This window comes from Cryptomeria japonica, chromosome 6 (genome assembly GCF_030272615.1).
Source record: "Cryptomeria japonica chromosome 6, Sugi_1.0, whole genome shotgun sequence".
Taxonomy (NCBI): Eukaryota; Viridiplantae; Streptophyta; class Pinopsida; order Cupressales; family Cupressaceae; genus Cryptomeria; species Cryptomeria japonica.
In genome coordinates, this window is record NC_081410.1 from 196,442,320 (window position 1) to 196,586,498 (window position 144,179).

The following is a 144,179-nucleotide window of genomic DNA, read 5'->3' on the forward strand; positions in this document are numbered from 1 at the left end:
CCACATGAATCATAGAATATCAATCTTCTCCAAGAAACCATCCAAATTTGAAGAGATAAGATACCACATCCATGCACAAGAGCATCCAATGAAGAACATCCCAATAGACGAATGAATCAACCACTTGACCATGTGGAACCATAAGGAACCACCTCCCCATGCTAGGAGTCAACACAGGATCCCAAACACACTCTAGATCTAAGGTTACACCTAACAACCAAAGGATAATACTCCACATCACACGGCTAAAAATCACAAGACATAAGACCTGCAAAGTATTTCTACAAATATAGGCTTAAGGTGCTAGGACCTACATGTAGGGAAGGAGGGTTATCACATGCTATCACCATAAATAACTATGGGAACCTGGGCACCTGTCCCAACATGTGTGATACTCATGCAAAGCCATCTCAACCTTTGAGAATGACAGGGGAGTTCAACTTACTTGGGTAACCAAGACCTTCCCAATCCTAACCCAGTTCTAGATTATCATCCTTGGGCAAGGTATTGGGGCCACAGTGTTCTTTCTTATCTTATTAAGGTGAATTACTACTACCCATTCCACCTAGAATTTAATTCATTATTTTATCACTTGATTATACAATAAACTCCCAATGAGCTATCCTAGTAGTCTAGACCCTGGGTAACCTGGTTGTCTAATCCTTACAACCCTAGTCACTCATTTGGAATCCCACTATTGTTGGACAAAATGGTTCAGTGAGAGGGGGGGTGAATCAGTGATTTAAACTCTTTTCCTTCAATCAAGGAGATACTGATAATGTATAAAACAAACTAAGTGCTAACTGGTAGCTCAAACAGTGCATACAAGGTGTGTGAAAGGATTCACTAAAACATTAATATATTGCATGCACAAAGATGCAACACATAACACCATATATATATGAGGAAAACCCAATGTGGGAAAAAACCCAGTGAGAATAGCTACTGGAGATCTTTTGCTCCAATCCAGCCTCACAATGAAACTCTGATTACAATATTTAGGGCACCAACCAAGGGAGCACCAATCCCCATTTTATGAGCACCAACTCAAAGGAGCACCAATTCCTGCACAATTTATAAGCTACAACCTAAAGGAGCTACAACCCTTACACTAAGCTACAACTTAGTGAAAATTGTATTAAACTCAGATATACAAATAAAATCATTGTTGCAAATGAAGTTTTGCAACCATACAATATTCTCCTCTGTCGGTTTCACCTTTACCGGTCTGTATAATCTGTACTCACTCTATAGCTTGACTTTGTCGATCTCTTTTCTAAATCCACTCACACAATGTCTTTTTCACCTTCAACTCACACTTAATCACTCTTAATCAGGCACAAATTATGTTGGTTTTTCACCTCTATGTTCAATGCACACTCCACCGGTTGTTCCTTACACCAGTTTACTCTGCTTCTCCTTATCAGTCAAATCTTCGCTCATAAACACTTGAATTGTTTATCTCTTCGACTCTTAGACAAAAAATTTACACATGTCTTCACTCTACATCAACAACAATTACAGTCTTAAGTCATCATATTTAACCTTGATCTTTCCCACCAAGAACCAATTGAAACTTGGTGCAGCTAGGGTTTTCTTTACTCGACACAATCTGCATGATATCTGATCCAATCTATCATGGATAGATCACCTATGCTTGAGGAATGCATCTCTACATGATTTCCATTATCCAATGCATACTTGCTAAAGATAGAAATCTCATACATGATTTTCTACCTTGAAATTTGTCGGCTCTTAAAAAGCTTAGTTGTTTCCCTCTTGAGATCTTCTTGCGATCTGATTCCTTTTCTTTGATCTAGGCACCAACTACTCCTTGATCTTCCTCTATCATTCTTTCTTCCTCGAGTTGTATCAGTCAGTTACAATCCCGTGATTTTTGGTTGTTTCATTAATATCAACTAGTTGTTTCAACAACCATATCGATGGATGCTTCACCGACCTTTGCATGTTTTCCACCTCAGCTCCAAATGTCATCACAACATTCATATACTTAGCTCACCAACACATAGTTGGTTTACACTTGAACATTCAACAAACTCATACCGGTACATCCCTTTACCAGTGAGACCTTCTTCTCTTGCTAATTGGTAGTGAACACTACACCGGTAGCACATCTTCACCTTTGGTGGTTTGTGATTACTTTAACATTCTGCCTCTTCATCATAAATAGGCAGCCAAACTCTAGACCAGTTTATGCTCTACTAGTTATCACTCAACATGCTAACACACACATGCATCTCACCTCATACCAGTGAAGTCACTAATAGCCTTAATAACTACTTGTCTTCCACCATACCAATTAACAAGCCTTCATGTTAATCTTCTCAATACATTATTTGTCTTTCACCATACTGGTACACTCTTCTTATTCTTCATACCCAGTGGCATACCTCTATTGGTAGCCAGCTTGCAATATCGATTGACATCAATGACAACTCAATGCCAACAATCTCCCCCTTGGGCATTGATGTCAACATCTTCTTTTCTAGTTTTTTGTTTCTCTCCCCCTTTGACAACAAGGGAAAAGGGAACCTTAGTCTCACACAAATAATCTGCATGATATCTGATCCAGTCTGTCATGGATAGATTGCCTATGCTTGAGGAATGCATCTCTACATGATTTCCATTATCCAATGCATACTTGCTAAAGATAGCAATCTCATACATGATTTTCTACCTTGAAATTTGTCGGCTCTTAAAAAGCTTAGTTGTTTCCCTCTTGAGATCTTCTTGCAATCTGATTCCTTTGCTTTGATCTAGGCACCAACTACTCCTTGATCTTCCTCTATCATTCTTTCTTCCTCGAGTTGTATCAGTCAGTTACAATCCCATGATTTTTGGTTGTTTCATTAATATCGACTAGTTGTTTCAACAACCATATCAATGGAGGCTTCACCGACCTTTGCATGTTTTCCACCTCAGCTCCAAATGTCATCACAACATTCATATACTTAGCTCACCAACACATAGCTGGTTTACACTTGAACATTCAACAAACTCATACCGGTACATCCCTTTACCAGTGAGACCTTCTTCTCTTGCTAACTGGTAGTGAACACTACATCGGTAGCACATCTTCACCTTTGGTGGTTTGTTTACACTTTAACATTCTGCCTCTTCATCATAAATAGGTAGCCAAACTCTAGACCGGTTTATGCTCTACTAGTTATCACTCAACATGCTAACACACACATGCATCTCACCTCATACCAGTGAAGTCACTAATAGCCTTAATAACTACTTGTCTTCCACCATACCAATTAACAAGGCTTCATGTTAATCTTCTCAATACATTATTTGTCTTTCACCATACTGGTGCACTCTTCTTATTCTTCATACCCGGTGGCATACCTCTATTGGTAGCCAGCTTGCAATATCGGTTGACATCAATGACAACTCAATGCCAACAATCTCCCCCTTGGGCATTGATGTCAACATCTTCTTTTCTAGTTTGTTGTTTCTCTCCCCCTTTGACAACAAGGGAAAAGGGAACCTTAGTCTCACACAAATAATCTCTCCCTTGACTGCAATCGATTAAGACACACTCTCCCCCTGTGTCCATGCATCATGATTCAAGATTCATAAGATAGTAGCAATGGTTGACTCCCCCTGAATTATGCAACCTCTTAAGCATTTAAGTGCTACCAGATGATGAGACAACTCCCATTTTTTGTCTCAAGTACTCATAAGGACCCAATGGAAGTGGCTTGGTAAAGATGTTAGCAATCTACTCATCAGTGGGAACATATTCTACTATGACCTCCTTGTCTTCTACCTTCTCCCTCAAGAAGTGATACTTGATTGCAATGTGTTTTTTTCTTGAGTGCATTACTGGATTCTTGGAGATGTTGATTACACTTGAGTTATCACACCAGATTGGAGTGGGTTCTAGTATCTCCATCTTTATATCTTTTAGTGTTTTCTTCATCCATAAAACCTGTGAACAACATGTAGAAGCTCCAATATACTCTACCTCAACATTAGATAATGACATTGAATCTTGCTTCTTGTTGTGCCATGATACTAATCGGTCTCCTAGATAGAAAGAACCTCCACTTGCACTTTTTCGATCATCAATATTTCTTGCCCAATCTGCATCAGTATAAGCTTGCAAAGAGAAATCTCCTCTTTGGATACCACAGACCATAGGTGATAGTTCCTTGCAGATACCTAAAGATCCTTTTGACTGCATTAAGGTGAGATTGTTTAGGAGCAACTTGGAATCTTTCTACCATGCAAACAACTTGTACAATATCTGGTCTAGAAGTTGTTAAATACAATAGACTACTGATCATAGACCTATATGGTTTTTGATCAACTTCTAGTGATTCATCTACTTTGCTCAACTTACAAACAGTAACCCTGGGAGTACTTACCAGTTTGCTATCCTCAATTTGAAATTTATTCAGCATGTCTTTCGCATACTTGGTTTGGGAGATGAAAATTCCTTTCTCCTTCTATGAGATCTGCAAACCAATAAAATAGGACAACTAACCCAACATGGACATCTCAAACTCCGTCTTCATCTAATCTGCAAATTATTTTCACATGATGTCCTTGTCTCCACCAAAGATAATATCATCCACATATACAACAACTGTAATCATGTGATCTCCATTTACCTTCACATACAAGTTGTTGTCTACATTCCCTTTCCAGAATCCTTGCTCCTTCAAGTATTTGTCTAACCAAGAATACCATGCTCTGGGATCCTGCTTCAAACCATACAAGGATTTATTCAATTGACATACAAAACTCTCATCTTCATGCAATGAGTACCCTTCCGACTGTTCCATATACACCTCTTCTTCAAGATTTCCATTGAGAAAATCAGATTTCACATCCATCTAATATACTTTATATCCCTTGTAGGCTGAGAAAGCTAAAAACATTCTTATTTCCTCTAACCTAGCAACCAGTGCAAAGGTTTCTTCAAAATCAATACCTTCCACTTGAGCATACCCTTTGCAAACTAACCTTACTTTATGTCGAACTATCTTACCTTCTTCATTCATCTTATTCAAGTAGACCCATTTGGTACCTATTTGTCTCAATTCTTCATCCATGGCATCTACCCACTTCTCACTTTTGCTAGAATTGTCAAAAAATTTGGGCTCTACTTTAGTTATGAGACAAAAATTTACCTTCTCACCTTCCTGGGATAATCTCCTTCTAGTCTACACACCTTAATTCATATCTCCTATGATATGTTCTTTCAGATGATTCTTTTGCACATACCAATTGGGGATTTTATTTGGTGTATCTTCTCCTAGTCCATTGTCAGAATGTTCTTCATTTTCACATCTGATTCATCAATGTATGGTGTCGGTGTAGAATTTCCTCTATGTGTCTTCATCTATTCTCACATTTACACTCTCAACCACCCTTCTCAACCTCTTGCTATATTATTTGTAGGCTTTACTGTTGGTTGAGTATCCCAAGAAGATTCCTTCATCACTTTAGGAATGAAAAATTCCTAGTTCATCAACATCTCTCTTGATGAAGCACTTACTTCCAAACACTCTGAAGTGCTTGAGTGATGGTTTCATTTCATTCCATAACTCATAAGGAGTCATTCTACTATTGACTCTTAACTGTACCTAGTTTAAAGAGTAGACAACAGTATGAACTACTTCCTTCTAGTATATATCTGGTATGTTGGCCTCATTCAACATAGTCATAGCCATCTCCTTCACCGTCTTATAATTCCTCTCTACCACCCCATTTTGCTGAGGTGTCCTTGTAGCTGAATACTATCTTTGGATTCCATTTTTCTCATAGTAGTCAACAAATTCATTTGAAGAAAATTCTCCATCCTAGTCAGATCTTAAGCATTTTAACCAGTGTCCACTTTAATTTCCCATAATCTTCCTGAAAATTTTGAATCTCTCAAATGCTTGTGACTTGTCATGCAGGAAATTTACCCAAGTCATTCTTGAGTAAGCATCTACGAATGACATGAAATACCTTTCTCCGGCCAATGCTCTTGTCTTTTTTGGCCCACATAAGTCTATATGTATCAACTACAAAGGTCTTGAGGTGTTATATTCTTTTGTTTTAAAGCTGACCTTTGCTTACTTACCTCTGACACATTCATCACAGAATGTGCTTGCCAATTTTATGATCTAAGGTATGTTTCTCACATACCGGTTCTTGATTATCTTAACTAGATTGTCAAAATTCACATGGCCTAGTCTCCGGTACCACAACCAACATTCATCTACTTGTCCCATCATATATTGGGACTCATATCATTCCTTCATATTATAGACATTACCTTCTATTCTCTTTCCTTCTGCTACCACCTGATGGGTACTTTGCTTCCTTATCTGGCAATCAATAGAGTCAAATGAGAACTTGTAGCCTTTGTCACACATCTAACTTACACTCAATAGGCTATGTTTCAAACCCTCCACATAGTGCACATCATGATCCTTGAGCTTTCCATCAATATTCAATGTACCCCAACCTTTTATCTTGATGGAGGAGTTTTCACCGAACCAGACTAAACCACCATTCCAATCATCAAGCTTGATAAACTTTTTCTTATCTTAGGTCATGTGTTTTGAGAAACCACTATCAACTACCCATAAATTCCTCCTTTCATCATGTAGAGTAGTCTACACAATTAGGCTAGACTCTGTTTTGTTTTTCTCCTTCTCTACCCAAACCGGTTTCTCTTCTTTCTTTTCCTCTTCTGTCACTTTGTGTTCCGGTTTTGTTTCCAACTTCTCATCAGGTACAATTCTCTTTTTCTTGTTAGTTCTTAGCTGGCCATACCTTGCTATGTGACCAAAATTTTGGCACTTATAGCATTTCACATTAGCACTATAAGATGTACTCAATGCATTCTTGTAGGACATTTGCATATTACTCCTACATTCATAACTTTTGTGACCAAACTCATTGCAATTGTAAAATATAACATTTGTACTTTGTAATGTAGCAAATGAGTTTCTACTTTCAAAACTAGAGTTGACATTCATTTTCCTACAATCTTCCATTCTATGACCGAACTTATTACACTAGTGACAAATAACCATGAAAATTTGGAACATACCAGTTTGGTTGTCTTGAACCTGCAAACGACTACCTCACTGGGGGTATTCCTTTCATGCTGCTAACCCTTGTGAATCCTTCATAATAAATACTTGTATTTCTCCTTGGATCTTCATGTCGGTGCATTGAGTATGGTCTCTGGTTCATTGATTAAGCATACTGGTTTGTGTGGCGGTTTATAGCAGCATCTGCATATGTCTTCTTATTAGGATAACTGGTGAACAACTAAGAGGGGGGGGTGAATCAGTTGTTAACATATTATAACTTTTAATCCACAATACAACCTTAAACAAATCAATTACTGGTAAAACATATATAGATGCCAGTAGGAACGGATACTGGTAAACAATACAACTTAAAAATTAAACATAAAATCAATGCAAAGCAACCATACCACATAACACCATGATTTGTATGTGGAAAACCCAAAAAGGGAAAAACCACGATGGGAAGCCTACCCATAGTCAGATGATACTTCTACAAAAAGTATGTGTTACAAGAGGGGCCTGCACTTGTAGGAAGGCACACTATCTAGAGTGTACTGCTCATTACAAAAGAGTATCACTGACTACAGAGAGGCTAAAACAATCTCAAGATAAATGGACAACAATCCAATAGAGTGAACCGCTAGAGATATCATCTACTATGCTTGATTACAGTCTCGGTTAAGCTCAGTGCTGGAGGACTAAATCCTCTTCTGAATCCAATTCGATCACCAATGATTGACCAACTCCTCTGCTTGAATGATATTACAATATTCGTATATTGCATTCATTGACCATGACCTTTTCAATAACCATGATACTTTACAAAGAGTTTCTACTTCTTATTTATACAAACCCTAAGGCCTAAACCGATTAGGTCGACCACCTAAATATATTACAATAATATCATTACATAATTCCATTTACAATGATATGCCATGTTGGCTTAAGACCAAAACAATAATAACAAATCCATAAATCATCTTGAATCATCCCGATAACATGTAGAGTACATGTTAGCATGATACCGGTCCATAACCTAGATAGGTCCCAAACCTATTATGGGTCCACCATGCCAAAGCAATGTCTTCAAGCAAATGAAGCATGATCAAAGAACATCTTCAACATCCTAAAATCCATGAAGAAACAACACTAACACCAACTATGTATCCTGTCATTATTTCTCAATGAAAGATTTGTCGGTAAAGCCTTAAACTAGTGTCGGTAAGGGTTTACTAGAGTGTATGATAGCATCAAATTACCAAGCCAATACCAACTGACCAAAACATGCTCATAGAGCATCTTTACTAATCCAATCATGTCGAAAGTGTCCAATAGATAGTCTCTTCTGCCGGTAACACTAGATCTTCTGCCGATAATAAAAACTTGTCTATCGGTAACCAACCATAATAGCTAGTGTTGACATTAATGGCAAAACATCAATGCAACACATGATCAATTCATCCATAATGCCAACAATCTCCCCCTTTGGCATTGATGGCAACACTAGATGTGAAAAACATCTAAGTACCAAGAAATGCCAAATAAGTCTCCCCCTATGGACGACAACCAACAATCAATAGCTCTCCACCTGTGAATGATATCTCTGTAAGGTTCTAAATGATTTTTCACATTACTATCACTCCCCCTTTGACATCAATGCTAGAAATCTGACAAAAAAATCAAAGCAATGATATAAAACTCTGAATCTCAAAGCTGACTACTCCCACTGATTAGTAGCACCACTCATCAGTGCTAGAATGAATAATGTCTCTGATAATACATGTCAGACTGATGACAAAATTCATCAATCAAGTCTCTCCCAGAGGGGTAGAAACCCCTAACCTGTCTCTCAAATACTCAAATGATTCTTTAGACAATGGTTTAGTGAATATGTCTCCAATATGTTCTTTAGTGTTCAGATAAACCAATTTGACTTCCTTTGCTTCAACCTTGTCCTTCAAAAAGTTATACTTTATTGAAATATGCTTAGTCTTAGAGTGAAATACTGGATTCTTGGACATGTCAATAGATGGAGAGTTATACTAGTTCACAACATTTTACCTTGATATCCTTCAACATTTGCTTCATCCACAAGACTTGAGTGCAATTAGTTGTTGCTGCAACATACTCAACTTCTATAGTAGATAATAAATGCATGACTATTTTTTGTTGATCCATGAAACCAATTTATTTCCAAGGAAGAAAGCTCCACTAGAGGTGATTTTCATGTCATCAATATCACCTGCCCAATCTAAGTTAGTATATGCACATAAAGTCAAATCATCATTTCTAGAATACCATAAACCATATTATGTTGTTCCTTGCAAATACCGAAATATCCTCTTTACTGCACATTCATGATTTTCTTTAGGATTACTTTGATATCTTGAAACAATACTTACTACATTCATAATATCAGGTCTAGTCTGAGTTAGATATAATAGACCACCAATCATAGATTTATGCCTTGTTAGATTTACTAGTGTAGAAGTATCCTTGATAGATAATTTCTCACTTGTCACCATAGGAGTACTTACCAGTTTGGAATTCTCCATCCCAAAGATTTTCAACAATTCCTTCAGATGCTTTGTTTGACAGATAAAAATGCCTTTGTTAGTTTGAGTAATCTGCAAACCTAAGAAAAATTTCATCTCACCAATCATGGACATTTCAAATTCATTCTTCATGTTGTTAGAAAATTCCATGCATAGTTTATCTTCTCCTCCAAAAATGATACCATCAATAAAAACTTCAATAATCAGAATATCATTATTAGTGATCTTATAATATATATTAATTTCAGCATTGCCTTTAGTAAAACCAAGCTTCAAAAGATATTTATCCACCCTTGCATACCAAGCTCTCGAAGCCTGTTTCAATCCATATAAAGCTTTCTTTAATATGAAAACCATATCTTTCTCATCTGTCAGTGAAAATACATCAGGTTGCTCAATGTAAACTTCTTCCTCAAGCTCACCATTCAAAAATGCACATTTGACATTCATTTGATAAACCTTATAGTTCTTATAAGTTGCATAGGCAAGAAATAGTCTAACAGCTTCAATTCTAGCTACAGGTGCAAATGTCTCACCATAATCAACTCCTTCCATTTGAGAATATCCTTTACAAACTAATCTAGCCTTGTTCCTTATAACTTGACCATTCTCATTCAGTTTATTTCTAAAAACCCATTTAGTTCCAATAGCATTCTTATTTTTAGGTCGGGGAACTAAATACCAAGTTTCATTCTTCTCTATTTGATCTAATTCATCTTCCATACCCTTTAACCAATATTCATCCTTACAAGCTTCAATAATAGTTGCCATTTCAACTTGAGAAATAAGACATACCTCTTCATTTGCCAGTTTTCTTCTTGTCATAACTCTCTTGTTTCTATCTCCAATAATTTGATCTTCAGAATGATTTAATCTTACATACCTTGGTGTCTTTTTAACTTCAAGTGCACTTCTCTGATCATCAGTCATAGTTGAATTTTCTGATTGTGCCAATATAACTATCTCAGCTTCCTATACCGGTTGAGGCATTGCCGGTTCAATTATGATCATTTCCACTACCGATTCCCTGTCACATGATATAGAATGATTTGTGTACTATTCATCCACTTTCACATTAGCACTCTGCACAATTTTCTTTAATCTTTTGTTATAACATCTATATGCTTTGCTCTAAATTGAATAACCAAGAAATATCCCTTCATCACATCTAGGATCAAAATTTATGATTGAATTATCTCTTTTGATATAGCATTTACTTCCAAAAATTCTGAAATACTTAATAGTAGTTGTATGCCCAAACATAGTTCATAAGGGGTCTTACCGGTTTCACCTTTGATGTGAACTCTGTTGAATGTGTAGACTATTGTACTCACTACTTCTCTCTAGTAGATATAAGGTGATTTGGCTTCCATCATCATAGATCTAGTTGTATCCAAAATGGTTTTGTTCTTTCTTTCAACTACTCCATTTTGCTGAGGAGTCCTAGGTGTAGATAGCTATCTCCTGATTCCATTTGTCTCAAAATAACTATTAAATTAATAAGAAGTGAATTCATCGACATAATCTGAGGTTAGACATTTGATTTTCAATCCAGTTTCTATTTCAATCTTCGCTTTAAAGATCTTGAATTTCTCAAAAGCTTCAGACTTCTCCCTTAGAAAAGTCACCCACATCATTCTAGAATATTCATCAATAATCAACATGAAATACCTATCACCTTGAAATCTTCTAGTCCTTGTTGGACCACATAAGTCAGTGTGAATCGGATCAAGTACATCATTAGATTTATCATGTATTCTCTTAAAAGAACTTCTAACTTTCTTACCCAATTGACATTCCCTACATACCGGATTATAAGGCTTTGTAATCTTAGGTATATCTCTAACTTCCTTAGTTGAATTGATCTTAACAATACAATCAAAATTAACATGACACAACCTCTTATGCCATAGCCAACTCTCATCAATATGAGCAATCAAACATGTCTTATTACCAATGTTCAAGTGAAAGATATTAATTCTAGTCTAAATACCAGTTGCAATCTCCAAACCAGCCCTGTTAATGATTTTGCATTTTTTATTTTTAAACTCAAGTTGAAAACCCTTATCAACTAATTGACCAACACTCAAAAGATTATACCTTAAACCTTCTACATAATAGACATTATCAGTGTTATGCTTTCCATCCAAAGAAATAATACCTCTACCCTTGATTATACATGCCTTCTCATCTCCAAATCTAACTTGACTACTATTGTATTCTTGCAGGGACCAAAATTTTCCTTTATCTCCAGTCAAATGATGTGAGCATCTACTATCAATTACCCATTCATCCTTATCTTCAACTTTTGTTGCTAGGGCCTTTTCTTCATTCTTGATAGCCGGTTCCAATTCATCTTCCTTCAAAGCATAGAACACCCATTCCTTTCCATTTCCAAATCCACTAGCAGAGTCTTCTATCGGTTCATCTCTAGAGTCATCAATTACTCCTTCCTCATCTACTATGTGGCATTGTTTAATTTTATTGAATCTATATTTGTTTTGGTTAGGATTAAAATATTTCTTAACTCTTTCCTCAAACCTTGCATTCCTTTCAGAACATCTAGATGCAAAATGACCAATCTTATTACATGCAAAACATTTAAAAGGTGTTGTTCCTTCATACTTACTTCTAGTTGGTCCTTTAGGTATTCTTCTAGAAAATAAGGCTTCAAGTTGCTCAAGTTCTTCATCTTCTTTCCTCGTGTCTTCCAGTTCTTTTGCATATAGGAATTTCCAATCACTATTGCCGGTAGATGTTGATGATGATGCATGAAAAGTAGGTTCAAATTTTATAGCTCTAGAAGATCCAATTTCTTCAAGCTCAAATGTAGATAATTTCCCAATCAGAATGTCTCTGTTAACTAAGGTGTTTTCCGTTGTTCTTAACTCATTAATAGTAGTTTCCTTCATCTTCTAAGCCGGTTGAAGGGCTCTCAAGACTTTGGAAACTATTTCATCTTCACTTAGAAATCCTCCATAACAATCGAATTTACTCTTTCCATAAACACAACAATTCTTTCAATTTCTTCCATTTTTAAGTTTTCATATCTTACCCGATAACCATCAAGTTTAGCAATTTTGACAATAGGGTCACCTTCATTCAGAGTTTTAAATTTGTCCCACATAACCTTATCTGATGATTTGTCAGTCAATCCCATAATCCGCTTATCAGTAAGTGCACACAAGAGGGCTTCTCTAGCTCTGCAATCATTTTCAATATTCTTATCTAGGTCTACATGAGCAGGATTGCCAGATGTCGGATCATAAGGTGTGTATCCTTTCTCAGTGATCTCCCAAATGTCCTTACCAAGACATCTAAGATGAGTCTTCATTCAAATTCTCCATATCCCATAATTTGTTCCATCAAACTTAGGGATTTCTCTTCTGAAAATAGTTGTGGTGGATTAAAAGTGTTAGTTGCCATAGGATCTACCTCAAGCAGTTAAGCTTCCGCAAAAGAGGACCAAAGCTCTAATACCAATTTTTAGGATAACCGATGAACAACTGAGAGGGGGGGGGGTGAATCAATTGTTAATAGATTATAACTTTTAATCCACAATACAACCTTAAACAAACCAATTATTGGTAAAATATATACAGATGTCAGTAGGAACAGTTATTGGTAAACAATACAGTTGAATAATTAACCAAATAATCAATGCAAAGAAACCATACCACATAACACCATGATTTGTACATGGAAAACCTGGATAGGGAAAAACCACAGTGGGAAGCCTACCCATAGTCAAATGATATTTCTGTAGAAAGTATGTGTTACAAGAGGGGCCTACACTTGCAGAAAGGCAGACTACCTAGAGCGTACTTCTCATTACAAATGAGTCTCACTGACTACAAAGAGGCTACAACCATCTCAAGATAAATGGATAATAGTCCAATAGAGTGAACTACTAGAAATAGCATCTACCATGCCTGATTACAGTCTTGGTTAAGCTCAATGTCGGAGGACTAAATCCTCTTCTGAATCCAATTCAATCACCAATGATCAACCAACTCCTCTGCCTGAATGATATTATAATATTCACAAATTCCATTCATTGACCATGACCTTTTCAATAACCATGATACTTTACAAAGAGTTTCTACTTCTTATTTATAGAAATCCTAAGGCCTAAATTGATTAGGTCGGCCACCTAAAGATATTACGATAAGATCATTACATAATTCCATTTATAATGATATGCCATGTCGGCTTAAGACCAAAACAATAATAAAAAATCCATAAATCATCTTGAATCATCCCGGTAACGTGTAGAGTACACTTTAGCATGATACCGGTCCATAACCTAGATAGGTACCGAACCTATTCTGGGTCCACCATGCCAAAGCAATGTCTTCAAGCAGTTGAAGAATGATTAAAGAACATCTTCAACATCCTGAAATCCATGAAGAAATAGTACCAACACCAACTATGCATCTTGTCACAATTTCTCAATGAAAGCTTTGCGCCTTAAACCAATGTCGGTAAGGGTTTACCAAAGTGTATGATAGCATCCAATTACCAAGCCAATACCAACTGACCAAAACATGCTCATAGAGCATCTTTACTAATCCAATCATATCGAAAGTGTCCAACAGATAGTCTCTTCTGTCGGTAACACTAGATCTTCTACCGGTAAAAAAACTTGTCTACTGGTAACCAACCGTAATATCTAGTGTTGACATCAATAACAAAACATGAATGCAACATATGATCAATTCATCCATAATGCCAACACTTCTTGCCAGTATCATCGCCTGCAATGAATGTCTTCTTCTCTTCACCTTTATTTGAAGAAGTAAATTGTATCTCCTTATCAGATGTGTCTTTGCTATTTGAACTTTGACCTCCTTGAAAACCTAAGCTACCGGTATCTTTGGATTTCTTTTTTTTGCTCAGCATCTTGTCCAAGGCTTCAGTGGTGCCTTCAAATTTTGTTCTCACTTTTATTTCTTCCAGACTTTTCTCTATGTCCTTCTAGAGTTTCACTATTTCTTCTTCCAGATTCTGATGTTCCTTTTCCTTTTCACTCAGACTGATATTGGCGACTTCACACATCCTCTTGGCCTCTTCCAACTAGAGTTTTAGATCTGCAATAGTTCTATTGGACTCTTCAAGAGATTGCTCCAGCGATTCTTGTTCTTCAGTTGCAGCCCTTTTTACCTTCTTTAAGTCTCTTCATGTTTCCTTTAGCTCATCTAGGGCACTAATGAGTTCTACTTCAAGGTCTACTTCTTCTTCTTCCTCTTCCTCTTCTTCTTCTTCTTCAGGTACCGGTACCTCTTGAGCCATAAAAAGGTTTTCTCTGACTTCATCTCCACTACAACAGTCATTTCAGGCACTTTCCTCATCTGTGGTATCATCTTCATGTGTGTAAAGACTGCTCTTCTTCCGACAGTATTTTCTACCATGTTGGTAGACATTTTTCTTTCTATCCTTACTAAATGATCTGTTACCACTTGATTGATCATCTCAGTTCCTATCACCATAAGGACATTTAGCAGAAAAATGTCCAATCTTTCCATAGTTGAAACATTTCAAAGGTAGCTTGTCTTTATATTTGCCTGAACCTTTCTTGAGTCTTCTAACAAAGTTTGCCATGATGTCATCAAAATCTTCACCGGTTGCATCATGAGAAGATTCTTCTTTTCTTTTTCTTGAAGTCTTGAAAGCAACTTCTTTCTTCATAGCATTAGTACCGACAATCCTCATCTCATAAGTAGTTAGGGAGCCATACAACTCATCCATTATAAAGACTTTCAGATCTTTTGCTTCTTCTATTGTTGATACGTTTGTATCATACTTAGATGTAAGAGATCTAAGTACTTTCTTCACTGCCACCTCATCTTTTATTTCTTCTCCAAGCCCTCTAATGGTATTTGTTGTTTCATCAACCCTTCGGAGATAGTCAACTATCTTCTCTTCATCTTTCATCTTCAAACCCTCAAGATGTTCTCTCAATGTCTGCAACTTGGCTTCCTTGACTTTAGCATCGCCTTCAAATATCTTTTGCAACTTGTCCCAAGTTTCCTTGGTAGAATAGCAGTGCATGACTTTAACAAACTCATTATCAGACAACCCAGTAAGAATGGCATTCTTAACTTTAGCATTGTTCTCATATTTCCTCTTAGCATTTTGGTTAGTAGGGGGATTATTAGGAACTATATATCCATTTACAACCGACATCCATACATCACAACCTAGAGAGGATAAATAGGTTTCTATTCTTCTACTCCAAAAGCCATAGTTGACACCATCAAATGTAGAAGCTTTTGAGGAGGCAGATTCATTTCTTGCCATTGTAAACACTTGATAGGATCTACCCAATCTAGAGAAAGCTTTTGACAAAATAGGGTACCTAGGATTTGATACCAATTGTTGGACACAATGGTTCATTGAGAGGGGGGTGAATTAGTGATTTAAGCTCTTTTCCTTCAATCAAGGAGATACCGATATTGTATAAAATAAACTAAGTTCTAACCGATATCTCAAACAGTGCAAACAAGGTGTGTGAAAGGATTCGCTAAAACATTAATATACTGCATGCACAAAGATGCAACACATAACACTAGATAAATACGAGGAAAACCCAATATGGGAAAAACCTTGGTGAGAATAGCTGTTGGAGATCTTCTACTCCAATCCAGCCTCACAATGAAACTTTGATTATAATATTTAGGGCACCAACCAAAGGAGAACCAACTCCTGATTTATGAGCACCAGCCCCTACATAATTTATAGGCTACAACCTAAAGGAGCTACAACCCCTACACTAAGTTGCAACTTAGTGAAAACTGTTGCAAATAAAATCACTGTTGCAAATGAAGTTTTGCAACCTTACAATCTTCTCCTCTGTCGGTTTCACCTTTATCGGTCTGTATACTCTCCACTCACTCTCCAACTTGACTTTGCTGATCTCTTTTCTAAATTCCCTCACATAATGTCTTTTTTACCTTCAACTCACACTTAATCACTCTTAATTAGGCACAACTTCTGCCAGTTTGTCACCTTTGTGTTCAATGCACACTCCATCGGTTGTTCCTTACACTAGTTTACTCTTCTTCTCCTTATTAGTTAGATCTTCGCTCATAAACATTTGAAGTGTTTATCTCTTCAGCTCTCAAACAACAATTTTACACTTGTCTTCACTTTGCAGCAACAACAATTATAGTCTCAAGTCATCATATTTAAACTTGAGCTTTCTTGCCAAGAACCAATTCAAACTTGGGGCGATTAGGGTTTTCTTTACCCGACACAATCTGCATGAGATTTGACCCAGTCTATCTTGGATAGATCACTTGTACTTGAGGAATACATATGTACATGATTTCCATTATCCAATGCATACTTGCTAAAGATAGCAATCTCGTACATAATTTTATACCTTGAAATCTGTCGGCTCTTAAAAAGCTCAGTTGTTTCCTTCTCGAGATCTTCTTGCAATTTGATTCCTTTGCTTTGATCTAGGAGCCATCTACTTTTTGATCTTCCTCTATAATTCTTTCTTCCTCAAGTCGCATCAGTCAACTACAATCCCATGATTTTTGGTTATTTCATTAATATCGACTAGTTGTTTCAACAACCATGTCGATGGAGGTTTCACTAACCTTTGCATGTTTGCCACCTCAGCTCGACATGGCATCACAATGGTCATACACTTATCTCACCGATACGTAGTTAGTTTACACTTGAACATTCAACAAACTCATATCAGTACAGGCCTTTACCAGTGAGACCTTCTTCTCCTACTAACTGGTAGTGAACACTACACCAGTAGCATATCTTCACCTCCAGTGGTTTGTGATTACTTTAACATTTTGCCTCTTCATCATAAATAGGCAACCAAACTCTTGACCCATTTATGCTCTATTGGTTATCACTCAACATGCTAACACACACATGCATCTCACCTCATACTGGTTAAGTCACTGATAGTCTTAATAACTATGTGTCTTCCACCATACCAATTAACAGGCCTTCATGTTAATCTTCTCAATACCTTATTTGTCTTTCACCATAATGGTACACTCTTCTTTTTATTCATACCTGAAGACATATCTCTACCGATAGCCAACCTGCAATACCAGTTGACATCAATGACAAATCAATACCGACAACTACCCCTAGAATGCAGATAGACCTTACGATAACAATGCAAACATGAAATAACCAAGGGCTCTCAATAACACATTACTTGGTTATCCAAGGTCTTCAAATCAAATGATTATTACTTATATATGTAATAATAAATACCAATAGCCACAACCTCATAAGAAACATAAAATCTAATCTACAACATCAATAATATAACCATCATGAGCCCTGATAAATAACAACAAGGCACAACCTCCTGCTTAAAACCATATATAACATATATAATCCATTTCAATCAATAAACTAGTCCTAGAATGACTTAGGAACTCTAAAATCAATAGACAACAGTCTCTGGAGACACATAGATTTGGGAAAGTCAACTCAAAAAGCTAAAATTTAACACAGAAACCCAATAAGATAGTTTAGCACATTTGCTTAGAAGAGCAATGCATATATTAACCAAAATGGTGCCTTCATCTGACAATTTAGTGCATATATCTAGCACTTCTAACAATAGATACAACACATATGAATCATACAACAATGAATATAACAAATTAAATGGCACATATGACAAGTATAACAATCTCATTAATACACAATAAAACCATATAAATCTTTCACGATAATCTCAAAAATTTGTAACAATAGCAATCAATGACCCCAATATATTTCTACTTAAACTATATAGATGATTCTACAACATTATTAATTTTTCCTAGCCTGCAAACAACATTTCTCATAGTCATAGAGCAAATAGGCTTTTTAGAAATAAAATGGAAAGAATAATAAAGCTCCAACTTGGAAATTGAAGAGAAGGTCTACGAAATTTGATGAAGAGTTATCCAACCAAACTCTAGCTAAGCTAAGCTCCAAAGCAAAGATCCAAAATCTTCAATCATAGAAATTTTTTCTGAGAAGGCCAACCCTTGACAATGCTCAGTAAACTCAATAAATAGAATATCATTCAAAACTATAGAATATGTTAGCTAATCAAAATAATCTATTAAAATATATTTCATACCAACCCCTACCTCAATTCGAGGCAATATATTAAAATAATATTAGTTAAACTTACCAAGCACACAACCAATAGTAAATTAGGGTAAGTAGAATAAATAGATAATTAATAACCCAAAGGGGTAAAAAGGAAAATAATAATATAAACAACCAATTAATTAAATAAAGGAAGGAACAATAAAATATAAATGCCTAATTAAATAATTAAACCATAGAACCCAAATATATATTAAAGCCACCACTATATAAATAAATAAATAGTCCTTAATAAATAACAATAATATAAAATCATTAATTTAATATAAATCCAAAGGACAAATATTAATGAATAATAAACCCCAATTAATAATCACACATTAATATTTAATGCTAATCATTAATTTAATTTATTATTATAAACTATATAAACTAATTAATTAATTAATAATTTAATTAACCAATAATCGTAACTCCTCAAGAAAACCCAACATAGGGTGACTTAAAATACCATAAGACAACTCTAACCACACTAAAAAGATTGACAGTGATGTAGGAGCATCCCTAGTTCATAGCAATCTTGCATCAACCAAAAACATTTTTTTTTTTTCAGTTTGTTCCTATTTTGCAGTTTCAACATTTCATTCTGTGTTTCTATGCATTTGCTCATCAAATCTTGCAGAGTTGGATTTTAATTATGGACATGTTCAATTATCTTATCCTTGGTCCATGGGACATTTGGATCTTTTCCCAGCAAGTTATCGCTTCTGAAATCTAAGACAATTTTTTGTCTTAGAACACCGAGACCACTTGGACCTAATTGCTATTGGTGAATCTTGCAGATAATTTCCATAGCTTGCAGAGCTCTAGTTTGCTGTTTCCAACGTTCCTTGACATGTGGCCGATCTTCTCTTTGGTCCTCACTTCATCCTATGGAATTTCTGGATGGATCTCTTTGGTGGAGATTGACCTTGTTGTTTTACACATTTCATCATGTTCATCAGCGATTGTTTCACCTTGGGATGACCCAGATCACCCTTGATCATATAAATAAATGTAATTAAGCACTTAGAATCAAGATTTAGAAGATAGAAGATAGACCTGAAGGTTAGGAGGTCTGGAGTTGGCTCGCATTCTACTTGAGCCAAAATGTTGCATAACACACATATTTACTTAGGCCTTTGAGCCAAATCTGTAAGCCCAAATGTCATCGGAAGTTGTCACTGATTTTCATGATATAATATAGTTTGTCTCTGCATTGCCTCCATCACTTTGATTTTTTTTTGTTGTGTAAATCTTGTTGCACGGTCTGGACTGTTCTCTTTGAGGACCCTCCCACCGTGACTACACCAAGTGGTATCAAAGAAATTTTTCATTTTGGAGATTGCAAAATCTTGTTCGATTTTGATTTAGGGTGGCAGATTGAGGATCCAACCTACAGTTGCAGAGGACTAGTGTAAAGATGACCCAAAGAAATGTTAGAAATGGTGGAGCACATGGAAATGTAGACCCTATTGTGATGGAAATGTTGAGAGGAATTGTAGCATGATTGGAAGCTATTGAAATGACCCAGAGAAGAGGTTGACATGTTGAAGATGTGAGCGAAGATGAAGAAGTGGTAGCTGGAGAAAAAGGAGAAAACCCACCAACAAACAATCCGGTTGACGAAAGGTTCATAAGAGCATTGTCTAGAGTGAATACCAGACCACATTTTACCCCACCGAATTATGATGGAAAGTTGGATTTGGATTAATTTCCAGATTGGATCATGAATATGGAAAAGTATTTTGATTTTGAAGGAACTGCGAAAGATAGGAAGGTGAGAAATTCTTGCACTAAGTTGAAATGACATGCATCTATTTGGTGGGAATATTTTTCAGGTTGATAGATAGAGAAGAGGTAAAGAGAAGATCAAATTTTGGGAGCGGATGGTCAATAAGTTGAAATCAAATTTTATGCCTTCTAATTATCAAGTGAATCTATTTTGGAAGTTGCAGAACCTGAAGAAGAAGGAATCTAGTGTGAAGGAGTATACTGAAGCATTTTACAAGTTGAACATTCGATCCAGACATGTTGATGACAAGATTGAACAAGTTGCTAGGTACCTGAATGGGTTGTGGAAGTCTATACAAGATGAACTCGGTTTAATCAGGTTATAGAGTGTTGAGGAAGCCTATCAATATGCCTTGAAGGTTGAAGAGAAGTTTAACAAAAGACATGAGTAGAAGCAAAGAGGTAGAGGTGGAAGGTTTTCTAGAGGAAGATTTCAAGGAGGAAGAAGCTATTCTAGAGGAAGAGGACCTTGTATAGATCAGAGAAAATACAAGGAAGTTAGGAAAGATGGTAGTTCATACTAGAAGGATGATATAAATTTTAACCAAAGAAGAGAGCTTGATGGATATAGGAATGAGGGTTATAGAAAAGAAGACAAAAGACAAGATAAAAGAGTGTTTAGAGGAACTTGCTTTAAAAGCAGAGGAGAAGGACATCGTTCTTTTTTAATGTAAGAATACCCAAAATAGTGGAAGGACAACATTGGTAGAAGACAACCATACGAAATCAACTAATAAGCTGGAAGATGGAGAATTGTTGGTGATGAGGAGAGATTTGTGTCATACCAGAGATGATGAGGAGCCCTTGTAGAGGATAAATTTCTTCAAGACCAAATGTAAGGTATCTGGTAAGTGTTGTAAAGTTATAATTGATTATGGTAGTTTAGATAATTGTGTTTTAGAGGGGATCGTGAACTCTAAGCCTTGTTAGATAGCATGGATTGAGGATGATCATAAGATACTAGTGAGTAAACAATATTTGGTGAAATTGAAGACTGGATCTTATCATGATGAAGTTCTATGTGATATTATGCCTATGGATGATTGTCATATTTTGTTGGGTAGACCTTGGCAATATGATAGACAAGAGATACATGATGGAAGGAAGAACATATGCACTATTGTTGCATTGGGATGATGTAGACCTTGTTATCCTTGGAGGAGCCTCTGAAAAATGAAGTTTGTAATAGTGCTTGAACCTGTTTGGTGGATGGAAGAAAATTCTTGGATGGGATGAGACATGAGAATGTGTGATTTGCCTTGGTTCCTAAGAAGATTGAAAATTTGGAGCATGAAGAAGAACAACCGGAGGAAATAAAGGAGTTGTTGATAGAATATGGAGACATGATTTCAGATAATGTACCTGATGGATTACTGCCTATAAGGAGTATCGGTCATTGTATGGACCCGATTCTCAAAGCTAGTTTGCCTAACAAAGCAACACACTAAATGACATCGGTAGAGAATGAGGAGCTCAACAGACAAGTACAAGAATTGTTAAGGAAAGGTTCGGTCAGAGAAAGTTTGAGTCCTTGTGTAATACCAACAATGATCACACCTAAGAAGAATAGAGAATGGAGGATGTGTATTGATTCCAGAGCAATAAACAAGATCACAATGAAGTACAAATTTCTCTTACCTAAGATGGATGACATTATGGATTGTTTGAGTGGAGCCAAATACTACACAAAGATAGACTTAAAGAGTGGATACCTTCATATCAAAATCAAAGAAGGAGATGAGTGGAAGATAACATTCAAGACAAATGAAGGACTATATGAATGGTTGGTGATGCCTTTTGGGTTGAAGAAATTATTGGGTAAGTTTTTTATTATGTATTTGGATGACATTTTGGTTTTCAGTAAGACAAAGGAAGAACATATGTTGCATTTGAGACAAGTTTTGCTAAGATTGAGAGAAGAGAAGTTGTTGATAAACATGAAGAAGTGCAGTTTCATGAAGAGTTAGTCTATTTAGGATTTTTTATATCTACGGATGGATCGAAGATGGATCTTGAAAAGGTAAGAGAAATTGTTGAATGGCTTAGACTGGAAAGTATTGGAGAGGTAAAGATAATTTCATGGATTGGCTAGTTTCTATTGGAATTTTATCAAACTTTTCACTTCAATTTGTAGCCCTATGATAGAAGCAATGAGAGGAGATAGAAAGGATTTCAAGTGGACAACTAGATAAAATAGGAGCTTTGAATTGTTGAAGAAGAAGATGATAGAGAAACCTATGTTAGCTTTACCATATTTTAGCAAAGTATTTCAAGTGGACTATAATGCGAGTAGGAATACACTTGGAGCAGTGTTGAGTCAAGAAGGAAGACCGGTAGCTTATTTTAGTGAGAAGTTGAATGATGCAAGGAGGAGATATTCTATGTATGATTAGGAGTTTTATGTCATAATTAAAGCATTGAAGAAGTGGAGACATTACTTGTTTCCTAAGGAGTTTGTGTTGGATACAAATCATCAAGCTTTGCAATATCTGAATGGCCAGAGTAAGTTGAATCAGAGACATGAGATGGGTAGATTTCTTGCAGAGTTATACCTTTGTATTGAAGCATAGAAGTGGAAAGTCAAATAAAGTTGTTGATGCATTAAGCAAAAGGAGGAACTTGTTGATAGAGATGAGAGTGGAGGTATTAGGTTTTGAGGAATTGACTAACTTGTATGCAGATGACCTAGATTTTGTAGAGCCTTGGAAAACTTGTAAGGAACCGGTTATGGTAGACAAAAGTAAGTGGTTGGGCTATTTCATCAAGATGCGATGATGTTTAGAGGAGTTCAGTTGTGTATACCTAGGAGTTCTATGAGAGAGAGTCTGATAAAGGAGAAGCATAATGGAGGATTAGTCAGACACTTTGGTGTTGACAAGATAGTGGCATTAATTAGTGATAATTAATTTTGGCCTCAAATTCATAAGGATGTCAAGAAATTTGTGCAATGTTGTAGAAATTGTCAACTTGAAAAAGGTAGTAGTCAAAATGTTGGATTGTATAAGCCTTTGACAGTTCCAGAGAGAGCTTGGGAGGACATAAGCATGGATTTTATACTTTACTTGTCTTTGACACAGAGAGGAAATGATTCTATATTTGTGGTGGTGGATAGATTCTCAAAGATGACACATTTAATACATTGTAAGAAGAAAACAAATGTAGTACATGTTGCTGACCTATTTATCAAAGAAGGTGTGAGATTGCATGGATTGCCTAAAAGCATAGTTTCTGATAGAGATACTAAATTTGTTGGATATTTTTGGAGAACACTTTGGAAGAAGATGAAGACAGATTTGAAGTTCAGTTCTATTTTTCACCCACAAATTTGTGGGAAGATAGAAGTATTGAATAGGAATTTGGGAAATTTGTTGAGATGCTTAGTGGGAGAGAAAACTAAAAATTGAGATTTGATTCTTGTGCAAGTAGAGTTTACCTACAATAATTTAGTGAACAAGAGTACCAGAAAAACACCTTTTGAGATTGTTATCGAAGCACACTCTAGAGGCTTATCATAATTGAGAGACATTAGTATTGAAGATAAAAGGAGTGCAGAAGTAGGAGAATTTGTAGAGCATATGAAGACAGTGCATACTCAAGTTAAACAACATTTGGAAAACATGAACAGTAAGTATAAGGAGAAAGCAGATGAAAAGAAGAAACATAAGGAATTTGAAGTTGGTGATGAACTAATGGTGTATCTAAGAAAAGAGATATTTCTAGTTGGAACCTATAATAAGTTGAAGATGAGGAATTTTAGACCCTGTACGATCTTGAGGAAATTCAGTTCCAAAAATGCATATGAAGTGGAGTTACCGGATAGTTTGGGTATTTCACCTATATTCAACATTGTAGATCTACATTAGTATCATGAGACAAAATTCCATGAGGGTAGTGTAGCAGACTTTGAAAATCATATACCTCAGCAGATACTAGACTAGATTGAAGAGGTTTTGGATAGCAGAATTAGGCATAGCACCTAGAGCAACCAGTATAGAGAGTATCTTGTGAAGTGGAAAGGCTGACCAGTTGAAGATTCATCATGGATTTCTTAGGCAGAGGTAAACCATCTTGGTTTTCCTCTAAACCTAGCTAATTGAGGGACTCACTTTTTTTCAACAAACCCAGTTATCTAATGCTGGAGCATCCCTAGTTCATGGCAATCTTGCATCAACCAAAACCATTTTCTTTTTAGTTTATTCCTATTTTGTAGTTTCAACATTTCATTTTGTGTTTCTTTTCATTTTCTCACCAGATCTTACGGAGATGGATTTTGATTGTGGACATGTTCATTTATCATATCCTTGGTCCACAGGACATTTGGATCTTTTCCTGTCTTGAGTTATCGCTTTTGGAATCTAAGATAGTTTTCTGGCTTAGAACACCGAGACCGCTTGGACATATTTACTATTAATGAATCTTGCGGATCATTTTTCGTAGCTTACAGAGCTCCAGTTCATTGTTTCCAATGTTCCTTGGTATGTGGCCACTCTTCCCTTTGGTCTACACTTCATCCTATGGATTTTCTAGATGAGTATCTTTGGCAAAGGCTGACCTTTTTCTTTTACACATTTCATCTTGTTCATCAGTGATTGTTTCACCTTGGGCCGACGTGGACCACCCTTGATCATATAAATCAATGTAATTAAACATTTAGAATCAAGTTTTAGAATATAGAAGATAGATCTTAAGGTTAGGAGGTCTAGAGTTGGCTCGCATTCTGCTTGAGCTCGAATGTTGCATAACATGCATGTTGTGTACTAAATCCTGTGAGCCAAATTTGTAAGCCTAGATATTGCCAGAAGTTGTAATTGATTTTCATGATATAATATAGTTTTTCTCTACATTGCCTCCATCACATTGAGTTATTTTTCTATGTAACTCTTGTTGTATGATCCATATTGATCTCTTTGAGGACCCTTCCACCATGACTGCACTAGATAGGGTATCAACTTAAACCTAGAGTATAGAATGGGATCTCATGTCACCTCCGATCAACTTGCCATTGGGATGAAGACATGCTCTTACTTGTGAAGCCAACTGGATTCGGTGTTTGGTACCTACAAACCTATCACCACCAATACATCTAAGACAATAGATATAATAACATATATCATAAATAATCAGGCAAGTGAAGAGAATCGTAACATCATAACATGCTCAAAATGAGTGATATGACATCGTCTCTATCATGAATACGATAGTAAGACAATCATGACAATCATAGCATGAAATCATTCAATATAATCATGAAGTGGTATTAGCACATAGTATGAACCCATCATATCACCAGTATAAAATATGAATCTCGCATATGCATATAGATCATTAAATAAGAGTCCATCATCATAACAATCCATGAATATCATCATCCATATGAAACCATAATGTCAACTGCAAATATGATATGTCTATCATCAACCATAGGGCATCCAAATCATAGATAAATTCATAAGTATATATCAAAACATCACAAGATATTCTAAGCTATATCAATATAGTCTATCGATGCACAAAAAGGAAAGATGAATCAGGGAGGGGCACTACAGATCGAGTCTAGAACTATAATTAGTTTAAGTTTTTTCAAATGCATGAGAGTGAGTACATTTTAATCCATCAATATAACTAAAATTTGGGAATATGTTGCATGTTTTTTATTCACTAGTATCATTGAAGGTGTCAAATTTTCAAATATTAGACCATCAACTTTTTGCTACAAGGTAATAGTATAAAATCTTAATACATAAGCATATAAATTATCGCTAAGGTGTGGTATAAACATATAATTAAATTTATTATAGGTACATACAATATCTTTGTATACATAAAATACTAATCTTAAGATATTTAGCCTCTCTTTTCTCAATTAGAAGGTGTATATCTAATATTAGAATCAATTTCATTTTGCATGGTTTTGATCTCCTACACTGAAGGTGAAATCATAACTCAAATTGTATATACAAGTTATAAAATTATATACTTTGGTATATTTTTCAATAGTTTTTTTTTTAAATGACATAAAACTAATAAACATACTTACATAAATTTGGTATACTAACTTGAGTTTCCTCGAATACAACATCATCATGAGAAGCATATTATTTGGCTAGAGTGCTACATCAATCTATAGAATTTTTTTAAAAGTTTAGATAGATTCATAATTAAAAATACATTACAAATCATTAAAGATTATTATATATAAGTAACCAATCATTTAATATGAAATAGAGAATAAATGAAATGAAAATTGAATAAATAGATATAATACATAGAGAACACAACATTAACATGAAAAAAATCTTTCTATGAAAACTCGTACAAACTATTTTTAATTAAATAAACTTACACTAAATATATATAAATACATACAAAATAAGAACCTAAAAATTGTAGTATCTTCTTTCTCCCATTTTTTTTTTAATAGTCTCACATGCATATACAATGCATAGATAGACCTCTCATGTAGTCTTAACTAATTTTTTTATCAACATGTCATCTATATTTTCAATGTGATTACCTATATTTAAGATACTTAAAGAGGTCAGTGTTTATGTTACAACCTTTAACCTTGAAAACTAATGTCATATTGTGTGAGATCCCCTATGAGGTCCATGGCACCTATGTGGGACCATGGAACATAGATTAGGGGGCCCATGGGTTGAACTAAACTATTTTACAAAAATCTACTAAAAAAATTACAAAATTGAACACATGGCAAAGTCAATGTGGCCCACCTCATGCGTTTAGATGCCCCATGATGGCTCACCTTAGTATCTTTATTCTAGGGCTCAAGTTTCATCTTATGTAGAATATTGGCTCTTGCAATAGTGTGGACCCTTCTACAATAGAGACAAAACTAAATAAGGCAAATGTCTTCTAAAAAAGTTAAAAAATTCACTATTTAAGGTTAATTTCTTCTCATACACCAATTTAGCATAGTTCAATCATTTTATCATAACTTGAGCTAGATAGCTCTACTTTACATGTCATTTGTAGCATTAGAATTATGATTATATATATATTTGTTAATTACCCTATTGGAAGCATTTGTCATCACTTATTTTCGTAATTTGATATGGTATTCATGATACCTTATATATATATACTAAATGAGAAAGAAAAAATAGGGTGCATATATCTACCCTCAAAGTTCATCACTCTTAGTAAGCATTCTAGGTGGTTTCCATTTTCTCTAACAAAGTGGTTTTTTAGAATGTAGTTCCTAATGTTGTATTGTAGGTATTTCTACGTTGGGGGCTTTGTTTGATACCCTTGACAATATCCTTCTTACACGAATGCTTACTTTCTTGTATTTTATCTTTCATGTACACAGTGTCATATGACCACTAGAGTGGGGGGTAAATGTAGTGCAATAAATTATAATATCTTAATTGTGAGTCCAATTTGACACTCTACAAAAACTTGCTTTACTTTTCACTCCCCTAAGCATTTTAGGGCCATTTTAGCCTTGAATTTAGCCCTCAACTCAAGAGGATAGGTCATATTCCATTTTAGACTTCAACACACTTTGTTGCATATTTAATTATCATCAATTCAAAAATTAGGATTGGATTCAATATCAGTGCCCTAATCTCTTACTTCCTACAAAAGAGGGGTCTATTTTGTCAGGTAAATTTCAATTTTTTGTAGTGATGACACTTTTTTTTGAAAATTTTGGCAAATTAATGTGTTTTCCTTAATGGTCCTCCCTCCCAATTCCTTGACATCGACTGGTTAAAGTTAAACTTTGACAACTCTTCCAAAGGTAACTTGGGTCAAATGGGTGGAATTGGCATCATTAGAGATATAAAAGGCAATTTGGTGCTTGCCTACGTTGCTAATCTTGGAACCCAGACCTCCAACTTTATTTAGGTGGTATAGGATTTCTATGACATATCTCTTGCTAAGGAAAAAGGTTATCAGAAAGTCATTATTGGAGGAGACTCTAAAAATGTAATCATGATGCTTTGTGGTGAAACATCCCCAAGCTACCCTGTGAAAGATCTTTTTTTTACATGGCACTACATTCTATCCACCATCAGACAAGTTAGACTCTTCCACACCCTTAGGGAGGGAAAAAGTTGGCTGATAGACTGGCTAATCTTGGTACCTACACCAGTTCCATGCAAACATTGACCACCTTGCATAATCTCCCATTCTAATTGTGGAATTTTCCATCACTTGCTATTATCATTACATGATGGGGAGATTTCCTATTAGTTTATGGAAGAGGACTGACATTCTAAACTTCACTATTGTTTTTCCTTTGATGCTTTTAGGCTCAAATTACCTTTTCTCGATTGTTGTCAAGATACCTAGTTTTTTTTAGCCTTGGCCTACCATGGAGGGAGATTCAATCCAAACTGAGCTTGATAATTGTGATTCAATTAAAAGAGATGAGGTCCTTTGGTTTCTGATGGAAAGGGTTAATCTTTTCACCTATGTTAAGGGTATGAAATGGTTTGAACCCTCTCTCTGATAAATTTGCCCATTCTTGGGATAGGGGTAGGGTTTGTACTATGTGGGTGTCTTGTTGGATTCCTATTGATCTGAGTGAAAGTGTGTTGGCAATGTAATTTGGTATTGATGTCAACATTGATGTTTGACAATATTTATTGTAACTTAGTTTAGGGAAAAAATGGATATGATATAATTCTCAATAAATCAGACAATAGAATGATGAGTTTATGAGATGTTGAAAGCATTATTTCTAATGGCAGTATGTTGAAGACATGGTAATAGATTTCTCTTTGGTTCTATAGTCAATTTGGAGGCTCAATTGATGCTTGCATATCTTTTTGGATCTCATGACTTGTGTTGCATCTCATTGTTTGTCATATGTTCATATTGATGATACTTGTGTTAAGCTTACTTACTTTAGAGAAGATTCTATGATTGTGTTGGTTTAGTTTCATCTATTAGTTGAAGTAAAATTTGTCAAGTGTTGAGTTAGTCTCTATGAGTTAGTATTTTTCTCTTCATTTTTCTGCATTCGATCAATTTGTTGTGAAGATATAGAATTTGTTTTGGTGATGGGTTTTCTACATGATATCAAGTTTTCAACTCATCTGATCACCTATAGAATAAGTTATAAATGTTTGACCCTTCGGTCTCATTTTGTTAGAAGTACAATTTTAGGTTATACAAAAGAATGCTCCACATTTTTCCACATGGATACTTATGATAGTGATGCAGGAGCATCCCCAGTTATTGGCAATCTTGCATCAACCAAAAACATTTCTTTTCAATTTGTTTTCTGTTTTACAGTTTTAGCATTTCTTCCTACATTTTCTTGTATTTTCTCACTGGATCTTGCGGAGCTGGATTTTTCTTGTGAACATGATTATCTTCCTTATTCCTGAACCATGGGACATTTGGATCTTTTTGCGACAAGTTATCACTTCCATATTATGAGACAATTTTCTAGCTTAGAACATTGGAACTTCTTGGACCTATTAGCTATTGGTAAATCTTGCAGATCCTTTCCATTGTTTTCAAAGCTTCAATTCATTGACCTTCCCTCTGATTTGCACCTCTTCCTTTGGATTTTTGAAGGATTGTCTTTGGCGGAGGCTGACCTAGTGGTTTTACATGTTTAATCTTGATCTTCGACATTTGATCCCTCCTGGGTTGACATAGATCCCTCTAGACCATATAAATCAATGTAATTAAGCATCATAATTCATTAGAGAAAATAAAAAATAAAAATCTTAAGATTTAGAGGTTTGAAGTTGACCGATTCTATAATTAAGCATGTATATAGTAGGCTAGTGAGTCGAATCTCAAAGTTTGGATTTTACCAGCTATTTGTAATTAGTTTTCATGATCTAATTCATTCAATTCTGCATTGCCTCCATCATTTGGTCTTGCTTTCGTTGTGTTTACTCTTGTTGCATGGTTTGGATAGATCTCATTGAGTTCCCTCCTAACTGTGACTTCACTAAGTGGTATCAGAGTGAGATTTCATTCAAAGATTATGTTGTCCTGAAGATTTTGTTTTAGGGAGGTAGATTATGGATCCAAATTGTAGTTGTAGAGGACTAGCGTGAAGATGATGCAAAGAGGAAGAAGGAATGGTGGAGCATGTGGGAATCTAGACCCTATTGTGATAAAGATGTTGAGAGAAATTGCAACCCAGTTAGAAGCTGTTTAGACAACCCAGAGAAGAGGTCGACATATTGAAGATGTGAGTGAAGATGAGGAAGAAGAAGCACCAATAGAACAAGTAGCAAACCCACTGGCGATTGATCCAAATGAAGAGAGGTTCTTGAGGGTTCTAAGTAGGTCAAACACCAAACCTCATTTTACCCCACCGAAGTATAATGGTAAGTTGGATTTAGATGAATTAATAGATTGGATCTCAAATATGGAGAAGTATTTTGATTTTAAGAACACCATAGAAGAAAGGAAGGTGATATATGCATGTACTTGGTTGAAAGGTCATGCACCTCTTTGGTGGGAACATTTGCAAGTTGATAGACAAAGAAGAGGCAAAGAAAAGGTCAAATCATGGGAGAAGATAGTTGCCAAGTTGAAATCAAAGTTTATACCAGCTGATTATCAAGTGAACTTACTCTAAAAGTTACAAAACTTGAAGTAGAAAGAATCTAGAGTGAAGGAGTATACCAAAGCATTCTACAAGTTGAATATCAGATCCAGACATGTCGATGATGAGACTGAACAAGTTGTGAGATATTTGAATGGATTACGAATGTCTATATAAGATGAACTCAATTTGACCAAGTTGCAGAATGTTGAAGAATCTTACCAATATGCCTTGAAAGAAGAAGAGAAGTTGAACAAAAGACATGAATAGAGATAGAGAGGTAGGGGTGAAAGGTTTTCTAGAGGAATATTTCAAGAAGGAAGAGGATAGTCTAGAGGAAGAGGAACCTATACAGATCAGAACAAGGACATGGAAGTAAGAAAAGATGGTAGTTCATACCGAAAGGATAACCTACCAGATAAGAGAGCCCAATGGTTACTAGAATAAAGGTTTTGGAAAAGATGATAGAAGACAAGATAAGAGAGTGTTTAGAGTAACTTTCTTTAAGTGTGGAGGAGAAGGAAATCGTGATTTTGAATGTAGGAAGATAGAGAGAACTGAGATAACAATATTGGTAGAATAAATCCCCATTGAATTATCTAACAAACTAAAAGATGGAGAATTGTTAATGATGACGAGATCCTTATGTCATACTGGAGAGAATGAAGAGTTCTTGTAGAGGAGAAATTTGTTCAAGACCAGGTGTAAGGTATCAGGTAAGTGTTGTAAAGTAGTTATTGATAGTGATAGTTTGAATAATCTTGTTTTAGAAGAAATGGTGAATAAATTGAATTTGGAAAGATTGAAACACCCTAAGCCTTACCAAATAGCATGGATTCAGGATGATCGTAAGTTGTTAGTGAGTGAGAAATGTGTGGTGAAACTGAAAAATTGGAAACTATCATGATGAAGTTTTTTGTGATATTATGCCTATGGATATTTGTCACATTTGGTTGGGTAGACCTTGGCAGTTTGATAGATAGGCAATACATGATGGGAGAAACAACATATACACTATTGTGGTGGATGGGATGAAACAAACATTGTTACCCTTAGAGGAGCCCTTGAAGAATGAAGTTTGTATGAATACTAGAATCTATTAGGTGGATGGAATGAGACATGAGAATGTGTGTTTTTCCTTAGTCCCTAAGAAGACTGAGAACCTGGAGCAAAAGGACCAACTAGAGGAGATAAAGGAGTTGCTATCAGAGTATGAAGATATCATTTTAGATAATGTGCTTGATGTATTACCACCTATGAGGAGCATCAATCATTGCATGGACCTGATTCCCATAGATAGTTTTCCTAACAAGGTTATACACCAAATGACACCGATAGAGAATGAAGAGTTGAACAAGCAAGTGTAGGAATTGTTGAAGAAAGGTTTGATCAGAGAAAGTTTGAGTCCTTGTGCAATACCAACAGTGTTAGCACCTAAGAAGAATGGAGAATAGAGGATGTGTATCAATTCCAGAGAAATAAACAAGATCACAATGAAGTATCAGTTTCCTTTACCTAGGATGGATGACAAAATGAATTGTTTGAGTGGAGCCAAATACTACACCATGATAGAATTGAAGAGTGGATATCACCAGATCAAAATCAGAGAAGAAGATGAGTGGAAGACAACATTCAAGACAAATGAAGGATTGTATGAATGGTTGGTGATGCCTTTTGGGTTGACTAATACACCAAGTAATTTCATGAGATTAATGAATGAGGTATTGAAGAAATTATTGGGTATGTTTTTTATTGCATATTTGGATGATATTTTGATTTTCAGTAAGACAAAAGAGGAGCATTTGTTGCATTTAAGACAAGTTTTGTAGAGGTTGAGATAAGAGAAGTTGTTGATAAATCTAAAAAAGTATAGTTTCATGAAATGAGAGTTAGTCTATTTGGGATTTGTGATATCTGTGGATGGATTGAAGATGGACCCTGAGAAGGTAAGAGAAATTGTTGAATGGCCTACACTAGAAAGCATTAGAGAGGTTAGATCATTTCATGGATTGGCTAGTTTCTACTGGAAGTTTATCAGAAAATTTAGTTCACTTTGTAGCCCTATGACTGAGACAATGAGAGGAGATAAGAAGGAATTCAAGTGGAACACCAAAGAAAATAATTTTTTTGAATTGTTGAAGCAAAAGGTGACCAAACAACATATGTTAGCTTTACCAGATTTCAATAAAGTATTTCAAGTGGACTTTGATGCAAGTGGGAATGCAATTGGAGCAATATTGAGTCGAGAAGAGAGAGCAGTAGCTTATTTCAGTGAAAATTTGAATGATACCGGGAGGAGATATTTAGTGTATGATCAGGAATTTTATGCTATATTTCAAGCCTTGAAGAAGTGGAGACATTACCTATTCCCTAAGGAGTTTGTGTTGTATACTTATCATCAAGCCTTGCAGTATTTGAACAGCCAAAGTAAGTTGAATTAGAGACATATGAGATGGGTAGAATTCTTGTAGAGTTACACCTTTGTGTTGAAACATAGAAGCGAAAAGTCAAACAAAGTTGTTGATACATTGAGTAGAAGGAGGAATTTGCAGACATAGATGAGAGTGGCAATGTTAGGATTTGAGTAATTAAAGACCTTGTATGATGATGACCCGGATTTTGCAGAACCTTGGAAAGCATGTAGAGAACCGGTTATGGTAGATAGAAGTCAGTGGTTGGATTATTTTATTCAGGATGGAATATTATTCAGAGGAGTTCAGTTGTGTATACCTAAGAGTTCGATGAGGGAGAATCTGATAAAGGAAAAACATAGTGGAGGTTTAGCCGGACACTTTGGTATTGACAAAAAATAGCGTTGGTGAGTGAGCATTACTTTTGGTGTCAGATTCATAAGGATGATAGTAAATTTGTTCAAAGTTGTAGAGTTTCTAAGGTTTCAAAAGGTAGTAGTCAAAATATGGGATTGTATAAGCCTCTAACAATACCGAAGAGACCTTGGGAGGACATAAGCATGGATTTCATACTAGGATTACCTAAGACACAGAGATAAAATGATTCTATTTTTGTGGTGGTGGATAGATTCTTGAAGATGGCTCATTTCATACCTTGTAAGAAGACATTAGTTGAAATGCATGTAGCTGACTTATTTTTCAAGGAGGTAGTGAGATTGCATGGATTACCTATGAGCATAGTTTCAGACAAAGACACTAAGTTTGTTGGTTATTTTTGGAGAACACTTTGGAGGAAGATGAAGATATATTTGTAATTCAGTTCTACTTTTCACCCACAAACCGATGGATAGATAGAGGTAGTAAACTCGAGTTTGGGAAATTTATTGAGATGCTTAGTTGGAGAGAAGACTAGAAGTTGGGATTTGATTCTTGCACAAGAAGATTTTGCCTACAACAATTCAGCGAACATGACTATCAAAAGAACACCTTTTGAGATTGTTACCAAAGCACACATGAGAGGTATATTAAAATTGAGAGATTTCACTGCTGAAAACAAGTGGAGTGCAGAAGAAGAGGAATTTGCAGATCACATGAAACCTTTACATATGTAGGTTAAACAAAAAATGGAGGATATGAACAACAAATATAAGAAGAAAGCAAACAAGAAGAGAATATATAAGGAATTCAAAGTTGGTGATGAAGTGATGGTGTATTTGAGAAAATAAATATTTCCAGTTGGAACCTATAACAAGTTGTAGATGAGAAAGTTTAGTTCCATAATTGCATATGAAGTGGAGCTACCGGATAGTTTGAGTATTTCACCTCTATTCAATATTGCAGATCTACATGATTATTATGAATCAGAATTCAGTGAAGATAGTATTGAAAACTTCGAAAAGTAGCTGCCCCAATAGGAACCAGACCAGATTGAAGACATTTTGGATAGTAGGATTGGGCGTTGCACCCGGAGCAATCAGTACAAGTAGTATCTTGTGAAATGGAAGGATAGACCAGTTGAAGATTCATCTTGGATTTCTCAAGAAGAGGTGGACCACCTTGGTTTTCCTCTGAACCAAGCATCCCTAGTTCTTGGCAATCTTGCATCAACCAAAAACATTTCTTTTCAGTTTGTTTTCTATTTTGCAGTTTTAGCATTTCTTCCTATATTTTCTTACATTTTCTCATCGGATCTTGCAGAGCTAGATTTTTATTTTTAACATGATTATCTTCCTTATTTTTGAACCATGGGATGTTTGGATCTTTTTCTAGCAAGATATCACTTCTATATTCTGAGATAATTTTCTGGCTTAGAACACTAGAATCGCTTGGACCTATTTGCTAAATCTTGTGGATCCTTTATGTAGATTACAAAGCTTTAGTTTATTGATTCCAATGTTCCTTAGTGTGTGGATGACCTTCCCTTTGATTTGCACCTCTTCTTTTGGATTTTGTGGAGGATTTTCTTTGGTGGAGGCCAACTAGGTGGTTTTACATGTTTGATCCCCCTGGGCTGACGTGGATCCCTCTAGACCATATAAATCAATGTAATTAAGCATAATAGTTTATTAGAGAGAATATAGAAGATATATCTTAAGATTTAGAGGTCCGGAGTTGACCAATTCTATAATTGAGCATGTATGTAGTAGGCCAGTGAGCCAAGTCTTGAAGCCCGGATGTTATTGGCTATTTGTAATATTTTTTCATGATCTAATTCATTCAGTTCTACATTTCCTCCATCATCTTGTCTTAATTTCATTATGTTTACTCTTTTTGCATGGTTCAGATAGATTTCATTGAGGTCCCTTCTAACCGTGACTGCATTAGATAGTGTAAATTTAAGAAATTGATATGAATAAAATTTTGGACCTATGACAAGATTTTTAGATACCTTGGTCAAATGGTGAAAAATTTATTATTTACAGTTGCTACAGAGTCTATTAGTTTCATAATGTATTTGTCTATGTGGTGATCTTCTACTTGTGTATTGTATTCCAATGATCAATTACCTTGGGAGATGAATGATGGATGTTTGTTATTGGGCCACATGTCCCTTTTGGCTGTATGTATTCTATTTTGAAGGATATTTATGCTGGAGATCAATTTATAAGAAGTGGTTACATTCTTTGTGGCCAACTTGATGTGTCCCTGCAATTGTAGATGGTTTGGACCTATTCCTTTTTGTTTGGAACATGTTTTGATGATGTATTATTATATTTTTTAGTCCAAAATATATTGTCTTGATCTAAAACCTATATAATGTGTTTTGGGGCTGACCTATGCTTTGTCACATGTTTTCCTTATTGGGTCCTATCTAGCCAACCTAATAGATGTTTCTAGATGCTACAAATAATATTTATAAGGAATGAATCACTACTAAATGTTGTACTTGTGTATGTGATGATCATATAGTGTGAATATAAAAATTGATGTGAAGTTTATCAAGTGCACAAAATCAGTGTGACAAAATCATATTTGAGCCTCAAAGAGGACTACACTTTTAGCATTTGTGATGCTTCATTTGTTGGAGTTCAACTAGTATTCTTCATCATAAATTCATGATATTTATGTTATTGTATCTTGCCCTAAATAAGTGATCTTTAGTCCACAAAGTCCTTGTATCTTCCCCTCGAGCACTGCGCCTTAGCCTACAAGTCTAAGTAGTAGTTGCTGGCAATTGACACTCATCTGGGTTATGGGAGTTGTCATTGATGGCAACACACTTCATGGGAGATTTTGCAATCATGGTAATCGACATTCACTTCACCGGCATTCAGGGAACTGGCAGGCATGTAATTGACAAACTTGGAAGTGGTATTCTAAGGCCGACATAGGTGATTGATCCGACAAGTGTGGAAGCGAAAAAGGTCATATTGTTTCATGTTTATATTTTGTTTGGGCTGACATGTGTATTATCTTTTGCAATATGATTGTAAGCCAACATAAGGAATTTTCGTTTATTCATGTAAATGGGTATATAAGTCAGTTCGGTTAGGTCATTTTTGAGATATGACATATAAGAGATGTGATAGGTTATGTGATGTTATGTGAGCGAGATCTTGATCAATAGAATGTGAATGTAAAGATTTGTAATCGGTCTTGATTATTTCTCTAGAGGTTTGGGAAGAGATCTAAGTTACTGGTAAGGGAGGTTACAGTATAACTGGTACAGTCAATGCTTAAACCAAAACTCATCTAGCATAGTAGATGCACATTCTAAGTTCAGTTTTTGTTTGTAATCCAATATGTTAGATTCGTAGTCAGTGAGGCTCTTTTTGTGATGAGTAGTGTGCTCTAGGCAGTGTGCCTTCTTTCATGCATAGGACCCTCTTGTAATATTTATTCAGTTGGCCAGTGGATAGATATTGTGGGTCGCCAATGCCATTGTGGTTTTTACTCTTTGAGGTTTTCAACGTATAAATATTTGTGCTATGGTGTTGATTCATGTGGTTGCATTAATATTACTTGTTGTTACTTTATTTTATGCATACCGGTTAATAAGGGGATTTGTTAATAAGGCTAAAAATTATATAACTGATAGAACATTGATTCACCCCCCTCTCAATGTTCTTGGATTCCAACAATTGGTATTAGAGTTGGGTGCCTCAGAATAAGTCTAATAGCTTGAGGAGATCATGTATCTAGAATCCATGGAGATGAGTCTACATAAGGAACTTGAAGTAGCACTTCAAGAGTATGATGTCAAAAGGTTGAAGAACTTGAAGCTACAAGATGAGTCAAATTCTGGAAAGGAATTCATCCTTACCCTGTAGGAGATTATCATCTGCTCAAGCTAAAAGGAAGGAACTCTTACAAAATCTGGATGATGAAGAGAAGAATGCCTTAAGGAATTATGTCAGAAGCTGAATTGGGAGAATAATGTCATGAAAAATGAAATGCAAGACATGACCATGAGAATGTCAAAGGAGATTGAAGACCAAAAGAAGAAGGAAGAAAATCTTGCTATATCTCTAAAAGATAGATCTAAGGTGTTGAACAATAGATTTAAAATTTTAAAATCTTCCTAAAGGTGTAAAAAGTTGGTGCAGAATTAGGAGACTAATTATATTTTTCCCCTTAGGAGGGTCATATGAAAAATATCTATGAAACTTAAAATGTTTCATCAATACTAAAAGATCATCAGCCAACATATTACATCGAACACCTCAACAAGAGTCTCACTGAAAGGATAGTTTCATTGAAATGAAACATAAAGTGTAAAGCACTAAGATGACTTCAGTGAAATATCTCTTTCGGTAGATGAAAGAAATGACTCATCGATGCTCAAGTTTCATCGAAAAGTGGAAAGTAAACAAAAGGTGATGTTGAGGAAGTTAAGCTATCGGTGAAACCTAAAAATGTCCATCAAAAGACAAGCCCTATCGATAGCAATATGTCGATAAAAAATAGAAGGGTTTCATCGATAAAGGAAAGGCATCGAAGAAGAGGAGGACTTCGGCGGGACTATTAGATACTTTATTGAAACAGAAGTCTCATCGATAGGGAAAATATATCGATGAAAAAAGGACTTCGGCGGGCCAGCATAAAGTTTCATCGAAGCATAAGACTCATCGAAAAACAATTTCGATGAAAGTCATGAGAAACTCATAAACAAAGATCTCATCGAAGAAAGGATGGTTTCGGGGAAATTAAAATATGATTTTTGACAAGAGCCATTTACCGATGAAATGATATCGAAGAAACCAAATATGTTCTCATCGATAGTGTTTGTCGATGAAAATGATACATTGAGGAAGCACTTAAGTCATCAGCCAGAGTTATGGTTGTATCGATGAAAATCTGATATCAAGTAGGGCCTGGAATAACTCAACGACATGTATTTTTCACCGAGAGGAAGGATTTTCTAACAAGCAGATAGTATATCGATGAAAAGCGTTTTTCCTGATACAAAGCTTTCATCGATCCCAAAAGAACATAAAATAAGTTGTGTCAAGGAAGAATAACTTTCGATGAAAGATTAAAGAGCTCCATCGAAGACAAAGGTTTTGACAAAAAGCTAATTCACAGTCACTTCAGCTAAACATTGGTTCTCGTGAAGGAATTAAAAGCTTAAATTGAAGGTGTCACATCTACAATTAAGTTCAAACACTTGAGTGACCGTTGCAAGCATAGAGACATTAACTATTGTGTCTGATACAAGCTGCTCACAAAATTACAGCTAAATTGATCGAATTTTCATGAGAACCAGATAATTGCCAAGATCCAAAAAGTTGCAAGAAGCTAGCTGAGGCTCGAAAGGAATAGTCCAAGATGACAGAAGAAGTTTAACAATTCTCCAAGTAAGTGTGATATCTTGCATTGATTGAAGTTATGGAACCCTCATCTTCTTCTAAAAAGAGTAGGAAAGGAAAAGAATTAAACCTTGAGGAAAAACCCAAACGATAGAAGAAAGAGGGTAGAACTCTAGTTCAAGATTTGTTGGATCAATGTCCAACTTCCAGTGTATGGTCCAAGAAAATCAAAAATGAAGAGGAAGGATTAGAAGACAGATTTTAACATCTAGGAGACATATGGACTGAGATCAGAGGACATGAGTTGTTTTTATTTGGTTACAAGAGAAGGGAGGCTCTTGAGCCCATAAGTAACCTATGGAAGAGAAACTTAGGGAAACTGGTGGTGCCGAATGTATTTGTAGATGTTGAATTAATGAAAGCCCTAGCAGATTCCTATAATCTAGAAACTAAGACCATATATGATTACCGAGGAAATCCTATGGTGGCAATCAACAAACAGACAATTGATATGGTGTTTGATTTAGACTGGGATGTAGAGGAGAAGATTGACATGCAGAAATTGTCACAAGAGTTTTTCAATTTAGAGGACATCTATAGGAAATGGAGATTACCCATTCACCGGCCAAAGGTCAGAGGATCCATAATTCCTTTCAGTAAAATTGACAAGGTGCCCTTTGATGTCAACCAATTCCATCCTTACTTCAAGTATACATACTATGCTGCAGCCCAAGTCTTAGGCTTAGAGGCTCATCCTCTCATGGATATTGGGGTTATGGTTCTATGTGCTGACTTGCAATCAAAAGACCCTAGGCCATTTGATTATGCCACTTATGTTGCAGAAGCCTTAAATCATGGGCTGGAAAAGTTAAAAGGAGACCTTGTAAATATTCATTTCTCCTAGTATTCTTTGTTGTTGCATGTTATTCTTTATTGTGGACAAGAGTCCAATTTCTGGTCAGATGATTTTAGCATCAGAGCTTATGATAAAAGTGGTTTGAAGAAACTAGTCTAGTTGTGGGTCTCTGCATGGGACCAAATATTTACAAACAACCAATACTGGCACTTCTAGGAATACTTTGTAAAACCACTCAGTGCAGCCCTCGGACAACATAGAGACTATACTTTGTCCCCTGAGATCAAAAGATTCCTTAGGCTCAAAGATTTCTCTCCAGAGTCTCAGATTGATCATAACTGGGGTGATTGGTACTGCCACCCTAATCATATAGAAATTAGAGAATTCGGGTATGAAGGGAAGCCATACATGCTCCCAATTACAGTGCTAAACAGGGTGGCTAGTCTGGAGATTGTAAGACAATTGCCTGCTGTCAGTGCCAAACATCACACAAATTTTGGTAAAAAATCTATTGTGCCAGGGTTACTAGTATTTTCTGATTTTATTGTTAAAAGTTCCAAAAGTTATCATTTAATTTAGAGTAAGTTAGATTATTATGGCATGACTCTGGGTAATTCTAGAGAGAACTTTGATCCTGAGGGATATGTGAAAGCTGCAAGAACATCTTAGAACCTAAGGGCTGGAATACATGTGGCTCAAATACCAGATGATTTAATCAGGAATCTTGAAAGGGAGGAAGCCAAGGCCTTGAGAGAAATATTTGAGATGACTTGGGAAGCTTTCAAGTGGAAGAGAGTGAGGGGGAAAGTGGATGGAAACTTACTTGGAGATCTCCAAGATCCCTTGGAGGTAGCTAAAAAACTGCTTCAGCATGAGGCAGAAATTATGCATAGAGTGCCCCCACAGTTTCTACATTTTAGAAAAACTGGAAGAGACAGTGAGCCATTGGCTCACATGTCACCAAAATCAATTGCTAGTAGCATCCCTGCTGACTCCCCTAGAGAAGACTATCCCCCTGGCTTTGAGGTAGAAGTGGATATGGAAACTGGTGAATTCAATATTAGGGAAGTGGTTGACATAAGAATGATAGAACATGAAGATTTTGTTGTAGAAGAAGGGTTCGCTTCCTCAAAGGAATTCCTTTCATTCTTATACCAGTACAAAGGGGTTCATGTGAGAAGAGTTATGGCTAGGAAACCAAAAGAAGAGCATATGAAAAGGCTGCAGGATGAGATAGATACTCTCATGAAGGATATGACCCCTAAAAAAGGGAGGAAGATGCTAAAAGAGGCTGGTGTCATCATCTTTTCAGGTTGGGACATGAATTCAACACTTATGTTTGATAGATTCCTGAAGAAGAAAGACCTGAACCAATAGGTACTACCCCAAGAAGTAGATAAGTTGTTTACAAGTTCAGGATATGATCTTGATAAAAAAGCTCTTTTGCAATGGGCACTGTACCCGAAAGGGAAAAGGCCAATTATCATGGATATAGAAGAAACCTTTGGACATCTTATGGTCCATCAGGTAGGGAAGACTGACCCTAGGGTCACAGCAAAATTGAATTTAGATGTAGCCAGGCTAAATGTGGATCAAACAGAGTTTTTGGTCAGGGAAAATATTACTTATAAGGGTTTATATGAAAAGACTAAAGGTGAAAACCAGAGGCTACAAACAAGGATACTGCAGCATGAGACAGGAACTCCCATAAGTGAATATGCTGCATATCCCACAGGTCAAAGCTTGGATGATATCTCAGATGCCTTGTACTAGAAGTACAAAGCAGAAAAGGCTACCAAGCAGGTTGAAGATATGAAGCAAAAGATGTATAAGGTGGTCAATGACATAATTGATCACAGGTTTAAATCAATGATGCCTGCTGCGGAAAAATATTGGTTTACATATACTGGAACTATAAAGGCTTTTGATCAGCATAAGCAACTTGCATCCAGAGTCAAAGGGATCACTAATGTCACACCAGAGGAGTAGGCAGAGATTGATACTTTTGCAGGACCCCATGAAGAATTCGGGAGTATGCTAGAAAAGGAAATACGGACTTTGGATGAAGGGAATACCCCTAGGGTGCCCTCTTTTTATAGTGAAGGTATATTGATTACCTTGGATCAGTGGAAGACAGAATTGGTAAATATCAAAGAGCAATCATTTCAGGAACTGCAAAAGAAAGAAGACCCGACAGCATTGGCGAATTACATCCTGTCGGGATACAATCTACAAGAGTTTGAAATGAAGAAATTGGTTGACACTATCAAGCTTTACAAAGATGACAAATATACCGAACACATGGGAATGTTTAGTCTTATTGTGTTTAGGTTAGTTAACAAACCATCTTCCTAATTAATGTTTAAACAAAAGGACACGACTCTTGTCATGACCCTTCGTTTACATATATAAAGCAAAGGATTTTTGTATGAAAAATAATAAGGAGAATACTGCCAGATAGAAATACGGCTTGGTTAATCAACTGTAATCAAAGATTGAAGAATCAATACGAGATCAGATCTTTGTTCCTGTTCCAAATTTGTAGATTATTCCTCTTTGTGGCATTTGTGTGTGATATTATCATAGTAGATAAGATTGTTTATATTCTCCCAGTAAAGTACTTATTCTGTGTTATTTCAAATTGAATTAAAAGATTTATCTATGGATTGTAATTGTTCCTGATAATTCTTTCTTGTGTGGTCTCATAAAGTTTGGGTTAAATGTACACAAGCAATTTAATAATACAAGTAATTGATTGAACTCATAAGGAAATAACAATTGACAGACCTATAAGGGATAGGTTTAATTATTGTCTCATGCAGTATGTAGTAAGTCCCTAAAGAGATAATTGACTCTGCAACCCAAAACATAAAAGGCACTGATCATTAAGTACAACCCTCATTACAGTTTACAAAATTCACAACTGAATAAGCAACAATAGGAGAAGTTGAGTAGGAAATATAGAATAAGTTAACAATAGTGTATACATATAAATTTTAACCACAAAGATCAAATAACTTTTACAACAACAATCTTGAACTCATCTACTATATCTCCATCCTAGGAACCTATGCCATTCAGAGATAGGAGGAAGCTAGATCAAGATACTTAATCTGCTATAAAAAGTACTAGTCATTGAAAATAACTAGTGAGTAGGTATACTTGCCTAGGTCCTACAGAGCCTAAAGTGAGAGAGTTAGTAATCAAATAGGTTCACTCTATAAGTTGGCCAAGTCAATTGGAGGGTTTGAGCATAGGAGTTGGCATTTCCTTAGAACCTATCCAATCTGTTGATTTGAGACCCAACATAAGTAATGCATTAGGTTGGTGCATGAGAATGATGTGTTGAGAACTGAATTGGTGCAATCATAGAACAATGATAAAGAATTAGAAAGAATGGTGACCATCCTAAGAAGTGATCTAGATGTTGCAAATGAATACAAAGAAAAGTTTAGGGTTAGTTCTACAAGGCTTTATGAATTATTGAAGGATCAAAGAGACACTAGAGACACTAGAGGTCTTGGATTTGAGCATGGAGAAACCTCTGGTACTGTAAATTAGGAGAATCTACTAGACAAGCGGAATTAGAAATCACTGGTAAGACAACCCAATGCACATAAATTTAATGGTAGATGCTTTATTTGTAATAAGTTTGGTCATAGAGAAAGTCAATGCAGGAATAGAGCAAATCAGAATCATAATACAGTTCCCAGTCAATGTTCAAATTGTAAGAAGTATGGTCATAGGACAAAAGACTGTAGAATGAATGTGAGATGTCATGCATGTGGAAAGTTTGGACATATGGCTAATCAATGTAGGTCAAAGAATGGTCAAGGAATCAACAAGGCAATTCAGAAGAACAATGTTACTTGCTATGCATGCAACAAAATAGGACACATTGATAAATATTGCAAAAGAAAGAATACACCAGAAGGGAATGACACATCCAATGAGAAGGAAAAGCAAAAGGTTGATGAAATCCAGCAAGCTCATGCTAAATAGTGGGTTAGGAAGTCTAATGATCAATCGATAGAGGAAAATTCACCAGTTACTCAACCGGTAGAGCAGAATGTTCTAGCACCAATAGGAAATACATCCAATAACTAAGGCATTAACCTAGGGGGAGGCAAATGAATGGAAAATTCTACATTACCCATGGTAGTGGTCTGAAAGCTTATTTCAGATCTTGGTGAAGTCAGTTTGGAGGATAATCAGCGCTAAGATAATGGATTTTGAATCTGGTATGATATGTCGGCATGCATTAACGTTAATAAGAAATTAGGGTTTCATAGGATAAAAAGGATAAGTTGCTTCATTATTTATCATACAACACTCAGAGTGAAGTAGAGCGAGTTTAAGGTGATCAAGGCAATTATGAGAATTTTCCAGCAATTTTTTTCAGTATTTTCTGAGTGGATTTTCAAAGGTTTTCACCGACTTTGGTTGAGAGGTATTTTCTCTATTTTCAGGCTATTTTTCTAAAATCATGATGGCTTCTAGATATTATCCCACTCCAGTAGATGTGACTACCCCTGTTGTGGTGGACATTAAGGATCATCCACATCTGGAATTAAAGCAATGCCCTCAAATTGCAAAGGTGGATTACTCCATCGACATATTTTCTAGGGTTCTTGATGAAGTTCTGTATGTGGAAGATGTGAGAGAATTTATTCATTGTACTTTGTAGGATCTGGGATCATCGAAGATTTATTCAATGTACTTGTCCACTTTGTTGAACAAGGATGGATTGATCAAACCAAAATTTTAAATTTTGAAGGATCAGGGTTTCACCGATATTCTGGAGATGCCCAAGTTCGAGGATGAGATGATTCGGTATGTGTTGAGCTGAGTCCATGGTGAGTTCATGTGGCTTGACCGACCCTACAAAATCACCAAGGAGGCATTTCATGCTATCACTAGTTTACCCTAGGTCAGACAGACACTAGACAAGAGGAAGATTCTGAACAATGAAGTGAACAAGCTAACCGGTGCCACCTTTAACAACTAGTCAATGCAGATTAGCACCATCAGAGACAAAGATGTTCAATTTGCAAGCATGGTCATCGGATACAAGGTAACTCAATCCAACTGATTGATCTCTATTTCTAGTTCATGTATCTATTGTGCACAGAAGATGGTAAAGGAAAATGTGAAATATGAACTATGTCAGTGGATGTGTGATGAATTGATTTCAAATTTGGGAAAGATTAAGGGAGAAAAGAAAGGTACATTCTGGTATGGAAATCTCATTGTTTGTTTAATGCTTTTTTTTCAATGAGATACCTAGATCCAATAAAAGGCAATGGGCCTTTGATATACCGGTAGGAAAATAGATTAAGGATGTCTTGAGGAATTCGGGACTAGACAAACACTCTATTATGTGGGGTTATTTCAAAGCATTTCAGAAAAAAATGAAGAGGGAAAGGATACCTAAGCATATAGTTGATAAATACTCTATCGACATATGCTTCATAGTCAAGAAGGATAAAACCTTAATGGAGGCATTGCAACCTAGAAAAATCTAGGTTACTGAAATGGGCTATGAGGTTGATGCACAGATGTTATGCCAAGATTCTGATAGATGCCCCAGTTGATGAAAAGGAGAAAACTTTTGGAATTACAAAGCAGAAGGAATCTAAAGTGAAGATAGGGTTTAGCAAGAAGAAAAGGGAAGAAGAAATAAAGAAGGTTGGACAGACTATCTAGAAGATATCCTCTTAGATCAAACAAATCATTGGTTTAGCAGAGACATCTCCTCCGACGGCTATACAGGCTTCTCTGGAAGCAGGAATCGGCAAGGTTATATTAAAGAGGAAGAAATCAGAGACCTTTATTGCTCATGTTGAATCTGGTTCTGAGACTAAGGAAGAAACCCCAAAGATTCCTAAGATCTACATGAGAGTTTAGAGGAAGAAGCCCAAGGAAGGGAAGCTGTAGAAAACCAAAGTCACTCCTTCGCCAACTCAGAAGAAAATTTTGAAGGAGAGGAATCCTACTAAGAAAAGGAAACTGGCCAAGGAGTCTACTCCCATGCTTAGTAATAAGAAGAAATCAAACCTAGATAAAATTCTTGAATCTGGTAAAGGTGTTAAGGTTATTGGTCCTCTTTTTGTTGCTGAATTAATTGATCAAATTACAAAGGATGGAATTTTGAGTAACATACAACATTATTATGTCGATATGAATGATAAAGAGAAAAAGGAGATAGAGGAATCAGTTTTGTTATACTTAGACATATATAAGAAACCTTTACTTGAGATTGTGAAGCAAATATTAGCAAATTTGTATAATAAGTTAGATGCTAGGAGATTGTTTTCTATTGGGGAAGAAAAACACATAAAGGTTCAGGAACTATTAATTGTTTGTGGTTCTATTACTGGAGATGAGATGCAACAGTGTCTAGATTTTGCTAACAAAACAATTTTCTGGAGTAGACACCAACATATAAGTCTTATGGTGGGAAGAGTAAATGAAATTGTCAAGGAAAATCATGAGGCTTGGGTTAAGATCTTTGTTGATAAACCAAGTTTCTTGACATCAATGTATACACCACCTAAGTTTGACATTCCAGACATCCCCGTTGATGCTAAGGGTAAAGGTATACTAGGTGGAGATCCATTAGTTTTGGAATAGAAAATATCTGAGGAAATTCCTCCAACAGTAACACATGTACATGATGTAGAGATCAACATACCAGTAGAAGACAATCCTCCTCTAGTAATTGATGTTGATATAATTGAAATTCATGAGGTAGAGGGTGCAGAAATAACTGCACCAAGTGGTGCTAAGGATAAGGTAAAGGATGCAGTTGATAAAAAGGCAGAGGAGAAAGGTCAAGTTGAACAAACTTAATTCAGGGTACTAACACCTTCACCATCTATTGGTCCCTCATTGTTGGCACTTGAATCATCCATTCAAGAATATTTTGGTCATTTTGAGAATAAGAATATTGAGTAGTTGAGAAGTTTTGAATTGATGTTTGTTGTAGCTCAAAAATTGAGGAAGGATTAGAGGATAAGCAAGTTATTGAGCAGGCTCTTCCAATTTTGCAGTAGCTTGCACCAAAATGCAAGATAGATCAGGTTGCAACTCCATTCGATAACTTGAAAGGATTGACTAAGAACATTGCAAAAGAATACAAAACTCTTCAACAAGTGTCAAAATGATAGTTGGTGGAAAGGTATAATGCAGCTAGGAAGGTCACCTATGATAATATGATCACATCCGACAAAGCTAAGCTGACATAAGAGATGACAAGGATTTGTGAAGCTCTTCATCAATGTAGTCACATATACCGGTCTTGCACTAAAAATAACCAAACTAACAACAGATTTGGATAATAAAGTTAAGGCAGATAAGGACAAGTTGGAACAACTTGTAGTCACTTTTGATGGTACTGAATCATTGACCAGCTCTGTTGATGGTCAAATTTTTCTTCTAGAGTTAGAAATTTCAGTCCTGGAGAAGGAAAAGGACAAGTTAATCTGATGGGCTAGAGAATTGAGAGGTTTGGTAAGTCCTCGACTTAATACTTTGTTACCTCATTAATGGGAATGTATGGACCAGATGAATATGCCCACACCAACAACCCTAACAGAAGAACAATTGCATGCTTACATTTTGAACAGGTTTGTATCAATTTTGGGAACTTTAAAATCCGATTGGGATACTTATTTGGCATTTTTGAAGGGTGCTTATCCAAATATTTTCAAGTCCATTTAGATTCAGTAATCACAATTTTTTATTTGTACAAAATTTCATTGATTTCTTATTTTTTGCCTTGGCCTTTGGCATTGTCGTCAAAGGGGGAGAAGTGGATGTGAAAAATGTCAAGGGACATAAGAAGTAATGTATAGCTCAGGGGGAGTAGTCTTCTGAGATCAGTTTTGGGAGATCGGATTTTGGAGAGGAACCGATACCAGACTTCAATGATCCATTTTTCACATGAGCCATCAATACCAAAGGGGGAGATTGTTGGTAATTGACACACATCTAGGTTATGGGTGTTGTCATTAATGGTAACACACTTCATGGGAGATCTGACAATCAAGGTAACCGATATTCACTTCATCAACATTTAGGGAACTGACAGGCATGTAACCGACAAACTTGGAAACGGTATTCTAAGGTCGACATAGGTGATTGATTCAGCAAGCATGGAAGTGGCAATGGTCATATTGTTTCATGTTTTATATTTTGTTTGGGTCGACATGTGTCTTATCTTTTGAAATATGATTGTAAGCCAACATAAGGCATTTGTGTGTATTCATGTAAATGGGTATATAAGTCAGTCCGGTTAGGTCAATTTGGAGATATGATAGATAAGAGATGTGATAGGATATATGAGTGAGATCTTGATCAATATAATGTGAATGTAAAGATTTGTAATCGGTCTTGATTATTTGTTTAGAGGTTTGGGAAGTGATCTAAGTTACTAGTAAGGGAGGTTACAGTACAACCATTATAGTTAGTGCTTCAACTAAAACTCATCCAGCATAGCAGATGCACATTCTGAGTTCATTTTTTGTTTGTAATCCAATACACTGGATCTATAGTCAATGAGGCTCCTTTTGTGATGACCAATGTACTCTAGGCAGTGTGCCTTCCTACATGTGCAAGCCCCTCTTGTAATATTTATTCAGTTGGCCAGTGGATAGATATTGTGGGTCACCAATCCTACCGTGGTTTTTCCTCTTTGAGGTTTTCCATGTATAAATCTTTGTGGTATGGTGTTGATTCATGTGGTTGCATTAATATTACTTGTTGTTACTTTCTTTTATGCATACCAGTTAATAAGTGGATTTTTTAATAAGGCTAAAAATCACATAACCGACAAAACACTGATTCACCCCCCCCCCCTCTCAGTGTTGTTGGATTCCAACAGTAGTGAGCTTCCTTTGTAGTGTGCCCAAAACAAATATTGTAACAATTGTTTATATATATATTGTGATTTTATCCTCACCATGGTTTTTGTCTCCTTGGGTTTTCCATGTAAAAATTTTGGTGTCTTTGCATGGTGCATGCTTTATTCTATTCTTTACTTCTGCAAATCTAGATTCAAGGTTTTAAGGATTATTGAATGAATGAATTTTAGTTTATGTTGATTCGCCCCCCTCTTAGTATTTGGTTGTGTTCAACAATGGGTATCAGAGCAAGGTTCATTAAGCAACCATCTAACAAATAAGGTAGATCCTACATTTGAACACATGGGATCTAGAGTGAGTCTTAATAGAAATATCAATTACAAAGAATGGGATTTGGTGAATTAGATCTTGAAGAAGAAATCAAGTGAGCCCTTGTTGACCTAGATACTACAAAAGATAAAAATGATTAATACCAAACTAAAATCAGTATGGTAGCATTGATATTAATCATATGTTTCAAGACTCAAGTTGCAAAAAGCAAACAAAGAAAAGATAGGCTTAAGAGTGCTGAAAAAGATATAGTTAGATTAAAAATTTAGGTTGAAGAGGGACAAAATATTGCAAATTTATTAGAAACTATGACAAGTCCTCTGAATACACAAATATTGAAGAATAAGTGTTCTCCTTGAGAAAGGAGTTAAAGGGTGCAAAAGAATAAATTAGAAAGGAGTTTAAACTTGAAAGTGGTAGTGAGATGCTTGATAAAATGTTTAGTGTACAAAAGACACCTAACAACAAGGTTGGTCTTGGTTTTGAACAATGAGAATGTTCTAAAACTAATAAAGGAAAGAAGATGGGGAAATATGAAGCCAAGAAGGTAGAAGATAATCTGAACAAGAAAATAAATAACAAGAGGATACTTCCAAATCATACTGCATCAACAAAATGTTCTCAATCATTTAATGAAAATTGTCTCCTACAATAAATTTGGGCATAACATTGTTGAATTTAGAAGAAATATGAATCGGAAATCATTTAGGCCTTCAAGAACTCAACCTTTGTATGGCCAATGCTTTTCTTGCAAAAATATGGTTATAAAGCTAATAAATGTAGAAACAAAATGATAAGGAATGGTTTTATAGATACAAAAAATTCTAGAAGTGTTCAATCATTCAATGGTCATTGTTAACAAATTTGTCATAAGGCTATTCGGTGTAGATCTAATATGAGAAGGAATGGAAATTGTCCACAATGTGGCCCTACATGTTACAATTACAATAGACATGTACATATTGCTAGATTTTGAAGAGGGAATAATTTTAGGGCCTCTATTCGAACATAAGAAGATTGATGAAGAACACAAATGGACACTAAGAGGGGGGGCAAGGGGGAGGGGGTGAATTGGTGTATTTTAAAATTTAACTATGTGTGCTAATACTGAGACTACAAATTAATCAATAATACACACACACACACACATAAAACAAACCACAACACCATATTTATGAGGAAAACCCAATGTGGGGAAAACCTCGATGATAATAGCTATTGGAGTCTACTGCTCCAATCCAACCTCACAGTAAATAACATATCACAAAGTTTAGGGCACCAACTCAAGGAGCACCAACCCTTGAACTTTAGGGAACCAATCCAAGGATCACAAACTTGAAATTTAGGCCACCAACCCCTGATTTTATGAGCACCTACTCAAAGGAGCACCTACCCCTTCTCTGAGCACCTACTCATAGATTTACAACAAAAATAAAAAATTTACAATGCAGTGATGAAGCCTTGTTGCAAATGAGTTTTGTAACACTTATAAATTTCTTATATATTGAGAATGAATTTCTCTGCGTGCTAAAGTTACTTCTTTGTTTCTTCTTCTTCCTTTGTCTCTTCTTCTTTCTCTATTTCTGAATGTTACACCCTCTTGATAGCCGCACACTTACTCACCTCTCTTCTACAACTTCACTTTTTAAAGCACTCTATACTTGCTCAGTGCTTACTCTCTCTTCCTTTGTAGATTTCCTAATTTATCTTAGTAGCAACACACCCTTTCTCCAACACACACACACACACTGCACTATCCACTCCTCTTTTAAAAAAATAAATCAATAGGTTAGAATAACTTTATTTCCACCTCTATCTTTGTCTCAACATCCACACCTATCGATATCAAATCTCATCACACCTAATTCTCTATTTGACTTTGTACACATCAGAGATTACTGCTATTGCAAACTTGAATAATTTATTCAAGTTGGTTGTCTTGGAGATCCACAACTCTACATATTTTATTCTCTGACTTGAATATGATCTCATAGTTGTCACCTGTAGTAAATGCATCCAATCTTTCTTCTAATCATTCTTTGTACTTAGATTACTAGGTTTGGTAATCTTTATCTTCTTAAAATTATTTGGAATCCTTCCTCGAGCCACACAATATACTTGCAACTCGGTTGCCCTTAATGGGATTTCTATCCTCTATGGACCTACTCTGAAAATATCGACAACTACCATACTTGAATCCATTATCACCAACTTCTACATATCTGATTCATTCTTTGTCCACCAAGAAACCAAATGTCTTCCAGATCACTCAGTTAAGGCCAGTTGGCCTCCACGTAAAACCCTTGTGCCAATCAACATGAGTATGTGTCATCAAAATTCTTCATAATCAACATCCAAGTCACCTAGACAACCATAGTCAACCACCACGTGGACCATCAAGAAACTTAGATCAGTTGAAATTCATATTGTGATTGACCTTCATGTTATGTGCATCACTTGTATGCCTGCCTATTCTACCCATGCGAGATAAGCTTTTGTTTTTTCTCAAGAAGCCTCCCTTTTTCTTTGTTAGCCCACGTCACATATGTGTAGCTTTGATCAGGATTAAATTGGCAAAATATTGAAATCTAATTTTTCCAAAATTTTATATGTTTTAGTAAATTGCAATTTTGAGGGTCTTCGGTGCATTTTTGGACAAATATGGTGCCCGGAAACATGATGAGACATCATTGATTTTTTCAAAATATGGTTGTAGATTATTTGAGTACCTTTCCAACGCATCAAACGGTTTGTAATTCGGAGCTAGGATGAGAAAGTTATGCCTTCTCAAAGTGGACTGAAATTTTATATTTAGTTTTTTTGATAATTTTGATAGTTTTAATAGTTTAATTGTAATAAACATTATGATGACTCTTCATTTCAAATTCCAAGGGATTTGTGTGACCCTTGGGATACATTCGACTTGTATAAACTCCAATTTTGAATAGAATGGAGACAGTTTTTGGTTTGCAATCTTCTTGTTGTCAATTTCTTTTTGTGTTGAAATCTACAATACCGCAAGTATCACACTAGGTATTGTAATCTGGTTTTCATAAATCAGATCAGTGGTATCAAAGCGGGAATGCTCCTTTATGCCAATTTACACAAGGTCTTCCTACCAAAGATTAGGATTGGATACACAAGATTTGTCAAAATACCCACCTTTGAGACGCACACAATCGAAGATGTCAGACAATGATGTTAAGAAGTTGGTCGAGGAAGCTTTAAATAAGCAACGAGAGGAGATGATGAGTCAATTTTCATACCTCCTACAGAAGCAAAAACCCTTTGAATCTAAAACACCATTTCGTGGAAATACCCCTTTCAAAGTGCAGGTCAATTTCGACATCCCAAATTTTGAAGGAAAGGTTGATGCTGAAGCTGTTGATAACTGGTTATCAAAGTTGGATAGGTACTTTTCTGTAAATAATTTCTCAGATGCTGAAAAGATAACATTTGCTCTCCTCAAAGCTGAAACCCATGTGAAATTAGCATGGGAAACCAAAGTAGCAAATAAAGAACAAGAATCAGTTGCTGAAGATGGTTTTATACTATCTCTTGATAAGAAGCCCACATGGGGAGAATTTGTGGAATATATCAAAGAAGCCTACCTCCCGGAGGATGTATATGAACAAAAATACATAGAATGGCAGCTTCTTCGCCAAAGGAGGGATTAGTCTATGCAAGATTACACCAATACATTCCATTCACTTTCAGCAAAACTCGATATTAATGATTCAGAGAAGCATAGAATTTTGAAATATCGGAGTGGACTTCACAGGTATATTCAAACAGAGATGGATTTTTTAAATATTGAGACATTGGCAACTGCCTATAAATATGCTACAAAAATTGAAGAAAAATCCAAGCAAAGAGGGAAGAGGGACTACTTTGCAAACAACAAGCCAAGGGCTGAAGGTGGCAATAAATTTGCAGGGAAACAGGTGACCAAGGAACCTCATTCAAATTCACCCAAGAACACATGGTGGTCTACTAAAAAGACAGACACAGGCATGTGGTGCGAGATGCATAGGTCTCCAACCCATAATACAAAGGATTGTCGAAGTATTAAAAATTTGATGAAAAAAATACGAGGGGAGGAAGCTGAACCTGAATCGTCACCAATAGATAATTCTAAGAAAGAGGAGAATGATTCCATCATAGAAGCAAACCCATATGCCGTAGTTGGAACTGCTAAAGTATTTCCCCGTGAAGATGAAGAGAGACTTTTTCATTCACAGATGTGGGTTGATGGAAAGCCTCTACATTTTATTGTTGACAGTGGCAGCTTCTTGGGCTTAGCCAACTTCTATCATAGATTTGTGTTTGGTTTCTCACACATATCATGGCCTCTTAATCAATCACTCAGGGGTGGAGCACAAGCAAAATTTTAGTGGACAGAGGCACAACAACAAGCATTTGAGGAGTTAAAGAAAAGACTATGTTCAGCACTAGTATTGGTCCTTCCAGATCTACACCAAGAATTTGAGATAGAAACAGATGCATCAGATTATGCTCTTGGTGCGGTACTCACACAAAATGGGCATCCTGTTGCCTATCACAGTGAAACTTTTTCTGATACAATACGTAAGTATCCCACCTATGATAAGGAGTTGTATGCCATTGTTCAGGCTTGCAAACAATGGAAACACTATATACTGGGAAAAGAAACTGTTATACATACAGACCATAAACCACTCCAATTCTTGCAAACACAAGGAAAGCTACAGAATGATAGACATCAACGGTGGTCAGTCTATTTACAACAATTTCACCTCAACATTCATCATAAAAAAGGAAGTAGTAACAAGGTGGTAGATTGTTTGAGTAGGCCTCCAATTGCAGGTTTGACAATAGTGTTGGATTCATGCGGTCATCAATCATCCACTTGGGAACAACTATATAGTACTGACCCTGATTTTGCTAACATCTATAGTAATTTGGTAGAAGGAAAATCTGTCTCTGATTTTCACTTGCAGGATGGGTTTCTTTGCCATAATGGTCACATATGTGTACCCACCGAAGAACGGAAGAAAATGATATGGGAAGCTCACTACAGTCATGTTGCAGGACATTTTGGTATTGGTAAGACTACTACTATCCTTCAAAAGTATTTCTATTGGCCAAAAATGAAGCAAGATGTCATTTCACATATACAAGCTTGTGCAGCCTGTGCAATTGCAAAACCAGCAAACCGTAAGTTGGGTCTATACTTACCATTACCTATTCCTGATAAGCCATGGTAGTCTATTTCAATGGATTTTATGTCTGGGCTTCCAACTACCAGGTGGGGGCATGATTGTGTATATGTTGTGGTAGATAGGTTTTCTAAAATGGCTATCATGGTGGCATGTAAAAAGATGATTTCTGCAGAAGATACTGCGAAGCTATTTTTTGAACATGTGTGGGTTCATTTTGGTTTGCCAAAAACCATTATTTCTGATAGGGATAGCAGGTTCATCAGCAAATTTTGGTCTGCACTATGGGCTAAAATGGACACAAAACTGACAAAGTCCACAGCATTCCATCCCCAAACAGATGGGTAGACAGAAGTGGTGAATCGAATGATTATTCATATTTTACGGATGTATCATTCAAAACATCCTCGCACGTGGGATGAAAGCTTACCCTATGTGCAACACAGCTACAACCGTGCACTCCATAGTACTACAGGGCACAGTCCATTTGAGGTTTCTCTTGGGTACCAGCCATTGGCACCTATGGATGTAGCAATACCATCTCTACAGTCTAGTAGTCCATTGAATGGTGACAAGGAGGTAGATAAAGCAGAAAAATTCATTGATAACATTAGACACCTACAACAACAAGTTTATGAGATATTGGAGTAGAGTAATTAGAAGTATAAGGAAAGACATGATAAACATAGAACTCCCCATCAGTTTCAGGTTGGTGACAAGGTATGGTTACATCTTCAGAAAGAGCGCCTGCATGGACCAAATAGGAAGCTTCGACCTCTTTGTTATGGACCATACACTATTGTGAAACAAGTTGGTGAGAATGCTTTTGAACTTAATTTGCCATCCTTTTTGGGACTGCATCCAGTTTTCAATGTGGAGTTGTTGAGACCCTATTTTCCTCCTTTATTGGATATCTCTCAAGCTACTGAATACATTCAAGCTGCAGAGTTAAACCCCTCTACTACTGCTCCAGTCCAGTGTGACCATGTTACTGAAGCCATTTTCAAGACTTTGAGAAATCAGAAAATCCCTTTGTATCAGGTGGTTCGAGCTGGTCAGCATTCTCATCAAGGCAAGTGGCTTACTAAGGAACAAATTGAAGAACAATTTCCTCATCTGTTGCAGCAGATTAGTGCAATGGGGCCCATTGCCTCTTATCAGATCAAGCTTCTTAACCTATGTGGGATAAGCCTTTGTCTTTTTCCTTAATACTTTCTTATCCTATGACCTTCTCCTTATCCCCACAGGAATACATGGGATAAGGTCTCTCTTCTCTTAGCTTTTTCATTATCCCACAAGCTTCTTCACATCCCAACTTGGTCACGCAGGATAAGAAGGCCCTTCACTTCCTTTTATTTTCTTATCCTGCGGGCCCACTTGACTGATGATTTCCTATCATACCATAACTCATAAGGTGTCATTTTGTTGTTCACTCTCATTTGAACTCTATTTAATGTGTATACAATAGTATAGACTGCCTCCTTCCAGTATACATCAGGTAGATTATCTTCATTCAACATTGTCCTTGCCATCTCCTTGATTGCCATGTTTTTCCTTTCCACAACACCATTTTTTTGTGGTGTCCTAGGGGTTGAATATTGTCTTCTTATCCCATGTCTCTCACAGTAGTCCTAAAATTCATGTGATGTGAACTCTCCTCCATGGTTTGATCTCAGGAATTTTAGCTTGTATCCACTTTCCTTCTCAACCATTTTCTTGAAGACCTTGAATCTCTCAAATGATCGTGACTTGTCTTGCAAGAAGATGACCCATGTCATTCTTGTAAAAATCATCTATAATAAGCATGAAGTATCTTTCTCCATTTAGGTCTCTTTTTCTTGTAGGCCCACGCAAATAAGTATGCACAAGCTCAAGAGGTCTTGTAGTTGAGTATTCTTTTGTCATAAAACCGACCTTTGTTTTCTTACCTCTTTGACACTCATCACATAAGGTCATTGTTGTCTTAATAATTTGACGTATGTGTCTTACATACCCTTTCTTTCTTACATTAACAAGTTTATCAAAATTGATGTGACCTAGTCTCTATACCATAGCCAACTCTCATCTACATATCCCATCATACATTGAGACTCAAAGCACTCCTTCAAGTTGTATAAATTTCCATCTGTCCTTTTACCTTCTGCAACTAGCTGACCATTGCTCTCTTTTCTAATTTCACAGTCCTTGGAACCAAATGTAAACTTATATCTTTTTTCACACATTTAATTCACACTTAGTAGACTGTGTTTCAAAACTTCCACATAATATACGTCATGAGCTTTCAGCTTTCCATCAATGTGTAGTGTGTCTCTGCCCTTGATTTTGATTGATGAATTGTCTCCAAACCTCATTGAACATCCATTCCAATCTTCAACCTTCATAAACTTCTTCTTATCACCAGTCGTGGTTGGAGAAGCCACTGTCTACTACCCACAATTTTTTCCTTTCAGCATGTAAGGCAGTTTGTACAATCAAACTTGACTCAGCCTTGTCCTTTTCTTTTTCCACCCAAACTTGATTTGATTTCTCCTTCTTTTCTGCTATCCCATTCTGTTATGGTTTTACATTTGGTTCAGATATTGACACTATCTTCTTTTTCTTGGATGTCCTAAGCTTGCAATATTTTGCTATATGACCAAAATTTTAACAATGATAACATTTGACCTTCCTATTGAATGATGAACTTGAGGGACTGACATAGGACAAAAAACTATATCTCTTACACTCATAACTTCTATGACCATACCCATTACAATGATAACAAATAACACTCATATCCCTAAGAGAAACAAATTGATTTCTACTATCAAAACTTGGTGGAGATCTATGTATAAGATTACAATCAACAATTCTATAACCATAAGTATTACATTGATAGTAGTAGCCATGGAATTGTGGTACATACCAATCATTGTTGAAGTCTTTTCTCATTGGTCTCCTTGGAGCAGCATAGTCCAGTCTTCTTGAGCTCTTCCTTCTTGTATCCTTGACCTTTGTGAAGCTTCCATCATTAACATTTTCTTTTCTTTTAGGATTAGCATGTTGGTTCATTGACTGATTCTTTGTAGCATCAACATATGTCTTCTTCTCATTTGTCTTTTTGATAGTGAATGTTTGTTTGAATTCACTTTCACTTGAAGAGGTGAAATGTATCTTCTTACCTGATGAGTCTTTACTATTAGAATAATATCCCTTTTCAAATCCAACTCCATTTATGTCCTTGTTGTGCATCTTCTTACTTAACATTTTGTCTAATGCTTCAGTACTACCACCATACTTAATCCTCATGATGAGTTCATCCTTATTCTTTACCAATTCCTTTCTTAGGATGATAAGATCCTCTTCCAATTTTTGACACCCCTTATTCTTCTTTTCTAAATCTGACATTGTTGATTCATACATCCTCTTTGCTTCTTCCAAATGAATTCTCAAATAAAAAATTGTTGACCCCTCAAGAGATTTGTTCAGCTATTCTTGTTCTTCAACAACAACATTCTTGTACTTTTTATATTATTTTATCTTTTGCAAGTTCTTCTAGTGCACTCACAAGTTCATCTTCAAGGTCTACTACAGCTTCAATTTCCTCTCCTTCATCATCAACAATATGTTCATCAAATTAATCTTCTTGTGTCATAAAGAGATTGACTTCTCTTTCACCTTCACTGTAACAATCTTCAGAGACACTTTCTTCATTAGAGGCATCATCTTCAAATGTGTAAAGACTGCTCTTTCTCCTAAAACTTCTTCTCCTTGGTTTATAAGAATTCTTCATCTTTTCCTTTCCAAAAGCTTTCATTTTTTTTTATATCATCTTCATCCTTTCTCCATAAGGGAACTTAGATGCAAAGTGTCCAATCTTGCCACAGTTAAAAAATTTGAAAGGTAGCTTACCTTTGTACTTTCCTGAACCCCTTTTGAGCTTCCTTACAAAGTTTGGTACAACAACATTAGAATCATTTTCATCCTCATTTGTAGATTATTCTTTTCCTTTCTGTGAGGCATTAAAGGAAACTTCTCTCTTTGAAGGTTCAACACATATTGTTCTCATCTCATAGGCAGACATGGAGCCAAATAGTTCATCCATAGAGAAGGTGGTTAGATCCTTAGCTTCTTCAATGGTTGAGACTTTGGTGTCATACTTTGGATTGAGAGATTTGAGTACCTTTTTCACTATAACTTCATCTTTAACTTCTTCCCTGAGTCCTCTTATAGAACTCACATTTTCATCCACTCGTTGCAGATAATCAACTATTTTCTCCTCATCTTTCATTTTCAAGTTTTCAAACCAAGCTCTTAGATTTTGCAGTTTGGCTTCTTTCACTTTGGTATCTCCTTCATATATCTTTTGCAACTTGTCTCAAGTTTCTTTTTCTGATGTGTAATGCATGACTTTGACAAACCCTATAACAAACATACCACTTAAGATTGCATTCTTAGCTTTGGCATTGTTCTCATATTCCCTTTTAGCATTAGGGTTGATAGGAGGAACTTGAGGAATGGTATAACCATTTTTTACTAATATCCAGACATCAAAAGCTAGGGAAGATAGGTAGGTTTCCATTAGGGTTCCTTCAAACATAGGTTCTTTAGAGGAGGATTCATTCCTATCCATTGTGTTCACAAAGTAGGATCTACCCAAGCTAGAGAAAGCTTTTACTATAAGGGTACCTAGGCTCTAATACCAATTGAAGAACACAAATAGACAATGAGAGGGGGGTGAATCAGTATTTTAAAATTTAACTATGTGTGCTAATACTGAGACTACAAATTAATCAAGAATACATAAACACATAAAACAAACCACAACACCAGATTTACAAGGAAAACCCAATGTGGGAAAAACCTCAGTGAGAATAGCTGCTAGACTCTACTAGTCCAATCCAGCCTCATAGTAAATAACAGATTACAAAGTTTAGGGTACCAACCCAAGGAGCAAAAACCCTTGAAATTTAGGGCACCAACCCAAAGATTACAAACCCCTGAACTTTAGGGCACCAACCCAAGGAGCACCTAGTCAAAGGAGCACCTACCCCTGATTTTATGAGCACCTGCTCAAAGGAGCACCTACCCCTTCTTTGAGCACATACTCACAGATTTACAACAATAATAAAAAATTTACAATGCAATGATGAAGCCATTTTACAAATGAGTTTTGTAACACTTACAAATTTCTTATATCTTGAGAATGAATTTCACTAGCTGCTGAAGTTACTTCTACGTTTCTTCTTCTTCCACTGTCTCTTATTCTTTCTTTGTTTCTAAATGTTACACCCTCTCGAAAGCCACACACTTACTCACCTCTCTGCTATAACTTTACTTTTCAGAGTACTCTATACTTTCTCAGTTCTTACTCTCTCTTCCTTTGTAGATTTCCTAATTTCTCTTGGTAGTAACACACCCTTTCTCCAACACGCACACTGCACTATCCACTCCTCTTTTTTTTTTTAAGTCAACAGGTGAGAATAACTTTATTTCTACCTCTATCTCTCTCTCAACAGCCACACCTACCAATATCAAATATTATCACACCTGATTCTCTATTTGACTCTGTACACATCAGAGATTACTTCTACTACAAACTTGAATAATTTATTCAATTTGGTTGTCTTGGAGATTTGCAACTCTAGAGATTTTATTCTCTATCTTGAATATGATCTCATATTTGTTGCCTGTAGTAAATGCATCCAATCTTTCTTCTAATCATTCTCTATACTTAGATTACTAAGTTTAGTAATCTTTCTCTGCTCAAAATGATCTGGATTCCTTCCTCGAGCCACACAACATGCCTATAACTCGATCACCATTAATGTGTTTTCCATCCTCTATCGACTTACTCTGAAAAGATCGACAACTACCATAATTGAATCCATTATCACCGACTTCTACATATCTAATTCGTTCTTTATCCACCAAGAAACCACATGTCTTCTAGATCACTCAATCAAGGTCGGTTGGGCTCCATGTAAAACCATTGTGCCAATCAGCATGCATAGGTGTCATCAAAAGTCTTCATAATTGACATCCAATTCACATGGAAAACGATAGTCAACTGCCATGTGGACCATCAGGAAACTTAGATTAGTTTAAATCAATAATGTGATTGACCTTTGTGTTATGTGCATCACCTATATGCCTTCTTGTTCTACCCATGCGGGATAAGAGATTTTTTGTTCTCCAGAAGCCTCTGTTTTCCTTTGTTAACCCAAGTCACATATGTGTAGCTTCTTAGCCTATGCGGGATAAGCCTTTTCCTTTTTCCTTAATACTTTCTTATCCTGTGACCTTCTCCTTATCCCCACGGGAACATGTGGGATAAGCTTTGTCTTCCCTTAACAAGCATCTTCTTCTTCTATATTAGCCCACACAATATTTTGTGTGCCTCTTAACCCATGCCAGATAAGGTCTCTCTTCTCTTCGCTTTTCCTTATCTCATAGGCTTCTTCACATCCTAGCTTGGTCATAGAGGATAAGAAGACCCTTCACTTCCTTTTATTTTGTTATCCCGTGGGCCCACCACCATCATCCTTGTCTCCTATGAGATAAGTGTCTTCAAGTAATCTTCCCTTCGGTTTTTTATCTCATGCAAATTTTCACTACCAACTAATGTGATGTAAGATAAGAGAAACTCCCTTGTTCATTAAACTTACGTTATCTCGTGTGACTAGCACATGACCTTTTCAACAACATGGGATAGCAAGTAGTGCCACTATTGTGTTATCCCGTGAGGCATTCATCACTCGACCAACATGATGCAGGATAAGGTGAACACCATTTGCTTTTCTTTGGTGTTATACCACACAGTCTCTTCCCTACATTCGAACACACCAAAAAATCCACAGATACTCGTGAACAAAACACCTGTTCCCAACATGTGGAGATGATGAACCTGGTCAAAACCCTTGCAGCATAACATGACATGTTATGCACAATTTTCATAGCTTAACTTGCATGTTATACATGACTGCTCCTTACTTCTCCACGAGCCCTTGACACCCCTTGACATTCCTTGACATCAATGACAATAATTCCAATAATTGATAAGATTGAGCAAGAAAAGAATAAGATGAAAGAACAATGGGTAAATAAATTTGAAGGAAGTGATGGAAAGAATGAGGAAAGAAATGTATGCATGACCAATTAGTTATTTAGAGTTTCAAACATTGATAACCTTTGATCTACAAATTTTTATGACAACAATTTTCTTCTTTATTAAAAGTACCTTTGAAGGTCGCAATATAATCATCCTCTATTTGTTTCAAGAGAAATTATCAAACAGATAGGGTCTAGAAACTCATTCAAATTACTTGAAAATTAAAAAGCACCACGCTAAATAGGTTATCTCCTTTTTTCCTTATCCTACTCATATATTTTCTTCTATTGAATCATTTGCATATTAAACTTAATATATCCATTAGATTAATGATTATCTTCAATGGCATTTCGATCTTTACATTATGGTAACTCTTCCATATTTATTGTACTAAACATGATGTTGACTTACAGATATCCTTAAACTTTGCAAAAAAGTTAAAATGTGCTTTAATTGAAGCACTAATTGATTTTTAGTATAGAATTTTAAAGTAGTTTGTTGTGGGGTCATAAGTTAAATAGAGTTCTAATATTCACAGAAGATGTCTAAGAAGGAATTATGAGCACTTGTAAAGTCAATTTTTTTTCAAGTGAAACGTAACTTTTTCTCCTATTAGTATGACAAAAGACACATCAACAAGAATTATTTCAATATGAATTGCATAGAATAAATTTGTAACTAACATTTAATAAAAATAATATAATTCTAGATATACAATTTTTTTATTTAAGTTAAATATATTTAAAACAATCTAATTTATTCATAACATTATTTAATATTAAATAACAAACATGTTATTAATCTTCGTACATTAATACTTTATTAACATCCACATATATGATCAACAAATTAGCTCTTTTGTCCTGATCCTACTCATCTATTGTTTTCTTTTGAATCATGTGTAGATTAAACTTAGGATACCCCTTATATTAATGTTTATCTTACTAAACATGATGTTGACTTAAAGATATCCTTAAACTTTGCAAAAACAAGTTAATTTCTAATGTAGAATTATAAAGTATCTCCTTTTGGGATAGTCAATTATAGAATTATTATATCCACTCAAAATGTTTAAGAAGAAATCATGAACATTAGGAAAATCAAATTGTGTATCGTAACCTACTCTCATATTAGTGTGTCAAAAGATACATCAACATGAATTACGTGAATATAAATTGCATAGAATAAATTTGTCACTATATTTTTTTGAAAAGATAACCATAGAAAAATACATTTAACGCAATCAGGATAAACATCTTAACCATAACATATATCCATCCATTCTTTCCATAGAGTATCTTAACGCCACTACTTACTAGGAACATAACAATAACACATCCATATCATGAAATCATTAACATTAATTCCATTTAAGATCTTCTCAAATTCTTCTTTCTACCATAATATTATGAGCTAACAATGCATATTTTCATATCCCCATCAACTATCTAAGTTATTTTAAAGCACCAAATCAAATGTTCCTAATTCCCATAATAATACATCATGAAACTACCTACATCTTTCTCCTGCAAATGAAACTAATTTATTTCACAAAGGATAACCATTACACATGTCATCAAGATTACTATCCATACACATATGCAAGATAATAACAAGTAATAATCTACTTCCAAATAGGATTCCATGCTATTAAACCAATTAAGAAGCATATGATATAACAAGAATGCACTTAACTGATTAATCAATTCCCTAATCCATCATAAAATCACAATCTTGACATAATGATCGTTCCTACAAATGCTCCAAATAATAATACATGTTCTTATTCTATTACAAGATCATAGTCTCTACATCAACATCATATCCTATTGCATAAGGTTACATGGCACAAGTACATAGTCTTCTTACATTTACAATGCCAACATGAATACATTATTCAATCTCAATACATAGAAATCAGCTGCACAATCATTCGCATAATGAAGAATCATAAAATCCTTAGCTACACATGCTAGCATCCAATGAATAACATACCAATGGAAGAAGGCATCAAACCACCTGACCATGTGAAACCAAATAAGAACCACCCCCCCTGCTAGGAGATGACATGGGATTCCAAATCACATTCAAGACCTAGGATGACTCCTAACAACCAAAGGAATCAGCATGACAACCACAAAATAGCAACCAAAAACAAAGAATCCAATCACATCACAAGGCTAATCATAAATCAATAAACTTCCAGAGGCATAATCAACATAAAGGCATAAGGATAATGGACACATGTAGGGAAGAGTGTCATCACATGCTATCATCACAAATAAGGGGCAATGCCACACCTTGATAGACAAGTGGAGCCATCACAACCTATGAGAAATCAAGGGAGTTTGTCTTACCACTCTAACAATCTTCCCAATCCCATCTCGAGTCTCTCCTCAAGGGCTATAAGTGGGGAAAAACAACAACATATTCATTATTTTGTTTATGTGAATTTCTAATTACCCAAACCCACTAATAAACTATTATGGTTATCACTTGCAATTAATCATAAACTCTTCATGTGGCTCCATGACAGGTCTAGACCTAAGCATCCTCTCTAGGAACTTCTTAGAAGCCTATTGCTCACGACCCTGATCGTATACATGTAATAGCCCACTCTCCCAACCATGGACCATAACCTTAGGGAAAAAAATACATCAAAATAACATCACAATAACATCATGAAGGCTCACAAATGAAATAAACATAGCCACGACATCATCAAAGAAAACTGAAGTGTAACAAGATACATATACCCAAATACAAGCAAGAGCCTTCACCAGAACAATGCAACAATGAACCAAGGTATAAATATGGAATAAAAAGATAATCCAAAAGATATTATAATCCTCTACATTGAGGCAAACTAATCCCACTATAGCTTTCATAATCATTCCTCAACAACGAGGCTTTCTTCCTCTCGCGGGAGCATTATAACATAAGCATAATCCTCAATGGTAAGGCATAAACCAACTTATTAGAGCACAAATTAACAATAATATGAGAAATACAATATCAAATTAACTCTTTGAGAATATAAATCAATCACACAAAGCCTCTGGTAAAAGAATAAAATCCAAAAAATTATTCACACTAATTGGAACTTACAAATCATGCACCCCAAAAATAGTTTAGCACATCTAGGACCCATTTTAGTGCATCTAGGAGCTAGATTAGCATTCCCATGACATCCTATAGCACTTCATGCTTTAGAATTTTGGAGCCAAACAATAGCATTTTGGGTTTAGAATGTAAAAATCAAAGGTAACAGACAAAATAGGTAAAGAAACTTGCCAGAAATTGCATAAGGACTCATAATTGAACAAGAGACACCCCCAGAAGGTGCGGGAGGATGAAATTAACATTAAGGAAACATATAAGTAATATATTATGGACATGCAAAAAGAATCCAACATCAATAACTTTCCACAACCAAGCTCAAAAGTATACATAACTTCACCCAACTTGCATAGAAACTCAAGGAGATGCAATACAATTGAGGTACAAAACAACACTTCAAAGGCGCTCAAATGCCCAAACATAACTCAAGACATTCACAAGATAGGCTATGGTAGAAGAAGGCAACTTCCAAGACCTCATGTATACAACTCACAGCCATACACAGACTTCATTCTTGCAAATAAACACAGTAGCTTAAGGATACGCAAAAAATACATAAGGGAAAATTAAATAACAATCCGAGAGATTTTAAAACTCACACAAGAACACAAGGAAGAGAATCAAATATACAATGGGGAAAAATGCAAAATTTGTTGTCATTGTGTTATCATTGATGTCAACCGATATGGGATGTCTACTTGTATGAGTGATGCATGTGCAACACTATCAAGGAGGAGTACAGGGTAGGATGAGATATCCTTGATATCTCAGTGTGTTTCTGAACACCGGTAAGGTAAGACAAAGGTTACCGGAACACAAGTTAGTGTCTCACTTGTGTGAATGAGGTGAGAAGATTACCGGTGTAGTGTATCATTGGCAAGGAAATGCTGTCAATCGATAAATGGTGAGTTGACATGGAGAAGTCAGACCAACCAAGTGAATGGTTGTCAATCATCCAAGGTGTTTGTATGTTGTTTGTGATGAAGAGGTAGAATATTACCTGAATCACATCAACACCGAAAGAGAAGAATGAATAAGCTATTAGTATGCTATGAAGTTGTAGAATAGTAGGACTCTCACTCGATGAAGATGCAGTCATCATGAGTGCACTGTAGGATGTAGATTACAAGAACTCAATCTCATTGGTAAGTGGAACTTATCTCCTATTATGCACAATATGCATCATAGTCATGTGAGATAAGGTAGATGAGGCAAAGGCAGGTGTCTAAAGGCTCACACTAGATCCACCGGTAAGTCAAAGGAATTCCTTGAGTGCACGCAATCAGGGATATGCACTGGACTATCTAAGAAGGCATGTTGAGATGCTGGTACAAATGATGGGTGATGAGTTTGTCATTTTGACAAACCGGTTGAGACATGGTCAGAGCTGATCAAGGAGAAGGCAAGGTTGAACTGATATAGACAGAAGAGAATGGGCTGACTGAAGATGGATTTAGTTGAAGGTTGATAACATGGTGTCATCAAGAGGGTTTTACTAGTTTGGATGTTCATCGGTAAGATGGACATGGTGCAGAGTGCAAAATGGATAACATACCAGCTTGAGGGTTTAGCCGATAGGGTTAGTAAACTGGCAGAGAAGAGGAACTGGTAAAGTGTTTGGTCAAGCAACCTATCTCAACCAACATGATGATCCAAGTTGGTAGTTGGTCGACATGGATGCCATATGGAGTCAAGTTGGTGAATCTACATGCAGCAATAGGAGGAATGTACACCGACAGGGTAGCTGTTGAGTTGGTCAACATTAATGATAGATCCCAAAAGTCACGAGACATGTTGCAGAGCTATTGTAGGGATTTGTGGCTCGGGGTCTAGAGGACAACTACGGGCTAGCTAAGAGTGATTAAGGAGATCGAGGTAGATAAAGGAAACAACGGGACCAATCTTGGTGTTTGACCAAATGACCAACCGATGGGGTAAAAAGCAGATCGGCAGAGATGGAAGGCATGATCAAGAAGCCGTGTTAATGGTAGAGTTGTATAGTTGGCAATTTGGAAGATCAGATCAGACATGATTTGATTGGATTTGGTTTGCCTCGAGGATGGTGAGGAAACCCTAACCGCCTGGAATTTGATTTGTCTTTTGGCGGGAAACCTAGGCTATAAATATGTAAGCAAAAGATATTGGTTAGGGGTTGATGCTACTGCTGAAGAGAAGCATATTGTGTTGATGCGAAGAGTATTACTTCTGCATGTGAGAGAAAATCAGCCAAGTGCTCAATGAGCATCTAAGAAGAGAGTGATAGTGAGGGTGAACCGGGTTGAAGTGTTCAACCGGTTGCAGAGAAGAACTGGTAGTGATTATACTCGCAAAGAAGAAGTGAAGAAATTTGCAGAGAAGGAAAATAGAGAAACAATAGAGTATAGTATCGGTGAAGTGTAGAAAAATGAGGAGATTCAGCAGAGAATAAGAAAAGGAGAGGTGAGGTATACTAGTAGAGTTTAACAGCAACAAGACTACAGTTGAGAGTAGCAAAGGAGTGAGTCGGTGTAGCAAAGAAATTATCTCACCGACCGAGTAAGGTATATGATATGGTTACAAGATTCACTTACAAAAAGATAACTACTTCTATAATTAATGTTATTCATTGTGAACACTGAGTTGTAGCTCGGTGCATGGGTTGGTGCTCCTTGGATTGGTGCCCTAAACATTGTAATTGTTTTTCATTGTGAGGCTGGATTGGAATAATAGACTCCAGCAGCATTGCTCATTGAGGTTTTTCCCATCTTGGGTTTTCCTTGTATATATTGGTGTTATGTGATGTCCCTTGTGTGATTTCTCTTGTGTAGGTCTCCTCACTAACGGATAATTCTGCATAGAGTTAGATCTATTAATTAGTATGCTCACATAGGACAACTAAAGAGAAAAGTTAGAGAACCATTGATTCACCCCCCTCTCAATGGTGCATTGTGTCTAACAATTGGTATCAGAGCGTAGGTTCCTAGTTAGAAGAGTGTTCTCCAGCTTGGGTCGATTTTGGTCTAAGGACACAATGGTTTGTCTAGTGTCAATTCCTGCTCCTATATTTGATGGCTCAAACTTTTCTATTTGGAGTAGCAGAATGGAAGTCTTTCTATCCTCTTTAGGGTTTGATGTATGGATGTCAGTAGTTGATGGTCTCCCTAGAAATGTCAGTCTTCCTACCAGATCTGTAGAAGAAAGAATAAACTAGTGCAATGAAGAAGCCATGAAGGCTATTTTCAGTGGACTCACCGGTGATGTCTCCTCACAGGTGGACAAATGTAAAACAACAAAGAGATTATGGGAAAGATTGAAGAAGCTCTATGGAAATGAGCCCGACACTGCAGAACCAACATGTGAAGGAAAAATGAGAAATACATCTCATATTTATAAGGATGATGAAGATAGATGTTCTAGTAGCTGCAACTATGATGAAGAAAGAACCCACCTCTTCATGGATCAAGAATTTGAAGAATGGGAGCACACATCAGAAAGTGATAGGGCAAATAGTTCCCACCAGAAAGATGTGTTTGGTAGTGATGAGGAAGGGGAAGAAGAAGATGAAGCAAAAGTTGATCTTGAAGGAGAGCTTGTAAATGCACTTGAAGAACTCGGTAGAGTTAGAAGGGAATACAAGCTATTCAAGAATGTTGCTATAGTAGAGCATAACCGACTGACAAAATGCCTTGAAGAAAATGAGAAATGTTTCTCAAAATTGAAGTCTCAGGCAGAGAACACCAAGGAGTGTCGATGTGAAGTTCTAGCCTCTTAGCTAGAAATAAAAGACAAAGAACATCAGAAGATGCTCGGAGAAATGAAGGTCCTCCAAAATGACCTTGAAAAATGTAAAGACGATCTCAAGGTGAGAATCAGGGTTGATGGCAGTAGTGATGCCTTGGACAAAATGTTGAAGAACAAAAAGCATGCCAAGGATACTGAAGGACCAAGAAGTGGTGTCATTGAATGCTTCGACAGCAAGAATGTCCCCCACAATGACATTTTGTTTATCTTGACCTACTTTGAAAAGATCGACAACTACCATACTTGAATCCATTATCACCAACTTCTGCGTATTTGATTCATTCTTTGTCCACCAATAAACCCCATGTCTTCTAGATCACCTGGTCAAGGTCAGTTGGCCTCCACGTAAAACCCTTGTGCCAATCAACATGCCTTGGTGTCATCAAAAGTCTTCATAATCACCATCCAAGTCACGTGGACAACCATAGTCAACCACCATGTGGACCATCAGGAAATTCAGATCAATTGAAATCCATACTATGACTGACCTTCGTGTTATGTGCATCGCCTATATGCCTTCTTGTTCTACCCATGTGGGATAAGATTTTGTTTGTTCTCAAGAAGCCTCCCTTTTTCTTTGTTAACCCATGTCACATATGTGTAGCTTCTTAACCTACGCGGGATAAGCCTTTGCCTTTTTCGTTAATACTTTCTTATCCCACGACCTTTTCCTTATCCTTGCGGGAACACGCGGGATAAGCTTTGTCTTCCCTTGACAAGGATCTTCTTCTTCTACGGTAGCCCACTGAACATTTTGTGTGCCTCCTAACCCATGCGAGATAAGGTCTCTCTTCTCTTCGCTTTTCCTTATCTTGTAGGCTTCTTCACATCCTAGCTTGGTCACACAAGATAAGCAGGCCCTTCACTTCCTTTTATTTTGTTATCCAGCGGGCCCACCAACATCATCCTTGTCTACTGTGAGATAAGTGTCTTCAAGTAATTTTCCCTTTAGTTTTTTATCCTGTGCAAATTTTCACTACTGACTAATGTGATGCGAGATAAGAGAAACTACCTTGTTCATTAAACTTATGTTATCTTGCGCCACTAGCACATGGCCTTTTCAACAACATAGGATAGCGAGTAGTGCCACTTTTTTGTTATCCCACGAGGCATTCATCACTCGACCAACATGATGCAGGATAAGGTGAACACCATTTGCTTTTCTTCAGTGTTATACCACACACTCTTCCCTACATTTGATCGCACCACAAAATCCATGGATACTCGTGAACCAAACACCTGACGCCAACATCTGGAGATGATGAATCTAGTTGAAACCCTTACAACATAACATGACATGTTATGCACAATTTGCACAACATAACCTGCATGTTATGCGCGACTGCTACCCGCTTCTCTACAAGCTCTTATCACCCCTTGACATTTCTTGACATCAATGACAATAATCCCAACAATTGATAACATTGAGCAAGAAAAGAATAAGGTGAAAGAACAATGGGTAAATAAATTTGAAGGAAGTGATGGAAAGGATGAGGAAATTAATGTATGCATGACCAATTAATTATTTAGAGTTTCAAACATTGATAACCTTTGATCTACACATTTTTATGACAACAATTTTCTTCTTTATTAAAAGTACCATTGAAGGTCACAATATAATCATCCTCTATTTGTTTCAAGATATATTGTCAAATAGATAGGGTCTAGAAACTCATTCAAATTACTTGAAAATTAAAGAGCACCACGGTAAATAAATAGGTTATCTCCTTTTTTACTTATCCTACTCATATATCAAGTCTTCTTTTGAAACATTTGCATATTAAACTTAATATATCCATTACATTAGTGATTATCTTCAATGACATTTCGATCTTTACATCATGGTAACTCTTCCATATTTATTGTACTAAACATGATGTTGACTTACAGATATCCTTAAACTTTGCAAAAACCGCTAAAATGTGCTTTAATTTAAGAACTAATTGGTTTTTAGTATAGAATTTTAAAGTAGTTTGTTGTGGAGTCATAAGTTAAATAGAGTTCTAATATCAGAGATGTCTAAGAAGGAATTATGAGCACTTGTAAAGTCAAATTTGTTTCAAGTGAAACATAATTTTTTCTCCTATTAGTGTGACAAAAGACACATCAACATGAATTATTTGAATATGAATTGCATAGAATAAATTTGTAACTAACTTTTAATAAAAAAATAATATAATTCTAGATATACAAATTTTTTATTTTAGTTAAAATATATTTAAAACAATCAAATTTATTCATAATATCATTTAATAATAAATAACAAACATGTTATTAATCTTCATACATTAATACTTTATTAACATTCACATATATCCTCAATACATTAGCTCTTTTGTCCTGATCCTACTCATCTATTATCTTCTTTTGAATCATGTGTAGATTAAACTTAGGATACCCCTTAGATTAATGTTTGTCTTACTAAACATGATGTTGACTTAAAGATATCCTTAAACTTTGCAAAAACAAGTTGATTTCTAATGTAGAATTATAAAGTGTCTCCTTTTGGTATAGTCAATTATAGAATTATTATATCCACTCAAGATGTTTAAGAAGAAATCATGAACATTAGGAATATCAAATTGTGTACTGTAACCTACTCCCATATTAGTGTGTCAAAAGATACATCAACATGAATTATGTGAGTATAGATTGCATAGAATAAATTTGTCACTATCTTTTAAAAAAAGATAATAAAATTCTAAATATACCTAAAAACCCATTTATAAGCTGTGTAATATTGTTTTAATAAATATCAAAATACTACTGAAATCTTAATAGATTAATTCTCATTATCATTCATATATATGTTCATGAATGCATTAGAGTTAGTATAACAGTGAAAACAGATCTCAGTACAAAATTTAGAGTGGTAAGAGCTTAAGTTAGAAACTTTTTAATGAATAAATGAAAGGATTTTTATAACGTTCACATACCAAGAGTATTAGAAACAACATTAAACTTAATTTCTCATTTATGTCATTTTTGTTTTATGAATCTTGACCAATGAACATCACAATATCAAGAAATACTATGAATGTGACCTTAATAAAATATTTTTGATATGAGATGAGGTGAGTTTAAATCACTCTATTCATCACAAATTTATTGTTAAAATTGTCTTAAGCTAATTGAGGAAGTTAAATTTATAGTGATAAGACCACAAGTAAAATCTACTTCAATTAAAAAACAAACAAAAGTTCAAAATTGAACTTGCAAAAAGACTTTCAATTACTACTAGGGGCTGAATATTTTCTTATTCCATGTCTCTCACAATAATCCTCACATTCATTTGATGTGAACTCTCCTCCACGGTCTGATCTTAGGAATTTCAACTTGTATCCACTTTCCTTCTCAACCATTTTCTTGAAGACCTTGAATCTCTCAAATGATTAAGACTTGTCTTGCAAAAAGGTGACCCATGTCATTCTTAAAAAAATCATCTATAAGTAGCATGAAGTACCTTTCTCCATTTAGGGCTCTTGTTCTTGTAGGGCCATACAAATTAGTATGCACAAGCTCAAGTGGTCTCGTAGTTGAGTATTCTTTTGTCTTAAAACTGACCTTTGTTTTCTTACCTCTTTGACACTCATCACAAAAGGTGCTTGCTGGCTTAATAATTTGAGGTATGTGTCTTACATATCCTTTCTTTCTTACCTTAACAAGGTTATCAAAATTCATGTGACCTAGTCTTCTGTCATAGCCAACTCCCATCAACATGTCCCATCATACATTGAGACTTAAAGAACTCCTTCAAGTTTTATACATTTCCATATGTCCTTTTACCTTCTGCAAGTAGACGACCATTGCTCTCTTTTCTAATTTCACAGTCCTTGCAACCAAATGTAAACTTATATCCTTTGTCACACATTTGACTCACACTTAGTAGATTATGTTTCAGAACTTTCACATAATATACGTCATGAGCTTTCAGCTTGCCATCAATGTGTAGAGTGATTTTGCCCTTGATTTTGATCAATATGAATTGTCTCCAAACCTCACTGAACCTCCATTTCAATCTTCAAGCTTTATAAACTTCTTCTTATCACCAATCATGTGGTTGGAGAAGTCACTGTCTACTACCCACAAGTTTTTCCTTTCAACATTTAAGGGAGTTTGTACAATCAAAATTGACTCAGCCTTGTCCTTTTCTTTTTCTACCCAAACTTGATTTGATTTCTCCTTCTTTTCTGCTATCTCATTCTACTCTGGTTTTACATTTGGTTTAGATATTGACACTGACTTATTTTGCTTGGATGTCCTAAGCTTACAATGTTTTTCTTCATGACCAAGATTTTGATAATGATAACATTTGACCATCCTATTGAATGATGAACTTGAGAAACTGACATAGGACTGAAAACTATATCTCTTACAGTCATTAATTCTATGACCATACCCATTACAATGATAACAAATAACACTCATATCCCTAAGAGCAGCAAATTGCTTTCTACTATCAAAACTTGGTAGAGATCTATGTATAAGCTTACAATCAACAATTCTATGACCATAAGTGTTACATTGATAGTAGTAGCCATGGAATTGTGGTACATACCAATCATTGTTGAAGTCATTTCTCATTGGTCTTCTTGAGCTCTTTCTTCTTGTATCCTTGACCTTTGTGAATCTTCCATCATTAAAATTTTCTTTTCTTTTAGGATTAGCATGTTGGTTCATTGACTGATTCTTTGTAGCATCAACATGTCTTCTTCTCATTCATCTTTTTGATAGTAAATGTTTGTTTGAATTCACTTTCACTTCAAGAGGTGAAATGTATCTCCTTACCTGATGAGTCCTTACTACTAGAACATCGTTCCTTTTCAAATCTAGCTCCATTTATGTCCTTGTTGTGCTTTTTCTTACTTAATATTTTGTCTAATTCTTCAGTACTACCACCATACTTAATCCTCATGATGATTTCATCTTTATTCTTTTCCAATTCCTTTCTTAGGATGATAAGATCTTCTTCCAATTTTTGACAATCCTTATTCTTCCTTTCTAAATCTAACATTGTTTCTTCATACATCCTCTTTGCTTCTTCCAAATGAATTCTCAAATCAAAAATTGTTTTCTTTGACTCCTCAAGAGATTTGTTCAATTTTTATTGTTCTTCAACAACATTCTTGTACTTTTTATATTATTTTCTCACTTTTCAAAGTTCTTCTAGTGCACTCACAAGCTCACCTTCAAGGTCTACTTCAGCTTCAATTTCCTCTTCTTCATCATCAACAATATGTTCATCAAATAAATATTCTTGTGCCATAAAAAGATTGACTTCTCTTTCACCTTCACTACAACAATCTTGAGAGACACTTTCTTCATTAGAGGCATCATCTTCAAATGTGTAAAGACTGCTCTTTCTCCTAAAAGTTCTTCTCCTTGTTTTATAATAATTCTTCATCTTTTCCTTGCCAAAAGATTTCATTCTTTTCATTTCATATTCATTCTTTTCTCCATAAGGGCACTTAGATGTAAAGTGTCCAATCTTGCCACAGTTAAAACATTTGAAAGGTAGCTTATCTTTGTACTTTAGTAAACCTCTTTTGATCTTCCTTACAATGTTTGCTACAACAACATCAGAATCATTTTCATCCTCATTTGTAGCTTATTATTTTCTTTTATGTGAGGAATTAAAGACAACTTCTCTCTTTGAAGGTTCAACACATATTGTTCTCATCTCATAGGTAGACATAGAGCCAAACAATTCATCCATAGAGAAGGTGGTCAGATCCTTGGCTTCTTCAATGATCGACTTTGGTGTCATACTTTGGATTGAGAGATTTGAGTACCTTTTTTACTATAGCTTCATCTTTAACTTCTTCCCCGAGTCCTCTTATAGCACTCACATTTTCATCCACTCGTTGCAGATAATCAGCTATTTTCTCCTCATCTTTGATTTTTAGGTTTTCAAACCATGCTCTTAGATTTTGCAATTTGGCTTTTTTCACTTTCATATCTCCTTCATATATCTTTTGCAACTTGTCCCAAGTTTCTTTTGCTAATGTCTAATGCATGACTTTCACAAACTCTATATCAAACAGACCACTTAAGATTGCATTCTTAGCTTTAGCATTATTCTCATATTCCTTTTTAGCATCAAGGTTGGTAGGAGGAACTTGAGGAATGGTATAACCACTCTTTACTGACATCCAAACATCAAAAGCTAGGGAGGACGGGTAGGTTTCCATTCTTTTACTCTAGAGGGCATAGTTGGTGCCATCAAACATAGGTGCTTTAGAGGAGGATTCATTCCTAGCCATTGTGTTCAGAAAGTAGGATCTACCCAAGCTAGAGAAAGCTTTTACTATACAGGTACCTAGGCTCTAATACCAATTCAGGAACACAAATGGATATTGAGAGGGGGTGGTGAATCAGTGTATATTAAAATTTAACTATGTGTGCTAATACAGACTAAAAATTAATCAAGAATGCACACACACACACATAAAAAAACCACAACACCAGATTTACAAGGAAAACCCAATGTAGGAAAAACCTCGACGAGAATAGTTGTTGGAGTCTACTGCTCCAATCCAGCCTCATAGTAAATAACATATTACAATTTTTAGGGCACCAACCCTTGAACTTTAGGGCACCAACCCAAGGATTACAAACCCTTGAACTTTAGGGCACCAACCCCTGATTTTATGAGCACCTACTCAAAGGAGCACCTACCCATGATTTAATGAGCACCTACCCCTTCTCTAAGTACCAACTCAGAGATTTACAACAACAATAAAAAATTTACAATGCAATGATGAAGCCTTGTTACAAATGATTTTTGTAACATTTACAAATTTCTTATATCTTGAGAATGAATTTTGTCGCCTATTGAAGTTACTTCTCTATTTCTTCTTCTTCCTCTGTCTCTTCTTCTTTCTCTGTTTCTGAATGTTACACCCTCTTGACAGCCACACACTTACTCACCTCTCTGCTACAACTTTACTTTTCAAAGCACTCTATACTTGCTCAGTGCTTACTCTCTCTTCCTCTGTAGATTTCCTAATTTCTCTTGGTAGCAACACACCCTTCTCCAACACACACACTGTGCTATCCACTCCTCTTTTTTTTGTAAGTCAACAGGTTAGAATAATTTTATTTATATCTCTATCTTTGTCTAAACAACCATACCTACCGATATCAAATCTCATCACACATGCTTCTCTATTCGACTCTATACACATGTCAGATATTACTTCTATTGCAAACTTGAATAATTTATTCAAGTTGGTTGTCTTGGAGATTTGCAACTCTAGATATTTTATTCTTTGTCTTGAATATGATCTCATATTTTCCGTCGCAAGTAAATACATCCAATATTTCTTCTAATAATTCTTTGTACTTAGATTACTAATTTTATTAATCTTTCTCTTCCCAAAAGAATTTGGAATCCTTCCTCAAGCCACACAACATGCCTACAACTCAGTCACCATTAATGTGTTTTACATCCTCTATCGACCTATTTTGAAAATATCGACAACTACCATACTTGAATCCATTATCATCAACTTTTGCATATCTGATTCGTTCTTTGTCCACCAAGAAACCACATCTTCTAGATCACTCGGTCAAGATCGGTTGGTCTCCACGTAAAACCCTTGTGCCAATCAACATGCGCAAGTCTCATCAAAAGTCTTCATAATCGATATTCAAGTCACATGAACAACCATAGTCAACCACCACATGGACCATCAGGAAACTCAGATCAGTTGAAATCCATACTATGACTGACCTTTGTGTTATGTGCATTGCATGTATGTCTGCTTGTTCTACGCATGCGGGATAATATTTTGTTTGTTCTCAAGAAGCCTCCCTTTTTCTTTGTTAGCCCACATCACATATGTGTAGCTTCTTAACCTACATGGGATAAGCCTTTTTATTTTTCCTTAATACTTTATTATCCCGCGATCTTCTCCTTATCCTCGCTAGAGCACGTGGGATAAGCTTTGTCTTCCCTTGACAAGCATCTTGTTCTTCTATGTTAACCCACACAACATTTTGTGTGCCTCTTAACCCATGCAGGATAAAGTCTCTCTTCTCTTCGCTTTTCCTTATCCCGTAGGCTTCTTCACATCCTATCTTGGTCACACAGGATAAGCAGGCCATCCACTTCCTTTTATTTTGTTATCCCATGGGCCCACTGACATCATCCTTGTCTCGTATAGGATAAGTTTCTTCAAGTAATCTTCCCTTGATTTTTTTTTCCCACGCAACTTTTCACTACCAACTAATGTGATGCGGGATAAGAGAAATTGCCTTGTTCATTAAACTTACGTTATCTTGCATGACTAGCATATGACCTTTTTCAACAACATAGGATAGCGAGTAGTTCCACTTTTGTGCTATCCCGTGAGGCATTCATCACTCGACCAACATGATGCTGGATAAGGTGAACACCATTTTCTTTTCTTCAATGTTATACCACACAGTCTCTTCCGTGCATTCGAACACACCCCAATATCCACAAATACTCGTGAACCAAACATCTGCTGCCAACATGTGGAGATGATGAATTTGGTTGAAACCCTTGCAACATAACATGACATGTTATGCACAATTTGCACAACATAACCTGCATGTTATGTGTGACTGCTACCTTCTTCTCTGCAAGCTCTTGACATTCCTTGACATCAATGCCAATAATATCGACAATTGATAACATTGAGCAAGGAAAGAATAAGATGAAAGAACAATGGGTAAATAAATTTGAAGAAGTGATGGAAAGAATGAGGAAAACAATGTATGCATGACCAATTAATTATTTAGAGTTTCAAAAATTGATAACCTTTGATCTACACATTTTTATGACAACAATTTTATTCTTTATTAAAAGTACCTTTGAAGGTCACAATATAATCATCCTCTATTTGTTTCAAGAGAAATTATCAAATAGATATGGTCTAGAAGCTCATTCAAATTACTTGAAAATTAAAGAGCACCACACTAAATAAATAGGTTATCTCCTTTTTTCCTTATCCTACTCATATATTGTCTTCTTTTGAATCATTTGCATATTAAACTTAATATATCCATTAGATTAATGATTATCTTCAATGGCATTTTGATCTTTACATTATTGTAACTCTTCCATATTTATTGTACTAAACATGATGTTGACTTAGAGATGTCCTTAAACTTTGCAAAAAAGTTAAAATGTGCTTTAATTTAAGCACTAATTGATTTTTAGTATAGAATTTTAAAGTAGTTTATTGTGGGGTCGTAAGTTAAATAGAGTTCTAATATCCACAGAAGATGTCTAAGAAGGAATTATGAGCATTTGTAAAGTCAAATTTGTTTCAAGTGAAACGTAACTTTTTCTTCTATTAATGTGACAAAAGACACATCAACGTGAATTATTTGAATATGAATTGCATAGAATAAATTTGTGACTAACTTTTAATAAAAAATAATATTTAATTCTAGATATACAAAATTTGTATTCAAGTTAAAATATATTTAAAACAATCAAGTTTATTCATAACATTATTTAATAATAAATAACAAACATGTTATTAATCTTCGTACATTAATACTTTATTAAAATTCACATATATGCTCAATCCATTAGCTCTGTTGTCCCGATCCTACTCATCTATTGTCTTCTTTTGAATCATGTGTAGATTAAACTTAAGATACCCCTTATATTAATGTTTGTCTTACTAAACATGATGTTGACTTAAAGATATCCTTAAACTTTGCGAAAACTAGTTAAATTTTAATGTAGAATTATAAAGTATCTCCTTTTGGGATATTCAATAATAGAATTATTATATCCACACAAGATGTTTAAGAAGAAATCATGAACATTAGGAAAATCAAAAGATACATCAACATGAATTACGTGAATATAGATTGCATAGAATAAATTTGTCATTATCTTTTTAAAAAGATAATAGAATTCTAAATATACCTAAAAAACCCATTTATAATTTGTGTAATATTGTTTTAATAAATATCAAAATACTACTAAAATATTAATAGATGAATTCTCATTATCATTCATATATATGTTCATGAATGCATTAGAGTTAGTATAACAGTGAAAACAGATTTTAGTACAAAATTTATGAAAGGATTTTTATAACGTTCACAGATCAAGAGTATTAGAAACAACATTAAACAAGATTTTTTAATGTCATCTTTTTTTTTAATGAATCTTGACTAATGAACATCACAATATCAAAAAATACTATGAATGTGACCTTGATAAATTATGTTTGATATGCCTTCGGACATGTAGTGTTGCGGTTTAAACACTTCGTTGGTGAAGTAGCCACCAAGGTTCAAATCCCTGTTGGACCATTGTACTCGCAAGGCCTTGTGCCTTCGCTGGGCCATTGTGCCATTGTGTTCGTAGATTTTACCATTGTGTTCGCGGATTTTACCATTGTGTTTGCGGATCACCCGTTACGCCAAAAAAAAAAAAGTTTGATATGAAATGAGGTGAATTTCAATCACTCTATTCATCACAAATTTAGTGCTAAAACTGTCTTAAGCTGATTGAGGAAGTTAGATTTACAGTGATAAGTCTGCAAGTAAAACATCAATTCAGATAGAAGATGCCTCTATAATACTACCAAATCTGAGACTGAGAATCAAGTATAGCCAAAAAAATTTTGGTGAGCATAAATTGATAAAACATTTCAGCAACCAAATTATTTGAGAGACAAGAAAAGGAGAATGATAAGATCATATTTTATTCCTGATAATAATGGATTTTTAAGAGTGCCACGCATTGTCTGTGGTGCTTTACGACAGATAATCTTCTATTCATCGACATCAAATCATACTTCTCAAGATATGGCAACATCAAACTGAATTAGAAAATCAATTTCTTGACATCAATGACAAAATAATAATATTAAGACAGTAAACATCCTTAATCAGTTATATCCATAATCATCAACAACCTTCTCAATATCCTTATTGAAATGCCAACAATCTCCCATTGTCTGTTACAATGCCAAATGCCAACAATATCCCCCTTTGGCATTGATGGCAAAACCAATTGATTTGACCTTATTGATTCAGATTGTTGTGCTGAAATGCTCTCCTTCTGTCATCAGAATTCTCCCCCATACATTAGCCTTCTCCTCTTTCTTTTCTTCTTTTCTCCAGTCTTCTCCAGTCTTCTCCCCCTTTGACAACAATGCCAAAAAGTAAAGAACTAAAACATAATTTCTTCCTGTATGAAGTGATTTCCTGCTATTATGTGTCAACTTTAGTCTCGGTCAGAGCATTTTGTTTTCAATTCATGTTCCCTGTATTATTTCCTATATTGTTTCCTGCACACCTTTAGAAAACATTCTAAAGTGTGAAAAGTAGCATCAACTTTTAAAAGATATTCTGTAGAGTCATCAAATTGATGCTTTCACCAAACTCGATCAATGAGTAGAAGATAGGGGTAGGACCCCTAACTTACTTCTGAGATACTCAAAAGTGTCCCTTGGCAGTGGCTTGGTGAAGATATTTGCTATTTGTTCCTTTGTACTAACATACTCCAATGCCACTTTCTTCTCTTGAGCTTCTTCTCTAAGAATGATATTTGATAGAGATGTGCTTTGTCTTAGAGTGCATAATAGGATTCTTTGAAATGTTAATGGCACTAGTATTGTCATAGAATATAGTTACTGGCTCGGTAACTTTCTTATGAATACCTTCCAATAGTTGTTTGATCCATGCTATGTTGGTACAATTCAATGCAGTAGCAACGTATTCAGCTTCTACTGTTGACTGTGAAACACATCCTTGTTTCTTGCTAAGCCAACTCACTAGTCTTTCTCCTAAAAAGAAATCTCCTCCACTTGTGTTTTTTCTGTCATCAATGTTGCCTGCCCAATCAGCATCAGTATAAACTTTTAAATCAAAATCATTCCTTTTCTGATATACTAAGCCATAATCCTCAGTGCCTTTCAAGTATCTAAAAATTCTCTTGATTGTTGTCATGTGTGTTTCCTTAGGATCTACAGAGAATCTTGCAACTATACCTATTGCATGTGCTATGTCTGGCCTGCTGTGAACAACATATTGCAACTTTCCAATCATGGATTGGTAAAGTGTCTCATCAAGAGATGCAGATTCATCATTCTTTGATAGTTTACAGTTGGTAGTCATAGGAGTACTTACTGGTTTTGAATCCTCCATTCCAAATTTCTTCAAGATTTCCTTTATGTACTTGGATTGAGTAATGAAAATTTCATCTTTCATTTGCAGTATCTGTAAACCTATAAAATACTTTATCTCACCAATTAATGACATCTCAAATTCTTTGCTCATTTCATTTCCAAAGTTCTTACATAGAGAGTCATTTCCACAAAATATAATATCATCAACAAATATGGTTGAGATCAGAATTCCATTTTCATCATTCTTCATGTAAATATTGTTGTTCTCACTTGTCCTTATAAAACCAATCTTAATCAAATAAGAGTGCAATCTTTCATACCATGCTCTAGGTGCTTGTTTCAGACCATATAAAGCTTTGTTCAATTTACATACCTGATCTTTATTATTGTCTTCAGCAAATCCTTCAGGTTGTTCAATAAAAACTTCTTCTTCTAATATACCATTCAGAAATGCAGATTTGACATCCATTTGATATACCTTGAAATTCTTGTAAGCAACATATGCCAACAATGTTCTTACTCCTTCAAGTCTAGCCACAAGTGCAAAAGTCTCTCCATAATCAATTCCTTCTTCTTGGGCATAACCTTTGCAAACTAGTCTTACTTTATTTCGAATGACCTCTCCTTTTTCATTCAGCTTGTTTCTGAAAATCCATTTTGTACCGATTACATTTTTGTCCTTTGGTCTTGGGACCAGTGTCCATGTGTCATTCTTCTTGATTTGATCAATCTCTTCTGTCATAGCATTTATCCAATCTTCACTGTTAAATGCCTCTTTCACTATTCTCGGTTCAAATTCAGATATCAGACATGTGTTTTGTCTCAGTTTGTTCCTTGTCATCACTGGATCATCCTTATCTCCTATAATCTGACTTGGTGCATAATGTCTTCTGAAATACTTGGCTAATATAGGCTTAGTAGGCTCTATATGATCTACTTCATCACTCGGTAACTGGATATTCTCTTCATTTTCTTCTGTAGTTTTCTCGGTAGGACTTGTCGGTTGAACATAGACAAATTCATCATAATCTTCTGGTTCCTTGGAATTTCCTTCATCATTTCTTTTTGCAAATTCATCAATTTTCACATTTGCACTTTCTACTATTATGTTAGATGATTTGATCAGACATTTAAATTCTCTACTTATAGAAGAATAACCAAGAAATGTTCCTTCACTTTTCTGATCAAACTTGTCATTTCTATCATCCTTGTGTACATAGCATCTACTTCCAAAGATTTTAAAATAACTTACATTAGGTTTCTTGTCATACTAGATTTCATATGGTGTCTTCAAAGTACCTTTCTTCAGTTGTACTCGGTTCAAGGTGTAAACTGTAGTGCTTATTGCTTCTCTCCAAAATGTTTGTGGCACTTTCTTTTCAATCATCAGGTTTCTGGCACAATCCACAATAGATATGTTTCTTCTCTTAGCAATTCCATTTTGTTGTGGAGTTCTCGGTGCAAAGACTTGTCTTTTTATACTATGATCATTGCAGAATAAGTTGAACTCATCAGATGTGAACTCTCCTCCTCTATCTGATCTAAGACATTTCAGTTGTCTTCCTATTTCATTTTCAACTCTTGCCTTGTACCATTTAAACATTTGAAAAGCTTCTAATTTTTCTTTTAAAAACATTACTGACATCATCCTTGAGTAATCATCACAAATAATATGAAATATTTGTCACCATAATAACTTTTAACTTTCATAGGACCACAAAGATCAGTGTGCACAAGATCTAAAATTCCCTTAGAAGTGTAAGACTTACTTGTAAAGCTTGATCTTGTCATTTTACCCATCTGGCATCCTCGGCACATAGTATTCTTAGGTTTTTCCAAACTCGATAGACCTCTTACTCGGTGCTTCTTGCTTATTTTGATCAGATTATCAAAATTTACATGACAAAACCTTTTATGCCATAACTAGGTATCATCTATCTTTGCATACAAACATTTATTCCGAGTTGAGTCAAGGTGAAATGTGTTACCTTTTGTTTGTGTCCTGGTAGCAGCTAACTTTCCATGCTTGTCATGAACTTTGACAATTCCTTTTTGAAATTCTATTCGGTATCCTGTATTGTTTAGTTGTGCTACACTCAACAAATTGTATTTCAAACCTTCAACCCAATAAACATCATTGTATCTTGCATTGTCAAGAAGTGTTATTGATCCTTTACCTCTTACTGGACATGGTGCATCATTACCAAATCTTACATAGCCTCCATCATAGTCTTCTAAACATAACAAACTTGTGTTTATCACCTGTCATGTGATGTGACCATCCACTATCTATGATCCAAGAATCATTAGTATTTATGTGAGATATAAGGGCTTTTTCTTCATACCTTTCTTCATCTGATCCATCTTTGATAGCCACATACACTACTTCCTCTGTATCAATTTCATCCGATTTATCATCATTGGATTCCTCATCGGCTATTAAGCATGACTTTCTATCTCTTCTTCTGAAGTCTCAGTGTCCTCTGTAATGATTATCTTTCTCTCTATCATCTCGGTAATCTCTCTTTTCAGTAGAATATTTGTCAAGACAATTGGAAGCCATATGTCCCATCTTATCACAATTGAAACATTTCAAAGGTAGTTTTCCTTTATACTTACCTTTGCCTCTTGGTAACCTTCTGGCTAATACTGCTTCAAACTCTTCTTGCTTTCTGATTTCCTCATATAGTTTGTGTACTTCCTCCATGTTCTTGTGAAATCTTTCACTTGCTCCACTGTGATCTCCTTTAGAGTACTTATACTTTCTTTCATTGTAATCATTAGATTTATCAAGATGAAAAGAACTAAATGCAGATTCAACTTTATTTACCGATGACCCACTGTTATCAAAGTTACTTAACTCAAATGCATGTAGCTTACCAATAGTAGCATCTAAAGAAATTAGCATATTAGGTACAGACCTCAATTCATTGATTGCAGAAACTCGGATTACATAAGTGGGTAGAAGGGTTCTTAACAACTTACTTGTTATATCCTTTTCTTCAATAGTTCAACCTGCTCCTTTGATTTGATTGACAATCTCCTTTAGTCTTGTACTATACTAGGTTATGTTCTCACCTTCATTCATCCTCATAGATTCAAGTTGTCCTCTTAGACTATCCACTTTTGCTCTTTGAACATGTTCATCTCCTCCATACACAGATATGAGTTTATCCCACATTGCCTTTGCATCATTGCAGCCTTCTAGATCATTAAACTCTGAATCGGTTAATGCAGATGTTATTTCAATCATTGCTTGGATATGTTCTTGCTTTTCTTTTATCTCTTCCATTGTTAATGGATAGGTGCTCGGTGTGATGAAATCATTCTCCAGATAATATAAAGCATATTCTCCAATTCTTGATAGGTGAAGCTTCATCCTTTTTTGCCATGTAGAGAAACTTGACTTGTTCAGCTTCGGTGCATCCCTCTTATACATCTTTAGATCTTTTCCTCAAGTACCTTTAAACTTTTCCTTCTGGAGTCCAAGGCTCTGATACCAATTGATAGTTTTGGTACTTAAAGATAAGTACAGATGTCAAGCTAATAAGATGAGAGGGGGGGGTGAATCATACAAACTTAATCTTTCATAAAAACATTAGATTCAACCTCGGTAACATATACTTCAGTAATATAACCAAAACTACTAAACATGCAAACTCAAAAGCATATAAACATCATAACACCATATTTAACGTGGAAACCCAAATAGGGAAAAACCACTGTGGGATTTCGGACCTACTAAGAAATATACTCTTCTAGAGTATGCAAATCCTGTTAAAGATTACAAACACATTGTTAAATGTGACCTGGTTAAGGGATTTCCCTCAGATCTGTTAGGATCTTCACCTTGTTAGAAGTGACCTTGTTAAAGGATTTCAAACACTCAATCAAAATGTCACCTTGCTAGAGGGTTTTACAAATAAGACTGTTAAGTCCACTCGGTTAAGAGATTTTTTGTCACTTTCACAAATAACAGTAATAAAAAATCTATCTGCAACTTCACATCTAAAATGCTAAAGCAGATTCTTATTTTCTCAATACAATATAGACATAGAACTAATCTTGTCCATCTGTTGGGCTCTATACTCTGTTTATTCAAAATAGGTCTTCAAGCTTTTGTGCTCGGTAATCACTATGTAGCATCCTTGTGCATACACTTGCCCCCATACATTGTTCATCAATAGTTCCCTATTTATAAACAATTCGCCAACCGCTTAATCTCCTTGATCACATTTCCCATGATCAATCATAGCCATCAGATCTTCAAACTTTGACCAGTTTCAATGTATCCTTCGATCTGAAAAACATTTTACCTTGCGTTGGAACTTGCATACATTTCTTAGAACTTGTGCTAGGGTATTGCGGTTCAATCTAAGCTGTAGATCTTCCTACCGATTTTCCTTTGCCATAGATTCTTTAACAAACTTCATTCACGGCATACCAATCATTTAATCATGGCCATCTCATCAGCTTCCTTCATTAAATAATGCTTGTAATCATTTAATGCATTCTGCTATAGCTCGGTTACAACTCGGTGAATACTAAACTTCACTCGGTAGACATTCTGCCTTCATTAACCGATAGTAATAACCTTAGGGTTTACCGACTAGGTTCCTTAGGGTTTATCAACTAGGTTCTTTGCTCGGTAACATAGTATAGTATTAACCTTACAATCAATAGCATATGTATGATATCAAAACAATCTAAACATCATGATCTCATCATTGTCTAGCTCGATAATAGTTGCCCATTGAATAACTTATTTCGCCCCTTATTCATCATATTCTTTCTGTGTCTTTTACCGACATCTTTATACTCATCAAATCATACTTCTCAAGATATGGCAACATCATACTGAATTAGAAAATCAATTTCTTGACATCAATGACAAAATAATAATATTAAGACAGTAAACATCCTTAATCAGTTATATCTATAATCATCAACAACCATCTCAATATCCTTACTGAAATGCCAACAATCTCCCATTGTCTGTTATAATGCCAAATGCCAATAGCGATGACACTCTCTCCTCAGAGTCAATAGTGTTTGTGAGATGAGTCACATGGATGTTTGCGGAGTCATGTAGTACTATCGTACTTGTTTTATTTTGCTTGCTTGACGGTCTTCTACTATCTCCTAGCATGGTGGGGTGGTTCCATTTTGGGATCACATGGTCGGGTGGTAGTGCCACTTCCCATCAGATGTTCTAGATTGTATCTTCAAGCGAGGAAAGGCTTCGTTGGTGTTTCTTAGTTCGTGGTTCATGTACTAGCTCATGTTCGTGATCATTGTTCAATTGAGACCTTGTGGTCATTGTATCAAACAATTATATAACCTTGACATTGTAACTTTGTAATCCGTGGTATTATTGGAAGCCATGTATTTATGGATATTGTAATATTATATCAATGAAATGTATGTTAAATTCAGTTGCTTTAATCTTTTGTATATATGATCTATGGGAAAATAAATGCATTGGAATACTTTGATTCTTTCATTATGGAATTTAGATGTATGTGTAGGTTTTATCTTAAGCATTTAATTTTCCTAATTAGATGGACAATTGGATTAACCATGGTGCTAATATAATCTATGAATTAATCTTCATTGGTAACCCTTAGGAAATCATGTGTTAGACTTCCACTGTGTTGTTAAACATGCAATTGTTATAATTAATGCACTTAATCTTTTTTTTTTAAAAATATTTCACCCTTTAGTTGCCTAGTTGTGTTGTTTTCCTTTAGGGTTTCTGGCGGGGCATTACAACATATGTGTATCTTCTTAACCTACATGGGATAAGCCTTTGTCTTTTTCCTTAATACTTTCTTATCCCGCCACCTTCTCCTTATCCCTGCAAGAACACGCGGGATAAGCTTTGTCTTCCCTTGACAAGCATCTTGTTTTTCTACATTAACCCACACAACATTTTGTGTGCCTCTTAACCCATGCAGGATAAGGTCTCTCTTCTCTTCGCTTTTCCTTATCCCGTAGGCTTCTTCACATCCTAGCTTGGTCACACAGGATAAGCAGGCCATTCACTTCCTTTTATTTTGTTATCCCACAAGCCCACTGACATCATCCTTGTCTTGTGCAGGATAAGTGACTTCAAGTAATCTTCCCTTCAGTTTTTTATCCTGTGCAACTTTTCACTACCAACTAATGTGATGCGGGATAAGAGAAACTGCCTTGTTCATTAAACTTACGTTATCTTGCATGACTAGCATATGACCTTTTTCAACAACATAGGATAGCGAGTAGTGCCACTTTTGTGCTATCCCGTGAGGCATTCATCACTCGACCAACATGATGTTGGATAAGGTGAACACCATTTTCTTTTCTTCAGTGTTATACCGCATAGTCTCTTCCCTACATTCGAACAAACCCCAATATCCACAGATACTCGTGAACCAAACACCTACTGCCAACATGTGGAGATGATGAATTTGGTTGAAACCCTTGCAACATAACATGACATGTTATGCACAATTTGCACAACATAACCCACATGTTATGTGTGACTACTACCTGCTTCTCTGCAAGCTCTTGACACCCCTTGACATTCCTTGACATCAATGACAATAATGTCGACAATTGATAACATTGAGCAAGGAAAGAATAAGATGAAAGAAAAATGGGTAAATAAATTTGAAGGAAGTGATGGAAAGAATGAGGAAAACAATGTATGCATGACCAATTAATTATTTAGAGTTTCAAAAATTGATAACCTTTGATCTACACATTTTTATGACAACAATTTTCTTCTTTATTAAAAGTACCTTTGAATGTCACAATATAATCATCATCTATTTGTTTCAAGAGAAATTAACAAATAGATATGGTCTAGAAACTCATTCAAATTACTTGAAAATTAAAGAGCACCACACTAAATAAATAGGTTATCTCCTTTTTTTCCTTATCCTACTCATATATTGTCTTCTTTTGAATCATTTGCATATTAAACTTAATATATCCATTAGATTAATGATTATCTTCAATGGCATTTTGATCTTTACATTATTGTAACTCTTCCATATTTATTGTACTAAACATGGTGTTGACTTAGAGATGTCCTTAAACTTTGCAAAAAAGTTAAAATGTGCTTTAATTTAAGCACTAATTGATTTTTAGTATAGAATTTTAAAGTAGTTTGTTGTGGGGTCATAAGTTAAATAGAGTTCTAATATCCACAGAAGATGTCTAAGAAGGAATTATGAGCACTTGTAAAGTCAAATTTGTTTCAAGTGAAATGTAAATTTTTCTTCTATTAATGTGACAAAAGACACATCAACATGAATTATTTGAATATGATTTGCATAGAATAAATTTGTGACTGACTTTTAATAAAAAATAATATTTAATTCTAGATATACAAAAAATTTATTCAAATTAAAATATATTTATAACAATCAAGTTTATTCACAACATTATTTAATAATAAATAACAAACATGTTATTAATCTTCGTACATTAATACTTTATTAACATTCACATATATGCTCAATGCATTAGCTCTTTTGTCCTGATCCTACTCATCTATTGTCTTCTTTTGAATCATGTGTAGATTAAACTTAAGATACCCCTTAGATTAATGTTTATCTTACTAAACATGATGTTGACTTAAAGATATCCTTAAACTTTGCAAAAACTAGTTAATTTTTAATGTAGATCTATAAAGTATTTTTTTTTGGGATATTCAATTATAGAATTATTATATCCACACAAGATGTTGAAGAAGAAATCATGAACATTAAGAAAATCAAAAGATACATCAGCATGAATTACGTGAAGCAGCCACCAAGGTTCAAATCCCTGTTGGGCCATGCCTTGTGACTTCGCTGAGCCATTGTGCCATTGTGTTCGCAGATTTGAACATAAATTGATAAAACATTTCAGCGACCAAATTATTTGAGAGACAAGAAAAGGAGAATAATAAGATCAGATTTTATTCCTGATAATAATGGAGAGCATGTCTACAATCTCTACTGGATTTTTAAGAGTGCCACGCGTTGTCTCTGGTGCTTTACGACAGATAATCTTCTGCATTTTAGCGGAGGTGGTCGGCCAATTTGATCGGCGGTGAGACAAAGTTGTTCAATTTTGCTTTTGACTGTCTCAGATGAATACCTTATTCTTTGGCTTTCATGGCTTCAATAATTTCAAGTTTGGACGTTAATGGGGTTATCAAGCTGTACTGAATCTGTCTGAATGCTATCTGTGACTTTTCAACGTTCTTGATGATGGGTTTTTTTTTTCGCTTTCTCAAGTGGAATTTGCCAGCTATCCCTGAGAAAAGATCGATTTCAGGCATGTAAAATTTATATGATAACCATGATTGAAATGGTGGACTTTCATTGTTTTGATAATTGTAGTTATATGATTTTCTCAGTTCAAGTTGGTATTGTGTATAGTTTCTGGTATAAATTGTGCGAGTTTATTTTCTAGATGTTTCAGATCAAATTCTATGATCTATCATGGAAAGAAGAAAATAAGAAAATAAGAGAAACAGAAGAAAGGATAATTATTCATTGTATGATGGACAAGGCTCTGAATGTACTTTCATTTGTGGTCAACTTCGCTGCAAAATAAATATATAATAAGACATTTACATAGTTACAAGGAGACATATGATACTAATGGTAGGTCAGATGTTATATAAATTTATAAGTTTGATGGAATAGATATTTATAGGATTTGATTATAAATTAAAGATTGTCATAATGTGAAACAAAAATTATAATATATTTAATTTAGAAATTTTTTATTTAATTTATTTTTCTTTGTGTTTGTTGTTCTAGAACATTTAGTTGTAGATTTTAGTGAATGCATTGAAACAAATTCTTTACACCAATCTCTTATTTTGTTTCTCATTACTCATATAATTGATTTTAAACCTTACCTATTTAAATCACATAATCCATACAAAACTCCCCCTTCTTAAAAGTCCCCCCTTCCTCACAAAAATAGAAACAATAAACTACCGAAAATGAACTAATCCATAAATTGACCTATCCTAATGAGCCCTTGGCTCTATAAGGTCTTTTCTAAGTTTTGGATTCTCTTGGGCAAAAGCTCTAAGTTGTAGAATTAAAGTAATGAGGTGGTAGAGGATGTTCAAGGTGTGAACTTAGTAGAAGCTCAAATGTTAATGATACTAGCAGTAAATCAGATGTTATTACAATTTATAATAGTTATGCTTTTATTTTGAGTAAATTTAGTAGATTAGATATTTATTAGAATTGATTATTAATTAAAAATTGTCATAATGTGAAATAAAATATCAAAATATATTTAATTTTGAATTGTTTATGTTAATCTATTTATAATATTTTAATTATAGATTTTAATAGATGCATGGAGAAATATTATTTACACTAATATACTATTTTACTACTCATTAATCACATAATTGCTTCTAAACTTCACTTATTTATATCACCTAATCTAGACAAGTCTTCCCCTTCTTCAAAGTCCCTACTTCCTTATAGAAATGGAAATATTTGACTACTCAAAAAGGACTAATCCATAAGTTGACCCATACTAAGGATCCCTTGGCTCTAGAAGGTCTTGTTTAAGTTCTAAATTCACTTCAACAAAAGCTCCAAGTCATGGGAGAAAAGCAAAGAGGTGGTCAAAGATCCAAAGCTAATTAGAAAGGGTAAGTGGTGGTTGGGGATGATTTGGAAAGAAAGGAGAGGGCACTGAACCCAAAGCTAAGAAGTGGAAAATAGTTCTAATGCCCGCTAAGATACCCTAGAGAAAATAACTAAACTAACTAACAAATAGAGGATTTTTTTTTTTAATCATCTATTAATGCAACGTAGTAAACTATCATAACTCCAAAACATAGATTAACTCCATAAGAACGCATAATACATCATGAACATAACCATAGAAAAATACAACATTTAACACAATCAGAATAAACATCTTAACCATAACATATATTCATTTACTCTTTTCCTCGAGTATCTTAAAGCCACTACTTACTAGCAACATAACAATAACACATCCATATCATGAAATCATTAACATTCATTCCATTTAAGGTCTTCTCAAATGCTTCTTTCGACCATAATATTATGAGATAACAATGCATATCTTCATATCCCCATCAACCATCTAAGTTCTTTTAAAACACCAAATCAAATGTTCCTAATTCCCATAATAATACATCATGAAACTACCTACATCTTTCTCCTGCAAATGGAACTAGTTTATTTCACCAAGGATAACCATTACACATTTCATCAAGATTACTATCCATACACATATGCAAGATAATAACAACAAGTACTAATCTGCTTCCAAATAGTATTTTATGCTATTAAACCGATTAAGAAGCATATGATATAACAAGAATGCACTTAACTAATTAATCAATTCCCTAATCCATCATAAAATCCCAATATTAACATAATGATCGTTCCTACAAATGATCCATATAATAATGCATCTTCTTATTCTATTACAAGATCATAGTCTCTACATCAACATCATATCCTATTACATAAGGTTACATGGTATAAGTACATAGTCTTCTTACATTTACAATGTCATCATGAATACATTATTCAATCTCAATACGTAGAAATCAATAACACAATCATCCGCATAATGAATAATCATAAGATCCTTAGCCATGCACGCTAGCATCCAATGAATAAGCATCCCAATGGAAGAAGGAATCAAACCACCCAACCATGTGGAACCAAATAGGAACCACCCCCTATGCTAGGAGATGACATGGGGTTCCAACTCACACTCAAGACCTAGGTTGATTCCTAACAACCAAAGGAATCAACATGACCACCACAGGATAGCAACCAACAACAAAAAATCCAATCACATCACAAGGTTAATCCTAAATCAATAAACTTCCAGAGGCATAATCAACATAAAGGCATAAGGATAATGGACACACGTAGGGAAGAATGTCATCACATGCTATCTTCACAAAGAGGGGGCCATGCCACAGCTTGATAGACATGTGGAGCCATCACAACCTATGAGCAATCAAGGGAGTTTGGCTTACCGCTCTAACAGTCTTCCCAATCCCATCTCGAATCTCTCCTCAAGGGCAATGACTGGGACATAACAACGACATATTTATTATCTTGTTTATGTGAATTCCTAATTACCCAAACCCACTAATAAACTATTATGGTTATCACTTGCAATTAATCATAAACTCTTCATGTGGTTCCATGACAGGTCTAGAGCCTAAGAATCCTCTTTGGGAACCCCTTAGAAGCCTATTGCTCATGACCCCGATCCTACACATGCAAGAGACCACTCTCCCAACCATGGACCATAACCTTAGGGGGAAAAATACATTAAAATAACATCACAATAACATCATGAAGGCTCACAAATGACATAAACATAGCCATAACATCATTGAAGCAAACTGAAGTGTAACAAGATTCATATACCCAAATACAAGCAAGAGCCTTCACCAAAACAATGCAATAATGAACCAAGGTATAAATATGGAATAAAAAGATAATCCAAAATATATTATAATCCTCTACAATGAGGCAAACTCATCCCACTATAGCTTTCATAATCATTCCTCAACAACGAGACTTTCTTCCTCTCGCAAGAGCATTATAACACATAAGTATAATCCTCAACAGTAAGGTATAAACCAACTTATCATTCAACAATAATACGAGAAACAAAATATCAAATTAACTCTCTGAGAATATAAAGCAATCACACAAAGCCTCTGGTAAAAGCACAAAATCCAAAAAAGCATTCACACTAAGTGGAACTTACAAATCCTGCACCCCAAAAATAGTTTAGCACATCCAAGACCCAGTTTAGTGCATCTAGGAGCCAAATTAGCGCTCCCATTGAATCCTATAAAATTTCATACTTTAGCATTTTGGAGCCAAACAATAGCGTTCTGAGTTTAGAATGCAAAATCAAAGGTAACAGACAAAATAGGTAAAGAAACTTGTCCAGAATTGCATAAGGACTCATAATTAAACAAGAGACACCCCTAGAAGGTGCGGGAGGATGAAAATAACATTAAGGAAACATATAAGTAAAATATTATGGACATGCAAAAAGAATCCAACATCAATACCTTGCCACAATTGTGCTCAAAAGTATACATAACTTCACCCAACTTGCACAGAAACTCAAGGAGATGCAATACGATTGAGGTACAAAACACTTCAAAGGTGCTCAAATTCCCAAACATAACTCAAGATATTCACAAGATAGGCTATGATAGAAGAAGGCAACTTCCAAGACTTACTGTATACAACTCATAGCCATACACAGACTCCATTCTTGCAAATAAACACAGTAGCTTAAGGAGATGCAAAAAATACATAAGGGAAAATTAAATAGCAATCCGAGAGATTTTAAAACTCACACAAGAACATAGGGAAGAGAATAAAATATACAATAGGGGAAAATGTAGAATTTGCATTCCCGACAACACACACCATATCTAGATTTTACTATATTCATAATACTTATTCAAACATTCCTAAATTCTTTCCCAAACCAAATAGAAAAGTCTTAAACACCAAAATCCATTCCCCAAATAAACTTTCAAATAAATTGCTGAAAGGAAATGAAGCTCCTATGTGGAAAATCTAATCCAAGGCAAGAATCAAACTAATGAAGAGCAATCCAAAAATCTAGCAACTCCAATCCAAATTTCAAACAAAATCCAAGCTTCAATCCAAAAAAATTCTCGATGGTAACCCGACAACATACCAGAAGGTTCAAATAAATAAAAAAACAAATTCAAACTATAAAAATCCACTGGCCAATCAAAAAAATTTATTAAACTATATATTATACCTACCATGTGTGAATACGAGGTAGATAATATCAAACTATATTATCTACTTACCCTCATAGAAAACAACCAATTAGATTAGAGGGTAGGTAAACTTTATAATATAACCAATTATGCAAATAATAATAATAAGGTAGTAGTATAAACATAAATGGGATAATAACAAATCAAATCCCAATAAATAAATCAATAGATAATCAATTAAGAAATATATCAAATAAATCAATTACATTAATCTGAATTAAATATCAAATAATCAATTAAACACTAAATAAACCAAATAAATAAATAACCTTGCTATATAATAAATTAATATAAACATTAATAAATCATATTAATCCAATTATTAAATAATAACCATGCAACCACATCACCTCAAGCAACCCGACAAAGGGGTGAAACATCGAAACGAGACTCTGACTACCAACTTACACCACAACACAATTGACAAGGTGAACAAGTAAGCCTGGAGTATGAGAGGGAAACACATACCATCTCTGACAACCTGTCATTGGGATAGGACATACTTAGACCTGTGAGACCAGGTGGAGTTGATGTTTGGTAACTGTAAACTTGCATCCACCACTAAAATAAAATACAACATATATACGATACATATACATCATAAATGGTCACGCAAGTGATAGAGAGTCACAGCATCATATCATGCTCACAATGAGTGATATGATATTGTCTCTAATCATGAATATACTAGAAGACAATCACATACACCACAATATCAAATCAATCATCATGATCATAGAATAGGGTTAGCATAATCCTAATATCCTTAAAATCACATAAGCAGTATGCTCCATCATGAATAATGAGCATATATGAACCATCAAATATAGATCCATCATCAATATAGTCTAACATGTATCAATAATCCTCATGAATCTCTAAATAGCATATGTCCACATAAAGTATCTAGCATCATCAATATCATGATATATAAAGATAGAGTCATAAGTAATCATCAAAACATCAACCATATGTCTAAATAATTTTATCATTGCACAAATCAGAATGCAAATCTAGGAGGGACACTATTAGGTCTCGGAGACAACTGAGAGGGGGAGGGGGGATGAACCAGTTGTCCAATAAATTCAATCAAAATCAACTTTACCAAAACTTAATGTTCAATACCAGTAAACCAAACTTTCATGCCGGTAGACAGTTTTAACAGTTAATTGCAATACCAGTAAAGATTAATGCATGAAACAGAAAGACAATAACATCCACAACACAACACAAATATTTGTACGTGGAAACCCTATAAGGGGAAAAACCACGATGGGAAGCCTTACCCACAATCAAATGATACTACTACAGATAGTATGTGTTTACAATATGGATTTTGCACATGTAGAAAGGCCATCTGCCTAGACCTCGCTGCTCAATCACAAAATGAGAGTCACACTGACTACAATTGGATGATTAAATCCAATGATAATGTACTGCACAAAATAGCATCTTCATATGCTGGATTCAGTACCGGTTAAGTTCTGATTGCCTTTACATAATCCTTCCTTCAACCTTCAAATGATGTCTGCATGTATAGCTCTGCTTATTTTCGCATATACCTTATTGTAATCCTTTTCGCATTCACATTCCACTCTCCTCACGATATTACAAATAAGATCTTACATATATACCATAACCTAAGACCAATTTGAATAGGTCGGCTCACTAAAAGATATTACAATAAAATCAATTACAAACAAATCAATATCCAATGCATGATGCCGGCTGAATGCATTTACAATAATAATAAATCATCTCCATAACATGTCGTGTTGATCTGATATAGATAAGCCTGTCGGTGCATATCTTGGACCTATTTGCCGGTAACAACAAATATGCGAACCCGAATAAACAATTAACCAAATCACCAAAACCAAGTGATCAAATAATGTCTTTGACATAACCAAGTAGTCTCCAAGTCATTCCAAGTGTCGGCGAACAATGCAATCTGTCAGTGAACCAAATACCGATGATTGTGCATAAGTCTGTAACTTGTCGGTGAACATAACCAAAATCTCCAAGTGTTGATAAGTGTTGACAAGTGATGATAGGTGTTGACATCAATGACAAAACCATATCAACATATCCAAAATACCAACAATCTCCCCCTTTGGCATTGATGGCAACACAAGATGGAAAAACCATCAAAGTGCCAAAACAGAAATGCCAAAAACCAAAAACCAACAATCTCCCAAAGAGATCATTAACCAGAAATCAAAATACATAATTTCTCTCCCCAAAGTAATAATCTCTCCCCAAGGGATAAAGTCTCTCCCCCTAGGAGTCATATGTGTTTTCCATGTGTTTTTCCATATCAATATCTCCCCCTTTAATAGCAAATGCCAAAGCAATACAAAAACTAGATTCAAATACAAAATACCAACTCATTCAATATACCAACTACTCCCCCTGAGAAGTAGCTCTCCTCATCAAAGCCAGAAAAAAGATTTCTTTGTTAATTCTGTCGGTTGATGACAAACATCAACTGTCAAAGTCTCTACTGGTGGGGGTAGGACTCCAAGTTTCTCTCTGAGATACTCAAATGTTTCCTTAGGCAAAGGTTTAGTAAAAATATCTGCAATCTGCTCTTTAGTATTCACATAAACCAATTTCACTTCTTTTGCCTCAACATTCTCCTTTATAAAATTTAGTTTGATAGAAACATGTTTAGTTTTAGAGTGAAGTACCGGATTCTTAGATACATAATTGTTGTTGTATTATCACAATAGATAGTTATAGGTTCCTTTCATTTGACCTTTATTTCCTTCAACATTTGCTTGATCCATAATACTTGTGTACAATTAGTTGTTGCTGCAACATATTCTGATTTTGTTGTTGATCGACTTGTACAACTCTGTTTCTTGCTCAACCATGAAATTAGTTTGCTACCAAGGAAAAATGCTCTACTGGTGGTTCTTTTTCTGTCATCCACATCTCCTACCCAATTAGCATCTGTGTATGTACATAAATCAAAATTTTCATCTCGAGGATACCATAAACCAAGATTTGTAGTGCCTTGTAGGTACTGGAAAATCCTTTTCATTGTTGATTCATGATTTTCTTTAGGATTACTCTGAAATCTTGAAACAATACATACTGCATTCATAATATTAGGTCTTGTTTGTGTCAAATATAGTAAACCTCCTATCATAGACTTGTATCTAGTCGGATTAACAGGGGTTGATTCATCCTTCAAAGATAATTTATCAGTTGTAGTCATAAGTGTGCTTACCGGTTTACAATTTTCCATGCCAAATTTCTTTAGTAATTCATTTAAGTACTTAGATTGACATAAGAATATACTTTTATCAGTCTATGAAATCTTCAATCCTAAAAAGAATTTTATCTCTCCAATCATAGACATTTCAAATTCTTGCTGCATTTTGTTAGAAAAGTCTTTACACAAACCATCTTCTCCTCCAAAGATTATATCATCAACAAAAACTTCAATAACCAAGATGTCATCATTAGTCACTTTGTAGTATAGATTGTTGTCAGCATTACCTTTGGTGTATCTAAGCTTCAAAAGATATTTGTCCAATCTAGCATACCAAGCTCTAGGAGCTTGTTTCAATCCATATAAAGCTTTCCTTAACCTGCAAACCATGTCTTTGTTATCTATCAAAGAAAATCCACCAGGTTGTTCAATATAAACTTGTTCTTCAAGATCTCCATTCAGAAATGCACATTTAACATCCATTTGATATACTTTATAGTTCTTGTGTGTTGCAAAAGCCAATAAAAGTCTTATTGCCTCAATTCTAGCTACCAGTGCAAAGGTTTCATTATAATCAATTCCTTCTTTCAGTGAATATCCCTTACACACTAATCTTGCTTTGTTTTTTATTACCATATCATCTTCATTAAGTTTATTTCTGAAAACCCATTTAGTTCCAATTACATTTTTGTCTTTAGGTTAGGGAACTAATGACCAAGTGTTATTCCTTTCAATTAGTTCCAATTCATCTTCCATAGCTTTAATCCAATATTTATCTTCACATGCCTCATTAATTGATGTAGGTTCAATTTCAGAAATAAGACATACCTCTTCATTTTCCATTCTTCCTCTAATCATAACTCCTTGAAATTTGTGTCCAATTATCTGATCTTCAGAATGATTCAGTCTTACATACCGGGGTGTTTTTTCTTATTGTTGTTCTTCAATGGCTATTGAATCTTTAGATGATGTCGGTGTCATTGTATCACCATTCTATACCGGTGTATTCATAATAGGTTCATTTGTGATTATCTCTATTGCCGGTTCAGAGTCTGTGTACCTTGAATTTCCTCTAAAGTGTTCATCAATCTTCACATTTGCACTCTCAACAATTTTCTGCAATCTCTTGTTAAAACATCTATATGTCTTTCTCTTAGATGAATAACCAAGAAATATTCCTTCATCACTTATAGGATCAAATTTTCCAATATACTCATCTCTTCTAATATAGCATTTACTTCCAAATATTCTAAAATATTTAAGAGTAGGAGTATTACCAAACCATAGTTCATGTGGGGTCTTACTGGTTTCACCTCTGATGTGAACTTCGTAGAATGTATAAACGGTTGTATTGACTGCTTCTCTCCAATATATATGAGGTAGATTTGCTTTAGATATCATACTTCTGGCTGCATCCAAGATAGTTTTGTTTTTCCTTTCCACAACTCCATTCTGTTGGGGTGTCCGAGGTGCTGATAACTGTCTTCTGATCCCATTCACTTTACAGAATATATTAAATTCCTTAGATGTGAATTCACCTCCTTGATCTGATCTCAAACATTTGATTTTCTTGGCGGTTTCATTTTCTACCATCACCTTGAATAGTTTGAATTTTCCAAATGCTTCAGATTTTTCTCTAAGAAAAGTAACCCAACACATTCTAGAATAGTCATCAATGATTAGCATAAAATACCTATCTCCTTGTATACTTCTAGTTCTTGTTGGACCACATAAATCAGTATGAATTAAATCAAGAACATTATTAACTTCTCCAGAATACTCTTGAAAGTTTCTCTAACTTGTTTTCCTAATTGACATTCCTTACATATCAGATTGTGAGGTTTAACAATCTTAGATAAATCTCTAACTGCCTTAGTTGAACTAATTTTCATAATGCAATCAAAATTTACATGACAAAGTCTCTTATGTCATAACCAACTTTCATCAATGTGTGCAATCAAACATACTGTCTCATTGTTGTTGAAATGAAAGATATTACCTCTAGTCTGATTACCGGTTGCAATTTCCAAAACCAATTCTATTTAAGATTTTGCATTTACCATTCTTGAATTGTAACTGAAATCCTTTCTCAACTAATTGACCAACACTCAAAATATTATGCTTCAAACCTTCAACATGGTAAACATTATCAATATTGTGCTTACCATCAAAAGATATAGTGCCTTTTCCTTTATTTAGACAACCTTTATCATCTCCAAATCTTACTAGACCTCCATTGTAATCCTGAAGGTTAAGAATTTACTCTTATCACCAGTCATATGATGTGGAAATCCTGAATCAATGATCCATTCATCCTTATCTTCAATTTTAGCTGCCAGGGCTTTCTCTACCGGTTGAATAGTAGGTGTTGGTTGATCTTCTGATATAGCAACAAAAGCCCATCCATTGTCTGTCGGATCCTCATCAGAATCATCAGCATAATAACAAGATTTGTCTCTATTCTTCTTGAATTGGTATTTCTGATAATCAGAGTTAGTCTTATATGTTCTTTTAGCTTCTTCTCTTAATCTTGCATGTCTATCAGGACATCTAGAAGCCACATGACCAATCGTATTATAGTTAAAACATTTAAAGGGTGCTTTACCTTCATACTTACTTTGAATTGGACCTTTAGGCATTTTCCTTGAAAATAGTGCTTCAAGTTCTTCAAGTTCTTCATTTTCTCTCCTACTTTCTTCAAGTTCTCTTGCATAGAAGGCTTTCCAATCAGATTTATCAAATAATAATGACGATGCTGCAGTTGATGATGATGCCTTGAAAGCTAGATTTGTCTTGATAGTAGTAACAGGACCAAATTCCTCAAGTTCCAAGGCTGAAAGTTTTCCAGCCAAAGTGTCTCTAGATACTGATGTATTAGGCATTGTTCTCAACTCATTAATAGTAGTAACCTTCATTTTATATGCTGGTGGCGAACCTCTTAAGATTTTTGAAATAATATCATCTTCACACAAGGTTCCTCCACAACATTTGATACCTAAAACAATTTCATTTACTCTTTCCATAAAAGCAGAAATTCATTCATCTTCTTCCATTTTCAGATGTTCATACCTGACTCGGAAGCTTTCAAGTTTTGCAATTTTGACTGTGGAATCTCCTTCATTCAATGTTTCCAGTTTGTCCCAAATAGCTTTAGCAGTAGATCTGTCTGACAATCCCATGACTTGCTGATCTGATAATGCGCTCAAAAGTGCTTCTCTTGCTTTGCAATCATTTTCCTCATCTTTAGCCAAGGTAGGTGGATTAGGTTGACCTTAAGTAGGAGCAGTATAGCCATTCTTTGTAACATCCCATATGTCCTTTCCAATTCAATTCAAATGTGACTCCATCCTGATCTTCCATATGCCATAGTTAGTTCCATCAAGTTTCGGACTGTCCTTCCTGAAATAGTTAGAAGACATTGGATCTCCTCAAGGTGTTAAACTTCTGCAAAAAGAGGACTAGGCTCTGATACCAATTGTTAGGTCCTAGAGACAACTGAGAGGGAGGGGTGAATTAGTTGTCCAATAAATTCAATCAAAATCAACTTAACCAAAACTTAATGCTTAATATCGGTAAACCAAACTTTCATGCCGGTAGATAGTTTTAACAGTTAATTGCAATACCGATAAAGATTAATGCATGAAACAGAAAGACAATAACATCCACAACACATAACATAGATATTTGTACGTGGAAACCCTATAAGGGGAAAAACCACGGTGGGAAGCCTTACCCACAATCAAATGATACTACTGCACATAGTATGTGTTTGCAATATGGATTTTGCACATGCAGAAAGGCCAGCTGCCTAGAGCTCACTGCTCAATCACAAAATGAGAGTCACACTGACTACAATTAGATGGTTAAATCCAATGATAATGTACTGCACAAAATAACATCTTCATATGCTGGATCCAGTATCGGTTAAGTTCTAATTGCCTTTACAAAATCCTTCCTTCAACCTTCAAATGATGTCTACATTTATAGCTTTGCTTATTTTCACATATACCTTATTGTAATCCTTTTCGTATTCACATTCCACTCTCCTCATGATCTTACAAATAAAATACTACATATATACCATAACCTAAGACCAATTTGAATAGGTCGGCTCACTAAAAGATATTACAATAAAATAAATTAAAAACAAATCAATATCCGATGCATGATGTCGACTCAATGCATTTACAATAATAATAAATCATCTCCATAACGTGTCATGCTAATTTGGAATAGATAAGTTTGTCGGTGCATATCCTGGACCTATTTGCTGGTAATAGCAAATATGCAAACCCGAATAAACAATTAACCAAATCACCAAAATCAAGTGATCGAATAATATCTTTGACATAACCAAGTAGTCTCCAAGACATTCCAAGTGCCGGTGAACAATGTAATCTGTTAGTGAACCAAATACCGATGACTGTGCATAAGTCTATAACTTGCTAGTGAACATAACTTAAATCTCCAAGTGCTAATAAGTGTTGACAAGTGATGACAGGTATTGACATCAATGACAAAACCATATCAACATATCCAAAATACCAATAGACACTACAAGGGTGGCCATGGATGAGTTGAGATATTGTTATAGTATTCTAAAAGAAGAAAAAAAAATCTTATAAATAAAGGAAAAGTTAGAGCTATGATAAAGGTTGATTTTGTGATTGTGAATAATTTTTAAAGATGCATTTGTGCCCTAGCCTATTTATGAGTTTTGTTGATATGTTATGACACTCTTATTTTATAGAATATACTATATTATGGTGAATCCATTAAAATTAATGTGGTGAATCCATTATAGAATCTAAATTTTAGGTGTGCCCTTTATCCTTTATTATCTTGATTTATCATAGATCCTACCCTATTTTAAATATCAATACATATTTCCTTACCTGAACATTATATATTGTAACACAAACTTAATTTTGGCATTTGAAATAAAGATTGCTATCTATACACCTTTTTTGAAATTTTGTTGTAGCAAATACCTATCCAATCTTACATACCAAGCTCTAGGAGCTTGCTTGAGTCCATATAATGCCTTCTTTAACCTACAAACCTATATCCAAATCTTCAGACATTTTGAATCCATCTGGTTGTTCAATGTATACTCCTTCTTCAAGTTCACCATTCAAAAAGGTTAACTTGACATCCATTTAATATACCTTAAAGCTATTATGAGCTATAAATGCAAGAAAAATCCTTATAGCTTCCATCCTTGCTACCAAAGAAAATGTCTCCTCAAAATCTATTCCATCAGCTTGTGAATAAATTTTGTAGACGAATATCTCCTTGTTTCTAGTGACTTTTCCATCTTCATTTATCTTATTCTAGAACACCCATTTGGTTCCTATCACATTTTTTTTCCACTAGTCTAGATGCCAGTTCCCATGTTTGATTATTTTCTCTTTGATTTACTTCTTCTTCCATTGCCTTTATCCAACTCTCATCTTTACTAGTTTCTGCTTAGGTCTTTGGCTCCACTTGAAATAGGAAACAATAATTTTTTTTTTCACTATATTTTTCAAGTATTAGTCTTGTCTTAACACCTTTTCTCTTGTCTCCAATGATCTGATATTTTGAGTGATTCTTTTGCCTACACTTTGCTGGTGTTTTGGGATCTTGTCCGGGTTCTTCTTCTTTTGTATTAGTCTCTTCCTAGATCAACATTCTCTTCTACAACAACCAGTATAATTTCTATTTCAATCTTACATTTAGATGCAATCTCAATTGATTCCATTCTTTAGAAACTTTCACATTTATACTTTTCACAATCTTCTGTAGCCTCTTATTGTAACATTGGTAAGTATTTCTATTTGGAGAATATCCCAAAAAGATTTATTCATATACTCTTGCATCAAAATTGTGTAGATCTTCTTCAACTCTCTTTATGTAGCACTTTCTTCCAAATATCATGAAGTACTTAATTGTAGGAGGTCTTCCATTCCAAATTTCATATAGTCTCTTTGTGTGATTCACTCTTATTTGTACCTTGGTAATCTAAGGTACACAGTAGTATGCATAGATTCTTTCCAATGCACATTAGGTAGGTTATCATCTTTCAACAATAGTCCTATTTTTCCTTTCAACTACACAATTTTGTTGAGGAGTCCTTGAAGTATAAAAATGCTTCCTAATACCATATTATTTACAAAAATTATTGAATTCATCTAGTGTAAACTCTCCTCCTCTAGACCTCAAACATATGATTCTACCATCTATTTGATCCTAGATCATTAACTTAAATACTTTAAATCTATCTAATGTTGTAGACTTTTCTTTCAAGAAAGTAACCCTATAATTCTACAGTAATCAGCAATAAGTAACATAAAGTACTTGGGTATGTGCAAGATCATGAGGGGCCAAAAAGTGGCAATGGGAAAAAAATGTGTTTTAAACTTTCTTAAACATGCCAAAATTTTCTTTGACTTTTTGTATGGGTCGGCCAAAATTTGAATTTGGTTTGGTAAAACCAAACCAAATTGGATATTCATTAATAATGGATATCTGATATTAATAGATATCCATTTTGTGACATCATTATTGTGATGTCATGTTTTTCCAAATTGGATATCTGTTTTGCTCAACATAAAAAAACATACTTTAGTAAAATGGGCATAACTTTTGTGTTTCTTATCAAAATTTTGATTTTTTATAGGAATTAGAAAGGTAATTCAGAGACCTATAAAATAGATAAGGTAATTTTATTATACTATAGACCAAAAAATAATTATATTCATTTGAATTTAATCCTTGATTTTTAAAACTTTAAATACTCACAAATTTTGCATAAAAAGTCTCTTTTTTTCCTATCACCTCCTTTATCCTTCACTTGTCTATCTATACTTCTATAAATATCCTTTAATCTCTTCCTTCTCTACTTATCTCACTCATTTTCTCATCCCATCTAGATATTTCCCAAGTTACATCCATCTCTACATATATCTCCCTCTTTTTATTTATATCTCTCCCTCTCCCACTCTATCCTTGTCACTCCTTATTTCTATATTTCTCTAATAATCTTTGTTCTCTCTATTTATCTCCCTCTACCTTATCCTTCATATACCTATTTATTACTTATCTCTATCACCTCCTTTCTCTCCCTATCTTGTCCCCTATATCTCTATATCCCTATAGATCTATCTTCATGTATATTTATATCTCATTATCTCTAAATATCACTTATTCACTCCATCTCTCCCTCCATTTGTCCTAATCTCTCTATCACTTTCTATCCATATCTATCTCTACCTCCATCTTCACATCTCTATATTTTTCCCTATCAATCTTTCTTTATATATGTCCCTCTATATTTATATATCTTCCTCTATACAAGATTAATGTACCTCTCCCTCTCTTCCTCTATCGCCCTCTCTATGCATCTCTCCTTTTCTCTACCTTTATCTCTTTATTTACTCCCTCTCTATATATCTTCGACTCTCTCCCTCCATCCTTCTCTATAGCCCCTATATATATCTCTCTATATCTCCCTCTTTCTCTCTCCCTCTCTATCTATCCCTATCTATAATTTCTATTTCTCTCTTTATCACTGTCTTGCACTATCTACATCTCTCTATCTATTGATATTCCTCTTCCTTTATATCTAGAATCTATCTCTTCCTTTTTTTATCTTACTCTCTTTACCGCTCTCTATCCATTTTTATCTATCTCTTTATATATTTATATCTCTTTACCTCTCTCTTTCTCTATATCTATTCATATCCCTCTCCCTTTATCTTTATTTTTATATCTATCTTCCTCTCTCCCTTTCAATCTCTAGATGTTTTTCCCTATTTCTATCCATCCTTGTCCTTCAGTTTTTCTCCCTCTCTCTTCATAGTCCTTAGTATCTATATCTCTATTTATGTCTCTATCTCTTTTCTAAGTATATCAATCTCTCTCTATTTCTCCTTCTATCACTCCCTCTCTTTAGCTCTTCATCTCTCTTCACCCATATATCTCTCTTTATTTAAATCTTTATTTTTATAAATCTCTATCTCTCCCTCTCTATATATTTATCTCTTTTACCTCTCTTTATTTGTATCTCCCTCTCAATAGCTATTTTAATCTACATAGAGATATCTCTCCCTATTGGTAATGGATCTTGATTATCTTTCTAATTTATAAGTTTTTGTGTTAGCTATTTTTGGATCTTAGTTCTTGTTGAGGTGTGTAGAGTATCCTTCCAATATGAATTTTATTTCTAAGGAGAAAGGGGGAGAGGATGGGAGATATGGGAAAGAGCGATAGAGACTGAGAGGGAGAGATGGCCAGAGGAGTGGAGAGAGAGATAGGGAGAGACAAAGAGAAAGAGGGGGTAGCGAGAACAAGGAAGTATCAAGAAAGAGAGAGGAAAAGAGAGGTTAGAGAAAGAGAGGGTTATTTGATGGAAGAGAGAGAGAGAGAGAGAGATCTCAGTATAATTAGGGGGTGGGATGAGAGGGGAGAGGGGCATGTATCAACAAAGGGATAGGCAAAGAGAGGTTAGAGAAAGAGAAGGTTATTGGGTGGGAGAGAGAATGAGAGAGAGAGAGAGAGTTAGGGATAGTTAGGGTTAGGAGGAGAGGGGATAAGGGCAAGTATCAAAAAAGGGAGAGGAAAAGAGAGGGTTCTTGGGTGGAAGAGAGAATGTGTGTGTGTGTGTGTGTGTGTGTGTGTGTGTGTGTGTGTGTGTGTGTGAGAGAGAGAGAGAGAGAGATGGGGTCCTAAGGGGTCATATGGTGTTCTAACACATGTGTGGCTGTTTAGGACCCCATATGACCCCTCACGACATTATATGACCCCTTAGGACACCATATTACCCCTTAGGACACCATATGACCCCTCAGGACACCATTTGACCCCTTTGAACATCCTAGTTCATGACATGACCCTTTACGATACCATATGACCCCTTAGGACAATATGATGTCCTAATGGGTCATATGGTGTTATAAGGGGTCAATGGTCTTCTAACACATGTGTGGCCCCTTAGGACCTCATATGACGCCTAACAAATCATATGACCCCTTAGGATACCATATGACCCCTCATAACACCATATGACCCCTTACAACCATATGATGTCCATATGGTGCTCTAACACATGTGCGGCCCCTTAGGACCCCATATGACACCTAACGACACCATATGACCCATTAAGACATCATATTGTCCTAAATATGACCCCTTAGGACATCATATTGTCCTAAATATGACCCCTTAGGACACCATATGATCCTTTAGAACAATATGATCTCCTAATGGGTCATATGGTGTCCGAAGGGGTCATATGGTGTTCTAACACATTTGTTGCCCCTTAGGACCTCATATGACCCCTTTTAACATTCTAGTACATGGCATGACCCCTTATGACAATATGATGTTCTAATGGGTCATATGGTGTCTTAAGGGGTCATATGGTCTTCTAACACGTGTGACCCCTTAGGTCCCCATATGACCCCTAATGACACCATATGACACCTTAGAGGGGTCATATGGTGTTATCACACATGTGTGGCCCCTTAGGACCCCATATGACATCTAACGACACCATTGACCCCCTAGGACAATTTGATGTCCCAATGGGTCATATGGTGTCCTAAGGGGTCATATGGAATTCTAACACATGTGTGACCCCTTAGGATCCCATATGACCCCTAACAACACCATATGACCCCTCAGGACACCATATGACCCCTTTTAATATCCCAGTACACGACATGACCCCTTATGACACCATATGACCCCTTAGGACAATATGATGTTCTAATGAGTCATATGATATCAGAAAGGGTCGTATGGTCTTCTAACACATGTGTGGCCCTTTAGGTACCTATATGACCCCTAACAACACCATATGACCCCTTAGGTCACCATATGACCCCTCACGACACCATATGACCCCTTATGACCATATGATGTCCATATGGTGTCCTAAGGGGTCATATAGTGTTCTAACACATGTGTGACCCCTTAGGACCCCATATGACACCTAACAATACCATATGACCCCTTAGGCCACCATATGACCCCTTAGGACAATATGATGTCCTAATGGGTCATATGGTATCCTAAGGGGTCATATGGTGTTCTAACATATGTGTGGCCCCTCATATACCCTTAATGACACTATATGACCCATTAAAACACCATATGACCCCTTTTAGCATCCTAGTACATGACATGAACCCTTATGACACCATTGTTAGAATCCAAGAACACTGAGAGGGGGGGTGAATCAGTGTTCTACAAGTAAAAAAGAATTTAATTCCTTTAGATTCTTTTCCAATTAACAATTGGTAAGCATAGAAACAAGATATAATAAAGAAAAAAGAAACCACAAAGATCAACACCATAACACCACATATTTATATGTGGAAAACCTCAAAGAGAAAAAACTGCAGTGGGATTTGTAACCCACAGTATCTTTCCACTGGCCAGTCGAATAAATATTACATAAAAAAGGGGCCTTCACATGCAGGAAGGCACACTGCCTAGAGCGTACTTCTCATCACAAAGGAGCCTCATAGACTACAAATAAAATACTAAATTACAAACAAAATTCTGAGCTCTGAATGTGCATCAGATATGTTGGATGAGTTCTAATTTAAGTACTGACTATACTGGTTATCACTGTATCCTTCCTTACTGGTAACCTTGTTCACTTCCCAATCCACTTGACAAATAATCAAGATTGACAATAGATTATTGCATTCACATTATATCAATCAATATCTCACTCGCATAATATCACATAACCTATCACATTTATATCCCAAAATGACCTAGCCGAACTGACTTATATACCCTTTACATACATAAACATGAATGCCTTATGTCAGCTTACAATCATATTACAAAAGATAAATACATGTCAGCCTAGAAAAAAATATAAACATTAATCTTCATGACCGTTGCTGCTAAAACCTATGCCGGATCAATCTTCTATGCCGGCCTCCAAATACTGGTTCCTAATTTTCTAGTTTCCCTTGCTTGTCGGTTTCCTTGAATGTCGAATGTTAAGCCTTGAATAAAGGATAATTATCCAACCCAAAATGATGTGTGTTGCCATCAATGACAACACCATGATCCCGGATGAGTGTCAATTTCCAACAATCTCCCCCTTTGGCATTGATGGCAACACTCGTGTGAAAAATGGATCATTAAAGTTTTGTTCTAGTTCCTGTCCAAAACATCCCAAGAACTGATCTCCGAAAGTTGCTCCCCCTAAGCTATACATTACTTCTTATGTCCCTTAACATTTTTCACATGCAACCTCTCCCCCTTTGACAACAATGCCAAAGTCGGGGCAAATAAATGAAATAATGAAATCAAAATTGTGTTTACCGGATCTAGATGTACTTGAATATATCAAGGTAAGCACTCTACAAAAATCCCAAGTATCCCAGTCAAATTTCAATGTTCTCAAAATTGATACAAACTCATTAAGAATGTATGCATGTAATTCTTCTTCTGTTAATGTTGTCTTTGTGGGCTTACTCATCTATTCTATACATTCCCTTTTATGAAGAAACAAAGTGTTAAGCCAGGGACTCACCAAACCTCTCAATTCTCTAGCCCGTCAGATTAACCTATCCATATCCTTCTCCAAAGAAGAAATCTCCGATTCAAAAAGAAAAATTTGACCATCAACAGATCTGGTCAATGTCTAAGTACCATCAAAATTATTTGCAAGATGCTCCAACCGGACCTTAGCTGCCTTTATTTTAACATCCATGTCTGTTGTTAATTTGGTTGTGTTAGTGCAAGACCAGTATTTATTGCTACATTGATGAAGGGCTTCATCAATCCTTGGCAATTCCTCTATCATCTTTTCCTTGTCTGATGTGATCATGTTGTCACAAGTGAGCTTCCTAGCTGCATTATACCTTTCCACCAATTGTCAGTTTGACACTTGCTGAAGAGTTTGAAACTCCTTGGGAATGTGCTCAGTCAAACCCTTAAGCTTGCTAGAAGGGCTAGCTACTTGACTGATTTTATATTCTAGGGCAAGATGTTGAAGGATTGGAATGGCTTACTCAATCACCTGCTTGTCCTCTAATCCTTCCTTCATAAGATTATGAGTTACAACCATCATCAATTCAAAACTGCTCAGCTACTCAATATTCTTCTTCTCAAAATGACTAAAATTTACTTGACTGGATGTGTCAAGTGCCAATAATGAGGGACCAACAACCGGTGAGGGTGCTTGTACCCTGACTTCAATTTGTTCTTATCATTTCTTCTTCTCCTCTACCTTCTTGTCCTCTTTATCATGTACCTTCTCCATAGCACCGATGGCTTCGCCACTTGGTGCAGATATTCCTTCTGCCACTACATCAATAACCGGAGGAGAATTATCCTCAATATTATCTGTCGATTTATTTTCCTCTATATCCTGTACATTTTTTACTGTCGGAGGAATATCCTCAGTTATTTTCTTATCCAAAACTGGTGGATCTTCACCTAATATACCTTTTCCCCTAGCATCAACTAGGATGTCTGGAATGTTAGACTTAGGAAGAACTTCCAGTGATGTGAAGAATCTTGGATTTTCAACAAAGAATTTTACCCATGCCTCATGAGTCTCTTTAACTATTTCATTCACTCTTCCTACCATTAAGCTAATATGCCTATGCTTACTCCAGAAAATTGTTTTATTAGCAAATTCAATGCATGGTTGCATCTCCCCTTCAGTTATTGCACCACAAACAGTTAACAATTCTTGAATATTTATATGCCTATCTTCCTCAATAGCTGATAATCTGCTAGCATCTAATTTATTATACAACTCTATCGGAATCTGATTTTCTATCTCAAGTAAGGCATTCTTATATATATCTAAGTATAACAAAACTGCTTCCTCAATCTCCTTTTGTTCTATATCATTCATATGTTCATAGTAATATTGTATATTACTCAAAATTTCATCCTTAGTAATTTGTTCTACCAATTCATCTATAGATAAAGGAGGGATAACTTTAACAATACTTTTACCAGATTCAAGAGCCATATCCAAATCAGATTTCTTCTTCTTACCAGGAGTGGGAGTTGTCTCTTTTACCAGTTTCCTCTTCTGTGTAGGCTTCCTCTCTTTCAAAGGTTGCTTATGAACTGTCGGAGGGGTGACTTTGGTTTTCTACTACTTTCCTTCTTCAGGCTTCTTCCTTTGAATTCTCATGTAAATTTTGGGTATATTAGGAGGTTCATCTTTAGTCTCAGATCCAGAAGAAATAGGGGCAATAAAGGTTTTTTGTTTCTTCCTTTTCATCACACCTTTGTCAGTTGCTACTACCGGTGAGGCCTGAACTACTGCCAAAGAGGATGACTCTGCTAGTCCAATAATATGTTTGATCTCAATAGACATTTTCTCAACAGTCTATCCTACCTTCTTTATCTGACCTTCCCTCTTCTTCTTATTGAGCCCTATTTGCACCTCCAATTCCTTCTGTTTCACTGTCCCAAAAGTCTTCTCTGACTCATCTACCAGGGCATCTATAAGTGTCTTGGCATATAGATCCAAGATCTTTGCATCAACTTCATATTCCATCTCAATTATTCATACCTTTCTAGGTTGCACTGCTTCCATTAAAGTTTCATCTTTCTTAACCATAAAGTAGATCTTAGTAGATTATTTATCAACAATGTGCTTAGGCACTCTTTCCCTTTGTTTTATTGCCTTCTAAAAAGCCTTGAAATATCCCCATAAGGTGGAGTCTTTGTCCTGACCTATGCTTCTTAGGGCATCTTTGATTTTCTTCCTTACCGAAATGTCAAAGGCCCATTGCCTTTTACTGGATCCTGGGGTCTCAATGAGAAAGAATAGCATTAGACAAATGACAAGATTACCATACTAGAATACACCTTTCTTCTCACCTTTGATTTTCCCAAGACTCAAAATTAACTCATCACACATCCACTGTCAAAGATCATATTTTCCATTTTCCTTGATCATCTTATGTGCACAGTAGATACAAGAACTAGAAACAAATTCAACCGATTAGATTGAGTTACCTTATATCAAATAACCATGTTGGTAAATTACATGTCCTTATCTCTGATTGTACTAATCCTCATAGACCGATTGTTGAATGTGGCATCACTTAGCTTGTTGGCTTCATTGTTAGAGATTTTCTTCTTATTCGGTCTCTAACCAACCTGGGGTAAACCAGTAATTTCTCAAATTGCATCCTTAGTGATTTTATGAGGTCGGTCTAGCCACATAAACTCATCATGAATGCGGCTCAACACATACTAGATGATTTCATCATCAAACTCAGGCATCTCCAAAATGTTGGTAAACCCTTGATCCTTCAAATTTTTGAATACCGAGTTGATCACACCATTCGTATCCAACAATGATGTCATATACATGGTTTTCATCTTGGATGAACCCAAATCCTCTAGAGTGTAGTGAATGTAAGCTCTGATATCCTCAACATAAATAACATCATCAGGAACCCTTAGAATCTTCGTCGGTGAAAAGCCTTTGAAAATTCGCTTTGAATGTATTGGAATTCGCTTGGAAATGCTCAAGATCACTCTGAATCGCCTTCAACTCACTCTGCTTCACTCTAAATGTTTGGTGATGAAAAAATGAATCACTTTTTCCTTTTAACTTACAGAACCCTAATTCCTCATTGACATAAATTCTTTTTGGCATATCATACCGAATCCAAGATCCATCAAATCTGCGTCGATGAATCTTCAAACTTACTTCTCCAATGTCTGAAACAAGATTTTAAACCGCTACCGAGGGTAATGCAAGACCTGTCATTAATTCGCCTCCCCCTAAGAATAATGTCTTAGTTATTAGATGAGTCTCCTATCGGTGTAGGAACATTCTACTGATGAATACTAAGAGTGGGGGGTGAATTGGTATACCAAAAATTACTGAAATCAAACACTTAAGCAGTTTAGCAGTCAACCGGTAAAACATATTAATTAACAAACCGGTTAAAACACATGCAAGCCAAACAAAAAATAAGACATTCACCCACAAGAGCACAATCACCATAACACAAGAGGTTTTGACGTGGAAACCCAAATGGGAAAAACCATAGTGAGCAAAGACTCACAAGTAACTATCTGCAGAATAGAAACCAGACCGGTTAAGGTCATACAATGTTCTTCACCAGAACAAATCCTATTAGGAATCTCAAACTTTGTTAGGAGATAAGTCCAATTAAAGACTACCTTGTGAGAGTATTTTAGATCCATAGTTGTGAACCACCTTGTTAGAGGATATACAAAGGCTTTTCTGGGCCTACCCAATTAAGGGTTTCAGACTTGCCAAAGATGTGAGTAATCCACAAGTGAGTGATCTAGAAAATAGCACAGTCTACTTGGTTAGATCCATGATAGCTCAGTGTTAATGCATTTTAGCATTGCTTTGATCTTCAGTATATCCACACTCTATTACTTCACACAAACTCGATTTTCTCTTCTTAGATTCTCACATACAAAAATCTCATCAACCACCAAAAAACCCTAACCTCTACATCATCTAAAACCCTAGACATGATGTCCTTAAAAAGGAATCTGATTTTATGTCGGTCCAATAGGATTACATTGCAAGTTCCTATGTTCATTGCATCTAGACACATTTGGTAACATGGCAAAAAATCACCGCCAAAGTGTCGGTGGATGGTAACTCATCATAGAGTAATACCGATTCATACATTTTACCGATTACCGATTGTCAAAAATGAAGATTGGGAAAATGATAACTATCGCTTTAGTTCCTTCGTTCCGCTTGAGATCCTCGGTCCGCTTGAGGTCTTCATTCTGCTTTGGGTTTTCTTACCGCTTGAGATTGGTAAACACTTTCTACAAAGCACTGATAGCCTAAAGACTATAATACATAATACCGGTTGAAACAAATACTGGCTGAGCATAACTCATACATACAAAAAGTGATCTCAAAGCAAGTGTGTGTCCATCAATGACAATCACAACATCATCATCAAAAATGCCAACAATCTCCCCCTTTGGCATTGATGGCAACACTTAGGAAAATTTTGACATCTAAGTGTTTTACAACAAAAATATGCCATAATCAAAATTACTCCCCCTAAGCATATACACTATCCCTTTTGCAGAAAAATACAATGTATGCTACTCCTGTATAGAGATAAGCATGAAAGTATACATAACATGCATCAAAATTTTAAATACAGAATACTACTCCCCCTTTGCCAACAATGACAAAGTACTACAGAATATCCCTTTTTACTCATTATCATTAAAATAATAAGTGTTTATGACATTAATGAGTGAAACTTATCAAAAACTGATTTAAAGTCCTGCAGAAAGGTCTTCATGGATAAAGACCATGACTCAAGCAATGAGGTAGCAACCTCACTTTCCATTTGCATCTGGGATACCTGTTCCTCCATGGCATCCAAGGTACTCATCTCTTGAGTGACCGTTAAGGCATCCAGATTGAGATAGCACTTCTGAAGTATTTGCAGTCAAGGTAGTAGAACCAATTGTAGTTCCTACAAATCTCTGGTTCGGTTGCTAATCTCCAACTCTATTCTGGCAGTCTAGAGTTGAAATCAGTGAACGGTTTTCCCATATGTGGTGAAGGAATCATAGGGGGTCTTGAAGGTGCTAATATATGTCTGCAAGTCAGATTGCAGCTTCACCTTCTGTGCAAGCACATCATCACAAAATAGATGGGGTTGACTTATCTTACTTAGCAGTAGATTCCCCTCATCCAGAGCATCTCTTATGTCCTTCTGTGCTTTCTGAAGTTTAGACTGGAGCTCATTTAATTTCTTCACTAAGGCAATGTTCAGTGCCTTTTGATGCTTCTTTTGTGCATTGGCTTCAACAACATCTTCTAGGCATTGCACCTGGTCCTCTACAACTATGCATAAAAGTTTCAGTTGGGCCAGAGAGGAATCAATACTTGGGAGGTTGGTACCAGGAATCAAACTGGTAAGAGTTTCCACCACAGTTTTAATAACATCTTGCTCCTTCTTCCTCCTTAGTGCTTCCAGTCGCTCTTGGGCAAGCTTAATGCTTTGTAGCAGCTCCGATTCATTTGCATATTTGAGGTCAATGGGACTGGTGATGTCAGCCAGTTTGGCTTGACCACCAGTTGCCTTTGGGGTCTCCACTTGTGCACTCTTTGTCGCTTCCTCCTTCTCTTTGGCTCTTTGCTTTTCCTCTTCTGCCTTCTTTTTCTCCTCTACTTCTTTCTTTCTTTTCTCTTCTTCCTTCTTTCTTTCTTCTTCTTTCCACTTCTCTTCTTCTTTCTCCTTCTCCTCTTCCCTTTTCTTTTTCTCTTCCTCCTGTTTCCTTTTCTCTTCCTCTTTTATCTTCTCCTCTTCCTGTTTCTTTTTCTCTTCCTCTTTTCTCTTCACTTCCTCCTGTTTCTTCTTCTCTTCCTCTTTTCTCTTCTCCTCTTCCTGTTTCTTTTTCTCTTCTTTTGCCTATTTCCTCTTCTCTTCCTCTGCATGTTTCCTCTTCTCTTCCTCTTGTTTCTTTTTCTCTTTCTCTGCATGCTCCTTGTCAGCCTTTTCCTTGTCCTATTTCTCCTACCCTACCATTTCTTTTGGTGCATCTGGAGTAACATTTTCACCATTCAAGGCATCAACGTCAATAGGGTCCATTTGTTCAGTGATCGGTTCTCCTTCACTATCATATACCTCATCCACTTTTTGAGTTTCTGGTTCTTGTTTGGCCTTCTTGTTGTCTTCTAACACTTGGTGCAATCTTAGAGCAGATTTGGCATGAGAGTGGGTATCATTTACCACTTCAGGGACTTTGCCTTCTAGTAACAAGAGTCTCCTTCTTCTCATGAAGAAGAGGCCTTTGTATTTATCCATAACTTCATAAAGTTATGAATTAGACACATCAAGAAAATATTGTGCAAATATTTCCTCTCTTATTTCCTATTTCTTTTCTATGGAAATGTGCCATTTGTTATCTAAAGAATTGTATAAGGAATCTAGTGTCATAGATTTATCTTTTGATGGCGACCGGTCATTAATACATAAATATTGAATAATTTCCTGTTCAACTTCCTCTTTCTCATTGTCATTGAAATCATCAAAATAATCTACTAAATCACTCAACACTTTTCTCCTAATATTCTTAATGACTCTTTGACAATGTGTCAATGGTTTGTAAGAGGAAATGTCAATATTTACTGGTGCTGATGATGTCAGTTCATTGCTAGTTGTCTTTGTCTTTTTCCTTGTTTACCTAGTCTTCTTAGGCTGTTCTTCAGGTTCTATGTCCTCTAAGTCTGGTGTGTTGCCTTTGGACTTCCGCTTCCTCTCAAATACCTTGGCGGGTGCAACTTCTGGTTTCTTCTTTTCTGGTGACTGCTTGGTCACTTTAGGACTTGCTGAAGTAACCAATGTCGATACGGATGGCACCGCATTTCCCTTCTTTACTAAAGGCTCCTCAACTGGTGCTACCCTTTCCAGATAGGTGTCAGTTCTCTTCTTCTTAGGATCAAGAGGTGAGGCAAGTAGGGTAGAGGCATACTCGTCTAGCATATCATACATTACCTCATATCCCATAGGTTCCACCTTTTCTTTTCTAGGCTCAACCACCTCCATTATGCACTCATCTACATTGATGGTGAAGTAGATGTCCTCTTCATACTTCTTGACAATATCGCTAGATATCCTCATTCGTTGGCTCATCTTCCGCTTAAACTCATCAAAGTATTTGTTCAACACTTCAGGATAACTGGTTCCTATTGTTTGAAGGCTTTCTCTGAATTGCTTGGTAACAGGTTGGTCAGCAGACCACTGAATATCGCCGACTCTTAGGAAATAGCCTTGGAAGTAGAAAAATAATCCTACCAACAGTTGTCCAAATTTAAATCTCAAGGCATTGTCCTGTTTAATAGATTTCAGGTTCACCAGAAGTTGTCTTTGCATATAGGTGCATAAATCAAATGAGGCATCTTCTTTGATCATCCTCTAGGCGGCATTTACCGCTACAACAAAGACAAAGTTAATCCTGCTAGCATAGAACATCCGATATCCTATCACCATACAAGCATATTTGACCAGATCGTCCTTGATGGTATTGACGGTCATTCCATGTTGGTCACTCACAAAACTGTGAGCTTGGTCATTTCGGTCTTGATGACTCTTCTTAGGGCTAGCACCTCACCAGTGTTGCAGAAACTGGTGAAGACATGAATAGCTTCAGGCGTTATGTCATGATTTCTCTCTAGATACATTTTATCGCCATGAACTCTGCTCAGAATAATGCGAATGTGATCTTCTGTAAATTCTTCAAGAAAATACACTGCATTGTGAAGCTTCTTCTTTTCCAAGGTGCTATATTCGGGTTTGATCTTCTTATCATCCCCACAAAACAGACCTAGCTGGGAGTGGATTACTAGTGATCCTAGGTCTTCTAGTTTGCAATCAATATACCCTAAAATATCACCTTCTACTATAACTCCAGCAGGTATTTGGGATAGGGCATTGTATTTTGCCTTTCGTTGGATAAAATCTATTGAATCAATGGGTGCACTAGAACTAGAGTGCGATGTAGAAGCCATGACAAATAGAGAAACTCAAAAAATACCTTCACAAGTTGGGATTTAGGGCTTGCAAATTCAGCTTCGCCACACACAACTTCGGTTGTTGGATAACCGCTTTGAGTTCTACACTTGACTGATTGATATTATCTCCCAATTCTTCTTCAAAGTTTTGAAATCTCTTTGATTCGCAAGACAAATCACCTTTTGTCACTCTGCACTTGAAAACTTCTTCACTCGTAAACTGATAAGTGAAAATGATTTGAAAATCCCATTTAAACAAGTTCTTCACCTACCACAATAAATGCGCCATCATTAGGGCGTAAACCCTAATTTGCTTTTTACCAATTTCGGTCTTCTACCAATTGATAGGTAACACATACCGGTTAGGTCTTTTATCGACATAAACCGGGGGTTTGACATATTTCACCGATTTTCTCCCCCTAAGATTTTCTGAAGCTTAGTTTGCTAGTTCAGAGATTTCCACACTAGGTGCAGAAACCGGTTCTTCTTAAATCACTTCTTCTGGTTTCTTTTTCTAGGTTTTCTTCATGTCCGCTTGAACAGTTTCAACATCAATCTTTCCTTCCAAAGTGACCGATATATCATCCAATATATTCTTTCTCATCCTACAGATTCTGGCTATGTGACCCAGTTTGTTGCAATGATAGCAAACCATTCCAGGTGCTCTTCGAGGTCCATTATTCATGTTTCCATTCTTCCTTCTGCATGTTGCATCAGTGTGACCACTACCATGACAAATCAAACAGGTTTCTCTCTAGCCAGTTGCCGCTTAATAGCCACTGCTACCTGACTGATGATTATAGGTATTAAACCGGTTTGGATTTCGGTTCCCTGAGGGTTCAGGAAAAACTCCTTGACTCCTTTGAGGATACCTTCCGGTGTTGTGCATGACAGACCTGCATTCAAATGCTCTATGCCCAAACTTGTTGCATGCATAATAATTTCCATTGAATCTATTGGATCTAGGCTTATTATTTAGCAAGTAAGGAAAGTTATTGTAAGCCTTATTTCTACATCCATTAGCAGTATGTCCTCCCTTGAGACAATTAAAGCAAACAGGTTTGAACTTTTTCTTACCTTTATCCTTTGATGTCGGTTGCTCCTTTGATGCTACATCTTTTTCTCTAGAGGTCTCACCTTCCTCATACCCAAGGAAACCAAGTCCATTAGTATTCTTTACCGGTTTTGCAGATTAAAGCTTTTTCTCTAACTTAGCAGCACTCTGATTGAATTTGGCAAGTATCTCCTTTGATTCAGTGAGTTCCTTGGTAATAGAAGCATTGGACTCCTTCAAGGTTGCATTCTCAGAAATAGCCAAGTTTAGTTCACCTTGCATTTCTTCTTTTTCCACTTTTCTCTCTTGGAGATGAGCGGTAAGTGCATTGATTTCTTGCTTCAGCTTGGAGATCTCATGATCTTTGTCTTTTACCAGATCTTCAGATTTTCTCTGGTTCTCAAGCTCTTGACACATTCTGATAGTCAGTCCTTCCAGTTCCCTTCTTAGATTGGCATTAGATTCATTCAATTTTTCAACTTCTTCAACTAGGGCTTCCATGTCTGCTTCATCAAAGGAACTTTTTTCAGTTAGCTTCATCAGTTTCTCAGCATGCTCTCTTCTTTTTTCTAGAGAGGCCTTATACTTGACTTTGAGTTTATCATAAGCTTTCTCAATCTTAGTGAGTCGTTGAGTAATTTTCCTGACAGTGTATTCCCCCATATCTCCTTCCAAGTGGTTAAACTTATAGAAATGTTGGCTCTGATACTAAATGATGAATACTAAGAGGGGGGGTGAATTAGTATACCAAAACTTACTGAACTCAAACACTTAAACAGTTTAGCAGTCAACAGATAAAATAGATTAATTAACAAACTGGTTAAAACACATGCAAGCCAAATAGCAAATAATACATTCACCCACAAGAGCACAATCACCATAACACAAGAGGTTTTAACATGGAAACCCAAATGGGAAAAACCACAGTGAGTAGAGACTCACAAGTAACTATCTGTAGAATAGAAACCAGACCGGTTAAGGTCATACAATGTTCTTCACCAGAACAGATCCTGTTAGGAATCTCAATCTCTGTTAGGAGATAAGTCCGATTAAAGACTACATTGTGAGAGGATTTCAGATCCACAGTTGTGAACCACCTTGTTAGAGGATTTACAAAGGCTTTTTTGGGCCTACCCGGTTAAGAGTTTCAGACTTGTCGAAGATGTGAGTAATCAACAAGTGAGTGATCTAGCAAATAGCATAGTCTGCTTGGTTAGATCCATGATAACTCATTGTTAATGCATTTTAGCATTGCTTCAGTCTTCAGTATATCCACACTCTGTTACTTCACATAGACTCGATCTTCTCTTCTAAGATTCGTACAAACAAAAATATCATTAACCACCAAAAAACCCTAACCTCTACATCATCTAAAACCCTAGACATGATGTCCTTAAAAAGGAATCTAATTTCATGTCGATCCAATAGGATTACATTGCAAGTTCCTAGGTTCATTGCATCTAGACACATTTGGTAACATGACACAAAATCACCACCAAAGTGTCAGTGGATGGTAACTCATCACAAAAATACTGGTTGGTAACTCATCATAGAGTAATACTGGCTCATACATTTTACCGATTACCGATTGTCAAAAATGAAGACTAGGAAAATGATAACTGTCGCTTTAGTTCCTTCATTCTGCTTGAGATCCTCGAACTGCTTGAGGTATTCATACCACTTTGGGTTTTCATACCGCTTGAGATCGGTAAACACTTTCTGCAAAGCACCGATAGCCTAAACACTATAATACATAATACCGATTGAAACAAATACTGATTGAGCATAACTCATACATACAAAAAGTCATCTCAAAGCAAGTGTGTGTCCATCAATGACAATCACAACATCATCACCAAAAATCTCAACATCTACTCTGTCGGTTGAGTAACCGAGGTATTTTCTTCATCTTGTTGATCCTTAGACTTTCTCATCCATTTCTTCTCATGCTCCTTCCGGATATCATCAACCTTTTATTTTTCCTTCTCATCATTTCCTGTCAGTGAATTCTTGCTTCCGCAAAATTTAGCAATATGCCCTATTTTGTTGCATGCATAATAAGTGACATTGTTTTTCTGAATTGCCTTGTTGTAATCTTGATCATTTCTTGACCTACATTGATTATCCATATGCCCAAACTTTCCACATGCATGACATTTCACATTCATTCTACAATCTTTTGTCATATGAAGATACTTCTTGCAATTGAAACATTGAATGGTACTTGAATTATTATTCTGATTGACTCTATTTCTACATTGACTTGCCATATGATCAAACTTATTGTAAACAAAGTATCTACCATTAAATTTATGTGCATTGGGTTGCCTTACCAGTGATCTCTGATTCCGGTTTTCTAGTGGATTCTCCTAATTTGTATTACCAGATATTTCTCCATGCTCAAATCCAAGACCTCTAGTGTCTCTAGTGTCCCTTTGATTCTTCAATAATTCATCAAACTTTGCAGAACTGACCTTGAACTTTTCTTTGTATTCATTTGCAGCATCCAGATCACTTTTTAAGACTGTTATCATTCTCTCCAACTCTTGCTCATTATTTTGTGATTGCACCAATTCAATTCTCAACACATCATTCTCATGCACCAACCTAGAGCATTCATCAGATCTATCTTTCAGATATTTAGCAATATTTTCTTCCTTCTTCTTCTGGTCTTCAATCTCCTTGGACATCCTCATGGTCAGGGCTTGCATATCATTCTTCATGAAACCATTTTCCTAACTCATCTTCTGACATAGTTCCTTTAAAGAATTATTCTCCTCATCATCCTGATTTTGTAATTGATCACAGTTATTTCCTTTTGGCTTGTGTAGATGACAACCTCTCTTGCAGAGTAAGGATGAATTCTTTTGTAGATCTTAGCTCATCTTTTGTAGAATTTATCTCATCTTCCAGTTTCATGTTTTTCAATCTTTCAAAATCATAGTCTTCAAGTTCAACTTCAAGTTCTTTCCTCAAACTCATCTCCATAGATTCCAGATACATGATCTTCTTCAAGCTATTAGACTTATTTTGAGGCACCAGGCTCTGATACCAATTGTTGGATCCAAGAACATTAAGAGGGGGGGATGAATCAGTGTTCTACCGGTAATTAAGAATTTAATTCCTTTAGATACTTTTCCAATTAACAACCGGTAAGCATATAAACAAGATATAATAAAGAACAAAGCAACCACAAAGATCAACAACATAGCACCACAGATTTATATGTGGCAAACCTCAAAGAGGAAAAACCATAGTGGGATTTGTGACCCACAATATCTATCCACTGACCCGTTAAATAAATATTACATAAAAAGGGGGCCTACACATGCAGGAAGGTACACTACCTAGAGTGCGTTGCTCATCACAAAGGAGCCTCACTAGCTAAAGATAAAATACTGAATTACAAACAAAATTCTAAACTCTGAGTGTGCATCAAATATGTTGGATGAGTTTTGGTCTAGGTACTGATTGTGCTAGTTATCAATGTCTCCTTTCTTACCGACAACCTTGTTCGCTTCCCAATCCACTTGACAAATAACCAATACCGACAACAAATAATTGCATTTGCATTCTGTCAATCAATATCTCACTTGCATAATATCACATAACCTATCACATCTATATCCCAAAATGACCTAGCTGGACTAGCTTATATACCCTTTACATACATAAATATGAATGCCTTATGTCGGCTTACAATCATATTACAAAAGATAAATGCATGTCGGCCTAGACAAAAAAATAAACATTAATCTTCGTGATCGTTGCTGCTAAAACCTTTGCCGGATCAATCTTCTATGTCAGCCTCCAAATACTGGTTCCTAGTTTGCTAGTTTCCCTTACTTGTTGGTTTCCTTGAATGTCAAATGTTAAACCTTGAATACAGGATAAGTATCCAACCCAAAATGATGTGTGTTGCCATCAATGACAACACCATGATCCAGGATGAATGTCAATTGCCAACAACCATATGACCCCTTAGGACAATATGATATCCTAAGGGGTCATATGGTGTCCTAAGGGGTCATTTAGTCTTCTAACAGACATGTGGCCCCTTAGGACCCCATATGACCCTTAACGACACCACATGATCCCTTAGGAGACCATACAACCCCTCATGACAACATATAACCCCTTAGGACCATACGATGTCCATATGGTATCCTAAGGGGTCATATGGTGTTCTAACCCATGTGTGGCCTCCTAGGACCCCATATGACCCCTAATGACACCATATGACCCCTTAGGACACCATATGAGTGTTGGCAAATGCACACTCCAATGAGACATTGTAGGTGATTGAAGGTTTTGTCATTGATGGCAACCTTACAATCCTATGACACCGGCAAAGCAATCCATCAGCACCAGCAAAGTCAGATTCTACACCGGCACACAAACCACTGGCATCGACAGTGAAAGGAAGCATACCGGCACAGAAGCCGACAGGAATTTTGTTTGTAATTTATTTTGTTTATTATTGTAAAATCATTGTAAGCCAACTTGACAAATTGTAAAATGACTCATATATATAAGAGATCATTGTAGAACAATTATGTAAGCATGGAGGAATGTAATTAGGCGAAATAAGGTAGACCTATTATGCGAATTATAGGTTAAGGATTTATGTAAGAAGCAGAGCTATAAACTAGTAATGGATCTGGCATAGTAGATGCTATTTTGAAGCATTACAAGACATTGGATTTATATAATCCACTTTGTAAGTCAGTGGGACTTCCCATTTTGTAATTGAGCAGTGAGCTCTAGGCACTTGGCCTTCCTGCATGTGCAGGCCCCTCTTGTAGCAATAATATTATCTTATTGGCCAGTAAGTGAATATTGTGGGTCACAAATCCCACTGAGGTTTTTCCCACACTGGGTTTCCTCGTTAAACTACTGTGTTATGGTGTGTTTTTCATGTGGTTGTTGTTATCTTTGTTTACTGCATTATTTCTTGTTTACTGGTATACAGTATTAATATGCTTTACATGTTTTAAGTCAAGAAAATACTTTCACTGGTTAGATATTGATTCACCCCCCCCCCTCTTAGTATCTGTGAGAATCCTAACAATTGGTATCAGAGCTTGGTCCTCTATTTTTAGAAGCCTAACAGCTTGAGGAAGATCTTGACATTGGTAGAGATGGAAAACTTGATGAAGCAATTAGAAGCAGCTCTCTTAGACTATGATGCAGAAAAATTGAAAAATATCAAACTTGAAGATGATCTAAAAGCTACACAGGATATTATTCAAGCACTTCAAGAAAATCTTACCATTTCAAGAAATAAGAGAAGAGAACTTTGTGAAAAGATGCAAAATGAGAATGATGAAAAGAAACTCATAGTGACCTAATGAATAAGCTGAAACAAGAAAACATGACAACAAAGAATGAGATGCAGGATATGACTATGAGATTTTGTAAAGAAATTGAAGATAGAAAGAAGAATGAAGAAGACTTGACTAGAAGATTGAATGAAGATGCACATGAAAACACAAGACTTAGTTATGAAAATGATATGTTGAAGACAGATCTGATGCATGCACAAAATGACTCAAATGGACTCATGAGACAAAAAGGTATCTTGGAAGGAGAACTGGCTACTGCAAATCAACATAATGGTGACTTGTTGAAGAATCAGAAACCTAATGGTGACACTAATGGTCTTGGCTTTGAAATTGGTGAAAGCTCTGGTACTGCAAACACACAGGATCATGGCAAACCGGTAAGACAACCTACTGCTTATAAATTTAATGGCAAATGCTTTAACTATAACAAGTATGGTCATAGAGAAAATCAATGTAAATCTAGAAATTTTCAGAATACCAATACACCCACCGGTCAATGTTCAAAATGCAACAAACTTGGTCATAATTCTGAAAATTGCAGAATGAATGTAAGATGTTATGTTTGTGGAAGATTTGGACACTTATCTAATCAATGCAGAACACAAACCAGCATAGGTTATGGGAAAGCTATTCAGAAAAACAATTTGACTTGTTATGCCTGTAACAAAATTGGACATATTGCTAAATTTTGTAGAAGCAAGTCCTCACCAGTAAATAACAAAGGTCCTAGTTTGAAAGATAAAGAAAAAGTTGAAGAAGTAAAGCAGTAATTCTCAAAACAATGGATCAGGAAATCAGAACTAAATGGTGATAGGAACACTCCTCCACCGGTAGAATAGAGTAACACTCCTCCACCGGCAGAATAGAGTAACATTCCACCGGCAGAAGAGAGTAACACTCCACCGGCATGAGACTCTTCTTCTAACTGAAGAAAATTTCTTTGAGGGTTTAGCAATCAAATGTGAAACATGCTATTATTCCCTCGATTCATGGTGAGAAGTTGAAATTACTTCTATACCGCCAGATAAGTTAAGTGATTACTTAATCGACAAGCATTAAATGTGGTAGTTGGCAAAAATAACATTATAAATCAATTTTTTTGGCTCCAAATTCATTTCACCAAGCATTCAAACAATTAAAGAGCATGAAAATTCTGAGCAAAGACATTTCGAGCAAAGTAGCAAAGCAATTCAGCAATCAATCATTCCTAAGGCAGAGAAAGGTATTTATAATCATGGCATCTTCTTCTATACATGAATTCATAGCAAAACCTACAGTAGTCGAAGTAATTAAACGCCCTAGACCTGTATTTCAGTTAGTTCCCAAAATTTCTAAGAAGGATGATAATGTTAGTGCATTTTCTCAAATTCCCAAAGGAGTAGTTTTTGCAGAAGACCCTAGAATGTACATTCATTGTCACATAGAAGAATTAGGTGATGAGGAAATCAAGAGCATGTATAAGACTATAATTTGTGATGATTCTGGTAATGTGAAACCTGAACACAAAATAGTCAAAACCCTAGGATTTACTGAAATCCTCAATATTTCAAAATTCCCTAAGGATGTTATAAGGATAGTTTTAACCAAGATTCATGGTGAATTTTTCTGGTTGGATTCAATCCAAAAAATTACTAAAGAGGCAGTAAAAGCTGTAATAGGGTTACCCTCCACCAGTAACAGACCTGATAAGAAAAAGAAGGTCTCAAATGACCTAGTAATGAACCTAACAGGTGCAACATCCGATAAAAGGTCTTTAAGAGTAAATGATGTGACTGACATCAATGTCAGATTCATTAGCATGATTCTAGGCTACAAAACAACACATGCAAATAGGTTAAATTTAGTTTCTAATTTATGCATAAAGAGTGCTTATGATATGATCAAGGATAATGCAAAAATAGATGTGTGTGAATGGTTGAAGGATGAATTGATTGATAATCTTGGAAAGATCAAGAAAGACAAAAAGGGGACATTTAGATTTGGTAACCTACTTGTCTGTTTAATGCTGCACATAACAAAACAGGTGCCCAGTATTGGCAACAAAAATCTAGGTTTTGACATACCAATAGGCAAACAATTGTTTGATTTACTACACAACATGGGTGAAAACAAAGAAAAGAATATAAATGAGTACTTTCAGGCATTAAAGGCCCAGATGAATACTAGAGTCAGACTTTCACAAGCAATTGTAAATAAGTATAAGGATGAAATATGCTTTGTTATTAAGAAGGATGAGATTTGGATGGAGGTAGTTGTCCCAAGAACCATTTGGGTTACTGAAATGGGTTATGAAACTGATGACAACATAATTGAAACATATGCAAAATCCCTTCTGGAAGCACCTAAGGAACCAAAAGAAGAGGTATTTGGTAGTGCTGAGACTATTGAGAATCAAATTCAATCAAAGAAAAGAGTAAAGAAGGTAGAAGCAACACTAAGAAGAGGATCTAGGCAAGCAAAGACTATCAAAGAAGATGTACTTAAACAAATTGGTATCACTGAAGATGAGTTAGAAACACTACAGCCAAAAACTCACCTTTCATCGGTAGCAACTTCTTCGGAGAGTGATATGCCAGCTGCATTTAAAAGAGTTGTGAGGAAAAGAGAACCTTCACCAGTATCCACACCTTCACCTAGAAGAACCAAACAAAAACAACAGGCAGTAAGGCCCCCGGCTAAGAAGATAACTCCTAAGAAGAAGAAGTTAACACCCAAAAAGAAGACTCAACAAAACATTGCTCCAATTGACAAACTACTAGATGAAATAACACAGGATGGACAGCTAAAAAACATCAATAAATTATATGATTCATTTTCAGTTGATGACAAGGAAAAAGTTGAAAACAGTGTAATTCTACACTTAGATATCTATAAGAAAAATTTGATGCAAGTCATAGATGAATTACCGACAGAACTGTTTAAAAGACTTGAAGCCAGAAGGCAAGCTGTTGTAGAGCTTGATAAGAAAATGAAAATTGAAAAACTACTTGTTGTTTATCCTCTTAACTCATCAAAGGAGATAGATGATATGATCTCAGAGGCTAACCGGACAGTATTCTCAACTGCACACCGGCATGTAGCACTTATGGTTGGTAGAGTAAATGAGGTTGCAGAGGAAACTGCTAATGCATGGGACATATTCCTTGTTGAGAAAGAAAAGTAGGAAGAGTATAGAAATCCTAAACCTATCAAAGTATATCAGAAAGATAAGGATAAGGGTAAAGGAAAGGTTGGTGGACCTCCGAGCATAAAAATAAAAGATAACTTATCCCCACCACCTCTGAATACTCCACCGGTAGTTACAACTGAAAGTCAACTGGCTAATGAGAGTATGGAGATACCACAAGAGGACACAAATCCAAACTCTGAGGTGTTATACACAGTTGACATTGATACTTAGAAAGTTAACATTGTGGTAGATAAGGACACAACTGGAAAGAGAGATATGGCTAGTGAGGCACCGGTAATAGATAACATGGAAGGTAAACTGGCAGATGGTAACATAGAACAACAAGTAGAGCAAAAGGCTCCATCACAGCAATAGGTTCACACAGAGTCAATACCACTGACATCAGCTGAGAAAGACAAACCTTTGCTTAAGGAAATGGAAACACAAACTGACCTACCAGAGGTCACCACAAGCAAGGATATTGCTCCCACCAGTAGGATACATAGTGTTGGCACTTCAACTGCAGGATTCAAATCAACTAATGTAACAGAAGTTCTTTTGGACTCCTTAAAGAAAATAATAGATTGTAGCTCACAAGCATACAAGGCTATAGATGATACAATTCCAATTCTGAAAATGATAGCTCCAAAATGTAATGTAGATAATAAAGATTCTTTGAGTCAACTTGACACTTTGTCTAAGTATATTACTGAAAACACTGTGACAGTTGAACAAATAAAAGAGGAAGCATTCAAGGAGAGATTAGAGAAGGAAAAACATGAATTCTTTGAGGAAGAAATAAAGAAGTGTACAAGGCAGTTTGACACACTTCTACCAGAATTATGTAGCACATTAAATGAATTCAAAACTTTGTATAGAGATACTTGTAAGACTAAATTTTTGACAATTGACATAAACAAGAAGATCAACAAGATACAGGAGGAAATAAATCAACTAGCTAACAATTTCATTAACTCATCTAATTCATTATCAGTTTTTGAGCAGAAGATAACAGGTTTTGAGGAAGAACTATTAAAGCTAGAAGGAGAAAAGGAAAGAATAAAAGGTAAGGCTAAGGATCTTAAATGGAGACTAAGTCCAAAACTGGACTACCTCGCCACCTTAAGGAAAGAAATATCTAATGCCCTGATTCAAGGACAGAAAACACCGGCAGAGCAAATGCAACACCTCACCAATACAATTCAGACGACAGAGGCCGCAATAAAAGACAGCAAAAAGTTCATGGAGAGCTTGAATCTGGTTTTGACAGATCTTTTTCAAATTGTAACCAACTGGTTACAAGGTTGAAATAGGAAACTACACTCTATTGACACTTTGATAACCTTTGTCATTGATGCCAAAGGGGGAGTAGTGGTATGAGAAAAATCCAATAGCTTAGGGATCATCTGCTCAGGGGGAGCACACATTTTTGGTAACAATTTTTGGACTTCAATTTTTGGATACACTTTTTGAATTTTTCTCATGAGTGTTGCCAACAATGCCAAAGGGGGAGATTGTTGGCAAATGCACACTCCAATGAGACATTGTAGGTGATTGAAGGTTTTTTCATTGATGGCAACCTTACAATCCTATGACACCAGCAAGGCAATCCACCGGCACCAGCAAAGTCAGATTCTACACTAGCACATAGACCACTGGCACTGGCAGTGAAAGGAAGCATACCGGCACAGAAGCCGATAGGAATTTTGTTTGTAATTTTTTTTTTTTATTATTGTAAAATCATTGTAAGTCAACTTTGTAAATTGTAAAATGACTCATATATATAAGAGATCATTGTAGAACAATTATGTAAGCATGGAGGAATGTAATTAGGTGAAATAAGGCAGACCTATTATGCAAATTATAGGTTAAAGATTTATGTAAGAAGCAGAGCTATAAACTGGTACCGGATCTGGCATAGTAGATGCTATTTTGAAGCATTACAAGACATTGGATTTATATAATCCACTTTGTAAGTCAGTGAGACTTCCCATTTTGTAATTGAGCAGTGAGCTCTAGGCACTTGGCCTTCCTGCATGTGCAGGCCCCTCTTGTAGTAGTAATATTATCTTATTGGCTAGTAAGTGAATATTGTGGGTCACAAATCCCACTGAGGTTTTTCCCACACCAGGTTTCCTTGTTAAACTACTGTGTTATGGTGTGTTTTTCATGTGGTTGTTGTTATCTTTGTTTACTGCATTATTTCTTGTTTACTAGTATACAATATTAATATGCTTTACATGTTTTAAGTCAAGAAAATACTTTCACCTGTTAGCTACTGATTCACCCCCTCCCCCCTCTTAGTATCTGTGGGAATCCTAACAATGAGCCCTTAGGACAATATGATGTCTTAATGGGTCATATGGTGTCCTATGGGGTCATATGGTGTTGTAACACATGTGTGGCCCCTTAGGACCCCATATGACCCCTAATGAAACCATATGACCCCTTAGGATACTATATGACCCCTTAGGACACTATATGACCCCTCAGGACACCATAAGACCTCTTCTAACATCGTAGTACATGACATGACCCCTTATGACACTATATGACCCCTTAGGACAATATGATGTCCTAATAGGTCATATGGTTTCCTAAGGGGTCATATTATGTTTTAACACATGTGTGGCCCCTTAGGACCCCATATGACCCCTATCAACACCAGATGACCCCTTAGGATACCATATGACCCCTCATAACACCATATTACCCCTTACAACCATATGATGTCCATATGGTGTCCTAAGGTGTCATATGGTGTTTTGACACATGTGTGGCCCCTTATGACCCCATATGACCCCTAGTGACACCATATGACCCCTTAGGACACCATATGACTCCTTAGGACAATAGGATCTCCTAATGGGTTATATGTTGTCCAAAGGGGTTATATGGTGCTCGAAGACATGTGTGCCCCCTTACGAGCCCATGTGATTGCTAATTACACCATATGACTTCTTAGGACACCATGATGTCCATATGGTGTCCTAAGGGGTCATACATGGTGTTCTAACACATGCTTGGCCCCTTAGGCTACCATATGACCCCTTAGGACAATATGATATCCTAATGAGTCATACGGTGTCCTAAGGGGTCATATGGTGGAAGAGAGGTTAGAGAAAGAAAGGTTTGAGAGAGAGAGAGAGAGTTGGGGCTAAATGGGGGGAATGAGAAAGAGAGTTGGGAAAATAAGGGAGTAGGAGGAGAGTAACAGAGCGACAAGTATCAATAGAGGGAGAGAAGGAGAGATGGGGAGAGAAGTGAAGAGAGAGATAGAGAGAGGGTAATTATGGGGAGGGGGAGAGAGGGTGAGGTAAGTATCAAGAGAGAGAGATGGGGGGAAGGGTAGGGGGAGAGGGGGAGAATGGGAGAGGTAAGTATCAACAAAGAGATTAAGGGGGGGAGAGTTGTTTGAGAGAGAGTAATTGGGGTGAAGAGAGAATGAGAGAGAGTTGGGGTAAAGTTAGAGGCAAAGATAGGTGTGAGAGAGATATGGTAATTGGGGAAGAGATAATTAGAGAGATTTGGGGATAATTAGGGGGTAGGAGGAGAGGGGGAATGTGAAAGTATGAATAAATGGAGAGAGGGAGAGATGAGGAGAGAGGTTAAAAGAGAGAGGTCCAGAGAGAAGGTAATTTGGGGGAGGGGAGAGGGGGGAGAGGGAAGTATCAACAAAGATGGAGAGAGAGAGCGGGGGGTATTATCAACAAAGGAAGGGGGGGAGAAGGGGAGAGAGACCCCTAATTACCCTCTCTCTATCTATTTTCTAATACTTCCCTCTCCCACCTCCCCCTCCCCCTCCCCCTAATTATCCTCTTTCCATCACTCTCTTCACCTCTCTACACATCTCTCCCTCTCTCATTTTTTTGATACTTATTCCTCTCCCTCTCTCATTTTTTTGATACTTATTCCTCTCCCTCTCTTCTTATCCACTAATTATACCCAACTCTCTCTCTCTCACACATTATTTCTTCACCTCAATTACCTTATCTCTCACCTCTATCCTCCTATGCCTTTATAGATACTTCCCTCTCCCCCTCTCCTCACCCCCTAACTACTCTCTCTATCTCTCTTCACCTCCCTCTCCATATCTCTTATCTATTTTTTGATACTTTCCCCTCTCCCCCTCTCCTCCTACCCCCTAATAATGTCAAACTCTCTCTCTCTCTCTCTCTCTCTCTCTCTCTCTCTCTCTCTCTCTCTCTCTCTCTCTCTCTCTCTCTCTCTCTCTCTCTCTCTCTCTCTCTCTCTCTTCCCCCCAACTATCCTCTCCTTCTCACCTCTCTCCCCCTCTCCTTTTTTTGATACTTCCCTCTATGCCTCTCCTTGTCCCCTCTGAACTTTGTTGCTAGAGATGGGAAGGAAATGCAGAGAGACTAGTCTAGATCTTAGGGAAGAGAGAGTGAGATAGAGGAGGAAGTGATGAAGAGGTAGAAATACAAGTGTAGAGATTTAGAGAAGGAATGAGGGATTCAATGAGAGTTAGAGAGATAGGTCTAGACAGTGATGTATAAATATGGACAAAAGAGAGGGAGGGAGAAACAAACAGGTGGAGTGATAGGTTTAGGAGAGAGAGGTAAAGAAAGGAACAAAGAGAGATAACATGGTTTATAAAACTTATTAAACTCAATAAAATTCATAAATTTTCTATTATTAATTCCTTATTTAGTGTTTCAATTATTTTGAGATGATTGTTACAAAAAAATCATGAAAGAGGCAATTCATATGAAAAAGTTGTGAGATTTTGATGTTTTAAAAATAAAAGATTAATTTAAATTAATTATAATTATATTTTTAAAACAAAATATTGAACCACTACCTATTACATATGGTAGAGCTCTAAAATACCTTTCCAACACCTATAAAAAACTAAAATTTTGATATGAAATGCAAATGTTATGTCCAATTTACTAAAATATGTTTTTTTAATTTTTTCAAAATAGATATCCGATTTAAATGGATATCTGATTTGAACGGATATCTGATTTTTAAAAACATAATTTTTTTTCCCTCCATTTTTTGCTCGGGATTGATTTGGGATTTGGCTTGGAAATGCCAAGCCTGGAAAGTCAAAAGGAAAAAACATGTTTTTCAGTGTTCCTTGTTTTTCCAGGCTTCGCCCTAGTGGTTGGCAACTTTTTTTATAGCCGAAATTGATAAAAACAAAAAGGGTTTTTTAAGGACATTCTCAGATTTCCAACAATATAAGGTTTGCCTTATTTTTACTTTAATAAATAATTATTATTGATTTTCTAATTGAATTCTAATTAAAGTCTTGATTGATAGGTTGATTGAAAAACACCCATAACTTTCAAACTGTATCACATTTTTTGAACCTAAAACATGTGTCACATTCTATGCTTCATCTACTATAGGATGAATTTTTTTTTTGAATTTCATAAAGTTTAGACCAAGTTAAGGTGGTCAGACATAGGAGTTTTTGAATTTTTGAAAAGTTGTAGTAAAAAATTCCTAATTAACTATTTAATTCAAAAAAATTACAAAAAAATATGTGTCACATCCAGACATGAGTCTACTACTTATATTATAAATATTATAAAAACATATTAAAAAATATTAAGATTTGAGTGTGGTTAGGGTGGTTAGACATACACCTACTTCTAATATTTTTCCTGAAATTTTAGTACTACTACATTGAAATTTCAAATTTTCATCAAATAGATTTTTTTTTCAAAAAACTAGTAGCTTAGAAATTACATTCAATTTGCTACAAAGTCTCTTCTAACATATTTCTTAAAATAATGTTCATAGCTTATTCAATTTTTCATGTCAAGTTGCATAACTCTAATTTTCTGAAATTTCATTGCTACTTAAGGCCCTCTTTTGGCCCACCATGATCCTGCACATACCCACCTTTTTCCTTTTAGTCATTTTTTCCTTTTGCATCTACATCTAGTTTTGTTAGCATAAGAGCCCTTGTTTCCCTCAAAGGGCTTTAAAGGTTCCCCAATATCAACAATGAGGTTTGGACCAAATCTTTTCTCCTTATAAAAAATCCATAGCATCTCTCCAAATAACCTAGGTCTAATGGGAGACACAAGTTCTACCTCATCCTCCTTTATTTAAAAATCCTTGGAGAAAGAAAGGGAGGGGCTTTTCTTATCTTTCTTCTGGGATGAAGGTTGCTTTCTATTGTCAATATGGAAGCAAGTCACTTCGTTTGATACCTCATCCTCAAGGTTAGTTGACATATCTTAGTAATGCACCATGGAATTTTGGGCATACTCTAGTTTACTCTTCCCCATAGGGGGCTTGAGAGGAATATAAATAGACTTGGAATATTCCATATTGTGGAGGATAAGGCACTCATGGAGGACAGGGGAAGAGGAATTATTTTTATTATCATTAACACTAGTAGTAAGCAAAGAAACAAGGTTAAAAAAAAATGACATACAAAACTTATGGCGAAAGTGATTATTGAAAATAAAATGATGGTCAAATAAACTAATGAAACTACCATCTAGAGTAAAATACCTCATGATTTATTTTTCCATCTTCATCAATAAATTTTTAATGGTGCTATGGTTGTATCCCCCATACTTGGTCCTTTTCACCTTTTCTAACTCATCCTCTTTGAAAAATAGAGCAATGGCTTCCTTAGATGCCTTATGATCTCTATAAATCTTCCTACCATAGATGCTGAGGCTAGTGACTTCATCAAATAGGTTTTTTGAGACCACCAATTCCATCTTGTAAGCTAAGAGGATACCATTCATCCAACTACTTAGGAAAGATTTAGTTTATAGTGGGTCATGGCCATGGAGCCATTGTAGGAATAGGGTGACCTCACTAACTTCCAATTTTTTCCAAATTGGTAACTTCTTCATCAATTCTTGCAAGAATTAAGCTCCATGCAGAATCAATCCCCACCCATGGAAAAAAGGGGACTGCCAGAATAAAAGTAGGGCATGGTAACTGAGAAAAATTGGCAAGAGAATGCAATAGATTTACCCAAGAAAGTGACAAACCAAAACAAGGCTAGGGTTAAACAAAAAACACCCACAATCAATGTGGAGTGCAGACTGGGAGGACAAGTAGTAATCATTAGTTGCAAAGGCAAAGCAATCTAAGTGAGTTTATCGTAAATGTTATAAGGATTGAGAAGGATCATAAACCTGTAATTCCCAAGAAGAAAATTTAAGGGTTTAAGAAAAATCATAATTTGCTAAAAGGCCACCAAATTAACAATCAGGAGAATCGATGGAGATCAATGAATAAATCTCAAGGGATAGATGGTTATTCATTCTCCATGAGCACCTCAATTCACAAACAACACCTAGATTTCCAAAGTGAACTGAAAAAAAGTTTTCTTTCCTATATATATGGTAAATGAAGCAGTCATCCAAGGTATTAAGGTTAATAGATTTGTCTTTTTCAAAATCTCTATTTTTCACTTAACCTTTATTACCATTTAAAGACAAATTTGCAACTGCACAGTTGGATAAACAAAAATAATTCATTCTCCTCTGAATTAAGATACAACTCCCTTCAAAGACCTTCAATGAATTAATTTAATATATGAGTACATGTACACTTTTAACCTTAAAGCATTAAAGGAATTCATCTCCATAAATCAACATATTATGAAGATGCAGAATACTCATATATCAATTTAAGAAAATAGCTCACTAACTATCTTAACTGATCCAAATTAATGCACAGAAAAGAAAGAAGAATTTTTAACTACTAACTTTGTAACTATTTTCAATATGAGGAATGAGATCAATTTGAACAAGAATTCATTCACACATATATAAATTCCTCAGATTCAAACACATGGACTCAAACTGTCAAAATCGATTTCATATATTCAATTCACATATGAATATCTTTCCTCATATCTTCAAAAATAGATAAAGTATCAAGAGTTTACTTTAGCACACTAACAAAATTTATTAGACCCTTACAAAGTCTCAAAAAATAGTTTTTATAGCCACAACCTGGCTAATGATTTAAAAAGGGAAACACAAAAATTCAAGATTTCTGCCCTGAAGCTTAAGAGAAGTTTACTTAAAACTTAAAACTAAATCTGCCAAAACTAATGATAAGAAAATAGTTATGGATCATTCTTATTGGACTCAACAGTTTTGACAATTGATGCATTATTCCATCCAATGCAAGCAATGGAGAAATCCCAAATTAAGGCACTGTGAGGGAGTCCCACATGTATCATCCTCTGCTTCCAGACCTCTTTTTCCCTACGAACCTGTGCACATGAGTGAAATCCTTTCTCAATGTTAGATGTGCAACAACAAATCCCTTGGCATCAAAATTAACTCGAGGTCCATACAATTGGAAATTCAACTTTTTAAACTCTAATTCTAAATTTAGAGCATCAGAGACACTATTACAGATGAAATATGTGAATTCAATAGGGAATGAGACACCTAACTAATGTTTAGTTCTGTACTTCATATCAAAGTAGGCTAGTTGCCTGGATATTTCAATCAGAATCTGCCTGTCAAATGCATACCTAGGTTGCTTATAAGGTTCTCCTTCAAAACCTCCTACCCTTAGGTAAGTGAACCTAAGAAATTGTATGAAGTAGCTTCCATAAGTGCTTATCAACTACATGGATTCATCTGACAACCTTTTATGAATATTCCCCCTTACTTCAAACACCATCCTACCTAGAAATATATCATGCAACTTGCGATAATTTTCACAAGACCTATGTTGTTGTAGATGTGGGCGATATTCATATATTTTCATACCATCAATCCACATTTCATGATGCGAACCATACAACGGCCTAACACATGCCAAGTAATACATGAGAGATGAAGACATATAGAAGTTCTTATTACCGAAGAAACTCAAACCCTCATGTAGGTTGTCTACGATCAATTCTGCCCAACCAATATATCAGTTTTCACCAAGGATGACCTAAATGAAGAAGTACATCCAATATTCCCAATAGAAAGAAATTTGGTTCCCCCTTACTCTATGTAACATAATGAATATATTCTTTACCTCTCTGATTAAGTGTTCCCGGGTTAATGTACTCGACAGTCAAGAACCTCCCCTTTGAAATTTTAACAACTAGTTTATAGCAATGACACTTCTATAGAATGATTTCTTCTCAGAGAAGATCCCTTGAGACTTACACACTATCCAATCCTCATACTACTCTTTCTCAGGAATTTTCATTACAGTGGCAATGACCTCCTGACTAATCTTTAGTATAACCTCACCATCCGCACTTTTTATACATCTTTGAACAAGGTCATATCTATTCATGCACTCCAAAACCAGCTCAGGATATGACACTACTGGAGGGAAAGTCATCGCTTCTACTATTCCACTATCTAGAATCTTCTGCATTAAGGGAGAACTAGAAGAATTTCATGCCCTTTCATGAAATTCTTCTAAATCCACTGAAGACATAATACTATCCCCTAATTCAGGTAGGGAACAAACTAACCATGACCTTTGGTCTATCTTAGGCAATTTTGGTCTCATTTTGGATTTACAAATAGCAAAAGCACGACAGGGGAGACATATAAAACCAATTGAACTACCAAATAAAGCTTTCAAATATGAAATCACAGGAATGGGATGAAGATTTTTAACTCACGTTTCATGCTAAGCCTGAATTCAAAGCGTCAAGAACAAAAACTATCACCTATGCAAATCCTTTACTTACCAAATTGGGCTAATGAAGAAGGCAAGTATTTATTTTTTAAAAACAAAACAAATATTGAGGGCATGCTTAAAAATCGGTCACACAATTTGCTATGATTTGTAATTGCATACTTATCTATGCCAAATTACTTTGAAAAGACTTAGTTCTAACAATTCATTAATTACAAGTCTTTTCCCTTCATACCTTTCTTTTAAATGATTATTCACAAGTACGGTTTCTCATCGCAACTCATTCCCTCGAGTTTCACCTTTTAAATCTGGAATATTCCTTATATGATTGATGTTGATGTGGTGCTTCTTCATATCCAAAGCCATCGATCCATCGAACCTTGAACTTTGAACTTTGAGCTCTCCGAAAAGTGGTTCAAAATTTCAAGTTCAAAAGAATAGAAAAGGACAAACCAAGACAAAGACACCAAAATGCCCCGGCTCACATATTACAAGAATAGGACTCAAACAAGACTCACCTTTTGAAACTATGAACTGTGAACCTTGAACTTTGAAGTTTGAAAAGGTTCAATAGTTCAAGTTCAAAGACAATTATTACAAAGGCCTCTAACATTTTAAAATATAAGCCACAATACAACATACTCCGCTTGAACTTGAAACTTGAACTTAGAAGAGGTTCAACCGATAGGTTCGAGTTCAAGAAAAACTTCAACAAGACAAAAACCAAGACTTACACAAACCCAAACTAAATAAATACTCCTTATTTTGATGATGCGAGAGCAAAATGCTCACAAAAATTAGGGGGGTAACATCAGATCTGACTGGGGACTAGGACTGTAAAGGACTAGGGAGGAATTCTGGATCTCTAGTTTCGCACAAAAGACAGAAAATAAGACCAAGACCAACAAAACAAACACACCAAAACTGACACAACTAAAAAGAAAACAAAACTAACCTACAAAACATGCAGGGGACTCCTTTATAACTTAAAGAGCTTAAGATCCTATCCATTATAAGACAAGGGAAGAATAGTACCATCAACATGGGAAAGCTTGAAATAATTAGGCCCCTTAACCTCATGAATAAAAAATGGGCCTTTCCACTATGATTTAAATTTATCATATGCTCATTTAGGTTCCCTTCTTCTGTCCCAGAGTAAGACCTGATCTGCCTGCATAAATTTTCTTGATCTAGCTCTTTTGCCAAAAAAATTCTTGACATGCAACTGATGTTTAGTGATCCAATCAACAAGTTTATCCCTTTCTTCTTTTATTTTTGTCAAATGGATGATTCTTTTCTCTAAGGAATCTTGAAAATATGCATCCTCAACAATTGTCTGTAATTTTGAAGCTGCCAGTTCCAGAGGCAAAGATAGTTGTACTCCCACACCATACACTAATTCAAAAGGAGACATCCCTATTGCCCTTTTGGGAGACGTCCTATCTACCCAGAGAGCCTCATACAGTTTCTTGTGCCAATCCTTTGAATTCTCACTTACCATCTTTTTCATAATGTTTATCAAGTTCTTATTGCTAGAATCCGTCTGACCATTGCCTTGCAGATAGTAATATGAAGAGTGGGCAAGAGAAATTTCATGATCATAACAAAACATAGAGATTTCTATATAGGAAAAATTCATAGCATTATCAATCACTACCTTCTGAGGAACTCCAAAGCGAACCAGAATATTTTCTTTCAAGAAATAACAAACCACTTCAGATGTAGTCTTTTGTACAAGAACAACTTCTACCCATTTGGTAAAATAATCCATTGCAGTAAGTATGTGTGTATGTCTAGCACTTGAGGCAGACAACAATGGACCTATGAAATCCAACCCCCACTGTTTGAATGGTTCATCAATAAAAACATGTCTAAGGGGTAATGCCGCAAGTTGTGGCTTTCCTCTGAAATCTTATATTTTTCACAATTTGCTACCCGTGTAAGCATCTTTGAACATGTCTGGCCAATAGTAATAGTTCCTCAAAATTTTATAAGTAGTCACCAGTGAAGAAAAATGTCCGTCACAAGCTTCATTATGAAATGTTTTCAGAAGAGCTTCCTGATGTTCCTTATCCACACAACATAAGAAAGTGTCATCCAATCCCTTCCTGTACAAAACATCACCAAAGATGACATACTTAGCAGCTTTCAATCTCAAATTGTGTTTCTCCTTAGGTGGAAAATATTCAGGACATTCTCCATAGGTTAGATAAAACGCCACATCTACAAACCAAGAATCTTGAAGACCCACAAGCAGGACCGAAGGTAATTCCTCATGCACTTCATTCTTACTCTCTACAATCAATTTACATAAGCCTTGTCCGCTCATCAATTTAGTTGGTTTAATATCCAAATTGAACTCCTGTATTTTTTATACTCATGTGGCTTTGCTATTCATTCCAATATCTTGTTGTGTCAAAATACTTTTAACAGCCAAGTGTGGCACATACACTATTGCATGAGAATGAAGAATGTAATAACTAAAATGTTTAACAACTTTTACAACCACAAATGTTTGCTTCTTCATCAATGAATATTTTAGTTCATGCTTCTTGAGCGGTACACTCATGAAGGTAATTGGAACTTCCTCATTTTCCTTATTTTTTTGCAATAAGATTCCTGACATGGTATGCTCAGAGGCATAGTAGTAGATGATGAAATCCTTCTTAAAATCTGGATTAATGAGTGCAAAAGCTTCTGCTATAGCTTCTTTTACTGCCTCAAATGCTTTCTTCCTCTTGTCATTCCACCTGAACACCTATTTTTCACTCATCAAATTCACTATGTATTGGATAATTTCTACAAAACCAGGGACAAACCTTCTCAGAAAATTCACTTGACCAAAGAAGGATCTAACTCCATTTCTATTAGATGGTAAACTAAGTTGTTGGATTGCCTTCACCCTCTTCAGATCTACCTTGATGCCTTCTTTGGAAATGATGTGACCAAGCAGTTTACCTTCAATAACACTGAACACTGACTTCTTCAAATTCAAAGACACTCCATGCTCCTTGCACCTCTATAAAACTTTCCTTAAGTCTCTCAAGTGATGCTTTCTCCTTTTCGAGAAGACAGTTAAATCATCAAGCTATACAACAATTATTTTATCTTTCAAGTGACCAAAAGACAAGTCCATAGCCCTCTGGAAGGTTGCTCCAACATTTATCAAGCCAAACGACATCCTCTTGTATGCAAAGGTACCCCAAGGAGTGATGAAAGTTGTTTTGAGTTGATCCTTTTTTGAGACACTAATCTGGTTGTAGCCTGAAAACCTGTCTAACATCAACATCATTTTAGAACTCGAGACTGTTTGCAAAATATGATCCATAGCAAGCAGTGGGTAATTATCCTTCAGACTAGCTTGTTTCAGATTTCTAAAGTCCACACAAATCCTTATCTCTCAATTCTATTTAAGAACTAGAACTATATTATCTATCCAGGTGGAATGATGAATAGGATATATAATTCTTGTCTTTGACATTTTATCCACCTCCTTGAAGATGGCTTCTGCAACCTTGGGATTAAAATTTCTCAATTTCTTCCTGAATGGACTTGTTCTTGGTTTCATAGGAATATGGTGCTAAAATTGGCCCTCTGAAATTTTTCAGATCATCATAGTACCAAGCAAACACATCCATGTATTCCATTAACAGACTAACAAATCTTCTCTTCTCTTTGGGGGTACAACACCTTCCCAAATTGACAAACTTAGGATCCTCTTCATTACCAATATTAATCCTCTCATAATCACCAGAATCATGAGTTGTTGGTAACTGTTCATCCTTCCTCTTGATGAAAGCGTCCTGATGATCAAAAAGATGCTCTAAAGACACTAACCCTCTAGGAATCTTACTTCCTTTCAACTGGACAATTTCATCTCGTAGTCCCTCTCCTAGATCTAGGGAGAATTCCTTACATTTAGTTTTAGATCCCTCAAAGAATGTAGCCATCAACATTTTAGCACAATGTAAAAAAAAAATTATGTGCTTATCATTTTTTCAGACTTGCCAAAATTCTAAGTTATTAGGGACACTTGGCCTATATATTAACTCCATCAGGTAATTATCTACTGTGAACTCAGGATGAGGAATCAAGAGAGAAGTCGACACTACCAAAGAATCAGCTTTAACATTGAATTCACGTGGGATGGCTTCAATAGGAAAAGCATCAAAGCTTCCAATTTCATCCCATACCTTATTCTAGTAATGCTTTAATCTCTCATTCTTTGCACTGAATAACCCTCTTACTTGTTTTACAATCAACCCGACATCTCCTTTTACCCATAATAGTTTCACTCCCAATTTCTTTGCTTTGGCTATTCCTAACAACAAGGCCTCACATTTAGCAGTATTGTTTGTGTTCTTAAACTCCAACTTGAAAGAGAAAGGAATATGTTTGCCAGAGGGACGAATAAGAACTACCCCAGCTCCAGAGCCAGATGTTGAGCAACTTCCATCAAACTCCATCATCCATAGCTCCTCAAGTGCCTTAGGCTAAGACAAATTTCTTGCAACTTCATTATCAGATAAGATCATATAATTCCCAAATTCACATTCACGGTACAATATTTGTGCCTTTAGATCATCGGAAGGAAAAAACAGTGAACTTGGACTCAGCCTCTAGTTATAAAATGACCTGTTGTTTCCCTATGGGGATAGTGGCCTAGGACCAGTCCATTTTAATTTCTCCTCCTATGTCTCTACAAAATATACGACTAAGTAACATGCCATAACTCGCAAGAATATCAGCTACTAGAATAGTTAACTTATCTCTTTTATCAGGATGAGCGGCAAGGGCTAGTTGGGCATCTTTAATCTATCCTAACAAGGGTATTTTCTTGGAGTCCATGGAGTAACATCTACCAAAGGTTTTAGTCAAGGATAATCCCAAAGCCTTGACTACAATAGATGGCATGATGTTATCTAAGGCACCAGAGTCTATAATGCAATTATTCAATTTATGTCCATTTATGAACAAGGATATATAAAAAGGCTTAGGTTTCGATTCAGGGACAGACAACGTGTAATCAACTTGATGGGCAACTATTTCAGGGGAAGCTTCATGAGTAGCAAGACAAGTTGACACATATTATTTGGAGGACAAAGTGGCATTAGCTGATTGTTGTATCATATCAACTTGCACATATGCATTATTTCCTTTCACAAACTTAACCAGCCTATCAAGCTCCTTAGGGTTTAATTTAAGATATTCAACTGACATAATTTGAATCTGAGAGAATTTACAAAATTTAACAATATCAAACAAACTCTCGGTGTCTACAGACTTCAATGACTGAGGTTCTTGAGCTCTCAAATCATTATTATGAAATTGAGAAATGATGTCCTTACCTTTGGGGTTCATAGCAGAGGATGAAGAAGCACTTTAAGTTTTGACATTCTACTAGTTTCTAGTCAACACAGCATAGGAAGGATCCTCCAAGGTAACCAAAATATCACCTCCTCTTTTTGAATCAAACTTGTACTCCAAGAAGTGGATTCCAGAGTCACCAGGTTGTCTGGGGGATTCTTCTTCACTTGATTCCAGCAACGCCTCCTTTGAACCAACCATTTGAGCATAATGTACCATCTTTGGGCAAGAATTTCCATCATCATCATCAATAAGATGAAATATACACATGTTGTCCTTAGGTGGGGGTGCCTCAATTGCTAGCCTTTGTTAGGTGGGAGGCAATTGTAAAGTTCTACTTCTGGCTCCTGTTGACTGATCAGGGACTTTCCTTGGGATATCTTGGTAAGTGTACAGATAAGAAGTGTTCATTGAGTAATTGCCTCTTCAGAGTTATCATATCATTCATTAGTCTCTGAATCACAGGATCAGATGAATTTGATGCTTGTGTCTTGGAAGTTTGAACTTCCCTCTTCCATTTTCCTGCAGTGATTAAATCATCTTTTAATTCTATGACCAATGTTTTCACATCAGCTAGGGTTGCTACTCTTTGCATGCGGATTAGGAAACCAATCTCAGAGGGAATAGAATTAATGAAAAAACATTTCAAATTATCATCAGAAGGCCTTTGGTTTGCTGGACTCTTATGGAAAATTTTGTCAAACTTAGCCACAAAATCTCTCATGGATTCACCAATTTCTTTCTTTAATTGGGACAATTGGGCTAGAAGAGAATGTTCATCTTCGGCTAATTTTGAACCTAGCCTCAAACCTAGTTTTAAGATCTTTCCAAATAGTAATTGCACCATTTGGTAAATGATTAAACCAATCTGCTACTACCTCAGTCAATGTTTGTACAAACAATCTCACAGCCACATCTTCATGTCAAACAGCCAAAACACCACAAGCAACATTAAATGCATTCAAATGCTCATCTATCGAGACTTTTCCATCACCACTGAATTTAGGCAAATGATCCCTAGCTCCTTTGGGTAAAGGATTAAGATTTGCACCAAGAGTGAGTTGTCCTATGGCAGGGCCCCAGGGATTGTTTACAGCCATGGGCAGAATGATATTTAAAGGTGTAGGGTTGATTACACTAGGGAAAGCACCACCATGTAATGTTAGGGCTTGACATACAGAAGATACAGGAGATACAAAAGAAGTAGGAGGAGGTATACTCTTGGCTCTTCTTCTAGGTGTAAAGGAAGTTAAAAATTTTAAGCCTTGGAGTTCCTAAAAAATAGAATCAATCACCCCTTCACACCTCTGGGACCTAGTATTTCTTCTTGACTCCAACCTGTTTATAAAGCATTAGACACTTTGAACAAGAAGGAGATGTAAAGCGGAAAATCGAACCCTAGGTGTTTCCCCCACTCCAAGGAGAGAGAAGGGAGGTCACTAGGGTTGACGGTTTTCACTTAGGAGAGACTTTACATTCAAAAGAGGGGTTGAAACCCATAAGATCCAATCCCACACAATGCAAGACTGAATTATAAATGAGTTTCAAGGGTTAAGACATCAAGGATACCCTCTTTTGTAAAGAATGTAGATAGAATGATTGAACTAGGAATGCATGTAAAGTAGGAAAGATCCGCTTATAAATAGAGATAGGGATACGGGATGAAGCTACGAACTTGAAATTAGTAGTAAAATGTCGAGATGATGCTGTTCTGCAAATTTGAGTGAAAGTTGATGAGACGATGGCGCCCGGAGTGCACACGGTCCTCCGAACAATCCGCGAAATGAAGGTGGATCTGTTCGTCTCTGCACAAGGATTCCAGATCTTCAATTATAGCCGCGTACCTGTAACCTACACATAGAAAAGAGAGGATGATTGGGGGGTTAGGGATTAGGGGTTTGCCTTTAGGTCAAACCCCAGTTTTGGAATTAACCAAGAAATGAGAATGTTGTAAATGTAAATGTTTGTAATGTAAACAAGTACTGATACCTTGTTGTAAGAATGTTTGTATTCTTACATGCAAAGGTGTAATGAATGTTGTATGTTATATGTTGTAAGTGATCTCCTCTTCAATGGTTGAATCCTTGTCTTTGAATGCAACACCTAGCCTTGAATGGAGACTTAGAATACTCAATTGCTTGAAGGAATACTTGAATGCTTGAATGTTTGTATGTTTGAATATCGCTTTCGCGCCTTGCTCTTGCTTATTTCCTTTCCTTCCTTCCTTTTTTTTTCTCTTTCTAGGAGAGGAAAAGTAGTTTATATACTTGTCAATTAGGGTTGAGAGACTGATTTTTCCGACCTTAGGCCGACCTAGAAGCATTATTTTCCGAATTGCAAACTTAAAGACCCGATGCCCAACAAGAGACCGGGCCCAAAATAGGGCCAGGGGCCAGGGCGCTGGGCACCATGGTCCTGAGGGACCAGGGCACTGGGCGCCATGGTCCTGAAGGACCAGGGCGCTGGGCGCCATGGTCCTGAAGGACCAGGGTGCTGGGCGCCATGGTCCCACCTCCCGGGACAGCAGGGTGCAAGGAAGGATCAGGCCAAGGTGCAGAAATATGCAGTTTTTCATGTCGTAAATAGGTTTCGAGGTCTCCATTCAGGTTCAACATTGCGCCACCATCATGAAGACCCAAATGCAGTCAAAATTGCAAGTGTCACAATTTTAGGACGCTACATTTAGCCCCCACTTTAGCGGGAGTATAAGCGTACGCCCATACTTCCGGTAAAGTACAAGGAAACAATGTTGAAAGACTTTCACCACTTCAAGGAGGCAAGATACACCAAGCCCCCAGTGGAATAAGGATCTTACGACTTCAATTGACAAAGTAAAAGGGAAGATCACAAGGGAGAACCATGACTGTCAGTAGTAAGGTTCCCTCACTATGAGTCATGCAAGAAAAATACCAAAAATTTTCAAGGCAAAGCTAAGTTCGCCAAGAAACTTTCAAGTATCTTGAAGAGATATGGACGGGGTGTATGCCCCCCTACGTTAAAGTGATCGCACATGCCTCATCGGGGGTGATTGCTATAAGGTAGTGATACATATAGGAAATGAGAAGGGAAAGGAGCATGTTATCACAAGGATTTAGCCCCCAAGTGTGAGATAAACCCAAGGATAATAGACACAAAACACAAAGCACAAGGTGACTTCGCTTTCCTCGGGGTCAGTATGCTATATGATAATTCACGTATATCATATGTATGTATGCATAATTGTTCTTCATTCCCCAATCAAGGAAGGTCACCTAGAAGAAGGGAACACATGTGTCTTTTGAGTCAACATGAGAGAGACCAAGAGATCTCAATGCTTTGCATCGTCCTCAAGTAGACAACACTAAGGACAACAAATAGAAGAATGAGAATAACACATAGAAGAAGTAACAAAAGAGATCCAGAGAGGAGGAGAG